Source organism: Anolis carolinensis, chromosome 6 (assembly GCF_035594765.1).
Source record: "Anolis carolinensis isolate JA03-04 chromosome 6, rAnoCar3.1.pri, whole genome shotgun sequence".
NCBI classification, from domain to species: Eukaryota; Metazoa; Chordata; class Lepidosauria; order Squamata; family Dactyloidae; genus Anolis; species Anolis carolinensis.
This window is the reverse complement of record NC_085846.1, coordinates 19,786,749-19,921,932: the sequence shown is the minus strand read 5'-3', so window position 1 is coordinate 19,921,932 and position 135,184 is coordinate 19,786,749. Positions and strand designations below refer to the sequence as shown.

General features: G+C 42.9%; 4 protein-coding genes across 9 annotated transcripts in view; all 4 read left to right on the top strand.

The window, feature by feature from the left end:
- The first annotated feature begins 14,327 nt into the window (after positions 1–14,327).
- Positions 14,328–33,988, top strand: sult2a1 (sulfotransferase family 2A member 1). Of its 4 annotated transcripts, XM_062983875.1 has the most exons (9): positions 14,337–14,493; positions 16,279–17,017; positions 25,719–25,782; positions 27,233–27,371; positions 28,151–28,359; positions 29,770–29,896; positions 31,258–31,352; positions 31,794–31,974; positions 33,709–33,988. In XM_062983875.1, exons 2-9 carry the CDS (start codon positions 16,866–16,868, stop codon positions 33,858–33,860), a joined length of 1,119 nt encoding a protein of 372 aa, XP_062839945.1. In that variant the 5' UTR covers positions 14,337–14,493; positions 16,279–16,865; the 3' UTR covers positions 33,861–33,988. The 4 variants fall into 4 exon arrangements, with proteins under 4 accessions (XP_062839946.1, XP_062839945.1, XP_008114710.1 ...); XM_008116503.3 differs by lacking the exon at positions 16,279–17,017; XM_062983877.1 differs by lacking the exons at positions 14,337–14,493; positions 16,279–17,017 and adding an exon at positions 26,391–26,442 and having other exon boundaries at positions 25,592–25,782.
- A 7,765-nt stretch (positions 33,989–41,753) lies between these two features.
- arhgef40 (Rho guanine nucleotide exchange factor 40) lies at positions 41,754–88,929 on the top strand. Of its 3 annotated transcripts, XM_062983868.1 has the most exons (20): positions 41,760–41,999; positions 57,977–58,174; positions 59,217–60,945; positions 65,925–66,045; positions 68,140–68,245; positions 68,559–68,657; positions 71,583–71,699; positions 72,563–72,661; positions 73,901–74,028; positions 76,088–76,205; positions 77,244–77,836; positions 78,757–79,003; positions 80,607–80,693; positions 81,564–81,788; positions 82,116–82,277; positions 82,762–82,924; positions 83,980–84,132; positions 84,222–84,328; positions 85,097–85,150; positions 85,838–85,975. In XM_062983868.1, the coding sequence occupies exons 1-19, from the start codon at positions 41,997–41,999 to the stop codon at positions 85,133–85,135; spliced, it is 4,494 nt and encodes a 1,497-aa protein (XP_062839938.1). In that variant the 5' UTR covers positions 41,760–41,996; the 3' UTR covers positions 85,136–85,150; positions 85,838–85,975. The 3 variants fall into 3 exon arrangements, 2 of the variants coding, with proteins under 2 accessions (XP_062839937.1, XP_062839938.1); XM_062983867.1 differs by lacking the exon at positions 85,097–85,150 and having other exon boundaries at positions 41,759–41,999; positions 85,838–88,929; XR_010007123.1 differs by lacking the exons at positions 83,980–84,132; positions 84,222–84,328; positions 85,097–85,150; positions 85,838–85,975 and having other exon boundaries at positions 41,754–41,999; positions 81,564–81,654; positions 82,762–82,899.
- Positions 88,930–91,636: 2,707 nt separating this feature from the next.
- znf219 (zinc finger protein 219) lies at positions 91,637–116,945 on the top strand. The gene is made up of 5 exons (XM_008116509.3): positions 91,637–93,977; positions 105,066–105,174; positions 106,903–108,331; positions 112,797–112,916; positions 114,774–116,945. The coding sequence occupies exons 2-5, from the start codon at positions 105,169–105,171 to the stop codon at positions 115,595–115,597; spliced, it is 2,379 nt and encodes a 792-aa protein (XP_008114716.1). The 5' UTR covers positions 91,637–93,977; positions 105,066–105,168; the 3' UTR covers positions 115,598–116,945.
- Positions 116,946–132,512: 15,567 nt separating this feature from the next.
- Positions 132,513–135,184, top strand: part of LOC100566118 (tubulin polymerization-promoting protein family member 2) — a 4,030-nt gene continuing 1,358 nt past the window's right edge. Inside the window, exons 1-3 of the mRNA XM_062957375.1 lie at positions 132,513–132,905; positions 133,586–133,781; positions 135,030–135,184. Coding sequence (XP_062813445.1) covers positions 133,612–133,781; positions 135,030–135,184 — 325 coding nt within the window. The 5' untranslated portion in view covers positions 132,513–132,905; positions 133,586–133,611. The remainder of the gene's footprint in view (positions 132,906–133,585; positions 133,782–135,029) is intronic.

The following is a 135,184-nucleotide window of genomic DNA, read 5'->3' as shown; positions in this document are numbered from 1 at the left end:
TATGGCCATGTTCCAGAAGCATTCTCTCCTGACGTTTCGCCTACATCTAGGGCAGGCATCCTCAGAGGTTGTGAGGTATATTGGAAACTAGGCAAAGACGGTTTATCTATCTGTGGAAGGTCCAGGGTGGGAGAAAGAACTCTTGTCTGTTTGAGGCATGTGTGAATGTTGTAATGTTGTAATTAATCGCCTTGATTAGCATTAGCACAGGACCAGGCTGTGGCGCAGGCTGGAAAGCAAGCCAGCTGCAACAAATCAACAAATCACTCTGGTCATGAGTTCGAGGCCAGCCCGGTGCCTGTGTCTTGTCTCTGTCTCTGTTCTGTGTCATGGCATTGAATGTTTGCTGTTATGTGTGCAATATGATCCGTCCTGAGTCCCCTTCGGGGTGAGAAGGGCGGAATATAAATGCTGTAAATAAATAAATAAATTTAATGGCCTTGCAGCTTCAAGGCCTGGTTGCTTCCTGCTTGGAGGAATCCTTGGTTGGGAGGTGTTAGCTGGCCCTGATTGTTTCATGCCTGGAATTCCCCAGTTTTCTAAGTGTTCTTTATTTACTGTCCTGATTTTAGAGTTATTTTTAATACTGGTAGCCAAATTTTATTCATTTTCATGGTTTCCTCCTTTCTGTTGAAATTTCTATTGAAACCAAGCACACTTTTTCTAATTATTATTATTTATTGTAGTTATTATTTTATCAACAATTGGGCCACAGAAAACCTACACACTCAGATAGATTTAAAAAAAACCAACGCCAACCATCACCCAAGTAAAAAAAAAAGAAAAAAAAAGAAGCACAATCAAAGACCTGGCAGATCGTGCAAAAAGAATCTGCGAACCCAACCTCCTCCAAGGTGAACTAAACTATCTAAACTGGGCTCTACAGGCCAATGGATACTCCACCACAGACATCAGAAGAGTTGTAAGGCCAAGAACAAGCCATGAGAAGAAAGACAAAAGATCCACTCAAAGGAAAAGTGATCTTACCATACATCAAAGGGAACCACTCACCGCATAGGGAAGCTCATGAAGAAACACAATATACAAACTATCTACAGACCCACTAAGAAAATCCAACAAATGCTACATTCAGCAAAGGACAAGAGAGATCCTCTCACCTCTGCAGGAGTCTACCATATACCATGCAGCTGTGGACAAGTCTACATAGGGACCACCAAATGCAACGTTGCCGAAACACGAACCAAGGAACATGAAAGGCACTGCAGACTAACTCAGCCAGAGAAGTCATGTGGACAATTTCAACAGAAAGGAAGAAACAATTTCATCCTAGATTTTCTGTTTTTCCTACACCACAGACACCCCAGTGTTCCTTTCTCTCTCCGTTGGTGTAGAATTTGTATGAGCCCACCCAAGCCTTCGCTTGGGTGATGGACAGTAAGAAGTTTGTGGAGTACATTGGCATGTTTGTGGAGAACATGTCTTGGACATGTTCACGATTCTCATTATAACCTACAATGTCATTGGAGGGAAGGCCATTGGTGTCTCCTGAGTAAAGGGAGCTATCGCTATTTGTGGAAGTGGAAGCCTGTCTGTGTAGGTGGACACCCCAGCCACACACATACATATTTTCACTTTTATTATGTGTATAGATTTGTGTCTACTGGTTACATTTCTTCCCTCGCTCTTTCCCTTCCTTCCTTCTGTCTGTCCTTTCTTTCCTTCCCTTCACTTTCCCGCTTCCTTTTCTTTCCTTTCTTCCTTTTCTCCAGGCAGGAGATGGCTCAGGGACTGGCACTAGTATACAGACCACAACTTTGAGTAGAGCAGGATGAGCTAATATTTCTTCCAGCCATTATTACACTGAGCATGAGATCAGAGGCCAGTTTTGTAATGTTTACTCCCGCCTACTTTGTCCAGGAAAGGGATGATCTTTCAGGACTATTTTGCCAGCGCAAAGAGCAAAAGACTTGCAGCCCAGGCAGCAGCAGTGCGGCCCGATTGCACCAGAGTTGCATCAGCTGTGGGTGTCCCAGCGCACAGAGGGTAAATGCTCCAGGCTCCTCATTGGCTACAGGAGCATGGAGGCCACTCCAAGATTGGCTCCAGGACTTGCCCATCTCAAGCAAAACCGGCACTGCACACCCTCCTCCTACATTTTCTAGCTATGTTTCCAAGCCCTTTTCTTAGTAACCCTTTCCTCACTTCAAAAGTAGCCAAACATTTGTATTGCAGTGGAATCAGGCTAACTCCGAATCAGAATGACAAACTATATAAGGATTGGGTTGCAGTGAGTTTTCCAGGCTGTCTAGCCTTGTTCCAGAAGCATTCTCTCCTGACATTTCACCCACATCTATGGCAGGCATCGTCAGAGGTTGTGAGGTCTGTTGGAAACTAGGCAAGTGGGGTTTATATATCTGTGGAATGTCCAGGGTGGGAGAAAGAAGTCTGTTTGAGGAAAGTGTGAATTGGCTGCCTTGATTAGCACTGAATGGCCTTTCAGCTTCAAACCTGGCTGCTTCCTGACTGGGGAATCCTTTGTTGGATTACACTGAAAAGCTATTTTCAAAGAGAAATACTTTAAGCTTATTGTGTTGTGGGAAGACATGTCATTATTGCAGGTTTGGCACATAATAACCCTCTTGGCAGTAAAGTGCAAATTACCTGTGGTAACCAAATTTCAAAGATAAAATCCCTAGCAAAATTTGGAACACAAACTTAAAGATTTTTTTAATATCAGCCCCTGTCAGGCAAATGTCACACATGCAAATTTAACATTCTTTTCATTCCTTAAGAATGTTGATGAGTGTGGGGATTTGCTTCGAGTCACCTGTTGTCCCATAGGTAAAGGTTTCCCTTGACGTTAAGTCCAGTCATGTCTGACTCTGGGGGTTGGTGCTCATCTCAATTTCTAAGCTGAAGAGCCAGCGTTGTCCGTAGACACCTCCAAGGTCATGTGGCCGGCATGACTGCATGGAGCACCGTTACCTTCCCGCCAGAGCGGTACCTATTGATCTACTCACATTGGCATGTTTTCGAACTGCTAGGTTGGCAGAAGCTGGAGCTAACAGCGGGCGCTCATGCTGCTCCCGGGGTTTGAACCTGGGACCTTTCGGTCTGCAAGTTCAGCAGCTCAGTGCTTTAACCCACTTCACCACCAAGGCTCCTTAAATGCAGCCTACAGCACCTGATATTATTTGAGAGCACAGAAATGCTGGACCACTCTAATAACTATCATGTCAGACTACACAGAGAAGCCTTGAAGTCCACAAGCATGTGGACAATTTCAACAGAAAGGAGGAAACAAAATCTGGCTTTAAAATCTGGCATTTTAAAAAATTCTAAAATCAGATCAGTAAATAAAGAACAGTCTGAAAACAGGGGAAATCGAGACATGAAACAATCAGGGCCAGCTAACACCTCCCAACAAAGGATTCCCCCAGGCAGGAAGCAGCCAGGCTTTGAAACTTCAAGGCTATTCAATGCTAATTTAGGTGATCAATTGCAACATTCACACTTGCCTCAAGCAAACAAAAGTTCTTTCTCCCACCCTGGACATTCCACAGATATACAAACCCCACTTACCTAGTTTCCAACAAACCTCATAAACTCTGAGGATGCCTGCCATAGATGTAAACCAAACGTCAGAAGAGAATGCTACTGGAACATGGCTATACTGCAAAACTCACAGCAACTGAAACTTAACATTCTTTTTAATCTTAAAGAATTTTGACGAGTGTGTAGATCTGCTTCAAGTCACCTGTTATCCTATAGTGGCCCCAATAATACCAGGCATTCCCTTGCCTAAGAAAATAATTGCATTTTCTTAGGCAAGGGATGCTCAGAGATGTTTTTATCCGTTTCTTCCTCTTAAATGCAGCCTACAGCATCTGATATTCATTGGAAGTCATCCATCCAAATACTAACGAGGGCTGACCCTGTTTAGCTTCTAATATCAGGTGGGGTCTGGTGCCTTTAACATTTTTTGTGTGTGTTTGAATACTACTGGGGAAATGTAAGTGTTGGCAATGAGATCAAAGTTTTTGTCAAAAATTCTTAAATTGGGAGGAAAGTCGTTAAACCTTTTGCTCTTGCTCCCACTGATAATCATACTTCTCTTTCATTTATTTTTAAATTCCCCATTAACGATCCTTTTATTTTAGTAAAGGTAAAGGTTTTCCCCTGACATTTAAATCTAGTTGTGTCCAACTCTGGGAGTTGGTGCTCATCTCCATTTCTAAGTCGAAGAGCCAGTGTTGTCCGTAGTCACCTCCAAGGTCATGTGGCCGGCATGACTGACTGCTGCACCACCTGGAGCTCCCTTTATTTTGTCTTTGTCAAAACCACAAGAAGATTTCTCCATCCAATACTTGGAGAAGGAAGAGAAGGATAGTTAAAGAACATCAAGGAACTGAAAATAAAGGAATATCCAATTGTTCTTTTAATTCTAAAAGTATACATTCTGAAACTGTGCAATTAAAATGCCTCCCTTCACATATCCTCCTTTTCTCTCCTGTCCTTCTCATACTAACCTCTGATCCCCAACTGACTGGAGCTGGTTCTAACTGCCTTGGGATGCTTCTGTCTTACATAATATTTTGGCATTCCAAAAGACCAAAGGCTATCATGAGCTGTTTTATTTGTTACATATATAGCAATGAGTTCAAAAAATTGCATGCATGTGTATTCTTTATCTTCAAAATACTTTATCCTCAAACAACCCTGTGAGGTAGTTCAAGCTGAGAAAGATAAAGCATCCAAGACTATACAGTGAGTTTCCATGTTTCTAATTTACTTAGTCTTCCAAGTTTCAATGTAGTGCCCTCATCACGCTGTCTAGTGCAGTGGTTCTCAACCTTCTGAATGCCGTGACCTGTTCATACAGGTCCTCATGTTGTGGTGATTCCCAATGATAAAATTATTTTTGTTGCTTCTTCATAACTGTAGTTTTGCTACTATAATGAATCGTAATGTAAATACCTGATATGCAGAATGTATTTTCATTCACTGGGCCAAATTTGGCACAAATACCTGATACGCCCAAATTTGAATACTGGTGAGGTTGGAGCAGGGCACGATTTTGTCATTTGGGAGTTGTAGTTGCTGGGATTTATAATTAAACTACAATCAAAAGCATTCTAAACTCCTCCAATGATGGAAATGAACCAAACTTGGCACAAAGAACTCCCATGACCAACAGAAAATACTGGAAGGGTTTGGTGAACACTGACATTGAGTTTTGGAGTTGTAGTTCACCTCCATCCAGAGAGCAATGTGGACTCAAACATTGATGAATCTGGACCAAACTTGTCACAAATACTCAATGTGCTCAAATGTGAACACTGGTGGAGTTTAGGGAAAATAGACCTTGGCATTTGGGAGTTGTAGTTGCTGGGATTTCTGATCACCTGCAATCAAAGAGACCCTTGAACCCCACCAACGACAGAATTGGGCCAAACTTCCCACACAGAAACCCCAAGACCAACAGAAAATACTAGTCTTTGGTGACCCCTCTGACACCCCCTTGTGACCCCCAGGTTGATAAACGCTGGTGCGGTAGGTCTACACAGTTTAGGAAATGTTTATCTCCTCAGAAAGTCTGTTTAGCATTGAGGCTGCAGGTGAAAATAGTTGTTTTCTCCTCCTTACTCCTCTGACAATAGTTAGACAGGAAATGCCTTAAGGCAAAGCTTATCCTTTGACTTATATTCCTCTGCACATCTTTATGGCCATCAGTGACTTATCCCTATATGTCCCAGACCTGTTCTGTGTGTATTTAAGCATAATAATATCTGGAAGAGGTCCTAGAGCAGTCTTTGCTAACTGGAAAATGTTCATTATGCAAGAAAAGTAATACCTCCTCTCATCTACATCTTGACATGGGGAAGGAGCCCTTGTAATTCAGAGAATCTGGGCTGAAGTGCCTAAATCTTTTTCAAAATTCTAGCTGTCTCCATCTAATCCTGGCAGAATTTCTTGTGGTTTTGAAGCTGATGAGGAGAACTACTTTGGACCAGTAACATGAGACGTTGTTCGTGCTGTTAATACAAGGAAATAGACAGCTGCTTCCAAACCACTTTTGTGTCTAATTTGTTGTGTCTAGTACTGTTTTTTCCTAAAATTACAGTGGTTCCTGGGACCTTGGATTGTGCTAAAACTCAATTCAGCAATGTGGAGCCAGGCTTGATTTGGTCCATATATCTGCCTTATCCCGTCCAGATTCCAAATTGAATCAAGATTCTGGAATTCCAGTTGCTGGTCCTACCATTTATGTGTACTTAGAAGGTCAAATGGTTATAATCTCTGTTCTTCCCCAACTTTGAATGCTTCTGCATAAATTTTGGAGATATGACGGGAAAGCCTATTCCCACCCTGGCATGACTGGATGAATCAGAACTGATATAATGCTACTTCTGAATGCAATTTCCAGCATTTTTGAAGGGGATGCAGTTTTAATGGGGGGGGGGGCAAGTTCAAATGATATATTTAGAAGTAGTTTGTGGGAATCTGGGGCTATTGTAAGTGAAATTGCCTGAACATAGACACATATTTTAAAATGAAAAGGAGATACAGGATTCACAAAAGTGGGTATAGGGGATTCTTTGAGGCCCACGCCTATGATAGACACTGAAAAGAGGATTAATCTAGCTTCAAGGACTGTTCTTAAACTGTGGGTCCCGACCCCAGATAGGGTCCCCCTTAGCTCAATGTTGGGATTACAAACAAATTGGCAGCAGCAAAGGGTTTCTTAACGCCACTTAGACATCTATCAGCAACAATGTGCACTTAGACATCTATCAGCAACAGTTTAGCAGAAAATGCTTCAGCTGTACTTCATAAAAAGGAAAATAAGTCTGTTTGTTTAGCAAGCCTTGCAAATACTGGTTTAGTATCAGTAAATGTTTGGTTTTTATACCTATTTCACTATCTATATACCTGCGGTATATGAATTTGTTTTCAATGGACTCTGCAGAAAATGCTTCAGCTGTACTTTATAAAATGGAAAATCAGCCTGTTTAGCAAGCATTACAAATTCTGAATTTACATATTTTATTTTTATACTCTCTCTATACACACACACACACATACACCTGAGGTAACAAAACATTTCTCAGGCCAAAAGGCATCCCAAGTAGAAAAGTTTAAGAAGCCCTGGCCTCTAGAGTATTCTAAATAAGAGATGCTCGAGCTGTATTCATTTACATCTAGATCTCAATATCAAGTTCAACATTGGGCTGAATCCTTGGTTTTTCTTATTTTTAACCTTCAAATAAACAAAAATAGAAAAAGCAATTGAATGTCCCTCTGTGGGGCAAAATTAGACATGGTATCTCCTGTGCTTCTGGATTATTTGTTCTGTAGATAACAGCAATGAAATCTGGCTGAGAGGCTTCCCTGTGTTTCCTTGACCCGCAAACCAGTTTTTTCTCACTGTATCATAGACCTTTGCCTCTTTTGGCTGCATTTCTGGGGATCAATAACCCGCACAGGGCAGAGGTTGCTCCATGTAGCCCACACAGCACAGACAAGCCCCCCCCCCCCCCAGCTCCTAGATTGCCCTATATGCCGTTTCTGCCCCTTTGCTAGTCACGAAGGAGGCGCGTGGGGACCACCAACCTAGCCTGTTTACCACCAGTGTCAATAACAAGGGAGTTTATTGATTCCCTTTTGCCTATATTTAGTTGTATTGTTGTTATTGAAACTTGGATAGGGATCCCATACTTTTAAAAGAGGGAATTTCAGCAGGTATTACTTGCTACCTAGCTGCACAACAAGCATGACATGTTGAAATTCCCACTTCCATTCAACAATTAAGAATACATTTGTCCCAACCACTTTCTGATCTAACAAGGCCAATTATTATTTGTATATATGCCTGGTGCTTTACAGAGAAAACCAAGGAGGCTCCTGCCATTGGGAGCTTTCAATCCCAACTTTGCCATAGGAAGGACGGAATGGATGAAGGAGGATGGGGAGAATATGTATTAAATGTAGTGACACCAAGGATGTATCTACACTGAATAATTAATGCAGTTTGATGCCACTTTAACTGCCATGTCCCAGTGCTGTGGAGTCCCATAAGCTGTAGTTTAACCAGGTTTTGAGCCTTTTCTGTATTTGTTACACATTTTGTGATTCCATAGCATTGAGCCAAGGGACTTTAAGTGAAGTGAAACTGCATTACTTCTGTAATGTAGATGCTCCATAATGCAAAAGGCTGTAGTCCACCCACATCCTAATCTGATGATCAATGCAACATTTCTTAGATACTGAGATCCTTACTAGATCTGGGAGGAAGATGCACTCTGCAAATACTCATAGGCAAACTATTCCTAGTATTAAAACAGATTCTAGGACTGAATCTTGGCTAGAAGCAAATTCTGCCTCTAAATCTGTTGACATCTTTTGCAAACTCATAGAAAATACACACTTTGGGATTTGCTTCTACTACAGGCTGAGCCCAGTTCCCCGCAGAGGATTGTATAACCACACATTCCCTCCATCCGCATTGCAACCTCAAAGTCTCCATAGTGACCAAGGTTCGCAAACTCAGCCTCTCTCTTGGGGAGTTGTCATGGAGACTTCTTTTAAAAATTTGAGGAGCTGAAGTGTTCCAGCCAGCTGGTTCTTAAAGCCAAGGGTGGGACCAGACGTAGCCATGGAAGCAGCCCACTCGAATCCTGTGGGGAGTCAGCAGCTGGCAGCTTCTCTATTGAGAATTTCTAGGAAAAACATATTTGGGTTGTGTAAATGCAAGGCAGGCGATCTCACTTTAGTGCTTGCTTTCCCCCTCTATTTCCATTTACTCAAGACAAATCCATACAATCTGATTCATGTTCCCTCGGCTTCTTCATATTGAGTTTTTCGGAAAAGAACTTGGGGGAACCTTGTAAGAAATATTGTGTGTACATCCGAAGTAGAACAGACAGTTCTTTATCCCACTAAGAAGTTGCTTCACTATCTAACCAAGCAGCAGTCAATGTGGTTCGTTTTTTTTTATCGTTTCAGAAGTGACTTGAGAACATACTGCAAGTTGCTTATATTGTGAGAGAATTGGCCATCTACAGAGATGTTGCCCAGGTGATACCTGGATGTGTTATCATCCTGCTGGGAGGCTTCTCTAATGTCCCCGCAAACTAGAGCTGACAGACGGAAGCTCACCCCGTCTCCCAGATTTGAACAGACAACCTTCAGGTCAGCAAATCAGCCTTCAGGTCAGCAGTTCAGCTGGCACAAGGGTTTAACCCATTGTGCCACCGCAGCTCCTTAATGTTGTTCAATGTATGCAACCAATTCTTGTTCTTCAAGTCAACTATGCCTTATGGCAAACCTATTACAGGGGTTGTTTTTGGCAAGATGTATTCAGAGAACACTGAAAGACTGTGTTGTGCCTCAAGTCATCAAGTGAGTTTCTATAGCTGAACAGGAATTCAAACTCTGGTCTCCCAAAAGCATATTCCACTGTGTAAACCATCACATAGCCCAACAAAATCAAATCTTGGTATCTTGGTTTTTAGGCCTGTTCCTGGGGTTACTTGGGGGGCTGATTCAGAAAATTGTATTGGATAGACCGCAGCTGTGCAGGCAGTCCCCAAGGTATGACCAACATAGCTGCTGTAGGTTTGTTCTTAAGTTGAATTTGTATGTTAAGTCAGAACAGGTACACTTTAAAGTATAACTCCAACCATATATATGTATCTCTATCTCTCAGTGACTACGTGCCTTCCTCTCCCATATTTTTGGCATAAGGATGTGGCGGGCCACCATGTCCTTATGCCAAGAGGACAGGGAAAATGAGGAGGGCCTAAGATAAGCACCCAGGGGGCCGCATCTGGCCTCCAGGCCTTAATTTGCCCATGCCTGTTCTATGGTCTGAACTCAATTTGCAACAATTGAAGTAAAGCCAGGATAAAGGTGGAAAATGGGGGAGAGAGAGAAATCTAGACATTTTCAAGACAATTGCAAACATGGGACAGGAGAGGATTAACCGGAGCTATCCTTGCCATATCATGTAGTCTTTATGTTGATGATGGGTTCTCAGTAGTAGAGCACTGAATGAAGAAGGTCTGGAAAGGGGGGTAGGAAAGAATAGTTTTTGCGCTACAAACCAAAGTTTGGGAGGGTGGGATTGGGGTCCCTTGTAGGCTGCTCTTCTTTATCCATACCTAACACTGTATTGAAGAGACAATTTGGTTTGGTCCAAAGCAGCTTACATTCCTTGCCTCAGCTGTGAATTTCCCCAGTGGCCAAAGGCAATAAACCAGCCCCACCTCTCTATAACATAGAGATATAAATTGTTGCCAACCTTATAGAGCTGTTACAGGATAACAAGGCTAGCAGTGCCAACAGAGAATGATACTGAACTTACGGTAATAAGCACAATTGAATTAATTGTTCTGTTATTTAAAAATATGCAGTCAGAAACAAAAGGCAAGCCTTACTCTTTGTCTGTGCGCACTTTATGCTTTGCATTTAAACATGTTTCTGTGGAAGTGCCAGAAACCCTCAGTTCTTTCCCATTAACTTTCCCACCTTTCAAGCCAGATGTGCAGTTTAGAAAACAATTAGCTGCTTGTGATCCAAGCAGGTTACACACTTCCATGGTTCACAACATTCCACATTTACAGTGTTGTTGACATTGCTGAGGCAATGAACACACACAAGAGGTCTGTTTACAAGATTCTTCCAGTGTACTCAGCTCCAGAGTTCTTCCAACAACTGCAAGCAATGTGTTGTAGTTGCTGCTATGTACAGGTGCAGCCACCTCTTATTCAAACAACCAATGCTCGAAATCATAAAAACACCCAAGTGACATAAAACTATTCTTTTGAGATAGGTAGATGATGTAAATAAAGTAAACTCGATATCATACAGACTCTAACTTTATTCAGAGAAAGCACAGTGTGTGTGAACCACTATCTGGCATTGAGAGAACCATTTCAGCCAACAGAATCTGGATAGAATGGGATGGAGGAAAGGGAAACCATGGTGGCAGTGCATCTTCAGTGTAGATTTAATACAGTTTGACTCCACTTTAACTGCCAAGGCTCAATGCTATGTAATCCTTTGATTTGTAGTTTGTAAAACAACAACTCCCAGGATTCCATAGCATTGAGCCTTGGCAGTTAAAGTGGCGTCAACCTGCATTAATGCTACATTATAGATGCACCCATGGCCTACTTTACATTATTAAACTAGCCTGGTTTCAATTCACAGAGCTGAAATTTAACTGCCATTTCCTTCTACAGTGAAACAGTAGGGTTTGAACGATGCAGACACATTTTTGCACAATATCGCTGATCTGTAATAAAATACTTTCTCCCCTTCTACACTGCCATATCAAATCCAGATTATCTGCTTTGAACTGGATTATATGGCAGTGTAGACTCATATGATCCACTTCAAAGCAGATCATGTGGATGATCTGCTTTGATAATCTGGATTATATGGCAGTGTAGCAAGGGCTTTTCTGAAGCATCTAAATGTAACCAAATTATGAACAATCCTCCTCCTCCTCCTCGGCCACATTTTGGTTATGGGTCATACAGTGACCACATTTCGGTTACGGGTCATATCATTTGACATTTGTTCCACTATTAAATATCAACTTAGAACAGGTCTTACGTTCAGGGCTTTGATTATCCAGTTCATAAATGTCAGCTTAGATAAATAGAAACATACGTTATTTGTTTACAAAACAGCTTAGCAGCATCAAAATGGGTGGAGCAGTGGAATCTTGTTTATTACTTCTTCTTCAGAAGCTATTTCAACTACAGGTTTCACCTGGAGATTTTTGAAAGTCAAGTTTTGTTAATGACATAAGAGCAGATCACGCTATTTTTTTATTGTGTTGGCAATCATAATTATCTTAACAACTTTCTTTTAAATGTCACTCTCTAAGCTAGCCTTTCTATCTATATGCTGCCACCTGATGGTTGCATCTAAGTGCTACACATATTAATTCATTTGGGGGCCCTAATCCTGAAAGCTTTTTTTAAAAAAAAAATTGAAACCCCATCAGTATTTTAAGTTTGCTCATAAATGGTATGTGTACCAAGTTTAGTCCAGATCCATTACGCCATGTAGGAACCTTTGAGGAACAAACATGTATACATATTTTTACTTTTAGATAGCTTGCTTACTTTCCATTCAGGAGCCCCTGGTGGCACAGTGGGTTAAATTCTTGTGCTGGCAGGACTGCTGACTTGAAGGTTGGGTTGCTGACCTGAAGGCTGTCAGTTTTTTTCATGTCAGGAGCGACTTGAGAAACTGCAAGTCGATTCTGGTGTGAGAGAATTGGCCTTCTGCAAGGGAGAATGCATATGAGCTCCCTCTGTCAGCTCTAGCTCCCCATGCAGGACATGAGCGAAGCCTCCCACAAGGATGGTAAAACATCCAACTTCTGGGCATCCCCTGGGCAATATCCTTGCAGATGGCCAATTCTCTTACACCAGAAGTGACTTGCAGTTTCTCAAGTCACTCTTGACGCAAAAAAACAAACTTTCCATTCAAATCCCTAATAATTTCTGTGTCACCTTCCCGACTGTTTAACTCCTTACCCAAGGAATCCATGCTGGATCTGTCTCTAGTGTTGAACTTTTGGTGATGAGCCAAAACAATATTGTTCCATAGATCTTTCTCTGTTCAAAATGCCTGTGTTAGCTGTTTTGAAATAATATTTTGTGGTTTAAAAGGTTTTAGAGAGTGTTTCAATATGCCTGCCCATAACATTTTGCAGAATGAGAGAAAGGTTGAATCTACACTGTAGATTTAATGCAGTTCGACACGGCTTCTATTGTCATGACGCAATACTATGGAATCATGGGAGTTGTTGTTTTACAGGGTCTCCAGCCTTCTCTGCCAAAGAGTGCTGGTGCCTTGCCAAACTACATATCCCCCGATTCCATAGCATTTAGCCGTGTCAGTTATACTGATGTCAAACCATGAATTCCACAGTGCAGATGCACCCAAAGAGGATGCTCTGCCCAGGCCTCTTACAGAATCAAAGTAGACCGACAAATGAAGTCTTACTTAAGCATTGCAGAGACAACCACATCCGACACTCTGCCTGGGGGCCACAATCTAGCTTTGAAACATATGGTACACTACATTAGAATAATGGGCTGTGGTAGTAAGGCCTGCCCTTTGCACCTACTGCCAGAGGCAAAAGCTTCCCTGGTGCCTAATTATAGAGCTGGTATTGTTCAATCTTAAAATTAGTCCGGAGAATAATTTCCTACAACTTAATTGGCATGGATGGATGACTCAAGGTAGTTTGGATTCAGACTCGTTGTACTTCAGAGAAGATCTACTAATGTGTCTTACGTTATTCATTTAAAAAAAAAAAATCAAATAGCTATGTTACTCCATAGCAGCAAAAAGTGGGGTGGACAGGTGAGAAGAATCTAGCATCACTATTAAGACTTGGTTTATGATAGCATGGGAGCCCCCAATGGCACAACGTGTTAAAGTGCTAAGCTGCTGAACTTGTGGACCGAAAGACTGCAGAGTTCGAATCCGGGGAGCGGAGTGAGCACCTGCTGTTAGCCCCAATTTCTGCCAACCTATTTATTTATTTTATTTATTTACATCACTTTTACCCCGCCTTTCTCCCCGAGGGGACTCAAAGCACATGCAAAAGTGAGTAGATCAATAGGTACAGTTGCAGTGAGAAGGTAAAGGCATTCCATGAAATCATACCAGTCACATGACCTTGGAGATGTCTACTGACAATGCTGGCTCTTCGGATTAGAAATGGAGATGAGCACCAACCTCCAGAGTTGGACATGATTAGACTTAATGACAGGGGGGGAAACCTTATTATAGCATGAGCTTTTGTCAATATCAGTCTGCACATGGAACTAATATCTGGGATCAGACATGCCAAACATGAAAGTGCAGTTTGTGACATTAGCCATAAACATTCTAATATGGCTTTTAATGGCTCTACTTAATATCCATGGGAGTTGCAGTTTTACAAGGTCTTTAGCCTTCTCTGTCAAAGAGAATGCTAAAGAGAAGGCTGGCACCTTACCAAACGACAATTCCCGGGGATTCATAATACTGAGCCATGGCAATTCAAGTGGTGTCAAACCGTATGAATTCTATAGTGTAGATGCACCCTTGGAATTAGACAAATGCCAGGAGCAGAGGGGACTAAATTGACCAAGGGTGTATCTGCTCTATAGGATAACACTGAGCCATGAAATTCACATGGGTGTCAAACTGCAGAGTGAATGCACCCAATTGAGACAGTGCATGCGCATTTGAAAGAGGGGGAGATGAAGAAATGGATGAATGGGAAGTGCTGCCGGGTCTGTGAAGAGGAAGAGGAGGGCTGCTGAGATATTTGTGGGAGTGCTTTATGGGGCAAAGGGAGTTACAAAGCAGCGTCAGCTTGAAAGGGGCGGAGGAGGGAGAGATGGAGGAAGAAAGGAAGGAAAAAAGGAAGGAAAGGAGGCTGCAGGTTGAGCCGGAATGATGCTCCCCATTGAAGCCCTGTAAATGACAAGGGAACAGGCTTCACCTGCCCAGGTAGGGAGGGTCGCTTGGCAGATGCTGAAGCTGGGAATCTACTTATATCCTATTTCCCCTTGCTATGACAGCTCCTGATTTCCCCCGATAGATGATAAGGTTAGCTCCTGCACTGCAGTATGAAGTAGCCAAGGGAGAATAGGTAAAGGTAAAGGGTTTCCCCTGACATTAAGTCTAGTCATGTCTGACTCTGGGAGTTGGTGCTCATCTCTGTGTCTAAGCTAAAGAGCTGGCGTTGTCCATAGACACCTCCTAGGTCATGTGGTTGGCATGACTGCATGGAGCGCTGTTACCTTCCCACCGGAGCAGTACCTATTGATCTACTCACATTTGCATATTGTCAAAGTGCTAGGTTGGCAGAAGCTGGGACTAACAGCAGGAGCTCACCCCCCTCCCCAGATTCGAACCACCAACCTTTCGATCATCAAGTTCAGCAGCTCAGCAGTTTAACTCACTGCGCCATTAGGGGCTCCTCAAGGGAGAATACCTGTCCTATTAAATTGCCCCAGGAAGGAAGGAGGCTGTAATAAATGTAAACCTGAATAAGTGGCACCTTTTTGATGTCCAAAGAAATTCATGAACCAATGCTCAATTGCTTGTTCTCTTGCAAGGAAGCATAGGTCCCAAATGAGTAAATAAAATAGTAATTCCAACAACAACATATTTTTATTTGTTATCAGTGCATAGATAAAATCATAAGACATATTTAAAGACATAAACATATGATTGAAACACATGGATAGAATTATCGAGTTGAAAGAGACCATAAAGGTCATCCAGTCCAACCCTTTCCCATGGAAGAACACACAAAACACCCCAGACAGATGGCCATCCAGCCATCTTTTCTATAATATAGTATATTGAGCCTCATATAGTCTCCTTGCAAGCAGCATACTCACCACGATGATCCCAGAAATGTAACTCCAGGTTCCTGCAATGGCAGGGATTTGATGAAGGGACCTTTGGAGTTCCTAGTCCATTCTACACTTCTGATTTTTCTGTCTATTTTATGACACAATTCCTGCAGCAAGATACTGTATTAGTTATTTACTCATTTATTTACAGTATTTATATTCTGTCCTTCTCACCCTGAAGAGGACTTTGGACAGATCACAAAACATACATATACAGAAAACATTCAGTGCTGTTTTTATATACAGACAATTGTACATAGAAGGAGGTGTGTGTGTGTGTGTGTGTGTATGGGCTTTTCTAATATTTGGCATCTCGGAGGCTTGTGCTCGGTTGCTGTCATGGGGCGGCGGGGCGGCGATGTGTGTGTATGTGTGTATGTGTTGCCTTTCCATCTCCCTGCCGAAGAGCTGTTCGTAACCTTCCTTCTTTTTTGATTGAATCGCTGGTATTTTAATGGCATTTTCCCCTATGGGTGCCATTAAAATGTCTCCCCTAATGTTTTAAGTGGTACCTATTTATCTATTCACTTTGTTTGGCTTTCAAACTGCTAGGTTGGCAGAAGCCGGACTAAAGGCCAGGAGCTCACCCTGACCCAGGCTTCGAACTGTCAACCTTGGATTGTCAAGATTTACTGTAGCTGGTGGTTTAACCTGCTGTGCTAACGCCCTGCCCTATTATATATATATATTATATATTATCTGACAAAGAAACCATACTACATGTATTTGTGAGGCCTCCACAACTTGAATTCTCATTATATGACTATTTTCTCCTGGTTCTGCAAATAGGTGAGACCAGTGATATTCTGTATTGTTTCTTGTTGAATTTTGTTTGGACCAAAATGCCTTGTTTCTGTAATTTTTGTAATAGGCAGCCCAGCTAGACAGCAACATTGGCAGTGTTGGTTATGATGGACATTCCCTCATCTCCCATGAGCAAGCTTGATTTCTTGAGAAGCCATACACCTACAAATGGCTTTGAGGAATGCAAACTGTCTAAATCCCTTGAGGGCTGGAGCGATGGTGAGGGCAATCTGGACTCATGTGCAACCTCTCCAGACTCATGCACTTCCCAAGGCAAGATTGTTACCATGGTCAGCAGTGAAACTAAGAGGGAGGCAGAGTTGTAGCTGTTCTGGCTGTCTTGCCATAAAACTCAGAGATGTAAGACACAGGGCATTATGAGCCAGAAGGTAGAGGAGTCCATGGCTAGCATTGGAGAAGTTGGGCGTCCTCACAGGAAGCATCTACAGCTTCAGGATGCACACAAGAAGAAGGTACCTGAGGAGAATGGGCAAGAAGCAGACCAGGCACTTAATGCGAAAATTATCTATTCAGGTGACATTGTGCAATTGATAAATGAACGTGGGGTGTATTCTTCAGCTAAGTTGATGCCTGCCCCCGAAATAGCACTCTCGCCATGCCCAGTAGGGCAGCATCTGGAACACAGTCACAGAGATGGGGAAGACCTTGAGATCCGGGAAGTGGTTGTGGATGAGAAGCCATTTCAGTGTGCCATCTGCTCCAAGGCTTTCAAGCGGGCCTGGGAACTGTTCAGTCACGAAGTGGTGCACAATGAAGAACAGCCATTTTGCTGCCATCTGTGCCAGGTGAGAAGTTTGAAACTGTCTGCCAGCATGTGGAAGTTTAAAACACTGCTGTATGTGCACAGAAGGTGATTAGAATTAAAGTCTTGAATGATGGAGAAGAAGCCCATAAATGATTCCTTCCCATTATGAGTCTTTGAACATCCAACTGCTGTTTGGAGGGAGAGAAATTTACAGCTGGGAGGAAACACGTCTTTTTCATGGTTCTCATTTTAGTTGAGTTGTAAAAAGTTTTCGGCGGAAAGCTTTGAGGGCAAATGGGCTTATTAACAAATGACCCTCCTCATAAATACACAGCAGAGTAACTTATTACCAGCAGCGTGACGTAGCTGCTGGTAATAGCACCGGTAGCCAAAAGTGCTAAAATGAACAATAACACACAAACCAATGTTATCTCTTTGGAGGCTTTTCTTTATAGCAAATAATGTGGACGCATTATTTACAAGAACAAGGTTTCCATAACACAAATAAAGTTATTTATACTTCCTTCTTTGCTTCTATACTGGGCTTCTTTCTCATGAAGACAAACAGCTTCGCTCTCACAGAGCCTTCTCTCACACCAAACCTACACAGGAGCTTCACACAGGAGCTTCAACATGAGCTTTACACTGAAGTGTTTCACACCAGGCCTTCTCACGCTGCGGCCTACTCATACTGGGCCTTCTCTCACACAAAGGCCGAACTCACACTGAGGCAATCCCTTCAGACTGAGACCTATTAAACTAGAGGTATATATAGAACTGCAGCTTTTTGCTGAGTCATTGCATCCATTTAACCCTTTCAGTGCTTGACTCACATTTTTGTAATTAAAAATACCTAGTTAATTTTAAATATTTCTGAGAAACTTTTCCTAGGATAATATTTCTTGGGGAAAAGAGGAGCAGAAGAGAGAAAATAACTGGAAGAATAAACTACTGTAATTTGTTTTCTGTCCCAGTGCACATAGAGAATGGAGGAGTAGACTGTGCTTGTCATTAATATAGTAATGGTTCCCCTCAAAACAAATAGCATGGCCCCTGAGCTCCATTCCTCATGCCCTATTGTTCTTTGGTAGTCAATTGAACATTTCCTCTTTGCAATTGCATTAAAAGTTGCTGACATATTTTCCTCAGACTCCACCCACAAAGCTGTTTTATATTCAATGCTAATCAAACTGGCTAAGTGCAACATTCACATTTGCCTCAAACAGGTAAGTCCTTTCTCCCACCCTGGACATTCCACAGATATATAAACCACACACACCTCACAACCTCTGAGGATGCCTGCCCTAGATATGGACAAAATGTCAGGAGAGAATGCTTCTGGAACATGGCCATACAGCCCGGAAAACTCACAGCAACCCAGTGATTCTGGCCATGAAAGCCTTCAACAACACACAGAAGTAATGACACTTTCACAGGCGTGTCTCTGTCCAATACTACTGTAAATGAGTAAGACAAATAATTTGAAGGATCAAACAAAGAAGCTTCTCAAAGTGCCATCTGTTTATGCTGAAGTTCTAGAATTGAAATTAAGAAGACAATCTTTTTTCATTGTTTAAGGATTAGGTAATTTTGTTAGATAAAAACATTTCTGTGATCCTAGCCACCTCTGCTCAATGTAGTAGTAGTAGTAGTAGTAGTAATTTTTTTTCTTACCCACCTCTCCTCATAGCTCATCATTTTGAGAAAAGGAAGATAAATGGTCATGCTCTGTGTCCCTCAGCTACAATTAATCTGCCTACTGTAATTGCACACATAGAGTCCAAATTATGTTAGCTGTATATAATCAGAATACATACTTAGCATTTAAGTAAACATTTATTTATTTATTTCACAATTGCCGCCAATTGGCCAGATCTTCTCGGATCTTTCAGCCAAAAACAGTTTTTCTATTTACCAAAACCAAAAATTGATTGCCCTCCAGCCAAATTGCACAAGCCTAACAGTGATATCCAGTTTGTACAAATACGGTTCTGGTACCTGGCACATTGAAAAATCATTGCCAGTTCCCTCTGAAAACTGGCTTAGAAAGGATGTTGAGAGTATTTAGAAATGTGGGCTAACTCCTCCTTTGTGGAAATAAGGCATTTGAACTCAAATAGCTGCAACATATGCTGTAAATACAAGGCTTTGCCTCTAGGAGGCATGGAGGAGTAAGTTCTTGGATAACTTCTTTCTGAACACAACCTTAGCTTTGCAACTGCATGGCAGTCAGAAAAGCATTAGTAGAGATTTTATCCCCAATCCAATAGGGCAAAAGGATTGCTCAAAGAAGGTATTGATACAGAGACGCAGGAGACACTGAACTTGTTTCTAGAAAACAGTATTATGTCTTTTGACAGAGACTTTGTCCTCCATCAGAAGAAATCAAATGTCTCCACTTCTATAACCATTTAAGCATACCCAGGGAAGAGGAAAGGTCTTTATTTTAAGGCTAAAGAGTCCTCAACTAATAAAAATGTAGCACAAGCTTATCCTTGCTTGGGGTCCTCATCCTGAAACCACTAGGATTCTGGCAAGTGGTTGCAGGGAAGGGCATGATCCATCCCAGGCATGGGCAAACTTCAGACCTCCAGGTGTTTAGGACTTCAACTCCCACAATTCCTAACAGACTACTGATCAGCACAGGGAAAGGGTGATGGTGGTGTTTCCCTGTGGGCAGCAGATCAAGTGGAATCAGACCCAATCCAGTTGTTCAGACTGGTCCAAAGCTCCAGGATACTCTGGAGTTTTCAGCAAACGACTGAGTATAACCAACTTTGCCAAAAGTGATGCAAAGTTGGTTTAAAGTCAAAAAAGTGATGCTTACCAGAAACTGCTGTGCATTGTGAAGTTTATGGTGAGTCTAGAGCTTTCAGTCAGTGTAGACAAGCTCTTGCTTTACCATTTGTGGCAGGGCTTGTTCGTGACTCCCCCACAGCTGTCTGTGCTCGCAGCAATCTTGGATGTCCTCCTCAGTCAGGCAGCCAAGAAAATCCTCACTCTGTAGCTCAAGACTTTGCCAATCACTCTTCATTCAGGTCTAACTTCCAACTCTTCTCCTGTTGTGCAGCTTCTGCTTTCCATCTCCTTTCCTCCAGAGAGCTTCTTTGTTGCTGTATGCCTTCAAGGCATTTCTGCCCTAACAGCAGGGCCAGCCCTAGGTATTTTTCAAGTGTAGTCGAACAGAATTTTGGTGCCCCTCCCCCAAACCAATCACTGAAAAATAAAAGCGTTGGATAAGCTAAAATGTTGGATAATAAGGAGGGATTAAGGAAAAGCCTATTAAACATCAAATTACATTAAGATTTTACAAATTAAGCACCAAAACATCATGTTTTACAACAAATCAAAAGAAAAAGCAGTTCAATACATGGTAATGTTATGTAGGAATTACTATATTTGTGAATTTAGCACCAATATAGTGCAGGGATATAGGGTAGTGTGGACTTCGATAACCCAGTTCAAAGCAGATATTGTGGGTTATTCTGCCTTGATATTCTGGGTTATATGGCTGTGTGGAAGAGCCCCGAGGATCCTTCCACACAGCCATATAACCCAGAATATCAAGGCAGATAATTAAAAGGCCACCGAAAGGGAATCTGGCCACCAGTATTAAAAAAAACTCTAAAATCAGGACAATAAATAAGGAACAACACTCTGAAAACAGGGGAAATCAAGACAGTAAACAATCAGGGACAGCTAACACCTCCCCAAAAAAGATTCTCCCAGGCAAGAAGAAGCCAGGTCTTGAAGCCACAGGGCCATTAAATGCTAATCAAGGTGATTAATTACAACATTCACACCTGCTTCAAAGATGAGCTCTTTCTCCCACCCTGGACCTTCTACAGATATATAAACCCCACTTACCTAGCTTCCAAGTTCCCACAGACCTCTCTGAAGGCCCCAAAGGCAGGTCCGCGCGGCCGGAAGGCCCAGCGTGGGCACCAAAAGAGGGGCTTTCTGCTGCGAGACTGAGTGACGGATGAACACGGGGGGGACGGCTAATCACAGCGGTGGGCGGTGCTGCAGAAGCCATACCCGCGCGAGCGAACCTGGGAGGAGGAGGCGGGGGTGCATGCGCGTGCATGCGGGAACTCTGAAACAGCGCCCCAAAGAAAAAGGTGCCACAGGCAACTGCCTAGTTTGCCTTATGGGTGAACCGCGCCTGCCTAACAGGACCCTATCACAGTCATTTTCTTGGTCATTGCCTTCCTATGAGGCTGAGAGAATGTGACTTACGCAAGATCGTCAAGTGGGTTTCATTGATTCGAAATCTGATCTTCAAAATCAGCTCAAGCCACTACTACCACGTCCTTAAGTAACGGTAAAGGTTTTCCCTTGGCATTAAGTCTAGTCGTGTCCAACTCTGGGGGTTGGTGCTCATCTCCATTTCTAAGCCAAAGAGCCAGCATTGTCCATAGATGCCTCCAAGGTCATGTGGCCAGCATGACTGTATGGAGCACCATTACCTTCCCGCTGAAGCGGTACCTATTGATCTACTCATATTTGCATGTTTTCAAACTGTTAGGTTGGCAGAAGCTGGGGCTAACAGTGTGAGCTCACTCCGTTCCCCGGATTTGAACCGCCGACCTTTCAGTTTAACCTGCTGCACCACCGTGGGCTTACCACATCCTTAGTGTCTTTTCTTCAGCTCCTTGCATACCTCCTTGTGGAGGTTTTAACAAAGACAATAACTGGTTTTCCCTTTTCCCTGGAGTTCTTCCACACACACATTAATATAATGGTTCAGATTTGCTTCTGGGACTTTGGTTGAATTTTTTCCTAAGAGAAGAGTTTGGATTGAGATGTTCCTAATATGAGATTTGGTGTAAAGACTGGAGTTTGGAACCAAAATTGATCTCACATTTCGAACAGAATTAATCCAATTTGACACTACTTTAACTGCCATGGGTCAAGACTATAGGACCCTGAGAGTTGTAGTTTGGCGCTTGCACTCTTGGGCAGGAAAGGCTAAAGACTTTGTAAAACTACAACTCCCATGATTCCTAGCACTGAACTATGGCAGCTAAAGTGGTGTCAAACTGCATTAATTCTATGGTGTAGATGCACCCCTAGAATGCCCTGCCAATCTAAATAAGCTCTTCTTGTGCTATTCCCAAGGGGTCCGGCTTTACAATAACAACCACTGAAGGACTGCTTAGAAAATAAACCCAATCTGGGGCATTTTCTACAAATTACCTATGTCTCTAAGGCACCAATCCTAATATTTGTTGCAGGCACACATAGAGAGACTGGCCTATATCAATAAAACTTTGGAAAAATATAAAACTTTTTAAAAAATTGTGCCCCAGGAACCTGCAACCTTCTAAAACCATCTTCCAGAAATTTGACTGGTGATATATCTCAGTTTGGACTTGCAGCTACCAACAATAAAAGCAGGCCATTAAAATATACTAGGCATGTGTAAAAATGTCAAAACATTTACAGAATATTACACATCAGCCATTATGAACTTTGGCATGTGTATGTTATATTAGGGTTGGCAAAGTGAAAACTGGAAACAATTTCTGCCGATTTGTATGTTGTGTAGGAGGAGAAATTTCAGTTAGTGTTTCTTGACAAATAAAAAGCAACGCCTAATAAAATTTCCTCTACTATACAACCTTTTAATGATAGAAACCATTTCCAAATTTCACTTTGACAATGCAGAATGTATGTATGTTGGGCCAGACCTAGAATATTAGATTTCAGCAAGAGTGTGGATGTATGTGAATGACCCAAACTATCCAAGACATATAGTATAAATTACAAAATGCAGATGGGGGGAGTGTCCACAGAAGTATTTTAAAAAATAGAACTCATTAATATATGTGTGTGTGTGTGTGTATGTCAAGGTTTATATGTATGTTTGATCTACAAAGAGTCCTACGTAGCTTGAATGATATAGACCAAACGTGGCACACAAACCATTCATCACCCATCTTAAAATACTGGTGGGGCTTTGGGTGGGTGGGGGGAATTGAGGATGATGGGACTTGTATTTGTGCCACATCTGGAGGGCTGTGCGTATTCCATCCACAATGGATTTGGACCAAACTTGGTACACATACACTTCATGATTCAATGTAAAATATGGGCAAAGGTTTTTTTTTTGGGGGGGGGGGGGGGGAGCCTGATAGAGGATGATAGGAGTTGTAGTCCTGCTATATCCAGAACTAATGGGGCCATTCATAAAATCGTAAAGCTAACAGTGAATATTTCTATTAAATATCATTAGAAAATGCATACCTGGGCATGTCAGGTACATAAGCTAGTTTTAAAAACAAGACAATAAAGAACTTGAATTTTGCAATAGTGAAACAAACCAATTCCATAAGTCATAATTTTCCCCAGGGAATTTTTTTCAATGGCATTTCAAGCTTCACCCCTTCTACACTGTCATATTAAATCCGGATTATCTGATCTGAGTTGAATTATATTGCAGTGTAGACTCATCTAATCCAGTTCAAAGTAGATAATGTGGATTATCTGCTTTGATAATATGGATTATATGGCAGTGTAGAAGGGGCCTGAAATGCTCCTTGGTATCCTTTTAAGGGTTTTCACACACCCTTGGGAAACCTTTTTATAATTTGCAACTACTGCTGCTTTTTCTGTTCATCTTAAATTCCCAGAAGCAAAGAGTTTCACAGCAGAGGTGAACATTTTTTAAAATACATATATGATCAACCTGTAGTAGGAATACCTATCAAGGCAACCGCCTGCATAATCCTGTGAATAGTTCCTTGAATGAGGAAGGGTAAGATCCAGGTGAGACATATACTGAGAAAATGTACTTTTTCTACATTTACAGTTGTTTTGTTTTGTTTTATATCCACTGCCTTAAGCAGTGCCTGGGAGAGCACTTAGAGATTAAAGATATTCTTCTCAAATACATTTACTTACTCAGGTGATCCCTTGTTGTCCGAGTATGATGGCCTACCAAGTATAGTATCTCAGCAGTGGATACGTAGGTGACTGTAGAGCCCTATTCTAGACCCGTATATTCATACACAGTGAGGACATCAGTTTCTGGGTGGAAGGCGGTCCCGGTCAGGGTTGGCTTGACACGCCTTCCTTTTGGCACGTTTCTCCCTTTCGCCCTTTATTTGTGTCTTTTCAAATTCCATGGCATTGCTGGTCACAGCTGACTTCCAGCTAGAACGCTCAAGGTCCAGGACTGCCCAGTTCTTGGTGTCTATGCCACAGTTTTTAAGGTTAGCTTTAAGCCCATCTTTAAATCTCTTTTCCTGTCCACCAATATTCCATTTTCCATTCTTGAGTTGAGAGTATAGTAACTGCTTTGGGAGACTGTGATTAGGCATTTGAACAACGTGGCCAGTCCAGCGGAGTTGATGGTGTAGGAGCATCACTTCAGTGCTGGTGGTCTTTGCTTCTTCCAGCATGCTGACATTTGTCTGCCTGTCTTCCCAAGAGATTTGCAGGATTTTTCAGAGGCAACACGGATGGAATCATTCCAGGATTTGAAACGTATATGAAATGTAGACTGTACACAGTCCACGTTTCATATACATGTAACAGCATTAAGAGGACAATAGCTTCATAAACAAGCACCTTGGTAGCCTTATGGATGTCACAATCCTCAAACACTCTGCTTAATTTGGAAGAATGCTGCACTCGTAGAGCTGAGGCGATGTTGTATTTTAGTGTCAATGTTGACTTTTGTGGAGAGGTGGCTGCCGAGGTAGCAGAAATGGTCAACATTTTCTAATATTACACCATTTAGCTGTATTTCTGGCATTGTAGAAGGATTGGCTGGTGACTGCTGGAAGAGCACTTGGTTTTCTCAATGTTCAATGAGAGGCCAAGCTTCTTGTATGCTTCTGCAAAGGTATTTAGGGTGGCTTGTAGGTCTTCTTCTGAATGCACACAGACTACGTTATCATTGGCATATTGCAGTCCTATAACAGATGTTGTTGGCTTTCAGTCTTCTAAGGTTAAGTAACTTTCCATCTGTCTAATAGATAATTTCCACTCCAGTGGGAAGCTTCCCATCAACAAAAGGAAGTATCATAGCGATAAAGATGAAAAATAAGGTTGGCGCAATAACACATCCCTGCTTGACACCTGATTCCACCTTAAATGGGTCACTTTGGGAGCCCTTGCTGTCCAAGACTGTTGCCATCATGTCATTGTGCCTTATTTACAAACAAAAAAAGCAAAAATATGTCTTATTTACAAACTTTATAAGCAAAAAGATAATATATTGGATTCCTCTCTTAAGAAGCAAGGAGGACAACCAATTCCATTGAGAGACTTTCTGCCTCTCTGTTTTCTGGGTCCAGGTCTAGTTTTATGAAGTGAATTTACAAAACTGGAATAGAACTAGAGAAGGATATGAGTTCTCATTTGTTAAACCAAAATGGGCATATAAGAAAGATGTGGAAGAAGATAGCAATAAATAGTGTTAACAGCCACAGCTTTAGCAATAGAGAGTTGAATAAAATAACACAACAAGCTCCTCCACAGATGAGATTTCCCACATTTGGTTCCCATTATTTCCACCCACATCTGCTTTTTAAAAGCCAGGGTCAATGGATATGTGTGGACTTCATGCAGGGCATTCCGTTAATGATTTGCCTTTGGGCTGCTTGCTTGCAATGATCAACTTGTGAAGACGGCAAGACCCTTTTTTTCAGTTTTTCAAAGAAACTGGTGGTTGTGGAACTTTTCTGGTCTCTTCTTTTAGGTTGTAAACAAGTTTTTCCACTCTTCTATAGGATTTTTGTTGATTTGGATTTCTCCTGGTCCCTGCATTTCCTGACAGAAGTCACTTATTCCCAGGTGAGTGGGCAGCTTTAAAGAAGGCATATATGTGTAGTGTGTCACAGCACATATTTATCCCAGGAGAAGGATCATTAAAATTTCCACTTTCTTATGGACATGGATTGGCTCACACGTGACTTGTGTGTGTGTACGCATGAGCATATGTCCGGGTACTCCCCTCCCTTCCATTCTCAGAACAAAAATCACTGTTAAGTAGGGGCCACTTTAATAAACCCCTATGAAAAAGTCAGAAGACACCCAACAATACTAGTTATTGACAACACTGTGGATAACAAGGATGAAAAGACTCATGAAATACTGGCTTATGTGCTAATATTGTAAACTTATCCAAACTTTACAATATATGGGTCAATGAACAGAAATGGTAACTGAGAATCACCAAACTCTAATTTGGAAATTTTATACTTTTAAAAATGTGTGTTACTAATATCTAATATGATCAAATAATTCTAAATAAGAAATCTTATATTTGTATTTTGCTATGATGTTTAATTCTAGCCCTTGATTCAACACATGAGTCATGGTTCCAGGCCTGGATATGTACAAAAAGTCTTGGAACTAAAATATTAATGTCTGAAAACCTCCTGAATGTTGTTTATCTTCAGAAGCTGTTGCATTGCTGTCTGAAAGCTCGGCGGTTCGAATCCAGGCAGCAGGGTGAGCTCCCATCTATCAGCTCTAGCTTCTCATGTGGGAACATGAGAGAAGTCTCCCACAGGATGGGCGTCCCCTGGGCAACGTCCTTGCAGACAGCCAATTCTCTTACACCAGAAGTGACTTGCTGTTTCTCAAGTCACTCCTGACATGAAAAAAATTACATAACATGCACAGTTCTGAATCATCTCCCACCTTTGCAAAATATCATGAGGAAGCTTCAAGACTAACAGATTCACTTTGGCATAGCCTTTTGTGAACTAAAGCTCACTTTAGCAGATGCATTAAGTACTATTCTGAATTACAGATATGTGTGTGTGTGCACATGTGTATGTATTCTATCTATGTACACACACCAACAATTGCAGAGGAAAGCACTGAGGTGATTGGAGACAGTGATGTCAGAGTGAAATTAAATGTAGAAAGTACAGACAGGGATATAATTGCAAGGTAAAGCAAAGACAGAGAGGAAATGACCACGCTCTCTGAAAGCAACCTGTAGTTTGACTTTTGTGGAGGCAGCTCTCTCAAAGATTAGCATGCAAGTTTTATACAAACGCTTTTAGGTCTGATCTCAGTGTTTTGTACAAGAAGGAACTTCTAGTTCTTTTCTTTGGCCAGAGTCCAGTTGGGGCACCGAGGCACACATTGGGGTCATAAATTCAAAACTGATGTAGACTGTTGGACTCTTTCTGACACTCAAACATTTCCTTCCTCTGCCTGAAGTTGAATTCAAGTATAATAATTTAAATTGAGTTTTGTCATCACATCAAGCTTTTGTTTTGTTTCACAGGAGATGGCTGTACAGTACGTCCAATATAAGGGGATAAAGTTTCCCCCTGGATACAATTCTGTGGACAGCCTTTACTTTGCTGAGAATGAATTTCAAGTACGAGATGATGACATCTTCAACATCACTTACCCTAAGTCTGGTAGGAAATAAACCCTAAATGGGATATGTTTGGGAATTAGATTTTCCCTTTTTAAAGCTCTTACTTTCAAAAGCAAGAGACCTTTTGTTCAATACAGGCAGTCCCCAATTTACGAATAAGATAGGTTCTGGAGATTTGTTCCTAAGTTGAATTTAGATTTTGAAAAATGTGGCTTGTTGTGGAAACAAGGATTAGTGATAAAGCTTCAGTGGAGACACCTTTTCCCCATGATAACTCTTTCAGGAGTGAATTTCCTTTATGAGGGTTAATTTCTCTCACTTCCTGTTGTCTCACCTCCATTGTTGACTATGAGTTGTTTGTAAATCGGATATTTGTAACTTGGGATTCCCTGTACTTAAAGGATGTGGGATCAAGGCTGAAATGACACAAATTAATATAATTAGTATATTTGCATAACTTAGCATAATATTTGCATACATTTATACGTAGATATATTGTACATATATATGATTTGAGGTTGGGATCTATCAGTACCTCTGCCTTCAGATATTTATATGATGGAACTGTTATATCTATATGGACCTATTCACCTTATCCTAATTATTACAAGGCCATCCTTCCTGTAAACTTACACTCATTGTCCTTATGGTATAGAAGAAGTGAACTCTGTCTTGATTGTGAATCTTGGAAGATATAACTTGGGTTTCAGTACTTTATTCACACACCTGGAAATAAGCTCTATTGAGCTTACACCTTAGGATAGAGGAGTAGGATTGTGTTATTAGTCAGGATTTCTTATCTCTTATCCTTCTATCAAGGGACGGTATGGATGATTGAGATTCTGAGCTTGATCCTCAATGATGGCAACCCAACTTGGAATCAAGGTATCCTCAATTCCCTTCGTGCCCCTTGGTTCACCACTCAGCTGGGTCTGGAGACAGCGCACAACCTTCCATCTCCTCGTCTTCTTACCTGCCATCTTCCCATACAGATCTTTCCCAAAGCCTTCTTCAGCTCCAAATCGAAGGTGGGTGACAAGATACTAAGACTATCATTAGGATAGCCCAGGTGGCACAGTGGGATAAACCCTTGTGCTGGCAGGACTGCTGACTTGAAGGTTGGGTTGCTGACCTGAAGGTTGCCGATTCAAATCCAATCCGGGGAGAGCACAGATGAACTCCTTCTATCAGCTGCAGCTCCATGAGGGGGACATGAGAGAAGCCTCCCACAAGGATGGTAAAAACATCAAAAAATCCAGGCGTCCCCTGGGCAACGTTCTTGCAGACTGCCAATTCTGGTCTCACACCAGAAGCGAATTGCTGTTTCTCAAGTCACTCCTGACAAAAATAAAAAAGGATTGCTTCTGTGTGAAGACAATGCCTTTGCAGATCCAGGTAGTTATGAAGAAGAACTGAGAAATTCAGGCGCAAGCTCTTCGTTGATCGTGTCACTCTCCCAAACCAAACTGTCTCATGATAACATGGTGAGGAGATTGATATAAGCCACTTTAAATTGGAAGAAAAGTAGGATATAAATGTAAAAAAATTAATAACAGGACAAAAACAATTTGGTCAGAAACATTGAAGAAACCAATATTTTCTGTATACTGTTTATCTTAGTTGCTCCACCCTTTCTTTATTCATTCCCTTTGGTGTTAATCAATCCCATTAGCAAGACAGCTCCATTATACATTCCTGTTCCTTCTTGATCACATAAACCAATTTTATTATTACAGTAGAGTCTCACTTATCCAAGCTAAACGGGCCGGCAGAACCTTGGATAAATGAATATCTTGGATAATAAGGAGGGATTAAGGAAAAGCCTATTAAACATCAAATTACATTATGATTTTACAAATTAAGCACCAAAACATCATGTTATACAACAAATTTGACAGAAAAAGTAGTTCAATACGCAGTAATGTTATGTTGTAATTACTGTATTTACGAATTTAGCACCAAAATATCATGATATATTAAAAACATTGACTACAAAAATGTCTTGGATAATCCAGAACCTTGGATAAGCGAGTCTTGGATAAGTGAGACTCTACTGTATATCACTACAATGTTAATTCCAGGCTTGAGTTTTCACTTTTAACCTCAGAAATTATTTTTTACTTGCATGGACTCAGCCAATGGATGTGATCAATTCCAAATCTCAAAACTTCTAAAAGTTATAGTTACAGACTAAAGGCAGTGTTTATGTATCATGGTATCTCCCCTGCCAGATAAGATTATCATTTTTGAATCATATGTTGGGTCTTTGTATTTGACTGTCAGTTATCACTTTTATTGTTCTGGATGCTGCTGCATGATTTAGCCCCAGAATGTGTAAATTTCCAAATTTTACAGCATGAGTAATAGGTGGTTTCATTTGTTGGCAGTTCTTCCCACTATAATCTCTCCCATAAGTTAGCAAGTGTTTTCTTCCACAGGTGGTATACACATTGAGGGACCCGCGGGATGTGCTAGTTTCCTACTATCATTTCTCCAAGATGTGCATCCCCTTTGGAGATCCCAAGTCTTTTAACCATTTCCTGGACAGATTTTTGAAAGGGGATGGTGAGTTGGAAGAGGGAGATGGGCGGACAAATAGGAACAATGGAAATCCAATTGGAGTGTCTAGCTGCTCACAATGCAATGATGGCCTATTAGTTCAGGCGGTGTTTCAGTTTGAAAATAAAGTCAGGGAATAATTTATCTTTCTTAGAATTATGACTGCTGCAAACGGAATTCCTTCTTCAGAGGCAGATCGTGATTAGGCTTCCAAGAAACAATGGCTAAATCCACCAGGCCCTGCTTATGAATTTCCTGAGACATCCGGCTGGCCATTCTTCGGAGTTAAAATACTAGACTAGATATAGATCTTGCTAAGAGTCCTCACATTCTTGATTGTTCAACCCAAACTCACAAAGGGATGTCAGAAATTCACTCTGTCGCAACTAAAACATTCACGATGATGAGTCGGAACTGTCTGCTTGGAACAAGGAACAGTTATTCCTTTTCTCTTAATGTAGACTTCAAAACAAATAGTAGCAGCTGTACCATATTACATTTTTTTTCTCCTAATCTAGCTTTTCCTCTAATGCTGCCTAAAAGTTGTCTCACATTTCAATTTTTCCAAATCATCTCTCACGTTGATAACATGGGAACCCATTTTACATATTCTCTGCATACATAGACTGGCCGGGCTGTGGTGGAGCTGGTTAGTAGTCAGCTGCAATAAATCACTACTGATTGGGAGGTCATGAGTTCAAAAACAGCCCGGGTCAGATTGAGCGCCTGACCATTAAATAGCCTAGCTCGATGTTAATCTAAGCAACCTGCAAGACAGTTGCATCTGTCAAGTAGGAAAATTTAAGGACCGCTTTATGTGGGAAGGCTAATTTAACTAATTTACGTCACCATAAAAACATCCAGCAGCATGTGTGCGGAAGAATGAGAAAGTACTCCATCAAGGACTTGGTGTCACAGTGGATAATGAAGCAGCAGCTCCCCCTATGGCTGGAATCGAGCATACCCTCATGAAGCCGGAAGCTGGAAAATGTCAAATAGCCTCTGTGTCTCTGTATGTATGTCATATGTGTAATGACATTGAATGTTTGCCATGTATATGTACATTGTGATCTGCCCTGAATCCTCTTTGGAGTGAGAGGATGGAATATAAATACTGTAAAATATAAATAAATAATAGACTGGACAAGGGTTGTAATAATCTGATGTACTTGCTTGCATGTCTTTCTGTGTTTCTGATGTTCAGCTCTATATATGGAGATCAAAAGTGAGACCAGCAAAGAAAGGTGACATTGAGATTGGGCTTGAAAGACACGAGCTTCATGCATTTATTCCACTTATAGAAAAAATGAAAGGGTTTGAGAAGTTTAGAATGTTATTGATGTTCTTGCATGCATGCCTTTACACAGTGCCTTTTGGATCCTGGTTTGACCACATCCGTGGGTGGATGAAGCTGAAGGGCAAGAGTAACATCTTCTTCATCAGCTATGAACAGCTGCAAGAGGTAAGCGCAAAGAAGGAGATATTTTCTTCTAGATCTTTTTGTTTGGAAGTAGGAGGGGAAAAGAACAAACTTACTAAATATATAAAGGAGGAAGGGAGAGGGAGGTAAATATCTGAGGATTTAATATCTGCACCTGACAAAGCCAGCGTGGTATAGTGGTTTCAATGCTGGATTGCAAATCTTGTCACTACAACTTCCAAGATTCTATAGCATGGCTGTTAAAGTGGTATTAGAATGCATTGGGACATGATAATGGAGGGATTTGAGGTGACCTCAAAATCAGTCTTATGGTTTTACTCAGGATAAGCGGGAATACTACAAACTACTATGCATAACTTGACACTGAGGTCACATTTCATCTCAGGTTTCTAGACCTTAAGACCAAAGATGGACTTCAGGTGACACAGCTATCACTTGTGTTGGTGTTCTGTGTCTCCATAGGACCTCTATGGCAGCATCAAGGATCTCTCAATTTTTCTAGGAAAGGAGCTGGATGAGGCAGCCATCACCTCCATAGTGGAACATGCCTCTTTTGAAGCCATGAGGAAGAACAACATGTGTAACTCAACAATGCTTCCCAAGGAGGTTATGGATCAAGAGAAGGGGAGCTTCCTGAGGAAGGGTAAGAAAGGCAGTTACAGAAAAGAGTGACTAGCTAGGAAGGGTACAGTGCAAGGAAAGGAGTTTCTTAGTTGTATGCAAAGGTCCATGGCCTTCCTTTGTGCCTTGACTTCTGATCTCCTTTGAATCAGCCATTTCTCCTTTATTATTGTAGTATCTTAACTAGTTTACTGACCATTAGAGGCATCATTTGATTTAGGGGCCCAAATGTATTGACCATGAGGCTATACCTCCATCACATGCATTTCCTACAGTCCCCGGTACTCTAAGTGCATCCTGGTACTAATGGAAGGTTTCTCCCCAGCTTAATAGTCATTTAGGGGGCGATGTTCAAGAGAGAGTGCAATTGGAGAGGAAAAGCTTAGCATTCCTTTTCCCACATGCTGCACCCCACATGACAATTAAGCATGGGGTGGAGAACTATTTTGGTGCTAATGGGAGGTTTTTTCTTCCTCCCTGAGCTTAATTGCCATTCAGGAGAGGATTTCCAGAGAGGTCTGCCTCACACAGACAAGGGTTCTTTCTCCCACCCTGGACATTCCACAGATATATAAACCCCACTTGCCTAGTTTCCAACAGACCGCACAACCTCTGAGGATGCCTGCCATAGATGTGGGTGAAACATCAGGAGAGAATGCTTCTGGAACATGGCCATACAGCTTGGAAAACTCACAGCAACCCAGGTGCAGCTATCCTTCCAGCTGTCCTCCTTCCTCTGTTTCTTTTCCATCCTTTTACTGTTTTAGGGATTCATGAGAAACAAATATCAGCCATTCATCCCCCCCCCCCCCCAATTATACAATAATTGCAATGGAATACAGGTGATCTGAGAAAGAAAATAAATCAGTTGTAGAATGTATGCTATTTGAGATCATCTGGATATGAAATGAATTGTCTGGCTTTGCCATTTGCAATATTTTAACAAATCCAAGTAACTATTTCTAAATGTGTCCATATAACTTAACTGTACATATGTATGTTTCATGGAGATGTGTCATATGACACTGGTCCAAGTTCTTGTATATGTCTAGCAACACTTTTTTTTTTAGGAGTGCTGGTTTTACACGTTGTGTTTTCTTTGGCTCACAGAGGACCTGGCATACAAAGTGACACTGTATAACTTATCTTTTAAGAAACATTGGAACTGCTTTATAAAATATATAGTTACAGAATCTACCGCGAACAAAATAAACTCATTATTTAATAACCTAATGAGCTTTGCTTTTGGATAGATGTGCATGATGATGGCCCTGAAAATGTTTTTGGAATGTAATTCTCATAATGTGATAATCACTTGTTATATAGATTAGAGTGGATTTTTTTTCCCATGTCAGTACTGACTTGAGAAACTGCAAATCACTTCTGGTGTGAAAGAAATGGCCATCTGTAAGGACGTTGTCCAGGGGACACATGGATGTTTTGATGTTTTTACCATCCTTGTGGGGGCTTCTCTCATGTCCCTGCATGGAGCTGGAGCTAATAGAGGGAGTTCATCTATGCTCCCCCCAGTTTGGATTTGAACCGGTGATCTTCAGGTGGCAACCTAACCTTCAGGACATCAGTCCTGCCAGCACAAGGGTTTAATTCACTGCACCATCTGGGGTTCCATTACAGTGGATGGAGAACAGCTGACTGGATTGCCATTGCTGCCTAGCCCTGGTTTAAGACATCTGTAAGACAAGGCCACTTTCAAATGGGTAAAATTTATTATCTTGCTTTCGCCCTTATTATATAGGAATCTGTGGAGACTGGAAGACTCATTTCACCATGGCACAATCTGAATACTTTAACCGGGTTTACCAGGAGAAGATGCGGGGCCTGAAGGAAACCTTTCCATGGGAACCTACTGGAGATCAATTTAAACAAAGGACTTACTTTCTGAACTGAAAAACATTGGCACAGCTCATAACTGCATTGAAATGATATCCTATTAATGAGGCCTATGGCTAGAAGTCAGAAAAGGGAATTTTTGTACATGCGCAGTGTTGAATAAAAAGGTAAAGCTTTTCCTCTCACATTAAGTCTAGTAGTGTCCGACTCTGAGGCTTGGTGCTCATCTCCATGCTTGTAGACACCTCCATGGTCATGTTGCTGGCATGACTGCATGGAGCGCCGTTATCTTCCTGCCGGAGTGGTACCTATTGATCTACTCACATTTGCATGTTTTCGAACTGCTAGGTTGGCAGAAGCTGGGGCTCACTCCGCTCCCCAGATTCGAACCGCCGACCTTTCAGTCAGCAAGTTCAGCAGCTCAGCAGTTTAATCCGTTGCGCCATCGGGGGCTCAGTGTTGAATATGAAGGTACATTTTGCTACAGAACACGTGGCATATTATATTATTGTGAATGCGTATGCTGCCAAAAACCTTGTTGAAGATGTTCTGGATGAGGGCCACTATCTGGAGGGATGGAAGATGGCCTCAAAACCTGCTGTAGGCTACATAGAATTATTCTGAAAGTTCGGCACAGTATCTGTTTCTTTTCTAAAAATCATGGCAGTGTTTTATCCACCTTTTGATATGCATAGTTTTTGGGAAACGACTTCAAGTTGCTTGTTGACTTATAGCAACCCAATAAATTTCCTAGAGTTTTCTTAGGTAAGGAATATTCATGGTGGGTTGTTGTGAGTTTTCCAAGCTGTATGGCTATCTTCCAGAAGCATTCTCTCCTGGCGTTTTGCCCACATATATAGCAGGCATCCTCAGAAGTTGTGAGGCCTGTTGGAAACTAGGCAAGTGGGGTTTATATATCTGTGGAATGTCCAGGGTGGGAGAAAGAACTCTTGTCTGTTTGAGGCAAGTGTGAATGTTCCAATTGGCCACCTTGATTAGCATTGAATGGCCTTGCAGTTTCAAAGCCTGGCTGCTTCCTGCCTGGAGGAATTCTTGGTTGGGAGGTGTTAGCTGGCCCTGATTGTTTCCTGTTTGGAATTCCCAGTTCCTTCCTCTGAAAAATAGCTTACAGCACTTGGTATTCATCTATGGTCTCTCATTCAAGTACTAACCACAGCTGCCACTGCTTAACTTCCATGCTCATATGGAATCTGCTGCCCTTAAGAGTACTAGGTTCCTCATTAAATTAACTTTAGGGAAGGTTAGGTTTAATAGAAACTTGGAGGGATGGGGGACGAAGGGACTTATGTGGAAATATCTCACAGTGTCTAAGAACAGGAGGGGCTACGAATTGTTGGCAAAGGATGAGTGATCCGATAAAGATGCTTTGGACACCAGAGGCCAGGGAGCCTGGCGGGGACGGTAGAAAACTGCTCCGAGCTAATTAACTGCTTTCCCAAGCTATACATTTTTAATAAAAATAGACAGATTAATCTGACTTGTTCTTTTGGCTGCAAATCTGGAAACTAATCAAAGCCGAGTCATTTGACTTTCCCCCCACAATAGCCAACTTTTCTGCGAATAGAAGTCCTCATCCATCCCTGTCCTTTTCATGCTTTCCAAACCTTGCTCAGTTGGAATTAAAAAGCCTGGAAAGTTGTTTCTTTTTAAGTTTAATTTTTTCTTCTTCTTGGAATGTAAGCAGAGATGCAAAGGAAAACCTTGAAGAAAATAGCCCCTCTCTGGGCTGACATTAAAAAGCTGCTGGTGCAATGTCAGTCTGTATATGAGCATTTATACTCCTCAATTTCTAGAAACTAGGGAAGAAAAGCCCTGTTTGGAGCACATGTCCTTGCCTCCTTATCTGAACAGCCTAGGGGTCTAAGGGTTTTGTTGTGGCTACGCAATGGCAAAGAAAGGATATGTTGTTTGTGCTTTTAAAAGGTGGTTAAATGAGATAAAAATCCACTCCCTCTATGTATACACATAATTTCAAAGAATGTCATTGGGTGGACTCATCCATGTGATTTTTAGTAATATTAACAGGGAATGTCTTATTTGCTGTGAAATCTAGAAGGATCACATTCAGAAACAATATAGCTCTGACTTATAGATGTTGCCAACATGAATGGAAGGTGGTCACTTTCATGCTATGCTTGTAAAGGTGCATTTACACTACCAAATTAATGCAGTTTGACACCAGTTGCACTGCCATGGCTGAATGCTATGGGATGCTGGAAATTGTAGCTTGGTGATGCACCAGCTCTCTTTGACAGAGAAGGATAAGGGCTATGGAAAATTAAAGCTCCCATGATTCCATAGCATTGAGCCATGGCAGTGTGTTAATTTGACAGTGTAGCTGCATCCTAAGCAAAACAAATTGGATATTTTTAACAAACTATTTACAATTGCCCCCTATGAAATATAAATGGTCTCTATAACGCAATAGGTGACTTGGAAGCGCGCACATACCACAAGGATGCACTTTGGGGCTATAGCATTCTGCTTAAGATTTTGTTGCTTCAAATATGCTTTGCAGATATTGGACTGCAACTCCCATCAGCACCAGACAGCACAGGTGATGGTGAATGATGATGGGACTTATAGTTCAATAACATCCAGAAGTCTGAACTTGCTCCATCCCTGGGTCAAGAGAATAAGGCTCCATGTCAATTTGAACCCACTTTGGTATGTTTATATTGTTTTTAGTGTTTCAGTATAGCAATGCTTGAAATATTATAATATTACTAGCTGTGCCCGGCCACGCATTGCTGTGGCAAAGTGGTGGTGGTATTGGTTAAAAATTGTTGTGTAATTTTTATTTGACGTTATTTGCAATTTTTTATTAATTTTATTGTAAGTTATATTTTTATTTATTATATTTTATTATTTTCTTGTATTATTTTTAGTTATTTTCTGTTAATATAGTATTTTATTGTATTAATTTTTAGTGTTTTTATTATTTTTTATTGGGTTGCTAGGAGACCAAGTTGGAGGAGCTTAGCCTTCTAACTGGCAGCAATTGGATAAAAGCACTTATTCCTCTCTCTCTAATTAGGACTTTATTTTTCTTTTCTTTTTATTGTATCAACCTAGAGGCGTGGATGATGGGTTGTGTTGTCAAATTTCGAGGTTGGGGGGCCTGTAGTTTTGTTGTTTTGTGGGTCGCCGTGATGCCATCACTCTTTTATATATATAGATAACATGTGTCATTTAGCTGTATCTTTTTGTGTTATCTATGTACTATGGTCCCAGTTTTGATAGAAAGGAGAAATAAAGAAATAAATACCATAGCAGAACAGGAAAAGTGTTGTGGCTAAACTCTGTCTTGAAATCGTGATCGGGAAACTTTCATCTCAAATTATCGAAGGAAGGGGCTGGTTATGATTACTCAGGATGGTACTCTGCCTATGTACAGAGGCCTGTCCCTTTTAGTACTCAGTTTAAATTCATGAAAAGGGCTTTAAAAAAAAGAGAGATATATTTTGCAGGTGCTGAAGACTGTAACATTCCTCTTTGGCACAACTACCAAAGATCCATGCTTTGTTTCATTTCCCCCCATTTGTGGCCACTTTATTGAGCATGTGGCTTACATTTAGCAACACAAGTGGTGCTTGAATTATGGGAGGAAAGGTAGGAAGGCTCTTAATGAAATCCACAAGCTCTGCTCAAATCTCTTCCCCTTAGGAACGAAAACCAGTAATTCATGGCTCTATCCACAAAGGTTGCCATTGCCCAAATCTCTTAGGATGCAGCTTGACACCACTTTAACTGCCACGTTCCAATGCTTTGGAAATCCTAGGAGTTGCAGTTTGCAGAGGCACCAACTTTGTGTAGCAGAGAAGGATAAAGACCTTGTAAAACTATGACTTCCATGATTTCATTCCACTAACTAAAAAAGAGTTGCTGGGCTGTAATTTGCAAGATCTTTGACCTGGCAGCCTTGGCTCCGTATGTTATATGTGTCAGTCATGGTTTACTTTGCTGCAAGGGAAAATTGATCTGCACAAGCTCAGCGATATCCTCCTCACTTGAATCTAGCTACTCCAAGTAAGCAGATTCTAGAGCAGAACTTTCCAGACATTTATCGGTGATGTGCTTTTTAGACATGCATCATTTTGCGACACAGTAATTCAGGTTTACAAGTTATCCGGTGATTAAACCAACCCCTTATAAGAGATGCGGGCACATAGGTAAAGATTTTCCCCAGACATTAAGTCTAGTCATGCCTGACTTTGCGGGTTGGTGCTCATCTCTAAGCCGAAGAGCCGGCGTTGTCCGTAGACACCTCCAAGGTCATGTGGCCAGCATGACTGCATGGAGCGCTGTTACCTTCCTTCCGGAGCGGTACTTATTGATCTACTCACATTTGCATATAAACTGTAATAACAATGTGTATGAGGATGGAACATATCTCCCAAAAACCTTTCAGTTATGTTTTTTTAAAAATATACGATTTGTAAGATAATAACATACATTTCCAACGTTTCTCATTTTTCCTTATGTTTGTGTGACACATCTATACGCTGCAGACAACACATTAATGTATCACCACACAATTTGCAAAGCTCTATTATCAAGGCTGAGTAGAATTAGTTATAGTTGTCTGCTCTTAGGGAAAAGCACTCTACACAAGCTCAGAGGCACCATCCTCGTTTGATTCCTGGTATTCCTGGTAAGCGGACTGTAGAAGCTGAGTAGTGTTAGTCACTGTTGAATTAATGCACTTTAACATCACTTGACTCTGCTTCGTGGGAAAGCCACTCTGCACATGCTCAAAGGCACCCTCCACACTTGAGCACAGCTTGACTCTTACTACTCCTGGCATGTGGGCTCTAGAGGTTGGGTACCCCTAACTCATATCTTATTTTAAACTATTTCCTCCCCCTCTGAAGGGAAAGGTAAATAAAGAAGAGCTGCTGGGGCTGCAATCTGCAAGACCTTTGACCTGGCAGCTAGACCCATCAGTCATGGTTGACTCTGCTGGAGGGGAAAAGTGCTCTGCACAAGCTCAGAGGCACCTCCTCCCTTGGTCACAGCTTGACCCCTGCTCCTCCTAGCTAGCAGGCTCTACAATACATCTGTCAAACTCAAGACCCATTGGTCAATTCTGCCCCTCCATTTCATCCTATGTGAACCTCCAGATGATGGACTACAACTCCGGCCTTCTTCATCATTAGACATCATAAACAGTAGAAGGCTGCCATTTCTTCTATTTAGTCAGGAGAGTGGCGTTTGGATTTAGATACATTTTAGATAGGATGTCTGACTTCAAAATGCCCTCTTACCTTTCCCCAACTACAGAGCCCCAAGCACTGTTTGGTTGCAGTTCCCACTATCCCCAGTCCGCATGGCAGATAATAATCAAAAGTGATCGGTAAAGTGACCACTTTACATTATACATGCAGTTCTCAATTTATGAACAAGATCGGTTCTGTAGGCTTGTTCTAAAGCTGAATTTGCATGTGAGTTTGAACAGTGTAACACCATCCAAATGCGGTATATGTGTGTGTGTGTGTGTGTGTGTGTGTGTGTATATATATATATATATAGTACAGTCTCACTTATCCAACATAAACGGGCCAGCAGAACGTTGGATAAGCGAATATGTTGGATAATAAGGAGAGATTAAGAAAAAGCCCATTAAACATCAAATTAGGTTATGATTTTACAAATTAAGCACCAAAACATCATGTTATACAACAAATTTGACAGAAAAAGTAGTTCAATACGCAGTAATGCTCTGTAGTAATTACTGTATTTACAAATTTAGCACCAAAATATCACAATATATTGAAAACATTGACTACAAAAATGCGTTGGATAATCCAGAACGTTGGATAAGCGAGTGTTGGATAAGTGAGACTCTACTGTATATATACACACACATACACACACACATATTGAGATTCTGTGGGTACAGAAGGCCAACGACAGGCAGTCCCTGAGTTGCAGAAATCCAACGCAAATGACTCAGTTAAGAATGGGGCTGAGACCACAGGAAGTGAGATAAATCTACCCCAGGGAAGGGAAATCCACTCCTGGCGCAGCAGGTTAAACCACTGAGCTGCTGAACTTGCTAACTGAGAGGTCAGCGGTTCGAATCCGGGGAGTGGGGTGAGCTCCCACTGTTAGCCCCAGCTTCTGCCAACCTAGAAGTTCCAAAACACATGAGTAGATAAATAGGTACTGCTTTGGCGGGAAGGTAAGGGCGCTCCATAAAGTCATGCCACATGACCTTGGAGGTGTCTATGGACAACGCCAGCTCTTCAGCTTAGAAATGGAGATGAGCACCAACCCCCAGAGTCGGGCACGATGGGACTTAATGTCAGGGGGAAACCTTTACCTTTTGAATGCTTAGGCGATCCCTCGTAGGCCGAGGATGATGGTCCTCCAGTTATAGGGTCTTGGGGGTGTGTTCGCAGGTGGCTGAAGAGACCTATTCTTGATCTGTGGGCCGGGCTGTGGCACAGGCTGTTGAGCAGCTGCAATAAATCACTCTGACCATGAGGTCATGAGTTTGAGGCCAGCCCGTGGCGGGGTGAGCACCCGTCAATTAAAAATTAAAAATAGCCCCTGCTCGTTGCTGACCTGGCAACCCAAAAGATAGTTGCATCTATCAAGTAGGAAATAAGGTACCACTTATAAAAAAAAGTGGGGAGGCAAGTTTAACTAATTTACGACCTGGAATGAGGAAGTGCCGTCAGAGTGGATGATGAAGCAGCTGCTCCCCCCCTGTGGCCAGAATCGAACATCCCCTCAGGAAAAAGGTTAAATTGCCTCTGCGTCTGTCTGTCTCGGTCTCTGTTTGATGTGTTTATGTGCATTGAATGTTTGCCCTATGTGTGTATAATGTGATCTGCCCTGAGTCCCCTTCGGGGTGAGAAGGGCAGAATATAAATACTGTAAATAAATAAATAATAAATAAATCTGCATGTTCTCCCGCAATGAGGACATCGGTTTCCTGGTGGAAGGCAGTCCCGGTCAGGGTCCTTCCTTTTGGCACGTTTCTCCTTTAAGCCCTCCATTCGTGCCTCTTCGAACTCCGCAGCACTGCTGGTCACAGCTGACCTCCAATTAGAGCCCACAAGAACCTTAAGATCTTCTGGAGAGGCCCTGCTCTTGGTCCCACCCGCCTCACAGGCACGGCTTGTGGGGACGAGAGACAGGGCTTTCTCGGTGGTGGTTCCCCGGCTGTGGAACTCCCTCCCCAGTGACATTCGGCAGGCCCCATCCCTTCTGGGGTTCAGAAAAAAACTGAAGACCTGGCTATGTACGCAGGCATTTGAAGAATAAGCATGTGTTGGCTTCGACGCAGTCTGAATTACGGCTCTTGTATAAGGTCTGGTGGATGAATGGCATAAGCACTTTGCTTTGTTTTAAACCTTGTATATTGTATTTTATGACTATTTTATGACTATTTTATGACTGTTTTAATCGTTTTAGTTTATTGTATATCAGTGTAACGGCATCAATTGCCACTTGTAAGCCGCCCTGAGTCCCCTCGGATGAGAAGGGCGGGGTATAAATAATTGAAATAAATAAATAAATAAATAAGGGCCAGAGCTTCCCAGTTCTCAGTGTCTATGCCACAGTTTTTAAGGTTGCCTTTAAGCCCATCTTTAAATTTCTTTTCCTGCCCACCAACATTGAGTTTGGAGTAGAGCAACCGCTTTGGGAGACAGTATAGATGGGGCCTGGGTGAAAATGAATTGGGGACCTCTGCTCCACAGGTTGAATAGAAAGAAGCCTGACCCTGCTCCGAGGGCGAGGCGCTCTGCAGAGGCTCAGAGGCACCTTTACTCCTGGCTGGACCTTTCCTCCTCCTGGATGCGTGTTCTAGGGGGGCACGGATTCCTTCAAGGGCACGGCAGGCAGGCGGAGCCCAGTCTGGTCCGCCCCCCCCCCCCGTTTCTCTCCTTTCCCCAACGCTTTTGCTGGGCTTCCCTTCCTTTCTTGCTCCTCTCTCCTCCTCTTTGCTGGGCGCGCTGCCGCAGCGGCGTCTCCACGTGCCCTTGGCCGGGCTCTCCGGCGGCGACTGCAGCTGCAGCCGGGATTGCTGCCAGGGGGGTGGCTTGAGCTTCCCTTCCTCCCGAAGCGGGGGAAGGGGCTGGATCGGGGAGTCCGGAGGCAGGAGGAGCAGCAGCAGGAGGAGAAGCAGACGCTTCCCGGACCAGAGTCTCCGTCTGCGCCATGGTGAGCCCCCTTTGCGCCTTTGCCTTAGTCTATCTTTGTGGGGATAACTCGGATCGCCCTGGGAAAAGGATCGCAAAGAGAGCGTCTCCTTTCTCTCCTTTCTCCTTCTCTGCCCTTCCTTTGAAGGACGGGCATCGCAGGAGGAGGGTTTGGAAAGGTTGTAGCAACGATATGGTTGCATCTCCACCAGGCATGGGCAAACTTGGGCCCTCCAGGGGTTTTGGACTGCAACTCCCACCATTCCTAACAGCCGGTAGGCTGTTAGGAATGGTGGGAGTTGCAGTCCAAAACCCCTGGAGGGCCCAAGTTTGCCCATACCTGATCTACACTATTTGATGCCGCTTTGCAAGGCTCGTTTGTCCCCTCTTGTGCTAAAACTACAACTTGTATCCTTATGTGGCTCTCTAGTAAAAGGGAGGATTTTTCCCCCCATTCACTTCTTCCACTTGTCTGCTCTTATGTGAATGGAGGCTCCTAGTTGTGAATGCTTTATCTTTGAAGCCTCCTATTCATGAAATACGGGATGCAAAACTGGATGAGGCTTCTTTCTCCACAAGGGATGCTTCAATTTGACTTGGACTGTTTGCTGAATCTTTGAGTCGAAGCTGCAGTCCTTAAAAATGAGCTTTTTCTCCCTTCTGCCAGGCTTTCCTTTCTTTGTCCCTCCAGGATGTATTCTGCCAAAGGTTTTGGCAGCATGCGTTGTGCCACAAGGAGGAAAAAATGACTTGAATCCTAGACTGGGAAGCAAGGAGTTTTGCTCTTGGATCTCAAGGAGAGATCTGATCTCATCCCTCTTCTATCTAAGCTCAGGTTGGATGCCCCAAGCGGAAGATAGGTAGCAAGGGATTTCTAGAGGTGGGTGAAACGTCAGGGGAGAATGCTTCTGGGACATGGCCATACAGCCCGGAAAACACACAACAACCTTTCTTTTTGGATGATTTTTTTTAAAAAAATCACGCAGTCCAGAGCTGTAGGCTATATTTCAGAGGCAGGCGGTGGAAAACCACCTCTGAGTATATCCCTTGCCTAAGAAAACTCAATAACTGGAAGGCATACACGCTCACATACGGAAAGTTCACATACGGAAAGTTGGCCGATGGGGAATATAACTTAAAGAGGCCCAAGCAAGTCTGGATAGGAGAAGATTGGGATACAATGGAGGGACCTCATCACACTAGAGCTTGCATCCACTTTAAATCCACTTTAGGGAGGGGGCTTTAAACAGCTCAGCCAGACAGGTCCTAGGCCTCACCAAACTACAAACCCCAGAATTCTGCAGAAACCGGATTTAAAGTGGATTCATGCTCTAGTGTGATGAGGCACTAAAAAACAAATTGCAGTAAAACTTCCATGTGTAATGCTTGTGGAAACATTGCACTGGGAATCTTCTTTGTTGTGTTGTCGAAGGCTTTCATGGCCGGAATCACTGGGTTGTTGTGAGTTTTCCGAGCTGTATGGCCGTGTTCCAGAAGCATTCTCTCCTGACATTTCACAGGCATCTTCAGAGGTTGTAATATTTGTTGGAAACTAGGCAAGTGGGGTTTATATATCCGTGGAATGTCCAGGGTAGGAGTCTGTTTTAGGAAAGTATGAATGTTGCAACTGATCACCTTTATTAGCATTGAATAGCTTTGCAGCTTTAAAGCTTGCCTGTTTACTGCCAGGGGGGAATCCTTTCTTGGGTGGTGATTACCTGGTCCTGATTATTTCTTGTCTGGAACTCCCCTTTTTTGAGCAAAGCTTTGAAGCTGCAAAGCTATTCCATACTAATCAAGGTGGCCAATTGCAACATTCACACTTGCCTCAAACAGACAATAGTTCTTTCTCCCACCTAGGACAGTAAATAAAGAACAGCACAAAAAAACAGGGGAATTCTGGAGAAGAAACAATAGGAGACAGCTAACACCTCCCAACAAGGGAGGAAGTAGCCAGGCTTTGAAGCTGCAAGGCTATTCAGTGCTAATCAAGGTGGCCAATTGCAACAGTCACACTTGCCTCAGGCAGACAAGAGTTCTTTCTCCCACCCTGGATATTCCATGGCTATATTAACTTGCTGAGTTTCCAGCAAACCTCACAACCTCTGAGGATGCCTGCCATAGATACGAGCAAAATGTCAGGAGAGAATGCTTCTGGAACATGGCCATACAGCCCGGAAAACGCACAGCAACCCAGTGATTCCAGCCATGAAAGCCTTCGACAGCACATTACTTAGTTCTTTATATTCTAGTTTACTTGTGGGTGCTGAATCTGAACAAATTGCAAGTAAGTTGATCTAAAGGTTCATTCACTTTAAAACACATGTGCAAGAAAACTATGTTATATGTAAAAGAAAAGAGGAAGGAAGAAAGGTAATCAAACTATATATACACACACACACATATATATATATATATATATATATATATATATATATATATGTAACAAAACTCCAAACAGCTGTTTTGTCTAAGGAAAAACAGATTGAGTGTGCATGGAGGTGGAGAATCAACATACTTACATTTAATCACATTAGGCATTTATTGGCTGCTGTATAGTGTAGTGTACGGAACAAAGAAGCAATGGAAGGGTTTTTTTTTTCCTTCTTGTTGGTTTCTTTTCCACTCCGAATCGTCCCTTTGCTGCCAGCAATTTTCCTCCCACATCTTCACCTAGTTCCAGATGTGGGTTTGCATGGCTGGAAGACCAGGGCTTGGGAAAGTTATTCTTTGGACGACAGCTCCCAGAATTCCCCAGCCAGCGTGGTTTCTGGCTGGGAAATTCTGAGAACTGTTTCCCAAAAAAATACATTTCTCCCCAAATAATATTTGGGCAGAAGCCCCCAGTGGGGCAATGGGTTAAACCCTTGTGCTGGCAGGACTGCTGATCGAAAGGTCGGCAGTTTGAATCCGGAGAGTGGGGTGAGCTCCCATCTGTCAGCTCCAGCTTCCCATGCGGGGACATGAGAGAAGCTTCTCACAAGAATGGTGAAACATCTGGGCATCTCTTGGGCAACGTCCTTGCAGACGGCCAATTCTCTCACACCAGAAGGGACACTGAAAAAATGTTTATACAGTATTTAATTTATATTCCATTTTTCTTCTGAATGGGACCTGAAGTGGCTTACTGTGTAAATTAAAGGGGAACATCTAAAACAATGTTGAGTGCAAATGTTTAAAAATGTATACACCCAATCACTATTTTAAAGATATTAACACTAAAATTGTTAGATACTAATTGCATCTTCCTCTATGCTGGTCAGTTACAGCAGAAGATCTCTTTAAACAGGAATGGTTTTGCCTTTTGGCACAAAGGTAGCAGAGAAGTGGCAAAGCAAACCTCTCCTGAGAGGAAGCTTAGGAGCCTCCACCAAGAAGGCATTCCTGGTTTTCTCACTAATGGAGCCTGGGAGGTATGGGATAGAGCAGAGTTTCTCAAACTACGCTCCTCCAGATGTTTTGGACTTCAACTCCCACAATTTCTAATAGCTGGCAAGCTGGCTGGTATTTCTGGGAGCCGAAGTCCAAAACATCTGGAGGAGCACAGTTTGAGAAACACTGGGATAGAATCCCCCCCTTCATAGAGTTGAAGAAGACCCCAACAGCCAACATTTGCTTGCCATGCAATAATATACACCCAGAGCACTCCCAACAGATGGCCATCCAGTCTCTGTTTAAAACCCCCCCAAAGGCGATTCCATCACATTGTGGAAGCATTCAGTAGGACTGGCTGGTTCATATGGGAATAATAGTTCATTAAATACATTGGAAGTCATCTATGTTGGAGAGAAGAAAGTAGACTGAGAGAAATTAGTGAAAACATCAACTGTTTGCCACTTCTTCAAATCACCTAGAATAAGTGGCAGTTGTGTGATGTGTTACATGTTTTTGCTATAATGTGTAACTTGGCCTGAGCAAAGGTAGACATTCCCTGTCTCCAAACTCACTTCCTAATCTGATGGTTCCTGTGCCCCAAGTGACTCCCTAGCTGAAGGACATATTTCTCAATGGAGAGATTGTAATGCTTAAGGTCCCTTTGTCATTGGGCACCTTTCTTTCCCCACTCGCTTTCACAAACAAATGGTTCCTAAACTAAATGCTGTTGGTTATCTGTATGGAAGTTGCTTTTTAATTCAAAGGGACCCAAACTCCTTGTAGTTCATTTGTAGGTAGGACTCTTAACAGTGAAGTGACTGTGCCATTCATCACAGACAACAGATTTTGGATGTTTATTAAAGGTAAAGGTTTATTAAAGGTAAACGACTCTGGGGGTTGGTGCTCATCTCCATTTCTAAGCCAAAGAGCCGGTGTGGACCATAGACATCTCCAGGTCATGTGGCCGGCATGACTGCATGGAGCGCCGTTACCTTCCCTCTGGAGCAGTACCTATTGATCTACTCACATTTGCATGTTTTCGAACTGCTAGGTTGGCAGAGGCTGGGGCTAACAGCAGGTGCTCATTTCGCTCCCGGGATTTGAACCTTGGACCTTTTGGTCCGCAAGTTCAGCAGCTCAGCGCTTTAACACACTGTGCCACCAGGGGCATTATTATGTTTATTAAAGAGCATTAAATTGCAAATTGTCCCCTCCCTATAATATGTTTGCTGCCAGGGAGAATTGGTTATGGGATGTTTTCCTGCTTTGTAACTAAAGCTTTGGTTACTATGCACCTTGACATGTGTGGGTGGCATTTGCCACTGCACTTCATGAGCTGACTCTGAGCATAAGCTGCATGGAGAAGGCAGTTTGGTCTGTGGCACCTTCAGTTTAAAAGTGACCAGGTGGCAGGTGATGAGGAATCTGGGCCAGAGATCCTGGAAATCTACTGGCTCTCTAGAGGGCAGACAAATAGTCTGGACTAATATAAAATAAACGTTGTATGCTTCTGTGCATAGCCAGTCCTTATAAGGAGACAAGTGTCCCTAGCTTTTGCTCATAATTCCAGATGTGCACAAGCTAGAAATGATGCTGAAGACTTACCTGAAAAGGAAAACAGCTGCATTTGTTCAGCAAGGGGGCCTGTAGGTAATTTAAAGCCCCATCTCCTTTGTTCCTACTCTTTGCCATGGAGGAAATCATTCCTCAGGTGCAGAAACAAGTATCCTCAGCAAGGTTGTCCCAAGATAATTTGCTTTCCCCCCCAAAAAACAAACTGTTGCCTCTGTTTCACATACAAAATCCAACTGGGCTAGTTGTTGATTTTTCAGTAGTGCATCTTCCATAAAGACCACTGGTTAGTTTATGGAGTTCAGGACAAGTTGACCTCAGAGAGAAAAGAATGGTATGGGTCAAGGGAAGAAATTTACTACAGTACTGTTGTTTTTGTTTCTGGAATATATAGACAGTATGTCAGTTCTTTCATCCTAGCTATTCTTATAAAAATGCTTACCTGTACCAATGGAGAATTACTAATATAAATATACCTGCAGGACATTTGTATACGTTACTACCACCCACTGAAACAGGAGCCCCCGGTGGCTCAGTGGTTTAAACTCTTGTGCCATCAGGACTGATGACTTGAAGGTTGGATTGCTGACCAAAGGTTGCTGGTTCGAATTCAACTTGGGGAAAGTGTGGATGAGCTCCCTCTATCAGCTCCAGCTCCATGTGAGGACATGAGAGAAGCCTCCCATAGGGATGGTAAAAAACATCAAAACATCTGGGCATCCCATGGGCAACATCCTTGCAGACATCCAATTATCTCACCAGAAGCGACTTGTAGTTTCTCAAGGCGCTCCTGACACAAAAAATAAAAAAAACCTGAAGGGGTTTTCATTGGGAGATACCTATAAAATAGAACATATTGATCATTTAAACATGAAGATGATAATATAGTAATAGGGTGCTTCTTCATTGTAGCATTAATGACAATTGACACCACTTTAATTGCCATGGCTCTTCACATTCTCTTTGGCCTTCTCTGTCAAATTTGTAGTTTGCTGATGCCCAAGCAAACTACAAATCCCAGCGTGGAGCCATGGCAGTTAAAGTAGCATCAAACTGTTTTCATTCTATATGTATATGTAAGCACAGAGTGCATGATTTTAAACGATGAAAGATGTGATTTCATTTCATATAATTCCACACATATCCATGTACAGTATCTTGCAAAAATACTTCTATCCTTATTTAACTAAGGCCCCTTCCACACAGCTGAAAAAAAATCCCACATTTTCTGCTTTGAACTGGGTTATCTGAGTCTCACACTGCCATATATTCCAGTTCAAAGCAGATAATGTGGGATTTTATTCAGCTGTGTGGAAGGGGGCTCAGATAATCCAGTTCAAAGCAGATATTGTGGGATTTTCTGCCTTGATATTCTGAGTTATATGGCTGTGTGGAAGAGCCTTGAAGCTCAACAAATTTGCTGAGGCTTTTAATACTTCTATAGCTACATAGAGCCAGGCAGTAGGATGTGATAGTGAAGGTGTTTCACTGGGAGTTGGAGGGACATAGTTAAGTCAACACAGGGCCCTGAAAACTCATTGGGCGGGCTTTGATGAGTCAGTTTCTCCACCTGATCTACCTTACAGGATTGTTGTGAGGCTAAAGTGGGGGAGTTATTTGTGCCGCCTTGAGCTCAATGGAAGTATTCATTCCCCTTTTGCACTTTTTGTTGTTTTCAGCTATGAACTGTTACTCAAGGTCCACTTTATTAGCTTAGTTTATATGGGAGATTCAGTAAAAATATGTTGCATCTTTGCTGTATTGAGATCAAGTAGCAATAACATTGTGTTGTCGACAGCTTTCATGGCTGGAATCTCTGGGTTGTTGTGAGTTTTCTGGTCTGTATGGCCATGTTCCAGAAGCATTCTCTCCTGACGTTTCGCCCACATCTATGGCAGGCATCCTTAGAGGTTGAGGGGTCCTTAGACATCTCAACCCCTGAGGATGCCTGCCATAGATGTGGGCGAAACGTCAGGAGAAAATGCTTTTGGAACATGGCCATACAGACTGGAAATCTCTGATGATGCCTGCCATAGATGTGGGTGAACATGCTTCTGGAACATGGCCTTACAGCCTGGAAAACTCACAACAACCCAGTAATAACACCAATTGAATCAATTTCAATTTCAGGTTCGAATGCAACAATATGTAGAAAGTTCAAAGAGGAGAAAAGAGTCTTGAATGTATTCTATTGCAAATCTTGTAGTGATGGCTTTCATGTAAACAGCTGGCTTAGAAGAACAGACATTTTATATATATATATATATATATGTCAGAACTAGGGATCATGATCAGTAATTTATTTTTTCCTGCATTCTCTATTTAAAATAACAACTCGGGCAATATTTACTAAGAACGGCAGAAGGACTAAAATTTTGCACAAAAGTCAGACTAGGAAACAGCAGGACTCTTGTCCATGGACTTTGATTTACCTAACCTAAAGAGGAAAAGGACTCAGCAGGTGTCTTCTCTTTAGTCAGACAAGAAACTAGTTTTCTGCAGCTTTCAAAAACTGCCATGATCATAAGCATTGCTGCTGAATTATGCATCTATCTCCCACTGGTTTGTACCATGTAGCTGTATAAACTATCTAATGTTAATGGTGAGGAGAGGGGAATAGAATGGAGGGACGGAGAACATGATGCCTTGATTTGATCCAGTCCAAGCAATTTTTATTCAAAGCTGCCACTGCTCCTGATTGCATATGAGGAGAAACCTGTGCTTATCTGAGAAATTCAGGTTGTGTTCACCTCACATTGAAGAGGATGAATTCTATTCTGTTCTGGTTGACTTGAGAATACCCTGTTTCCCTAAAAGTAAGACAGGGTCTTATATTAATTTTTTGCTCCAAAACGTTAGAGCTTGTTTTCAGGGGCAGTCTTATTTTTCCAAATTGACTTTTTAAAATGAACTATATCTAGGGCTTATTTTTGAAACGGGGCTTATATTTTGAGCATCCTCAAAAATACTGAAAAATCATGATAGGTCTTATTTTCGGGGTAGGTCCTATTTACGGGGAAACAGGGCATACTGCAAGTCGCTTCTGGTGTGAGAAAATTGGCTGCCTACAGAGGCATTGCCCAGGGGACGCCCAGATATGTTACTGGGAGGCTTCTCTCATGTCCTCACAAGCTAAAGCTGACATATGGAAGCTCACCCCATCTCACAGATTCAAACCGGCGACCTTCAGGTCAGCAGTTTACAAGCAGCAGTTTACACCCATTGTGCCTCAATTGTTGTTTAGTGCCTTCAAGTCATTTCTAATTTCTTGTGACCCTAAGGTGAACTTATTGCAAGGTTTCCATAGCAGAATTTGTTCAAATTGGGTTTGCCATTGCCTTTTTCTGAGGCAGAGAGAGTGTAACTTACCCAAAGCTAGTCAGTGGGTTCCGTGGCCGAACAGGGATTTGAACACTGGTCTCCCAGTGTCCTAGTCCAGTCTTCCAAGTGTTTTTACCACGTTGGTTCAGTTCTGGGACTTAAAAGCAAGTCATAAACTCTTAGTCCAGATTTTTGCACCTGGTTCTGCTTGGTGAATTGCAGGATTCTAGTAAAAAGAGAAGGTCCTGCAAGCTTGTGGTATGCCAAACCCTGCATTAGCAGATGGGTTGAGCTCCGCTTCTGGGATTTGATGTGCAATGGCTTTTTCACAAATGCCAGCTCATCACATAGGATGCAGTCCCTGAAGTGAGGAGCATCATACATGTGTGAACTTAACTAAAGATGGGACTTAACATCTTAACCATATTTTATTTGAAACCAGATGTAGAATAGTGGCTAAGAGATAGAGTTTTATTTGAAATCAGCCCCCTTAAGATGTGGAATAATGGTTTGTGAACTACAGCATCCGTACTTTGAATCTTGGGCCCCTTCTACACTGCCATATAAAATCCTGATTATCTGCTTAGAACTGGATTATATAGCAGTGTAGATTTATATAATCCAAGGCAGATATCGTTGATTATCTTCTTTGATATTCTGGATTATATGGCAGTGTAGAAGTGGCATTAATCATGTTAAGTGATCTTCGCAGTGGGTTAAACCCTTATGCTGGCAAGACTGCTGACCAATAGGCCGGTGGTTTAATCTGGAGAGAGCAGGTGAACTCACTTTGTCAACTCCAGTTCCCCATGCGGGGATATGAGAAAAGTCTCCCACAAGAATTGTGAAACATCAAACATCCGGGCGCCCCCTGGGCAACGTCCCAGTAGATGGCCAATTCTCTCACACCAATAGCGACTTGTAGTTTCTCAAGTCGCTCCTGACATGAAATAAATTATCTTCGGCCAGGACTTGATAACTTGGAGCCCTTCCACACAGCAATATAACCCAGAATATCAAGGCAGATAATCCACAATATCTGCTTTGAACGGATTATCTAAGTCCAGACTGCCATATAATCCAGTTCAATGTGAATGTTATACAGCTGTGTGGAAGGGGCCTTGGAGTCCTCCATCTGTTGTTAACTAACAATTCCCAACCTCCCACCAGATGGTCAAGAGCAGGGATGCTGCATTCCAGCATCGCAGGTCCCTTCTGCAATGCCATATAAAATTCACATATATGTTTTGAACTGGATTATATTACAGTGTAGACTCATATAATCCAGTTCAGACAGATAATGTGGATTATCTGCTTTGGTAATCTGGATTATTTGGCAGTGTAGAAGGGGCCTCAAAATATGTAAATTGCTCACTTCTTTTTAAGCAAACCTGCTCTCTTACAGTTTAATACACTGCTACTATGGGGGTAAATCACCTATGTGCATTTATTGTCAGGATTATTTAGCAGTTAATATGGAATTTTCTTTCTAAAATGCAGTAGACATAGGGCCCTTCCACACAGCCCTATATCCCAATATATCAAGGCAAAAAATCCCACAATATCTGTTTTGAACTGGGTTATTTGAGTCCACCCTGCCGTATATTTCAGTTCAAAGCAAAAATGTGGGACTTTATTCAGCTGTGTGGAAGGGGCCATAATAATGTGGTGGTGATGTTATCCAAACAGGCATTCCTCTTTCTATTGAGCAACCACAACCAGGATTCAACATATTTAATGGATTTATTTATTATTTATTTACAGTATTTATATTCCGCCCTTCTCACCCTGAAGGGGACTCAGGGCGGATTACAATGAACACATATATGGCAAACATTCAATGCCAACAGACAAACAACATACATTAGACAGACTCAGAGGCATTTTTAACATTTTTCCAGCTTCACGATTCCGGCCACAGGGGGAGCTGTTGCTTCACCGTCCAGTAGTGGCTGTACTTCCTCATTCCTTTCCTCGTGTTTTGCTGGCAGTTTTATGGTGTTGTAAATTAGCCTCCCACATAAAGCGTCCCTAAATTTCCATCTTAGTTTTATGTGTTGTCGAAGGCTTTCGTGGCCAGAATCACTGGGTTGCTGTGAGTTTTCCGGGCTGTATGGCCATGTTCCAGAAGCATTCTCTCCTGACATTTCACCCACATCTATGGCAGGCATCCTCAGAGGTTGTGAGGAATATTGGAGACCAAGCAAGGTACTAAGTTTTCCTCTGAAAAGCTCTAGGAAGCCTGCATAGACCAAGATCTTACTACTATCATGTATTGACAACATAGCCCTAGTTCTACTGGTGTATATATTTGATGGGTTTTGGTAGGATGCATCCCCTTCAGGGGGCAAGAAAGCACCAACATCTGGAATTGGGCAGGTGGGGAAAAAAGTGACAGCGAAATCCCTCATGAACCTCTAGTGCAATGGAGGGAAGCAAGAGCATCTTGTCCCGTCGACCCAGATAGCCAAATGTCTTGTACCAGTCTTGCCGTAACTATTTCATCTTTAGGAATCTGAAGAGCTTTTGACTTGCAATCAGCCATCCTTGTGCTTTTTTTCTTGTTTCATGCGCCGGTATTTGTGTGGGACAAGTATTCCGATTTGTGTTTATGGCGATAACAGTTGAACTAGAGGCGGATGTGGACGAGTGGTAATTGTTAGAGATCAATCTAGCCAAAATAACATAATGAGGGAATTGCTGTGGGTGGAACACAAAAGACAGGAACAATTCCAGAAATGTTTTCCTGGCTGCCTTTTGTTAGGCCAGCTGTGTTTGTTGCTCACTATATGGGGCTCTTCTCAGAAAAATCAGGATTTCATGCAATTCGAAAGCTGGCTGTCCTATCTGACCAACACTGTTAGACAATAGAAAGAATCTGATGTGGGCTATAGGAGGCAGAACATGTAATATTTGGCAATCCCTTCCCGCCACCTCTGTCTGAAATGAAAGAAATAGAATAGTTATGGCTTCAGCGTCTGCAACATTGTAAAAAAAAAAAAAGGTTAAGACTTAGAAAGGCAACTTTGATGGAACTAGGTAAAATCCTCGAGCGCAAAGGTATATCATTAAGTAACAAAGTCAGAATGCTCTGTGCCGTAGTATTTCTGATTTCTATATAAAAAGGTAAAGGTTTCCCCTGACGTTAAGTCCAGTCATGTCTGACTCTGGGGGTTGGTGCCCATCTCCATTTCTAAGCCGAAGAGCCGGCGTTGTCCATAGACACCTCCAAGGTCATGTGGCCGGCATGACTGCATGGAGCGCTGTTACTATTTCATATATTTCTATATATGGCTGCGAAAACTCAACAATGAATAAAACTGAGTGTGATGGAATAAGCTCCTTTGAAAGAGGAAAGCTCTATAGATGCTAGAATTGCTGGGTCCTGAGCAAATCAAACTGAAATTCTCCCTAGAAGCCAAAATGATGGAACTGAGATTATTATACGTCAGATATGTCATGTCTCATTGGAAAAGATGATAGTGGAAGGCAATAGGAAAAGAGGAAAACTCAATTATAGGTGTACAGACTCAGTCAAGGAGTTTGCAGCTCTGGTCAGGGTTGTGGATTTCCAAGGCTCATGGAAGTCTCACAGGTTCACCAAAAGTTAGACCAACTTGACAGCAAATAAAATAATCAAAGGGAACTACCTTTCAGGGGGTCATTCCAGGATACTCCATTCCATTTTCTCCTTTTCCTGTTTTTCCTGCTCCTACACCAGGATAGATTTTTTAAATCGTGTCAGAAGCAACTTGAGAACATATTTCAAGTCGCTTCTGGTGTGAGAGAATTGGCTGTCTACAGAGAGGTTGCCCAGGAGACGCCCAGATGTGATACCCGAGAGGCTTCTCTCTGTAAGCTAGAGCTGACAGATGGGAGCTCACCCTGTCTCGCAGATTCGAACTGACAACTTTCAGTTCAGCAACCCAACCTTCAGGTCAGCAGTTCAGCTGGCACAAAGGTTTAACCCATTGTGCCACCGTGGCAATGTCAGCCAGCAATCCTTACCTACTGAACATGCTCAGCCCTCATTACGTTTTTTCTTGTAGTGCCCCTTCCTCTAATTGCCCCTTCTCTAGGGGTAGTAAAATGTATATTTATGCAAACCTTGGGGGTTTCTCCAACCCTGCTCCCTCCCTCCCTCTTGTGCATATGGATGAGCGCTTGGAAAAGTTGTGTTTCAGATTATAGTCCTTTGATTTGCCCAGTCAGTATGGTCCCTGGTCCTCCTGGTTGGAAGACTCTGAGGTTTGTGCTGAAGGACCCAGTTTTGGAAAATGTGTTTTGGAGCACAGAGATACGGAGCCTCCAGTTCTGTGTCTGTTTGTGTGTGAGAGACAGAAGATACCACCAGGGATCTTTCTGGAGGAGGACGGCTGTCTGTGTGTTCCTGCCAGCCGCTCTTCTCGCTGGAAACCGTCTGTCTTGCACACCCTCCAGGACGCTGAGCCAAGAAGGGGCCTCCCCACTCCTTCCTGCCTCCTGCCAGTGTCTGCGTGAGAAGGGGGGTTGCCTTTTCCTGTCGGGGATATGAAACTTTCCCTCAGGCTTGGCTGGCTCTGAATTCACACTTTCCTGCCCCTCTGCCAGAAAGTGGCAAAAAACCACAGAGGTAGGGGTGAGGGGGACGGATCAGGAATGTGCAAGGAATACATTGCAGTATTTTCCATCATTTCACAAAACTTTGTGCCTCTCAGGAGTGGAGTTAAAGTTCAGAGAGGCTTAGTGTTGCTCCTGGAACAGAGGCCAGGGGTCCTTTCACACCATTTCAATTGCCATGGAAATATCTGGTAGAGTTCTGGGGCTCCTAGTTTGGGGAGGCTCTCCACCAGATCTCTCTGGCTGAGAGCTCTAAATAAATACTCCTCCGTAAATTGCAAATCCCAGGTTTGCACAGGATGCAGCCATGGCAGTTAAAAGTGGAATTGTTGTGCTATAATTGGCTACTGTGAAAATGTCCCAAGTGGTCTCATTGAGGCTTCTCTGTGGGAAGAGAGTAGGCTGAAATCTTCAGGAGTGCTTAGCGGTAGAGCACCTGTCTTGTAATTCTAAAACCTCATGATGGACGTCCAGAATTAGCCTTTCCCAATCTGTCATTCTCCAGTGGTGTTGGAGTACAGATAAAGAAATGATGGGAATAGAAGTCCAGTACTTCTGGAGGCAACTGGGTTGAGGAAGATAGTTTTAAACAGGAGAGTATTACAGAAAAGCTGTTATCCTGGAACCGTGTTTCTTCCTGTTGTCTGATCGAACTCTGTGTAGATAAACTTCTAATTTCTTCAAATGTTTAGGAACTGAGCACATGGTGGAACGTTCTCCCCATTGCCATTTTGAAACCTTAACCATCCCTTATGTATTTGGGACTAAGAGGAAGAATTCATTAGGCTGGAACAAATTTTAGGTTTAGCACCACCTATTCCAGCAGAGTGATCAAGATGACCCAAGATATCTTGCTGCCTAAAGGAAAGCAAGAAATTTCCACCACTTTTCTGCATGCTACTATTCAAAGCCAGTCAAATTATTTAGTAACTTGAAGTGCTCACCCCATCAGTAATATACAATCATGCATTCAATAATGAACAATTTACTGCCTTCTCGTGACAACTTCAAAGCAGATTCATGGAGCCCTGTTACCCTCTTTGGGAGGGACATCCTCTTCTTTGTGAAATTTCTTTAAACTGTCCTTGACGGTTTGCGTATATAAATTGATGAAGGAAATACAGAAAAAAGAAAAAGAAGCCAGTGAAACAAATATGTCAATTTTAAGGGACTGCAGTCTTTCATGCTCTTGGCTTCTATCCTGCCTCCACAATATAAATATATTTTTGAAAGCTTAACTTGAAAATATAATTCCCCCGCTACCTAAAAAATAAGCACACATATTTCCAGGCTGTAAATCTGTGTAGTTTTCAGGGTGCGCTGCTTACAGTCAAGTTGTAATCTGACTCTGTAGAGTTTGCCGAACGTTCAAAAACAAAGCAAAATGAAATCATTTGCAAAGTCACTTGATCTGGATACTCACGACAAGGCAAGAGAGCAGGGCTCCAAACCCAGGGGCAGCCAAAAACAACATTTCAAAATTGTGTTCCAGAATTTGGTTTGAATTCAATGCAACTGGTAGGCACTTTCCAAAAAGTTCTTATTGCATTTTTTTTTCTTTATTAGGTACGATTGAAAGCTTTAGCACAATGGCTGCTTCTTACTGTTGGCCACCTTCCCTTTGAGTCTCTCTCAGCCCCCCCATTTCCTTTGCTGGGTGGTGCTGCGGAAGGAATGAGCTCACAGCCGCTAATGTATTCCAGATGGAGCCTCGGGCTGCTCCATTCTCAGGCCTTGGCACTCTCCCAAATGCTTTCTTTCTCGCCACCCCCTTGTGCCCCCTGTTCCTTTAACACATTGGCCGATCTGTGCATGCATTGTGCCCTTTCCACAAGCCCCCATCTTGGGGCAACTTCCTCACTGCCCTGTCCCATTTAGCATGCCGTGAGAGGGCAGCCTCTAGGAATGACGCATGATGAACCCATGGCTGCTCTAGGCCAGGGCTTCTTAAACTTAAACTTAAAATTCACAACCCCTTTCTATCCAGGAAATTTTGTGTGACCCCAGGTATATAGATATAAAAATAAAATATTAACGGAAAATAAAACAGCATTTGCGAGGCGTGCTGAAAAGGCGGATTTTCCTTTTATGTGGAGTACAGCTGGAGCATTTTCTGCAGAGTCGAGTGTAAACACAGCATGTTATTACTAGCACATTTGTGTAAATGGGTGGCATCCAGAAATCTTTTACTGTTGCCTAATTTTTTATGACCACAACATTGACCTAAGAGGGTCATTTGGGATCAGGACCTACAGCTTAAGAAGCAGTTCTCTAGGTTGTTTTTTTGGTGTCAGGAGTGACTTGAGAAACTGCAAGTTGCTTCTGGAGTGAGAGAATTGGCCGTCTGCAAGAACATTGCCCAGGGGACGCCCTGATGTTTTGATGTTTTACCATCCTTGTGGGAGGCTTCTCTCATGTCCCTGCATGGAGCTGAAGCTGATAGAGGGAGCTCATCCGCGCTCTCCCCGGGTGGGATTTGAACCTGACAGCTTGCAGATCAGCAGCCCAACCTTCAAGTCACAAGGCTACTCACTACTCCACCGGAGGCTCCAGTGCTCTAGGTAACCAGAATGGCTCAACCTTGTGGAGCGAGGGAAAATGGTCAAGAACAAGAGACCCTGGCACTGGCACAGCATTGCAAGTTTGAAGCATGGGAATAAAACACAAGAAATGATGTTGCACCTGTGTGGGGACAGGTCCATGGGATTACACCAATGCAACTGGGGAACATTAAGAATAATAGTAGTTGTTCTAAAGTACGTAATGTTTCAGGTATTAGTATGAATTATTTTGGGCCAAAATGAGCACTGCAGATTTAGGAAGGGTAAGATTTGCCTGTCAGAGGGATTCTTACATTCCATAGAATCATAGAGTGGGAAGCGATCCCAAGGGTCATCCAGTCTAACCCCCTACTGTGCAAGAAAAGCACAATCAAAGCACCCTCAAGATGACCATCCAGCCTCTCCTTAAAACTCTCTGGACTCCACCACATTCCGAGGCGACGCACTCTACAATCAAACTGCTCTTTTGCAGTTTGTAGCTCTTTTCCTGGTGTCAGGAAATCTTTCCTAATGTTTAGGTAGAATATCTTTTCCTGCTTTCTAAATGCCTTTTCTTTGCTGTGTTTTGCAGGAACCTGAACCAGTGGAGGAATGTGTCCAGAGCACGCTGGCTGCCTTGTACCCCCCCTTCGAAGCCACTGCCCCCACCCTGTTGAGCCAGGTTTTCGAAGTGCTGGAGCGGACGTACCAACACGACGCCCTGCGCTACACCCTTGACTTCCTCGTCCCTGCCAAGCACATCCTGGCTCGCATCCAAAGTGAAGCCTGTGTGAGCTGCTGCCTCGGTTTGCCTCTCTTTTCGTTGGGAGTAGCACTTGAGTGAGAAGTCTAGCTTGCTGTCTCAGGGAGCCATGAAAGCCCTCAATGGGCCTGTTCTTGGAATCTCAAGACAAACTGCTGATGGAGGCTTAAATTGATTTAAAAGAAGGGTGGGCGACATTTATACATCTCCCATATGCCTTGAACTTCAGCTCCCAGTAGCCCCAGCCAGTGGGGATGTGGAAGTTGTAATCCAAAACATCTGGGTTTCTGACTATGATCTAAAGCAGATATGGAGAGCCTGCGGCCTTACAGATTTTGTCGGAAGATGCATGCTACCATAGTCCCTCAGTTTCAGGCACGGTTAATGTGGCTAGGGACAATGGGAGAATGTTATAGTCCATCACCATCTGGAAAGCAGCAGGTTCCCCTCCCTACACTAAAGCAGACTTTTTCTTTAACACGGAAATTCAGTTCTAGAGTGTGGCTGACTCTTAACTTCATCCTGTTTCCCACAAACCTTTCCAAACAATAACTTCAAGGTCCTGGCTGGCAAAAATATGTTGATAGATATATGACATTATTTCCCTCACTCTGTGTTGTTTTTATTGTTTTTAAAGCCCTTTGAAATATTCATCCAAAAACTAGGCTCCCCACACCCCACCCGGCCACTGCCACACATAATTTATATGCATTTCATGACTACCATGAAAAGGCTGAAACTGAGTGCAATAGTTCTCATCCTAAACACCTTGGCCTTTGTGTACAAAGCAAATCATTGTAAGCCTTTAAGGTGGTGAAAAGATGCTTAAAAGTTAAGTGACTGATACAATTCCTGGAGCCAAGAATGGAGAGACAATCAGCATTTCTCTTGGCCAGAGCGTGACTTTTTACTCCTCTACGAGGCTGGCAGAAATGAAACAAATGAGGCAAAATAAACAAATAAACACATGTGCATGTTTTATACAGGTCACTGATTCCTTGCTACAGTTTTCCAGTTCTATGTGTCATTCTGCCTTTCCTCTTTCTGTCTCTGTCTCCCTCCTCTCCAGGCCCAGTACAGTGGCTTTGTGTTTTGCCATGAAGGTTGGCCGCTCTGCCTTCGTGAGAAAATCCTGGTGCAGCTGGGCTCTTTGCCCTGGCAACGCCTTTGCCCTGGAGACTTCTACCTGCAAGTGGTGCCTCACCGGGAGTGTGCCCCACGCTTGGTTCTGAAGTGCCTATCTCCAGAGGGCCACCGTGGGGTTCAGGAGCTGCCGGTGCCCCCTGACTCTTATCCGTTCCTTTTTACCGTCGAGTGGCTCAACGGCATCAACAAGGAACGCCGGGTGGGGCACCTGGAGCGTTGCCTGTTGGCGGCAGGGGAAAAAGTACTGAGCCTCCCCTGGCCAGAATTAGTGTACCCCCAGTTTGTGCACAAAGATGGATTCATCGTGGGCCAGCGTTGCCCTGTAGATTTGTCTCCGGAAGTGTTGGGAGCCCGAAGTCCTGGGGACGGACGCCATTCTGGGGGAGAGAATCGGGAATCTGAGGGAGAATACGTTCACCTCTTAGAAGTCAGTCCTACTTTACACCAGGCACCCCGGATCCCACAGCCTTGTGGTACCCAGATCCAGACCATGCCTGCCCGCAAGGGACACAGCAAGAGCCGGAACCGGCGTCACCGAGCCTGGCTTCACCATAAGTCTGGGTGTGGGGAAAATTTTGCCTTGCGCCAGGCTGCCAAAGCCCAGGAAGCAGAGAAATCTAGCCAAGAAAGCAGCACGTTGGGTGACAGGATTGATCAAATGAGAGGTGGAGGTCTAAGCCTGGCTTTAGGTCAAATGTCAGAAGCATCTAAGACAGCGAGGAGCTTGAGTCCTGGTCAACCAGAGCAAAACAAGGGTCTTCATGCCAATAAGGCACAACCTAACATCTTTGGGAGTGCTACCAATACCGCTGAGCTGGGGAAAGCTGAACTGCCAGGATCTGGCCACCAAAATCCAGTTCGTTCCAGAGAGGAGAGCATTGAGAACCAGTCTCCAGTCATGGCCACACCAAAACGTGCTGCCAAGGGAAACCGCAGGAAAAAAAAGGGAGCTGGGAGAGGAGCTGGTGGTGGCAGAACTAAACAAGGAGTTTCTGTCGATGCAAAAGAAGCTAAGAAAGAAGTAGTCTGCGTTAGTCCAGGAGAACAGGATTCTGGGAAAAGGGAAGATAATGTTAGCACCATAGAACAAGCTGTTAGTAGTGAAGAAGGCTGTGTTGAGGTTGTCAATAGTAATGTTCCCCCGGAGAAAAATGATAATGCAGAAGACAAGAGCTTTGATGTTGGAAAGGAGGGTGCTGGCCCAAGAGAATGTAGTGTTGGCAGCAGAGAACCAGAGAGTGGTATGGAAAAATGTTCTGCTGATATGGGAGATAGTAGTGCCAACACCGAAGACACTGCTGTCATCCAAGAAAGCCAAGGCCTTAGCACTGAAGAGGTGGATATTGCAATTGATCCTGGTCAACCAAGAGTTGGTACAGTGGAGCAAGACCTTGGCACCATCGAACAAGGAGCGGACAATTCTGAAGGACATTGTTTGGTAGAAAAGGACCCTATCGTTGGTACAAATGAATCCAATTTTGCTACTTTACAAAAGGAGAATGAGCCAAGTATTGATGGGAAAGAGGAACCCTTGAGTATAGAAGCTGATCCGAGGCCAGAGAAAACAGAGAATTCCTCTCCGTCTTCCACAGTGCATCTTGGGCAGTCTGTGAACTGGGCACTTCTGGAATCTGGTGTCTTTGCTTTAACAGGTAAGTCAGTATCAGTATGCTTCCAGATGGGAGGAATTTTCTTAGTAGGACTATCAGCTCACTAGTTTTGCTTTGTTTGAAATCCCTGGAAAGAATACAGAGAAAAACAAATTATCTAATGCAGAAGTGGGCAACACATGCATTGCACTTGGCATCCCAAGTGCTTGTCAATATTGTTCCCAATGCTGCCAAATACGAATGATGCAGTAGCAAAAAGCTGGTGTTTTCTTTAAAAATTGTGTGATAGAGGAAGTAAGCAGTTTGTTTTGAAGTAGAATCACACTTGTAAAAGCATTTCAAGGGGGTGATTCTGCTTAAAATAAATTATGATTTCTATTTGCTTATGTAGACATTTTAAATTGATGAATGAAGCCATGCAATGCTGCTATGTATATATTTTTGTCCGTTCATTGTTTTAATCAGATATAAATCTGTTAGGAAGTTAAACTTCATTACACCTATTCAGTGATCACTTTACTACATCACAAGTGGCATGCAACCAATTAACTGAATAGTTAAAATATATTAATTGTATAGCCATGTGTTGTTCAGCTTGCCAACAGCAAATTTGCATCCGGCAGCCTGGCTTTCTGCAAAAGGAAACTCCTTGGGCTGCCTGTCCTTTAACCAACATTTTTGCCATCTTACTAAACATCACGAGGTCTGAGCTAAACAAGCTGCCCCGTTCGCCACAACACAACCGTTTGTAAAAACCGCTCCCTCACCCAAAGCCACAAGACACAACCCGGAATAACACTAGAACCGTGATCATATTACCAAAGGCTTGTGGCTTGCAAAATGGGAGGCCGGCTGTCCTGAGGGGGCATTGACTAAATGGAAATATAAATGAAGGCATTGCTGAAAAGGAACAAACCTTGTCGGGGGAGCAGGGTTGAGAATACAGGAATGGATTGTGGAGAACTTAAAAAGACAGTCCAAGCAACTAGCCAGGACAAAGGGAAGTTCTACTTTCCAAAACAAAATTCTTTAGGATCCCTCTTAGGCAAAACAATTGCCCTAAAATTCAATAACAACAACAACAATAACAATAAAAACAATAATAATACATGTTACTATGGTGTAACAGCACTTCACCCAGACTGGTGCTCTAGGAAAGTTTTGAAATAATGCATAAAAAATTGTTACACGCTGCCAGTTGTACTCAGTCACTGGAGATGTAGTGCTCCTGAACTTAGACTTTTTGTTCAGCCAGCTGGCTAAGGTTCTCAGAGAATTGCGTAGTGTGGAAATAACAGCAATTTTGATGCCACTTCAACTACCATGGCTGTATTCTATGAAATCATGGGGTGGGTTTTGCATTTTTGTTAAAGGTAAAGGTTTCCCCTCACGTTAAGTCCAGTCATGTCTGACTCTGGTGTTTGGTGCTCATCTCCATTTCTAAGCTGAGGAGCCGGCGTTGTCCGTAGACACCTCCAAGATCATGTGGCCGGCATGACTGCATGGAGCGCCATTACCTTCCCGCCGGAGCGGTACCTATTGATCTACTCACATTGGCATGTTTTCAAACTGCTAGGTTGGCAGAAGCTGGAGCTAACAGTGGCCCCTCCCACCGCTCCCGGGGTTTGAAACTGGGATCTTTCGGTCTGCATGTTTAGCAGTTCAGTGCTTTAACACACTTCGCCACTGGGGCATTTTTGTTAGGGGCAATTAAAATTGATCACAGGCATACAATAGAATTGGAAGGACAATAGCTTTATACAAGCTAACAATGATCCCAGGGGGCATAAAACAGCAGTTGGCTGTCATTACCCAAGGTGCTTGGTACCTAACTTATTTTGACATATAAGATAATTGATCTTAGAAGTAGTCTCCCTCAGCTCTGACATTAAAGTACCAATAATAACAAAGGAAATAATTTAACATCCGCTGTCCTTTAATGACATCTTCCGAAAACAGTTGCCCAAGGCAGCCACTTCACATTGCCTAATAGCACATCCAGCCCTTCATTGTCTTTGGTTATAGTGGGGAATGACCACTGTTTGACCTATTTCCCACATGTTCACTCTCCTTTAAGTGGCATCTAGGCTGGAGAACAGGGGCAAGATACTGTTTTCTTTTCAGGTGAGATGCTAGTGACATCTAGAGCTGAATCCAAAATTTTAGGTTCTAGCAGAACTGGTTCTTCTCTAATGTGAGGATTTTTTCCATCAGTAGAAGACTTTATCAGGGAATAGGAATATTTGAATCCTGCCCTAGAAATCCCCACATCAGCCTAATTGTGATATTCCAATTAGATTGGAAAGATCTTTTGGATCAAATTGCACAGTGTACGTACTATCTATATAGAATTGTTGCAGAGCAAAAGATCAGGGGAGAAAAAGGAGTCTCATGATAGTAGTGCTGTGTCACCATGTGGATATGTGTTTATAAATAGAGTGAGGAACATATTTTCTGTCAAGTGCCACATTGCCTTGCATAATCTTTCTTGCATGCCTATGAAGGGTGGGTCTAGAACCAAAAGTAGGTATTCCCTGTTATTCTTTTACTCCCTCCCTTTTCTGCCATCCCCTCTTTTCTCTCTCTCTCACTGTGTTTTGCTCCTCATTGCAAATCTGATGACTCTATAGGATGTGACCATGGCAGTTAAAGAGGATTCATAGCTCTATAATGTGTGTGGTGTAAACATGCCTCAGATTTGTAGTTAATATCCAGCCATCAACCTGCCTGTTCTCCTGTGAACCCAGAGAAGTATTTTGGATTTCCTAGGTAGACCAGAGAAAGGAATGGGAAAATATCATTTTATTAGTACAGAAGCCAAACTTCTATATTGTATGTTTGTGGCTACAGAGTAAATGGTAGGAATTTGTAGGAAATGGAATGTTTAATTTGGAGGGAAACTGCATTTTTTCCCCAACACTGAATGGGAACACAACACTGGGAAGATGGAATACTGACTTTTTAAAATGGAGAATGAGCTCAGGACTTTTTCCTTTAATAATATTTTTTCCAAACGTCTGTTTTGCATTAATAGATGGAAATGACTTTCAGACATTGGTGGCTTGTGGTTGCTTCATTCTTATACTACATATTTTAGATGGTATACACACAAAACCTAGATGGACAAATAACAATTGTAGCGTGTGAGCAGCAGACCCTCTGAGTTTACTTGATTGGTTTCAGTCCAGTTTTGTCCTTTGGACCATCTCCTAGGAGGTCTCCATCATCTGGCTGATGTTATTCTTGTAGAATCTATTTTTATTCTGTTCCATCTATACTTAATAACAGATTAAACTCCAGAAACTACGCCTCTCATCCTCTGACTATTTCAGTGCTTCCTGCATGACATGCTAAGAATAACCCTTTGATACTCCAGAAGGTGTAGAACAGGGGTCCCCAAACTAAGGCCCGGGGGCCGAATGCGGCCCATCAAAGCCATTTATCCGGCCCCCATGGCACAAGGGCAAAAGGGGGTTGGGCTAAATGATCTAAGGGGTCTCTTCTTCTCTTACAACCCTTTATTATTATTATTATTATTATTATTATTATTATTATTATTATTATTATTAAACATTGAGGCTGGGTGGCCATCTGTCAGGGATGCTTTGCTTGTGCAGGCAGAAGGGGGTTGGACTAAATGGCCCAAGGGGTCTCTTCCAACCCTCTTTTTATTATTATTATTATTATTATTATTATTATTATTATTATTATTGTTGTTGTTGTTGTTGTTGTTACTATTATTATTGTTATTATTATTATTAAATATTATTATTGCTCAGTGGCCAACTATAGTCCGGCCCTCCAACAGTCCGAAGGATCGTGAACTGGCCCCCTGTTTTAAAAGTTTGGGGACCCCTGGTGTAGAATATGTGGTCCTCTTCATATGTTGTTGGACTCCAGCTCTCATCAATCCAGGTCATAGGACCATTGGTCAGGGATGATGGGTGACATCAGTTGTGCCAAAGTTTGCACTATCACGTCATATTCCTTTCTCACAGAATGCAGGACTATGGGAGTTACAATATTTGTACTTTCTAAACTGGGTAGAAGGTCATAAGCAGATACATTTCTACATACACAAATTTCACTTTTGGACTTGGTTTCCATATTTTGTGTTAGAAAGTACCATTAATAGAGGTTGGAAGTCAGACAGCAAATTTTTATAGTTTGATGGCCTATCTAAAAAACAAACAAACAAGGAATTATGTACCGCTATTTTGTGTGCCAAATGTCATCATGCAGTTTCCTTCAGTAATTTGCAATGACTTGGTGCATTACAGGGCAAACAACTACAGTCAATCTAAAAAAAAATGTATATTGTAGACTCACAGCGGTGTGAGAGACCACAAGAGCCGTTCAGTCCAACCTTCTGCAATACAGGAATACACAATCTGTCTGTAGTCAGAACTTCTCTTTTTGTTGTGTGCCTTCAGGCCATTTCTGACTTATGGCAACTCTAAGGCATATATATCATGGAGATTTTTTGGCAGGATTTGTTCAAAGAGAGTTTGCTATTGCTTTCCTCAGAGGCTAAGAAAGACAGTATGGCTTGCCCAAGGTTAGCCCATGTGTTTCCATGACTGAGTGGGGATTTGAATCCAAGTCTCCCAGTCTATACTCAAGCCAGTATCATACTGGTGCTCTAATTTATGGTACTAGGTTAAAAACATCATAGGAATTGATTGATTGGGCTTGTATATACCTCTCAACCCACAAGAGCTGCTGCAGCCAAGTGCAGAGAAGAAGACCATTTGAGACATCATGAACCATTTGAATATGGTTCTGTTATCACATCCCTTTGGTGGAAGCACAATATGTTTAGCATGTGCAACTTTAGTGGCAGGTGAGCTCTGTGACTCTGGAAGTTTCATTTAGGCCAATATGGGATAGGATCAAGTCTGTGATGTGCAAGTGAGCTTTGGGTTTTGAGTGGCACCTGCTATGAATGGTCACGAAGAGCGCTTTTAGGTAGAAAGCTGTAGAGGTATAACTCATATTTTCCTTGTTTTTCACCCATACAGGAGGAATGGACAAGGCAGGACACTCCTTGTTGATGATAGTGCCACAGCCTCTTCAAGATGAGCTGCCTCCAGGACAAGAGGATCTCGTCAATACCTTGAGATACATGCACTCACTTCTCAGGTATGCTATTATGAGATGGATTTATTTCAGAGAGCAGCATAGACTGAATGTGTCCATGTGAATCTTATCCCCACAGAAAGGATGGACAGCTGCAGAAGAGGCAAGAGAGCATTCCTCCTTGTATCCCCCACTAGCAGGCTGTACCATTACATTTTGTGAAGAGCTTGGGAGTCTTCTGAAGCCACTCTTTGGGTTCGAAAAGACTATGCAGTACATAGGTTGCACTTTGCCCATCCTGTTCTACAATGTTTCCCCTGAGCCAAGTAGAACTACTCCCACGATGTGATGTAGTGTGAATCAAAGGACAAGATGACACTACTTCCTTCCCACGTTTATATACACAAGTTGTTTGGAGTGACAGTTGAATCTTGTTTTTGATATTGATAACAAAGGGGTCACAGGACAGGTTGAATGGTCCATACAGTTCTGTCCTCTACCACTTCACTGCTACTCCCCGCTTCATAGCTCTACCTTCTTGTGCAGTTGCCTCACTTTGCTTTATGGTAGACCTGACCCTGATAGCTTCATGCCACTAGTTTGGGTTGGTTGCTAATCCCATGTTACACACAGTTGACTGGAGGAGTTAATCTCAAATGTGTCCTGTTGGTAAGTGAAATTTCAGTATTACTTTAAATAATAGCACTCTCAGGCCTCGTTTACACTGTCCTGTATCCCAGGATCTGATCCCAGATTATCTGCTTTTCCCAGGTTATGTGGCACTGGAGACTCATATAATCCAGTTCAAAGCAGATTATCTGGGATCAGATCCTGGGATATAGGGCAGTATAGATCTAGTCTTATTCCACTTTAATTGCCCATGTTCAGTAGTTTGTTGAGGCCGTAATGGCTGAAAAATCTAAATAGTCTCTCTAAACTGCAACTTCTAGGATTCCATAGGATGGATCCATGGCAGTTAAAGTGGAATGATAGTTCTATAATTGTGTGGTGTGCCCCCCCCCCATTGACTTGCATGTGGAATGGAAGCCAGTGGTGGTTGTCAACTTGTTCTTCACCTGAGGTAGGCACAGGTTCATCTCAGGTAGCACAAACTTACAGGGTTGAATCTGTTCTGTAAACATCTGCCCCAAGAGCTTCCCAGGATGATCCTGCAGGAAATTTGTTATATCAGCCTTTTGGCAACAACAGCTGTGCTAAATGCAAAAGCCAGCTTCAGGATTTCCTTCCAAAGAATCCTGAAATAATTTACTGAGGCAGGTGGAAAATTCAGGAAATTCTCCCCATAAAACCATAGCTCTTAAGGACACTGCTCTGGGAAACCATTAACAAATTGGCTTGAAATCAGATTTTTTTAAAAAAATGAATGGCTACTTTGAGTCAGGAGATTAAATGTGTGTTTGAGCCACTATAGAAATAACAGTTAACAGAATGACTCATGACCTGAAAAGCTGTGAATTCATTTGGTGATTTTAAGCAAGCAACTGTTAACTCCCAAATCTATAATATAGAAATAATACCAACCTGTAGATTTATTGTAAGTTTGCTGAAATGTCATGTGTAAACTCATTGGAGACTTGGGGACCTAATCCTACATTTATAGTTCAGTTATTAGTCACTTTCATTACATTTATATGTCCAGTTATACTGGCTTCCCAATTAAGCAATGACTTAATTTTGCTAATAACAAATTCTTTTTTCTGTATTCTGTGTGTTTCCAAATTTGTACCCCAGAAAGGGAGAGAGAGAAAGCACACATACATGCTGACATCAGCTCAGTTTCTCCATTTATAGAATGAGTACAGGTGTGACATAACACTATATGTACTTTTGTATAAATCAAGCTCATGTATTAATTGACAGCAGGTTTGGTGGTCAAAATTAGCAATTTTGATTTGACCCATGGATAAGCCGAGCCAGATTTTTGGGGTTAGTTTTTTTACTAAAATTTTTAGACTTATACATGAGTATATACAGTAATCTGCAGCTCTTACGAAAAATACCATAGTCTTCTTAGCCGGTCTTATCTCTGGAATATGGTTTTCAGTTTCCATATGTTGGCCCAGTTGTCAAGACAAGTTTTCCTAGTGGTAAGAACATAATCCTCATTCCACCCTTCTTTCTTTTCACATCTTCTAGGCAAGAGCTGAAGGCTCTGGGGCTGACGGTGCTGTTAGACCTGAGCCAGGTGGACGACTGGGCTTTCCAAGCCCCTGTGCTACTGCCAGCCTTACACACATTCCAGGTATCATCTTGACTTAACTTCAGGTGCTAGCTTTCCATGTCTTAAAACGTCCTCAATTTTTAAATGTTGTTTCCAGAGATGGGTAGTTTCAGCCCTACAGTGAGGAACACCTCTCCATGATCTCTTGTTGCATCTTGTTCCCACTGGTATCCTATAGCTGTTTTCTATGTACCCTTAAACTATTTGCTCTTTTTGGTTTCCTAAGTTTGGGCCCCTTTTCTTGGGTCCCCTTTTCCTTTCCCCTTCTGTTCTTGTTCTTCCTGCATATACCTTGGAAATGAAGTGTCCTGAAATGAGAACTTTTTTCCTTTAGGAGAGTTCCCCACCTCCTATCAGTCAGCTGCTGGTGGTTTTGCCACCTGATGACCGTTTTGTACCCCACGAAGAGGAGCTGGCCTTGGAGCCTGCAGTGGTAAGTCCTCCTCTTTGACGCGGCATTGGAGGCCATTTGTAAGAAGAGCTGAATGTGGAGGAAGGAAACTATGGGAGCCAGATATGAATATGTCCTGGGTGTAAATAAAGCAAACATTGCAATTTACTTTTTAAAGAAAAATTTTGTATCAGGATTCTGGAATAATTCTCAGTCCAAGGCGACAATATCTTTACTGGATATGCTGCTTAGGATAAATAAATTGCAAATATTTGGAGAGAAGCTTGTTAAAGAAGGGTTTTAAAATAAAAACTTATCCTAAGCAGTACATGTAATATAATGGATAATGAAGAAACAACCACTTTCAGATAATTGAGTGTTGCGTAGACCTAAATACCCCAAAGACAGCAGATCCTATCAGATACTGGAAATGAAGAGGGGTCAGTACTTGGATGGCAGACCACCACTGAATACCAGGCCCTGTAGGCTACACAGGCAAAACTACCTCTGAGTATTCCTTGCCTAAGAAATCCCTATGAAATTCATGGAGAGCACCATAAGACCACAGGCGACGTGAAGGCACCTATACACAATTCAGTCTAGTGCAGTGGTTATCTACCTGTGGGTCCCCAGATGTTTTGGCCTTCAACTTCCAGAAATCCTAAGCGCTGGTGGCTGGGAGTTGTAGGCCCAAACAACGGGGGACTCACAGGTTGAGAACCACTGCTCTAGTGTGATATCAGCTGGAACCACAATCATATTCAATAAATGAGACAATTACTAAATGAACATTAGTATGAATTAGGACTGGGTAAATCAAAACTTGAACATTAGTATGAATTCGGATTGGGTAAATCAAATTGCAAGGATCATGGGCAAGTCATTCTAACTCATTTTACAGAATTAGGGTAAAATGAAAGTAAGAAGTAGCTATGAGGTAATTGAAGAAAAATAGCATATAAATAATAATAATAAATAATAATAAAACTTTATTTATACCCCGCCACCATCTCCCCAATGGGGACTCGGGGCGGCTAACATGGGGCCATGCCCAGAGCAATACAACATAATAAAATATAGAAATAACATATCATAACACCATTTAAAATACAATAAATAATAATAAACAGAACATCAAGAAATCAAAAAAACAATAAAGCAAGGGCAGGCCGCGTGAACACAGAGATAAAACCCGGAGTGAGAGGGACAGAGGAGTACTCCACTATGGGCAGGGACATTTGGAAGGGGTAATCTAGAGGATAGATGTTCGGAGGGGAGTAATACGGAGATATATGACAGAAATTACTCACCGAAAGCACAGCGGAAGAGCCATGTTTTCAATTCTTTCCTAAAAGCTAACAGAGTGGGAGCTTGCCTTATTTCAGTAGGTAGTGAGTTCCACAGTCGGGGGGCCACAGCAGAGAAGGCCCTCTCCCTTGTACTTACAAGGCGAGCCTGGGATATAGGCAATGGTGATAACAGGGCCTCCCCGGATGATCGCAAAGAACGGGCAGGTTTATGGAAGGAGATACGGTCACGGAGGTAGGTGGGTCCCAAACCGTTCAGGGCTTTATAGATGATGGTCTGCACCTTGAATTGGGACCGGAAGATGAACGGCAGCCAGTGGAGCTCCTTAAACAAGGGAGTGGATCTCTCCCTGTAATTTGCCCCTGTTATTAATCTGGCAGCCGAGGGTTGGACCAATTGTAATTTCCGGGCCGTCTTCAAGGGAAGCCCCACGTAGAGTGCATTACAGTAGTCCAGTCTAGAGGTAACTAAGGCATGGACCACCGTGGTCAAGTCAGACTTCACGAGGTATGGTCGCAGTTGGCGCACAAGTTTGAGTTGTGCAAAGGCCCTCCCGGCCACCGCCGACACCTGTGCTTCAAGCGTCAGCGCTGAATCCAGGAGGACCCCCAAACTGCGGACCTGTGGTTTCAGGGGGAGTGCAACCCCATCCAGCACAGGTTGCCACCCAATACCCCGATCTGCCGCACGACTGACCAGGAGGGATTCTGTCTTGTCGGGATTGATTCTCAGCTTGTTCCTCCTCATCCAGTCCGCCACAGCGGCCAGGCACTGGTTCAGAATCCGAGGGGCTTCCTTGGAATCAGATGAAAACGAGTAGTGGATTTGCGTGTCATCTGTGTAGAGATGGCAACGCCCTCCAAAACTCCGGATGACCTCTCCCAGCGGTTTCATGTAGATGTTAAATAGCATGGGGGATAAGATAGACCCCTGCGGAACCCCACAGGTCAATGGCCAGGGGTCCGAGCAGGTGTCCCCCAGCTTCACCATCTGGGAACGGCCCTCCAGGAAGGACTGGAGCCACTGCAAAACTGTGCCACCGAGCCCCATCCCAGAGAGCCTCCCCAGAAGGATACCATGGTCGATGGTATCGAAAGCCGCTGAGATATCCAGGAGAACCAGCAGGGTCACACTCCCCCTGTCCAGCTCCCTGCGGAGGTCATCCACCAAGGCGACCAAAGCTGTCTCGGTACTGTGCCCAGGCCTGAAGCCAGACTGCGAGCAGTCCAGAAAATCGGTGTCATCGAGAAACCCCTGGAGCTGCGTGGCAACCACCCGCTCCAGCACCTTGCCCAAGAATGGGAGGTTGGAGATTGGTCTGTAGGTAATAAAATAAATGTAGGTAATAAATGTAGGTAATAAAATAAATCTGGATGACATAGTCATGGCTAACACTGAATACTGCAGTATTGTTCAAGGAGAAACTCTATGGATAAAGTGAGCATTCTGTTGTGTATGTATACTTTGTTAAATATATGAATATCTGAAAGAATTATGAATACCTAGAAAACTCCTGGAATTTGTGCCTAATTTTGACCTGAGCCTGGTTCATGGTTGAGGTAGGTTCAAGGAATAAATGATGAAAAAGTTGGGGGTGAGTATTGTGCTTAGAGATCAGATATGAGAACATTAAGTACCCAGTATCGTCTTATTGTACAGGCAGTGCGGCTTCTTCCTCTTTCTGAACTGTCTCATCATGTGGCCCTGGACCAGCTGACTCCAGCGTTAGGTGGGACCATGCACTACTCACCACTAAAATGGGTTGCAGAGCACCAGGTAAGGGAGACAATCAATTAAATGAGCTCCACAGGATTCACCCCAGGAACCAATCCAATTTGTCTCCAGTGTTTTGCATGATCCTACGCCTTGGCATTTCCTTTTGCTCTTTATATTTTGAATGTTTTTCCCCCACGATGCCCAGATAAACTTTTCTTTTCAGGCTTCAGCATACCTTTGATATTTATAAGAACTCCACACTCCTGTCCTATTGCATTTGGATTCTGCATTAAATTGAAGCTTGGAAAGGCCCACAAGCCGCTGTAGACACAGAACCTCTGTTAACAGATTGGTGTTGATCCTGCTAGTACAATATGTTTATCTAAGTAGATTCTTTCATGTACATTTTCACTCTGTACATCTCTCTGAGCTGGCCCTATCATTAGGCAGATGGAGGTAAAAAAAACTTCAGATAATGGTGTGCAGTGTGGCATATTCTCATGAACTCTGTTCCCTTCTGCTCAAGGAAAGAGTGCTGTATGCCTTGCAACATGGCCTGGCGCTAGTCCACAAGCCATGGACTGCCAGCCCAAAGCTAGATAGAATCAAGTTGCAACTAATTGAAAAAGGTATTTTACTGTTCCCTGGACCATTAGGAAAAATACCTGTATGGCAATCTTTCACATCAGAAGACCCGAGAAGCACTGCCCTAAATAACTCGCTTAACTCATGGGGTAGGGTCATGGAGGAACCTATCTCATCAGTAGTGTTCAAAAATAAAATGTAACCTCCTGGTTCAATAGCTTCTGAAAGTGGACTGTGGAAGAAGTCTTGTCTTGTTCCAGAGAGAGCAAAATGACTTGAGCCAGCTCAGTCTTCTCTGATGCTCACCTCCCTGCCTCTTTCTCTGTTTTCCTGTACAGGCTCTTGAGCAGCTCCAGGAACTCTGCCGTAGTGTCCTGCAGGCTGTGTGTGAGGCCAGTGCCCACCTCAAGGCAGTCGGAACAGCATCAAGTCAGGAGGTAAAATTATGTGAAACCTTTTCAGAGGTTATGAAGGCATGATGTTCAGGTCTGCCACTGGAGTCCACAGCCTGCCCCCGCTGATACCTGCTGTAATTCTCCATCTTGAGAAACCACCTTCAGCTCAATTGCTGAAGAGATCAGTGGTGGGATTCACACAGCCCTCCAGATGTTGTTGGACTGTAATCCCGGCAGCCATAGCCAGTGGAGAGGGGTGCTGGGAGTTGCAGTTCAATATCTTGAAGGTCACATGATTTGCTACACTGGTTCAGTCTTAAGCATAGCCAATTGAAAAAATATGGAATAGAGCGGCTTTCAACTCTTTTCTTTTTGTGATAGTTGTATAACAAAGGCAGCAAGAACATGTTGTCCTGTTCTATTTGCAATAAAAGAAATGTATCTGGGTTGTTGCATTATCCAGAAAGGGTTGTAAGTTGTTCACCAAAAATGAACTGTTAGTCACTAATGGAAATTTGGATGTTGTATGTAAAGCATGGAGCCCCTGGTGACGCAGCAGGTTCAACTGCTGAACTGCTGACATTTCTGACCGAAAGGTCAGTGGTTCGAATCCAGGGATTGGGGTGAGTTCCCACTATTAGCCCTAGCTTCTGCCAAACTAGCAGTTCAAAAACATGCAAATGTGAGTAGATCAAAAGGTACCGCTCTGGCGGGAAGGTAACGGCGCTCCATGCAATCATTCCGGTCATATCACCTTGTCTACAGACCATGCCGATTCTTTGGCTTACAAATGGAGATGAGCACCAACTTCCAGAGTCAGACATGACTAGACTTAATGTCAGGCAAAAACCTTTACCTTTTATGTAACACATACCCCATAAAAACTTACTTTCCCAGAATCCCCTAACCAGAATGACCACTGCAGGGATTGTTTTCCAAAAAGATAACTTTTCCAAGCTCTAATGGAAAGTTGCTTCACTTGTGTATGATTTAGCTATACCACACCACACTTGAAACTAAAAGCAGGGCAAGTAATTGATCCTTATGACATATGAACCTAGTATTTACGGACTTTGGCATTAATCTGATTCTTTTATGCCTTTACAATTCTCAAGACCTATAGCTTTGGTCACAATCTACTCTGGCTGCAATGTACAGGTTTTGAAACCTCGTAGCCACCATGGTTGGCAAAAAACCTGCCTGGAGGGAATTCTGGGAGTTGTAGTCTGAACAGTAACTTTTACCAGCTCGGCGCTAATCCCTGATGTCTCATCACCACAGGAAGTGTCAGCACAGATCACGTTGCACCAAGAGACGATGCGGAAACTGCTTTCTGAGCCGCGTCTTCTGGAGCTTCAACGCTGTGGGGGGTCCTTGTTGGCCCGGCTGCCCCCGCTGGGTCCCTGCAGGTGAGAGCTGGGGCTGGGGCCTAGCAATAATTTCAAGTTCTCTTCAAGTTCTTGAAAATGTTTAGCATTTTAGAAACACATCATCTTCCAAAGCTGCTGATTCTTAGCAAAATTATGTAAGTTAAGGCAATCACCCCTCAAATTATTTCTAAATCCCACTGTACATTTGAATTCTGCTCATTTAAGTTTCCTACACATTGTTACAAGGGCAAGGTGGGATCTGGAAACATGGTGGTCTTACCTCTCTGAATATTTAATTAATGACTTTATCAATCAAATGAAAAATAAATATTTGAATATCTACTCAAAACAGGACTCTAGAATAGGAAATTGTATTATTTAATTGACAAAACAGAAGGAAATGATAGGTAGAGAATTTTGAACCAGGCCATCCAGACAATTAAATCAATGTGTGGATATATGCTGACCCAGTTTGTAGGTGGGAAGAGGGGGATTCAAGGGGAAACTAATGTTCTATATTGAAAAGGGAAGTACAAACTAAACCTGGGAATAGTCACCTACATTGATTCATAGAATGTCAAGGTTTTTACCATAACGCATTGTTAACTGTATGATTTTCAAAAAGTAAATAAAAAAGAAAAAACCTACTTTCAAAGTAAATACAGCAGAATTAAAAAAGAATAACACTTTCAAACCAGGAACATTTTTTTCAAATGCTGTCACATAGTGTAATCAGTAGTACCACTTAAGCATTTATTGCTCTTTTTTATCGCCAAAATGTGCTGCCTAGGGTAAGTGCTTGGAATGTTATTTTTGAAAAATAGAAAAATTAGTGTCCACTCGATTTTGCTTCCAGGACACATACACACACACCATGGCTACCAGAATCTGTGGATACTCAAGTCCCATTTTATAAAGCAGCATAGTAAAATTGTATCCCCTATGTAAAATAGCAAAATAAAACCTTGCTTTTTGGAATTTTTCTTTTGGGATATTTTCAAGCCTTAGAGGGTTGAATCCATTGATATAGAAGTTGTAGATATGGAGAATGGATCAAATTGTTTTAAAATTTTACACACACACACACACACATATATACAGTAGAGTATCACTTATCCAAGCTAAACGGGCCAGCAGAACCTTGGATAAGCGAATATCTTGGATAATAAGGAGGGATTAAGGAAAAGCCTATTAAACATCAAATTAGGTTATGATTTTACAAATTAAGTACCAAAACATCATGTTATACAACAAATTTGACCTGAAAAAGTAGTTCAATGCGCAGTAATGTGATGTTGTAATTACTGTATTTATGAATTTAGCACCAAAATATCATGATATATTGAAAACATTGATTACAAAAATGCCTTGGATAATCCAGCACCTTGGATAAGCGAGTCTTAGATAAGTGAGACTCTACTGTATGTATATATATATATATATATGTATGGGTTATCCAGAAAGTAGATTACGTTTTGGAATTAAAAATGAACAAAGTATAGGAGAAACCATTTACCATATGCAGTTGAAAGCCACATCCAAATACCACTTCTCAACAGAGTCACCATTCAAATCTAGGCACTTATCATAGTGATGAATGAGCTTGGCAACTCCTTCCCCACAAAACTCTGCCGCTTGCATCCTCAACGCAAGTCGCAGTGTTTTGGCAACAATACGTAGCAGCGGGAAGGGGTGACCGGTTGGTTGAGGACGTATTCCAAAACGTAATCTACTTTCTTTTTTTTCTTTTTCTTTTTTAAATAAATTTTTATTACATTACTATTCATTTTGTTACAAAGAAAAGAAAAATCTTTACAATTCATATAATTAAATCTTTTCCTTCCCCCAGTGTTCTACCCCTTGTGCTTTCTGGATAACCCTTGTATATATATAAACACCAGAACATTCTTCTCACTTTCTTTTTTCATCCACCCCTTTACCTCCTTTCTTGTAATGATAGGCTTATGAAAAAAATATTTTTCTAGTTAGGCAACAACAAAAAGAGGCCACTGGTATGTCATTGCAACTATTTGCTTTAGCTTGTTCTTGCACAGAGGGCTGCTATGCCTGGAGTGACCCTCTGTCTTTCTTTCTTCAGTATGGAGGCGGTGGCTGCCACCAGGCTCTACCAAGAGGTGGATGAGGCCCTTCATGGACTTGTTCAGCTCAGCAATCGGCGCTTAGAGGTATTGCAGCAGGAGAGGGCAAACACACAGGTAATTACTAAAATGTCTCTCATTAAACGTCTCTTTGGCAAATATGAGACTTCTTAGACTTTAGTAGATGATGCAATTGAATCGTACGGAGAAATCCACAGAAAAACTTAGCTGAAGATACACTGAAACTCATTGCACTAGTGGCTGTTTAAAAAAGCGATGTCAAATAATAATAATAATAATAATGATAATAATAATAATAATAATAATAATAATAATACTTTATTTATACCCCACCACCATCTCCCTGTGGGGACTCAGGGTGGCTCACAATGTTACAAAAGTAACAGCTCAAATGCATTAACAATATACACAGTTTAAAACACAAGAAGATGATAAAACAGAAGTTAAAACAAAGGTTTATACAACAGTAATAATAGCAAACAACCACCAATGCAATTCAGTCAACTTCAAAGGTGGCAGGGGGGGGGGGGGGGGACGACTATAGCAGCAATATAAGATAAAATCATTAGATTAAAATACCCCGATGAAGGGAACCTAATAACATTCAGAATAGAATTATAATGAGGCTGGTCATCCAATAGCTGTCTCTCCAAAGACCAGCCCAAACATCCAGGTTTTCAATTGTTTCTTAAAGCATGGTAGGGAGGGTGCCAACCTAATCTCCCTAGGGAGAGAGTTCCAGAGCCAAGGGGCCACAGCTGAGGAGGCCCTCTCTCTCGTCCCCACCAAACGTAACTGTGAGGAAGGCGGAAGCGAGAGGAGGGCCTCCCCAGAAGATCTCAGAGAGTGCCTTGAAACTGACTGATGGAAGTTCATTTTTATGGTTAGGAACCCAACACCCTAATGATATTTTTGGGAAAACATCTTGGGCTCCTGTGCTCATAGCCTGGAACAAACAGAACAGTACATGGATTGACTTCAGTGCAGTGACTACCTAGTTTGCACTCCCTTGAGGCCCATACCATTTTAGTAGATGAGACACGAGACCCACTAAGGCAGCTTTATGGTGATCACATCTTTTTTGCTCATTCTCTCTTCATCTTTCTCTCTCTGGTCCCTATCCCACCACAACAGATCCAGCAGCAACCTGCGGAAGACAAGAAATGCCTTGACCCTGTGGGTGACAGTGTGGAAGAGAAGAAGGAAGGGAAGAGGCCAGTGGAGGGCCTGGCCGAGGGGGCATCTTTGGAAAAGACAGTGTTACAAAGCCCCAGGTCCCAAGGAAGGACACCACCTTCCCCAGATTCTGGCTCTTCTCCACGGCCACGTGCCTGCAGCATTAGTGCTTCCTCCTCCCCCAAGCATGGCTGGGGCCTGAGTGCTAGGTTTGGCTCCTCTTGCAGCCTAACCTCCCTTTTCCAGCCACTTGCCAGCCCTAAAGCCTCCCCTTGCTGTTCTCCCACTCGAAGCCATGCCTTGGAGAGTGGCAAGAAGAGGCAGGGCAGTCCCAAATCACCCCTGTCTCCTGCATCTCCCATGGCATTGAGGGCCTCCAGTGACCCAGGCCGGCCCAGTGTCCATATCCGTGGCCTGGAGGTGAGCAGCCGTGAGCTGGCGGACCGGAGCTGTTCTCCTCGTGAACATGTATTGCTGAGTCGTAGTGGGACGCACGTTGCTGAAGCTCCTTGGGGAGCCACACCTCGTATGGAAAGAAGGCGTTGTCTTGGGTAAGTAAGGATGGCACTGAAGTGGAGGTGGGACATCATCTCATTCCTTGCTGTGTCGTTAATTCAATGCTATATCTAGGGCTGGACATTTTGAACTTCTGAGGTCCCAGATAGCTCATTTCGAAGACATTTTGGTCATTGTTGCAGACAATGAACATGACATCCTTGCTTTCCACTCATGAACCAGGGGTATATTCACAATTCTGTGCAATAATTGTTCTGTGTCTGTTTTAGTAGGGCTTTGTCAGGAGACATTGCTAATGTACAGTGCTGTGTAAATCAGACACACCGATCACTAACTGTGCTACTGCACCCAAAATCTGACCCAGGCAAGGGTTTCTTGAGAGTTGCATATAGTTCCTAGCTGTCCCCACATTTAGTTTACATTTTGGACCCTGCCCTGGTAGTTTTAGATTTGAGGGAATTTTATTCATCCATGGATTTTCAATTTGCTTCCAGGGCAAATAAAGGCACATAAGGGCTTAAAAACCAACAGGGAAGGTGGGGGGAGCAGAAGAGAGAAGCAAAATCCTCTGATTCCTTCAAATCTTTTTTTGAGTAGAAAGAAACCGAAAACATTTTTTTCAATTTTAAGTGAAAGGAGTCCAGTGTTGATGGTGGGGAACATGTGCCTCTAGTCCTGGAAGGAACCAGCCCCTATGGAGCATCGACTCTTGCTCTAACTGACTTAGTATTTTGCAAAAAATATATACCCTTCTTTCTTGACTTCAATAGGCCCATATGCCTTAGATCAGTGTTTTCCAGAAACCCTGATCTTTGGCCAAGGTAATTGAACCTTCTAAAAGTTAAAGTCCATGAAATTGGGAGAACTAAAGTTTGGGAATCATTGCTCTATGTCCAAGCAGAACCAACCAATTCTGGATCTCATTGCTCATCCCTGTCCCTTACTTTGTTCTCAGGGTCCAACAACAGCTTCTAACTGAAATGTTGGAGTGTGAGCGGGATTATGTGAGTGCCCTTTCCCAGACTCTCTGCCTGTCTCAGGAGCCAGGAGGACAGGCCTGGCCAGCTGAGCTGCGGTGCCTGGGTAGTGCTCTCCGGACCACGCGAGACCAGTTGTTGGCTTTCCACAACAGCTGCCTACTTGGCGAGTTGGAAGGATGCATGAGCCATCCGTCACGTGCTGGTGCCTGTTTCCTGCGCCATGTGAGTGCTCCCCTCACTCTTCTAGTTAATCTCATATTTTAAATTTTTATTGTTCTCTGCTGCATCCTGGGGTACATTACCTATACCACAAGTCCTTCTCTCCTTTTCCTCACCTTTCTGGACAAAGCTTTTACAAGAGTCAGTCTGTCATTGTGGTTTAAGCGTCAGCTTCTATTCTGTGCTTTGATTTACATGATATAACAATGGTCAACAGCATTACTGAGCATGTGTTGACATAATATTTTATATTAACTTGCCGATCTGGCAAAGATAGCTAAGGCTTTCCAAGGGAGATGGTATGGTTTCCATATGGAGAAATTAAGGCAACATTTCCCCATGTAGAAATTTTAATGTACTCACACTTCAACACTTCAGCAAAATATATGTCAGTCAGGACTGATTCAGGAATAAATGTGGAATTCCAGGTGGACACAAATCCACTTTGCTTTGTGTATCAGAGACAGTTTGTAAAATACAGTGAAAGTGGGAAACTCTGATTTACCAGATGCTTTGTACTACAATTTCTGTCTTCCTGTATCATTGGACATGCTGGTTAGGAACTGATGGAAACCATAATCTAAAAACAGCCCTAGTCACCCAAGCCCATGGTTTGAGGCTGGCACATAAAGATAGAACCTGAAAGTGCATAGTATAGCTAGTTTTAGTGAAAGACTGACTTTTTATGGATTATGGATGGCATGATTCATCTTTACCCCTTATTTTTCTGGTGATCGGATGAAAAGCTACAAAAACAGCCAATCTGGATCCACTTACACTATGCAATTATATCACAATAACTTTATGGCTGCTATGATTCAATTCAGTGGAATCCCAGGGTTGACAGTTCAGTGTGTAAATAATACCTCTTTTGCAATTCTAGTACCACAGTCCCGTCTCTCAGTGTTTTCAGTACCATCCTGTGTTCCATCTTCTGCACTTTATCTTGCTCTTTTTCATTCCGTACTCTGCCTTCTTCTTACATTCTATTGCCAATCTTTTACGCCTGGGTTGTGGTAACTTGTCCTGCTCCAAATATTATTGGTCTGCCATCTCCATCAGCCCTGTTATGCTGGATCAAGTCAAAGGTTGATCCCAGCCAGCATTCTGTCTATAGAATGGCTAGCTAATTGCTGGACATGCATGCAAATGCACTCCAAAATGAAACACAGTAGCAAATTGTCTCATAGCCTTTCTTATTTCACTGTGTTGACTAAGGCTGATGGAAATTGAAATCCAGACGCCACAAATTGCTTATCCTTTTTTTTGAAAACAAGGTTTCAATATATGGCTTCCCTTTTATGTTTGCTTTACAAGTTCTACTTCTTTTCATAAATGTTTTCCTCCTCTGCATGTTCATCATAGAGGAGGAGAAAGTGTTCCCCTTTAGATATGGCTAGACTGCCTTTCCAAGCATACCTCATAATGATGCTGCATTAGTTTTGAAGTTTTGACTTGTCTCTAAGGTTTGTGTTCCCATTTTGTAGGTTGGGAGATGGAAGTCCAAAAGACCAGTCCTTTGTGTAGCTCTAGAATTTGCTTTTTTCTATTGTAGCTTCTGCTAAGCTGACTGAATGAGAGAGCCTTTTCCCCCTTTTGTCTTTAGAGAGCGAAACTTCAGCTTTATGCCACCTATGCCAAAGATCACCATAAATTCCAGGCTGCTCTGGCTTCACTTCGAGCATCCAGCAAGGTATGAGCTGTGAGTCACATGAAATGTGGGGGTGGAGGTTCACCTTTGACCTTTTGTGGTGGGCAAAATTAATAGCTTGTTGGCAGTTGTTGAAAAGAATGATTTCCGCACATAATAGAGTCCTTTCACCCATTTGCAAATGGAATGCCTTACAGTGGTGTGGAGGAGTGCAGAGAAATTGGATCCAAGATGCAAGTGTTCAACAAGAGTTGGATGTACATTGTGCTGAGCTTTGTGTTACGTATTACCATTCACAGACCGGTTTTATCTTGCAATCACTTTGCCACAAATGTCATATTGTACATGGGGTCCTAGTGATACCAGCCCCTAGTGATAAACTTTACTATGTCTTGTTAAGAAGGAAAAGACAGAATATCCAGTTTTGACTTGAAGTATAAGGAGTCTCTCGCTTAGGCGGACAGTGGCCAGATGTCATACATCTGCTTTCCTTATTTGAAACCCCGGAGGGCTGCTTCACACCCCAGGGAGTACATTTCCCCCCCTTTTCTTTCTGATTTTCATTGGCTCAAAATCTCCATCCACATCCTATGGGATTATAAATGATTTTGCTATACCTAGGACTTGGAGAAAGGTTTTTTCAACTCAGAAGTGACCCAAGTGTGGCATTTCTTTTCAGTTAAGGGTCCTGGAGGCTTTAAAAACAAACTTGATGACTTTGTGTGGCCTTTGGGTGACATTCCAAATCCCTGCCCTAGTACACCACTGGAAAGCACCCTGCATCTTCGTTTTCTCATTAGGTCTGTGGGTTTCCTAGCAGGCTGGTGGAGCGAGGCCAAGAGGCCGAGTGCCTGGTCTCTGGACTGCCACACTCGGTGAGCTCACTTGTACTTATCTCCACTCTCTTTGCAGAAGAGCCCCCCAGACCTGCTTGAGGATGGGCCCACATCCCGCACTTTGCGTGTGCCCCTGGAGCAGCTGGAGCGGTATCGGCGCTTCTTGGGTGAGCTGCTGCGCGAATGTGAGCTCGAGCGGGGGCCCGAGCGCCAAGCCCTGCAGGAGGCCCAGCAACTGCTGGAAGCCCAGGAGCAGCGAGGCAGGGATCTGCTGGCCGCTGAGCAGATCCGGGGCTGCGAGGTGAGCGCATGGGCGCTCCCAGCATGCAGCCCTGCATCCTTCCTTTTGCATAGCTATGCATGTGCTGCTGATTCTTCTGCTGTTTATACCATGCCCAGCTTGATTTATCCTATGCTCTAATACTTGCTCAGCTATGGGAACTCTTTGTACTTATGATACTGTAATGTTTTTGCCCAAGCCTGAGGTATGCTAAATAGGAGTACCTATTAGGAGTGAGTAAATTGTAGGATAGGGGCATTTTACTGCTTCTTTTGGAACTGCTTGAAGGGGAAGAGAGTGGGCAATATAATCCTCAAGATGCTGATCAGAATTACTTTGCCCCTGCAGATGAAACTGTCAGAACAAGGGCCACTCTTGCAACGTGGTGAGCTCACTGTGGTGTGCGGACGCCGTAAATGCCAGCGTCATCTGTTTCTCTTTGAGCAGCTGTTGCTCTTCACCAAGTGCAAAGGAACTGAGGGCAGCTATGTCTGCAAACAGGCTTTGCAGGTAGGTGGAGTTGTAGCTCATCTAGCCTCAACGGATGAGATGGTCACTTGGAATAGAATTGTCACCTGTTTGGGGGGATTCCATGTGATTGTCAGATTTGCATATGAAACAAGAAATTTCAGGCAAAATGGTGATGTGATTTAAGAAAACAAGGATATATTGGAATACTGGGCTGTAAAGAGGAATAAAATTCAGCAAAGATAGATTGCAAAATGCAGCGAAGGATTGGCTAATTATTTAGCAGCTTTTCTGAAATAGAGATAAAACTATTTTCAGGGAGGAGAGGAAGCTAAATTTTTAGATCACAGAAACTGTTTTTGAGCCCCTTTTCTAGATGTCTTACTGCCCTTTGCAGATTGGCCTGTCTTCCCCTACCCTGCACATTTCTCAATCTTGAACAATAATGTCCTACTTCCAGATGTCCCAAATACAATATCTACTTAACCTCCCATTAACCATATCTCCATATTTTCTTTTGGCATAGACAGCTTCCATGGGTCTGACGGAGAGTGTGGGACCTACTGGGCTACGCTTTGAACTGTGGTTTGGACGAGGATCAGCCCGGCAGGCCTTTACACTTCAAGCAGCCTCTGCTGAGGTCAAACATCAATGGACAAACGTTATAGCCCAACTGCTGTGGAGACAGGGTAGGACAATACCAAAGGGAATGGTGATCATGGAGCCCCAGTAAGGCTATTATTTTGCAGGATGATATTTTGCTTTAAGAAATCATTAAGGCTTTTTACTGTTTTGCTGACAGAGAAGAACAGATGGGAAGAGCTAGGAGAATGAACCTTTCTTCTAAGAGAAATGTTATTGAATTTTTAAAAAATATTCTTCCACATAGTCAATGCCTAAATAAGCTTCAATAAACAAATTGATTTAAGCAAAATAAAATAAAGGTAAAAATGGGAAAACACAGTGCTTTTCCTAGCATTGGAGTGGATTCAGAATGGACAACGGTTAAATCTGGGTTTAAACATTCCAAAGTCAGGGTGCCACCATGGAAAGGACCATTCAGTTGCCTAGAGAAAAGGCTGTAATGAAGTTAGCCATGCATAGATAACTCTCTTAGCCATTACTTACTCCTGAAAACTGGTGTGTCAGAGTAGAATACACTCTGGTCCTACCTTAAGCAGCAAATACTGGAGCGGGTGCGTAACAGCTATAATATTTGGAGGGAGGAGGCAGCTTTCCTGTAACCCACAGGCTAACCTGAAATTCTCTGACATGATGCAGATTTTGTATCCTCCTGAAGTAGTGTTTGTAATTGCCAGTCTGGTACAAGGGACCTTGTACTTTTCTCAGGCAGGAAAATGTCTATTTTTCTGTGGTAGTTCTGTCTGTCATTGAAAGGAGAGTCTGTTTCCTTTTATAAAAGGGAAAGAAGAGGAGAATTGTGGGGCATTTTTACACAACATCGCAGAGCACAATCCCTCTTTATGGAGAAAATATGAAAAGTGTTTACATATTTAAAATATGCAAAGTATAGGAACAAGGCGTGCTTGTTTAATGCATGCTATTCCTAATGCAGTTTCCTGCTTTCCATATGATGTTAATGTGGAGAAGAAAAGAAGGGAAAAAAGAGTTTGTGTGAAATGAGATGTTTCCTTGGTAATTTGGGAGACTTCTGCTAGGACTTATAGGATGCTTGAAGAATCAGAATGTCTTAGGTGTTTCTCTTTCTGTTCCACTGCTTCAGCCGCCCACCCGTCTGTCTCCATGAGCATATCCTCCTGCCCTTCCCAGCGTTTGGCCCCTCTTGGCTTGAGTCCTGGGTCCCCTACTGGGCTTTCTTTGCCTGGACATTTTGAGGAGGAAGAATGGGACCCAGATGTTAAGCCTATTCCAAAAGGTGAGTTCACTGCAGTTCGCTTAGTCTTCTCTATGGGAGTTACTGTTCAAGCTAGAACTTATTTTTGCTTGTTTTTCTTTTTCTGTTAGCCGAGACCCCTGACTCCACTGGAACGTCCCCAATCCACCCAGAACCACTTAGACAAGGAAGAGGATCCTTACCCAGCAGTAACTCTGCTCTAGGGCACCACCAGTCGGTGAGATTACTTGATACTAAATGACTGTTTGTTGACAATGCTTCATTGTCTGAGCTATAATCAGCTCTCCATGTCCAAGGAGTGTGTATCCAGATTCCACGAGACATGACTTGGAAGTATTTTTTTAAAAAATTCCAAAGATGTTTCCATTTTAGAGATACCATTTCACTATGTCATTGTTTATAGCAGTATTTGAGCATCCATGGATTATGGTATCCACAGGCAGTGGGTGGGTTTAGAGCCAAACTCCAGTTGATACTAAGGACCTATTATTTGCTTAGACCTTTGTTAAGGCTGCAGAGTATGGAAGTTTTGTAAAAGCTCCTCCATTGAAAGAAAAACCTAGCAGAGCAATGATGAAAGGTCTCTGCTGCACTAGCCGCCTACAGAATTGAGAATGTACTGTCTGCACTCTCCAGATGTTTGGGGCTTGAAGTGCTGTGTTCCAGGAAAAGTGTTACAACTTACTTATGCTGGTTTATTTAACAGATCCTATCTAGAAGAGTGAGAAAAATTTTGACCTTTCAGATCTCTGGTTTTGGACTTCAGATCCCAGGAGTTGCTTAACTTTCAGAGTGGTGTACCCCACTCTCTGATCCCCTCATGTCAGTTATGAAAGCACCAGAACCATATCTTCTGAGATGTGAAACAAACTCTGTATATGTTGAGTGTGCTTTTTTGTGCGCAAGATGGTTTAATCCTCCTGTCCCACCCTTCCCCCATCAAGGTTCACCATGATGGCTTTCATGTGTTTTCTTTATTTGCCAGATCTCTGGCCTTGCCGGCGAACCAGTGACCCCACTCTGAGGCCATGGCGGCCAGGTATTACAGCGCCCACGCCAAACCTCTCTGCCTTTGCGCAACCCCTTCAACCCCAATCTTTTACTTGCTACTGACTGTCCCCCTTTCCCCTAAAGTGTAGCACGAGGCATTCTCACATCTTTCTCTGTCTATATTTTTCCATACATACTTTCTTGCCCCAAAAGTTGACTTCATCCTTGTTTGAAATGTGTGATCCTGTATGTAGGTGCTTTTTAAAATATATATATATAAAACAACCCTTTCTTTCTTCTTTGCAGTTCCTCTGTCTTTATATACCAATTTCAATTGTCCCTATACTACTACTATTGTTTAAAATCTATCTCAATACCAAAAGAGCTGGTTGAATATTACTAATAAAGTTAGTAATTTGTATCTCGAGATAAGGCATATTCTTACTAGGTTAACTTAGGTAAGATGCTTTTTCTCAGCATTGTTGTTGTAAGCTGTTATGGAAACAAAATGCAAAGATATAGCCTAGTTAGTCCATACTATCAGTATGCAAAGGGATTTTGTAGTACCTTTGAGACTGATAGAAAGAATGATGGGAACAGTTTAGGGCTGGAACTTTAAATGATGTATATGAAAAGATGGGCGTACAAAATATGTCCTTTAGCTTAGCAAAACTTTTGAGTACTGCTGGGACCATTTCTTTGTATGTGTGCTCATTTGTCCCTCTTTCTTTTACAGCACTGGGTGTGGAGCCTACACCGGAAACTCTTCTCCCCCAGCAATCATGGAAGGCAGGACTCCATCTCCAGGGACTCTGGAAACAGAACAGTCTAAGCCCCAAAGAATACTGGAGGAGGGGGGCATGGCATGAATGAGTGCCGTTGTCCAGCAGTATTGTACAATGTCACTCAATGGTTCTCCTACGCACTTCACTCTGCTGCCATCTAACAGGAACACCCAGACGTGGCTATGATGCTATCATGGGATGTGTCTGTCCTACACCGTCCCCATCCAGTGCCTTTCCCACCATTTTCTTGGGCTGTGACATTACTGAAAGTGATTGGCAAAGCTGATACTGATGGTGGTGAAAGGAAATTGTGTTCCAGACAAAGGACAAACCAACAAGCAGAGGAAATTCTGTTGAGTCAGTCCTTATTCATCAGTGATTGGTTCAGCCAGTCTATTACATTGCTCAGTTTCCTGGTACCATCTCCAATCACAGCTGTGAGTCCCTAGGCAAATTGGTATTTTGCTTAGTCTGATGGGGAGATGAAAGAAAGAACATGGGATACAATTGCTAAGCAACTATAGAAAGTCCATCTTGAACCACATCCAGAGGAAAAGAAGAGGAAAGAGGTGTGCTAAGTTGCATTGGTGAGGAAGATGGTTATGAGGACATAGCCACTTCCATGTTATCTGAAGGAACTCAGTCACCTCCAGCTGAATCATGGAAACTAAATGATAATAGCAATATAGTTAATGCTGCAGATGTTTTCCTGGACTGCACCCTTTAGGATGCAGGATGGGAGCACACATTTGGATCTTCCCCACTGCAAGCAGGAAGAACAAACCTTCTCACACAGAGAAAACTGGTGTATCCAAAAAAATTGTGTTAAAATTTATACGTGATTTGCCAAGAAAGAACACTTGGTGAAGTGTCCCTTCCATGCACATAGACTTGCAATTTCAGAACATACAGTCCAAGACATTCTGCTACACAAGATTTCCCCCTCAACACTCAAGGAAGTGGGCCTGAAAAGGCACAAAATATGTAATTAAAGAATTATTGTAATTGGAAGATGGCACATAAAACTGGCAATCTCCAAGACCTATTATTTGACAGACATATAACTCATCAAAATGTTAACTCTTAGGCTGCCATTTCTCATCATTTCCAAAGAATTTAGCAGCACTAATACATAGGTCTTTCTTCAATTTATAGATAAATACTGTGGATCTCTACAAATGCCCATTTTAGGGTTATAATAATTTTCTCCATGTGCAACCACTCTTTTTAAAGACACTGGTGCTAGTCAGTTTTGCCCAAATTAGTTTACTTCCCTTTTAGGATTAGAACAGATTTACAACCACTTGTTTGAGAAGACTAGTCTTAGTCTGTGTTGCCATAAATTACTAATAAAATATATTACAAAAAAGCAATTCCAGATTTACAGACCTGGGAAAAAAAGTTTTTGCTGTAATGAAGCCAAGGGTCAAGAATGTAAGCCTGTGGATAGTCTGTATTACTTTAGGACCAGATAGACATGACAGGTCTATGCACTTACATTCCTTTTATAACAAAACTGCATTCATTTTAACAGTAAAAGTGGACAGATGGCTAAGAGGTACATTGTGTATTTCCCTGCTTGCAGTTTATCTGCCTGAACACTTTGCTTTTTTAATGCTCAGATGAGACAATGCTCTCATTATGTGTTCAGCAACCATGTTTGGATGTTTTTCTTTTTGTATTTAATTTTTGTTTTTAAAACATCAATAGGTGCAAGTGACAAGTGTAATTTTCATCAGCACGGTGGTTTGACTTTTCCTTAGCTATAATCTGAGTTAAAATTGCCTACTTACACTGATGTTTTAGCCCATAACCACCAAATAAGAGCTTTTTCTTAAAACTGTCGACAGAACAGGGGTTGTTAAGATTGTGTATAGGAATGGAAGTATTAGTTTTCCTTGTATTACAGTCCTGATGGACATACCTGTTCCAATCCAGTCCGGTACATTTTAAAGGCTCTTAGTAACCATGCCTTAGCCCCACAATCGTATAACTTGTTTGTTTCCCAGATGTGCTTCAATAGTCAAAGTAACTTCAGCTTATTTTGAGAATAGTTCAGTATTCCTATTTTTTCTCCATTAACCAGATCAACCCAAACTTCTGCACCTAATAGGACGGTTCCATGTTTTAAGTATGCTCTCTTCACTCCCAGACCTAAATTCTAGAATTAAATTGGCCTAAAGTAGATCCATTGAAATAGTTGGGAGTTGACTAACAATTTGATTGAATGGGTTTGCTCTATTTGGATCTAACCAACAAGATCTCAGCTTATGTGGATTCAAATGTCCACTTTTCCATATACAAATCTCCTTTTCATACAGAAAATTGGCCAGGGTCAGAAAGGCTCATTCCTTGAGCCTTTCTGCATCTAAGTCTGAAACAATACAATCCATTGTTTAGTGCCTCATCTTCAGTTTGCGAGATGTGTTCCTGATTCACCAACGAAAGTTAGGGAATTCGGGTGGAAAACTTTACATTTTCATAGCAATGTCATGCAGTTTCTGGACTCAAAATCAGAATTTCAGGCAGCATCTGCTATTCTTCAAGTGGCTACACTTTATTTGAATGCTATATACCTGACCAAAGGTAATACAGTCTCTGGGGCTTGAACTGAATGTAGTCCTGGAGGAACCAGAAGCTCCAATATCACCAGGTTTCTATAAAATGTTTTCTAAAGAGGAGCTTTGGCTGCTCTGCAGGCTGGGTAGAGTGCTATAGTTCAGAGAAATCAGAATGGGCATGATGTCATTATTTGATTGAAATGTATGTTTTCAAAACTGCCTGCTGTGCAGATTGAGAGCGTAGGCCCAGGTGTTAGGAAAACTTAAATATGGTGGAAACACTCGTTTTATAACCCATTTGATGAGTGCTTTCTAGCCGTCGCTGCCCGCAAATGTTAAGCCATCGCAAGGTACTAAGCAACCACCTTGGGTCTCTGTAAATTAATGGTTATCGTTGCTAAACATGTAATCTTGTCAAAATAATCCGTCGGGTTTGTCTAACAAGACCTTATTTTATATATAAAAAAGCATGCAGAAATCCATTAAGTCACGTCTGTTATTTTGTTCTTTAGTTTCAGAGCCGGCTACATTTCTTGCATTCCCATCATTTTTTTTCTTTTGACTTTGGTTATATTTATCAGCTTGGACTGGAATTGTACTTAGGCCTTTTTTTTTTTTACTGAGTTTTGAAGTTGTGTTTTTGTGTTTAGCTTTTAGTATTGTGACAAATGTTTTACTTCTGGCAGTTTGGCTTTTTTGGTAGAGGCTATTAAGGGGAGGACTTATCTTCAATCAACTCCTTTATAAGTACTACTGATTTGTTTAAGGCAATTATTTACGCATTTGGGCATCGATTTCATTTCCTTCTGAGGAAACATTAAACTTATTTACACCCTTAGCCAAGTTTGCCTTCCTGCCCCACTTCCAGTTCCTTGTTAGGCTTTTGCTTGACCTGGCTATGGCCTTTCCCTTTCTCCTCCCTCTCCCTGCTCTCCCACACATGGAGGGCAAGAAGAGGGAGGATTGCAATAAAAGCAAGCTTTGGCCTCCTCTTTTCTTTCTTTTTGGGACTATATAGGCCTGTGTGCTTTCTTCCCCAATCCCCAGCCGGCCAGAGGCCTGTGCAGGAGGTGAATGAAAACCTGGGCCTGCGGTTGCCAGGCAACCACCGTGTTCCTGTGCCTACCCCTTTCCCTGAACTGACCCCAGTGGCTCAAGAGCAACACTGAGAGGCCCTGTCAATAGGGCCGCTCATGCGCTTGCTTTCCAGGCCCGGCTCCTCTGCAACGTGGCCTGGCAAGGCCTCTCTTACTCATCCATCGCGCATCCTCCTTCCCCACCCTCTTATCAGCGCACGAGCCTGACTTCGGCCATTATGCGGAGGCCACGGCCTTCTCTCACCCTGTTGCTGTAAGCACTGGCACAGGGAACCCCCCTCTTCCTTCTCCTCCATCTCTCTCCGGCTTTTTGTCAGAGCAGAAAATGGCTCGCAGTGCCAGGAATTTAGCCACGCTGACTTTGCGGCAGACACAAGCCCTCCAGACAATACTCTCATCTGCTGTGAGACGGGGCTAAGTTCTGCCAAGCTGGCCATGCCACTCATGTGCCTCAACCCCCCCCCCCTTCTCCCGTTCATCATGACACAAACACAGCATACAAAGCCAGCCTGTGCCTATCTATGCCAGGGGTGGTGCCTTCCCTCTCCCCTCTTGCATTACGTGCTGTTTTTTTATATAATGGTGCCTCCCCTCTCTCCGGAGCAGAGCAGACAATGCTCGTCTGTGCCAAGATGGTGCCTTGCTCCCCCATCAATCAAAGGCAGGCCGACCCTGCAGCTTCTCATCTGCTTCCACTAAATAACACTCACTTCAGCAGGAAGGGCAAATTCTTTTTCTATGTCCCAGGAAGGGCAAATTCTTTCTCTAGCCTTATCTGATTTATTTAATTTTAATTATATATATCCTGATTTTAATGCATTTGCCATGTTTGAATTGTTTCCTGCCATGTTCGTTGTTAGCAACCCGAGTCCCGTTATCTGGAGGAAAACAAAGTAAAGAAAATAATCTTTACAGTTTCACTCTCGGGAGGCAGAGGTGTCCCTCCCCAGCCTCACACCAGGGTGTCTAGACAATAATTTGGTGTGATGCCCATCCTCCAAATTGCTTATTCTTTCTGAAAGCCTCAAAACTCTGTGAGTGTCCCTCCTCAATCACAGTGGCAAAGCAGATCAGCTTTTTCCCCACCATGGCAGATTTTGCTATAGGTGTTTTGTTGTCCCTGCGGCCTAGCAAACAAGCCAGCCAGACTAGCAGGTTCCCCACCTGTATTCTCCTTTCTTCCCAATTCTAGTACTTCCCCTCTTATCTTCCCCCTTTCCCCTCAATTTGTGCCTCCTCCTTCTCTTCATTCTCCCCAAATTCCAGTCTCCCCCTTTCCAATTCATGTCCCCCAAAATTCGAGTATCCCTTTCTCCCCTATTTCCAATGCCCCCAATTCCTCCCTCATCTTCACTTCCCTCAATTCATGTCCCCTTCCTCTCTTCTCTCTTCACCCTTTCCCCTTTTATCCCTTCTGTAACCCCCCCAAATTTGTCTCCCTCTTCTTCTCTCCTTCCAATTTGTCTTTCTTCTCTTTTCCCCAATTCAAATGTCATCCTACGCTCTCCTCTTTTCCTTCCCATGGATTCCAGTTCTCTTCTCTAATCTTCACACCTCTCTTAACTTCCCAATTCCAGTGCCCCCTCTTCCTTTCACCCCAATTCTGTCTCCCTCTCTTCTTCACACCCCAATTCAAATGTTTTTTTCTTTTTCATTTGGTGCAATTATATCTAGGATACTTTGTATCTAGCATTCCTAGTTATCCATTTGTTTTGTTTATATCTTAAACTTTTAAATATCCTTTATCTTATTAACATTTTCCCCAATTCAGATGTTGCCCTTTTCTCTCCTCTTCCCAATTCACCTCTTTCCTCTCTTATCCCACCTAATTCTAGTTCCTTCTATGTCCCTCCCTTCTTTCTCCCCAATTCCAGTGCCCTCTTAGCTCTCCCTCTTCTCTTCTTTCCCCCAAGTTCAAATGTTGCCCTTTTCCCAATCCAGTCTCTCTGATCCCACCAAATTCTAGTTTCTTTTCTATCCCTCCGTTCTCTTTTCCCAATTCCTTCTCTATCCCTCTTCCTATCCCTCAATTTTAGCCCCCCCCCCCCCCTGTCTATGGGCCCTTCCACACAGCCCCATATCCTAGAATATCAAGGCAGAAAATCCCACAATATCTGCTTTGAACTGGGTTATCTGAGTCCACACTCAGATAATGTGAAATTTTCTGCCTTGATATTCTGGGATATAGGGCTGTGTGGAAGGGCCCTATCTCTCCCCCACCCCCCATTCAAATGTTGCCCTTTCCTCTTCCCAATTCCAGTCTCTCCTTTCTTAATTCCCCCAAATTTTAGTAAGTTCCCTTCTCTATTCCTCTCTTCTCTTATCCCAATTCCAGTGTCCCCCTCCTCTCTTATGCCCCCCAATTCCAGCCCTGCTTCCTTCCCCCAAATTCTGTGTCCTTCCTCTCTTCTCTTTCCCTCAGTTCAAACCTTGCCCTTTTCTCTTTCCAATTCCAGTCTCTCTTTTCTCTTATCCCCCTAATTCTAATTTCCTCTATCCCTGTTCCCTTCCCCTCCAATTCCAGTGCCCCTCTTCTCTCTTATCCCCCCTCAGTTCCAACCCCCTTCGTCCTCCTTCTCTCCCACTCTTCTTTCCCCCAATTCCATCTCTCTCCCTCTCCTCTTTCTCCCAGTTCAAATGTTGATCTTTATCTTCTCTTCCCAATTCCAGGGCCCTTCCACACAGGCATGTAACCCAGAATAGCAAGGCAGAAAACCCGATAATATCTGCTTTGAACTGAGTTATCTGAGTCCACACTCGGTTCAAAGCAGATAATGTGGGATTGTATACAGCAGTGTGGAAGGGGGCCCAGCCTTTCTCCTCTCTTATCCCCCTAATACTAGTTCCCTTCTCTATATCCCCGTCTCCTCTTTCCCAATTCCAGTGCCCCCCTTTGCTTTCCCTCCTCTCTTCTTCCCCCCAGTTCTAATGTTGCCCTTTTTTCTCAATTCCAGTCTCTCTCCTCTCTTATCCCCCCTAATTCTAGTTCCCTTCTTTATCCTTCCCTTCCCCTCCAATTCCAGTGTCCCTCTCCTCTCTTATGCCAGCCAATTCCAACCCCCTCTATCTTTCTTCTCCCCCCCATCTATCTCTCCCTCCCTCTTTTCTTTCCTCCAGTTCAAATGTTGCACTTCTCTTTTCCCAATTCCAGGGCCCTTCCACACAGCCATATAACCCAGAATATCAAGGCAGAGAACCCCACAATATCTGCTTTGAACTGGGTTATCTGAGTCCACACACAGTTCAAAGCAGATAATGTGGGATTGTATACAGCTGTGTGGAAGGGCCCCAGAATATTGAGGCAAAAAAAATATTCCACAATATCTGCTTTGAACTGGGTTATCTGAGTCCACACTCAGTTCAAAGCAGATAATGTGGGATTGTATACAGCTGTGTGGAAGGGCCCCAGAACATCAAGGCAAAAAAATCCACAATATCTGCTTTGAACTGGATTATCTGAGTCCACACTCAGTTCAAAGCAGATAATGTGGGATTGTATATAGCTGTGTGGAAGTGCCCCAGAATATCAAGGCAAAAAATCCACAATATCTGCTTTGAACTGTGTTATCTGAGTCCACACTGCTATATAACCCAGTTCAAAGCAGATAATGTGGGATTGTATACAGCTGTGTGGAAGGAACCCCTAAATATCAAGGCAGAGAATCCCACAATATCTGCTTTGAACTGGGTTATCTGAGTCCACACTGCTATATAACCCAGTTCAAAGCAAAACATGTGGAATTGTATACAGCTGTGTGGAAGGGGGCCCAGCCTTTCTCCTGTCTTATCCCCCCTAATTCTAGTTCCCTTCTCTGTTCCTCTGTCTTCTCTTTCCTCCCAATCCCAGGACTCCCCCTTAGTTCTCCCTCTTCTCTTCTTCTCCCCCAGTTCTAACGTTGCCCTTTTCTCTTCCCAATCCCACTCTCTTATCCCCCTAATTCTAGCTCCGTTCTCTATCCCTCCGTCTTCCCTTTCCTCCCAGCCCCAGGGCCCCTTTCCTTCCCTGCCTTTCTCTGTGTGTGTTTCTGCCTCTCCCTCCTTCGGGGCAGGGCTGCTGCCCCCTCGGCTCCGGGCACAATGGAGCCGGGCAATCCCTCGCCGCGCGAGGCTCAGAAATGCAAATCGCCGCCGCTGCTGCTGCCGCCTGCGGCTCGGTACAATGGAAGGGAGGGAGCGAGAGAGAGAGAGAGAGAGAGAAAGGGAGGGAGGAAGGAAGAGAGAGAGAGAGAGAGAAGGCGAGGAGGAGAGGGGGGAGCCCCATTGGCGGGGAGGTTCGCTCTCTCGCCCCGGCCCAGCCCCGGCGACGACGAGGACGACGACGAAGAGGAGGAGGAGGCGGAGGGCGACGCGGCGGGTCCCCGGAGCGCCCCTTCCTTCCTTCTTTCCTTCCTTCCTCCCTCCCTTCCTCCTCCTCCGCCTCGCCGCGCGCCTTGGTGAGTAGCTGCGCCGCGCCAAACCGGGCGCCCCCCTCCCTCCCCTCCCCAGGAAGCCCGATCCCTGCTCTCCCCCTCCCTCCGACTCCCCCCCCCCCTTTGGGCTCCGGCAGGTGCATGGCAGGAAAGAAGGGGCCGCGGGGGAGGAAGAGGAGGGCATCCGGGCGGAGGGAGGCCATGGCTCGGCCTCGGCCTCCGGCTTCGCTTATCCCCGAATGACCCGGGCCGTTTCCTCCTCCATCGCCGCCGCTTCTTCTCCTTCGTGCCATGGCCCTGCTTTTCCTCTCTCTCTCTCGCTCTTTCCCCCGCCAAGACACGTGATTGGGATTGGAAACTCGGGGGGGGGGATCTGAAGTTGTTGCAGGCAGGGAGGCGAAGAGAGAAAGATATCCCCCAGGAGGAGGCCATTTGGGGTGAAGGCTAAGGAAAAATAAGCCTCCCCCCATTTTTCATGGTTTAGCAGGTGGCTGGTTTTCATGGGGGGTCTCATTTGGGATTGCAGACATGAGCCCCCCCCCCTTTCCCCCCAAGCAACGCTCTTGGACTACCCCTCCTAGACATCCTGTTTATATTTATGTCATTGTACTTTTACTTGTGTATTGTTGTTTATATATGGCACTTTGGGCCCTTCTGCACAGCCATATAACCCAGAATATCAAGGCAGAAAAATCCCACAATATCTGCTTTGAACTGGGATATCTGAGGGCCCTTCCACACAGCCCTATATCCCAGCATATCAAGGCAGAAGAAATCCCACAATATCTGCTTTGAACTGGGATATCCGAGGGCCCTTCCACGCAGCCCTATATCCCAGAATATCAAGGCAGAAAAAATCCCACAATATCTGCTTTGAACTGGGATATCTGAGGGCCCTTCCACACAGCCCTATATCCCAGAATATCACGGCAGAAAATCTCACATTATCAGAGTGTGGACTCAGATAACCCAGGTCAAACCAGATATTCTGGGATTTTCTGCCTTGATATTCTGGGATCTGTGTGGAAGGGCCCTGAGTCCACATTGCCACATAATCCAGTTCAAGGCAGATAATCTGGGATTTTATTCAGCTGTGTGGAAGGGGCCTTGGGGTGCTTTTGTGAGCTGGCCCGAGTCCCTTCGGAGAGATGGTGGCAGGGTACAAATAAAGATTTATTATTATTATTATTATTGTATTGTCAGATGCTTTCATGGCTGGAATCACTGGGATCCTGTGAGTCTTTCGGGCTGCATGGCCATGTTCTTCTGGAACATGGCCATACAGCCCAAAAGATTCACATCAATCTATTATTATTATTATTATTATTATTATTATTATTATTATTATTATTATTATTGACACAAAGACAGTATGACACAGCAAATGAGATATATATGCTGGATTTTGTATCACGATATCACATCATCATCATCATTATTATTATAATTATATTCCTAGTGGAAGGGGTCACTTGCTGGCTGTATTATCTCCTTTCCTATCATTTAAAAAAAACTTTGGTTATGCTTCAACCAAACATAATTTAACCCCATTTTATATATATATATATATATTGGTTTTGATCCTGTTTGTTTTAGCTTCTAATATTGTACAAAGCTGCAGAGAGGAGATACTTCTCCCCCTACCCAAACCCCCCACCCAGGCCATGCTCTGGCCCTCTTCTCCAGGGCATCTTTCCTTTTTTTCATAGTGGAAAGGCCCGCTTTTCCTCCTCTTCCCCAATCCCATATTTTTTGTTGGGTGCCATTATATGGGAAAGTAGGGGTGCTACCTTTGTGGGGTGTCTGAGCAGGTGCCCATCTCACCTTGGGGCCCCAAAGCCACACTCTGCCCCCCCTCTCCAAGGCATCTCTTTCTCTCTTTTTCACAATGGAAGGGCCCGCTTTTCCTCCTCTTCCCCAATCCCATATTTTTTTCTCAGGTGCCACTATATGGGAAAGGAGGGGTGCAAGTATTTGTGGGGTGTCTGAGCAGGTGCCCATTTTACTCTGAGGCTCCAAAGCCTCACTCTGACCCCCTCTCCAAGGCATCCTTCTTTCTCTCTTCTACTTTGTTAAAAGGGCCACTTTTCCTCATATCTGTAATCCTATCAATGGAAAAGGATGACTGATTGGGGGGAGGGGTGCCAGTGTATGGGTATGTGGGGGTATCTTGTACACCCACCACACAAAGCTGTGATTCTCAAAAGACTCCTAAAGTCAAAATCCTCAGTACAGTGGCACGGCCTTAAAAGTGTAACAAACTAGCAAGACAGGAGAGTCCAATTGTGGTGGGGGCCAAGAGATCTTAGTCACTGGAACAGACCCCCCTATACTCATCCTTTCTCTCAACACTCTCCCCCCCCCCCCCCAATGTGCACTGGAGCATTTGCTGAGGCAGCTGCTGCCTTTGTTTGGGGTGTGTGTGTAGGGTGGGAAAGGGGCGGTCAGCTCTGCATGTCTCTGTCTCTTTCGCCGGGACAGTCGCTCTCTTGTCTCGCTCACAGGCCAAGGCAGGGCTTAGTGGGATGACTGTGGCGACTGGGGGATGCTCCCCTGCGCATGCCCCCTCCCCTTTACCCTCTCGTGGCCTGGAAGTTGGCGGGAGTTGGCTTGAGGCCTGGCAGCCACCCGCCCGCCCTCTCTATTCCAGACAACAGGCCACTTTTTCGTTAGGATGAGTTTCCCCTAAGAAGCAGCCATCTTGTTTGTTTGGGGTTTTTTCCTGAGTGAGGCTGAACCTTATGTACAAAACAACCCGTTTGGCACAGTGGCATTGCCTTAAAGTGTAACAGTCCCCGTATGATGCACAAACAAGCGAAACAGGAGAGTCTGTCTCCCTCGCACAGAATAAAAAAGATGTGATATTGTGGGGGGATTATGTTATTTTCCCGCTCCCTCCGTTAGTCATTTGGGTAGTGCCATAGGCCCAGCATGGCACGATGCCAAAATGAATCAGCTATCTTTTATGCAGGCTTATGAATACCACCCGCCTTTCGCTGCTGCAAAAGAACAAGGCAAAAGAACAAGGCAATATCATTTTGATTTGGGCAACGCCAGTCACAGTGCAAGCTCCCCAAATATTTTCTCTTCGCACTAAGCCACCATTTTAGGCAGCTAGAATGTTTTCATCATTAGAGTGTAAGCAAATCATTTGGTGTGCTCCTCCTTACTCAGGGGTTGGTGTCAGCAGCCATTGTAGAGCTTACAAAACAGTAAGACGATCCCTGAGGATGCATAGAGTGCCTTTCCTTCACCCCTAACCACAATCAGCAGCCCTAATCTACCCTAAATTGAGATTATGGGATAGAATTTCACAGAACTGATTTCCAAGCAGGCAAGCCCAATTTCTACTGTTATTAAAAGCTGAGATTCTCTCATTTGGAAAGGATTGTAAAATGTTCCCACAGAACACATACACGCACACCATTAGTAGGACAAGTGTTCAGCCTATATATTTTTCAACATGGGCAAGCCTTTAAGTTGTACAAAACTTCTCTTCAGGATCAATAAAAAGTTCAAAATAATAACTTTTTCTCCTGCCTAAGGAATTTTTCTACAAATTGCAAAAGGCTGCTGAATTACGTAGACTATCTGAACCACCTTAGGGCTTGTTCATACAAGTTTATGATGTTATTCTAAGGTTGTTATCCTGAAATAATAGCCTTTGTCTATACATGCAAAAATTCCAGGGAGTTTCTACCACAGTTGATTACTGATTTCATTCAAAGGTTGCTGTACACCATCCGACAGCAATCACAATCTAATTTTAGTTTACATGATCACCTAACCCAGGGTGAGAAAAATTTAAAAAGAAGTATTCAGAGTCCTTCATCTTGCTGTGAGTTGCTAAATATCTTTTAGCTGATTATCAGATCAGCTTTGCTGAATTCAAGGTCTCCTGTTCCAGAATCACTGTACTTCTGACCACATTTTTGCAGTAGACTTAAACTGTTAGTAATAATCATGCTTTCTTCCCAAGAAATTCCAAGAAGGGTAGTTTCTCAGAGAAGACGTAAAGCTCTCTAAATGGTCAACATAATCATTAACTTACAATTCCATTCATACGTTTTGGTAGCAAAGAAAGGACCCATGATTGTTAAGTTGCTAAAGATTCCCTGTCCATTCAGGATGGGGAATGTAGGGCTCTCCTTATGTTGTTGGCCTGTAATGACCAGCATTCCTCACCTTTGGCTCTTTTTACTAGGATGATGAGAGTCACAGTACATGGGTGGCAACCTGTGCTTGACGGGGTTGCACTCCCCCTGAAGGCGCAGGTCCGCAGCTTGGGGGTCCTCCTGGATTCGGGGCTGACGCTTGAGGCCCAGGTGTCGGCCGTGGCCGGGAGGGCCTTTGCAAAATTAAAACTTGTGCGCCAGCTGCGACCATACCTCGAGAAGTCTGATCTGACTACGGTGGTCCACGCCTTAGTTACCTCTAGACTGGATTATTGCAATGCGCTCTACGTGGGGCTGCCTTTGAAGACGGCCCGGAAATTTCAATTAGTTCAGCGCTCGGCAGCCAGGCTTCTAACAGGAGCAAACTACAGGGTGTGTTCTACGCCTCTGTTTAAGGAGCTCTATTGGCTGCCGTTTGTTTTCCGGGCCCAATTCAAGATGGAGGTTATCACCTACAAAGCCCTAAACGGTTTGGGACCCACCTACCTTAGAGACCGCATCTCCCCCTATGAACCTGCACGATCTCTTCGCTCTTCGGGGGAGGCCCTCCTCTCGCTCCCACCACCTTCGCAGTTGCGGCTGGTGGGGACGAGAGAGAGGGCCTTCTCCGCTGTGGCCCCCCGCCTCTGGAACTCACTCCCGAGGGAGATTAGACAGGCCCCCACCCTCCTTGCCTTTCGAAAAAGCCTTAAAACCTGGCTTTTCCAGAGGGCCTTCGACGACTAATTTTTGGGGGTTGATTTGTCTGCCCATTTAATTTAATTAGAGAGTGTTCTGCCATGATTATTGATACCTTGCTGAGTACTTCTGCCACAAAGCTACAGAAGCCCTCTATTTCGGCCTAGAACTGTTTTATCTCCTTGTTTTTAACATGTGATGTATGTATTGATTGTATGACTGCTTTTCATGTTTGATTTTACAATGTGTAATTTGTCACTGTTTTTATTATTGTTGTGAGCCGCCCCGAGTCCCCTCAGGGAGATGGGGCGGGATATAAGAATAAAATTATTATTATTATTATTATTATTATTATTATTATTATTATTATTATTACTATTATTATTATTATTATTACATCTGGTCTCAGGTTCTTGCCCCTGATGTAAATCGTCCTTTAGGAAAAGAAAACTGTATAACAGGACGTACAAACAGTTGAAAGTACCTGTGCATTTTGCATCACAACTATAAAACAGAGGTGTGTGTGTGTGTGTGTGTCACTTTGAAACTTGAGATACATTCTGAAGGTCAGGTCTCTGTCTTGTTTGTTGAATGTACAATGTGTAATATTTTTACAGACTAGAAATAATGCTAATATGGGTTGAGTATCCCATATCTAAAATGCTTGATACCATAAATGTTTTGGATTTTTTCAGGTTTTGGAATACTTTATATATACTTACATAATAAGGTATTTTGGAGATGGAACCTAAGTCTAAACACAAAATCCATTTATGTTTCATATACACCTTTCACACATAGCTTAAAAGTAATTTTATACAAGCTTGAAGCAAAGCTTGTGTACATTACATCAAGATGCCACTGTTTCAGCCACCCATGTGGGCAAGTTCAGATTTTGGGGTATTTCAAATTTTGGATAAGAAATGTTCAACCTGTACTAGTGAAACATGATGATCATGGTGATGCAGGATTGAGAAAGAAATGCTACTCCATGGGAAGTTATAGAAAAATAACCTCACAAGCTTGTGATAAGCCTATACACTGGTTAAATACAGCAGTATCTGTCTATGTGGATTATTTCATTCAGATGCTTCGACAATACTGTTCCAGGACTTAACGTGGCTGAATGTTTTCAAGACATATGCATCTTAAATAACAAAAAAAGTATTGGATATAATGCCAAATAAATTAGCCTGCATCACTGATTTGCTGCCCTTGTATGAACAGGAACATGACTGTTGTTTTTTTTTAAGCCGGAGAAGCACTGAGCTGCGCACAGCACACACTCACAGGAAGTCAGTTCTGTGAAAGGTATTATCTTACCAATGAGAGTATCAGCTCCAGACAGACATTTCTCATAGTTTCCCTCTGTTCTTCTGTGAGGTCTGTGGCCCTGGGGCAGGAATGGGGGAAGGGAAGGGGATATCACATGATAAATAGTATGAATTCACAGCTCTGATTCATACATACCCAAATTGTGAGTTGTCAGCTAAGATTTCCACCCTCCCTCTCTCGCTTTTGACAAAGCAGGATGCCTCCAATGCAGAGGAGGCTGCTAGGCCTTGTACTGTCTTCCTTCCTCTTAGGTTTCCGCTGGCAGCTTCCACACATCATACCCATCACATTGCTCCCCACTGCCACATTAATTCAAAGGGACTAAGACTTTCATATTGCAAATTTTGTTGGTAAGATTTTAAAAAGCAAGCATTGAAAACTGCGTATTTGAAATACCTTCGAACACATTGTGTCCATTTTAGTCTACTCATAAATCAGAGAGATCCAAGAGCAGCTTTTCATTTTAAGGGGCAACATGAAAATTTGAAATCTCATTACTGAGTAGGGAACCAAGAAACAGTTAATTCTGTTTTATTAATGCACAATTCAAACTGTGCATTCAAACTGTGATTCTGTGGTTGTTGTTTTTTTGCCTGGTACAAGGAGTTTGATGAGCATCTGGGATACATCATGTGTCCCTAGTTGGTGTGAGGTCCTTCATGTCTCAATTGTTTACACAATGCTCTGTATAAGTGATACAAGCTAATACAGAGGTGGGGAGCCTTTTAAAAAAGTTGGTGATATAAATTAGCTGGTGTGTTAGACCAAATAATGTATTTTGGCTTGAAAGCACTCTAAATAGACATTATATTCTCTTTTGTGTGTGTGTGTTGATTTATGGCGACCCCATGAATTTCATAGGTTTTCTTAGGTGAGGAATACTCAGAGGAGCTTTTGCAAATTCCTTCTGCTGAAATATAGCCAACTGCACCTGGTATTTGCTGCTTTAAACTCCCAGAGAAAGTTGGATTCAGATGAACTGTTCAGATTCCACATTGCACAATTGTTGCAGTTTGATCCCATTTATGACAGCCATGGCATTTATGACAGCCATGGCAACCAATGCAATCATGGGATTTGTTGTTTGGTGAGGCACCTACACTCCTCAGTGAGAAAGCAGTAGTGATATATTCAGTGAGGACCATAGAGAATCCTCGCCAAACTACAAATTCCAGGGCTAAATATCCTGTGCCATCCTCTTCAAATCCCTGAACCTGCTACCAATTCTAGTTAAACTCAGCTTTAATTTCAAATTAGTAGCTAACTGGCCCAAGGGTTTATCTGCCTCAAGGATTGGGGTGCTGGGCTGGGGAACCTGTGTCTTGATTGTTGCTGAAATGTTGCTCTCATAACATTGTGAGGCTAATTGTAAGGAATAGTAGGCTTAGTAGTCGTCAACATCTGGATGGCTTTCCTTGCTATGATGGATTAATGTCACTTTCAATAGCCGAGGCTTTCCCCCTAAAATCATGAGAAATGTGGTTTGCTAAGAATTCATTCTTACAGTTTCCGAGCTTATCTTTACAAAGGTATAATACCATGTGGAGATGAAATGAGGGAGTCCCTTTGATACACAATGGGAGACTAAGTTTATACAGACATGGGTTCAGATTCTTTTTATGTACCTTCAAGTCGTTTCCAACAGATAGTGACCCTAAGATGAACCTGGCAATTAAATCCCTACTCAGCTATAAAACTCACTGGGCCAGTCTAATAGGCAAGGCTGGTGTTATTAAGTCAGCATTGTTGGGGATTTGCCAAGGCCTGCTCTTGGGCCAGGAGAACCCTGTCCCCTGAGTCTGGCCTAGCTTCACCTCTCCCTTGCTGATTTTGGCTGTTTACAAATGAGCAATTGGAGAAAGATCACTATCTTTTTCTGCTCACTTTTCACCTTTCCTTCTTGAGACTGGTTCCCTGAGTCTAGTTGATCAAATAAATCTCAATACTGATGTCCTGTCCTACATCCCAGGGTGGCAATCAGTAAAACCAACTTGACCATTGTGAACAACATAAAAATTAAAATATTTTAGTGCTGAAATAGCATTAAACAATTTAACAAATTCAGTAAGATTAAAACTGATTAAAATATTTGAAATAAATTAAAAACCAAATGTGTGGGGCAGGGGTTGTGCTCAACCAAAGCCTTTGTGGAATACCCACATTGTATAGGCAGTAACATCTTCAGGAAACAGCAATGCTGTGTAGCCCCAAAAGTTTTAGGGAACCAACCGTCCCATTGTGTAGTTAACAGCCGTACTGAATAGGCCCCAAAGATCCAGGCTACATCTTTCCTCCATGCCTTTAAGCTTGGTGTAATGAGAGGGGGAGTTGGTTTCAAAAGGAAAAAATGTTTTAGGAGACATGGAAAAACAATGTTAATGTTAATGTCGGGGTCCAGAAGGAATAGATCTGCACTTGCACAAGATGACAGTATTGCCTGAGGCAGAATGGAGGTGAGGGTTGGGTGAATATGTGGATCAGGCCACACCTGGTATTGGGGCACAGCATATTTGTGTGTCTTAGGATGCATTTCCTTGGTATCTGTTGAACACAGGTGTGTGTATATCTTACTAATAATATGTCATTTAAACAATCAAAGACAAATAAATCTGTCAACACACAGAGCTTCTATCAGGAAAATAATGAATAACTTCAGCATTGGGTCAGATTTCGCTGTGTTGTGTCAAGTTTAGAAACTTTCCCCCCAATTCTAGGTTTTTTTCTTCTAAGACGGAGGTGGAGAACTTTGGGCGGTTCAAATGTTAATGATGCAGGTTGAGTATCCTTTATCTGAAATGCCTGGGACCAGAAAAATTTAGGATTTTGCCCCCCTGGGCCAGATTTTTGAATATGTGCATATCCATAATGAGGTATTTCAGAGATGAGACCTAAATCTAAAACATCATTTATGTTTCATGTATTCCTTATAGCTGGTGGGTAACTTTATACACAATATTTTAAAATAATTTTATGTGCGAAACTAAAGTTTGTGTACACTGAACTATCAGAAGGCAAAGGTGTCACTAGCTCAGCCATTCATGTGGACAGTTTTGGACCATTTTGGATTCTGGATAAGGGATGCTCAATCTGTACTCTGGTAGAATTTTGCCACTGGCCTAACTGGCTAGGACCGAACAAACAAGGTGTTGAAAAACACCTAGAGGATCATTGTTTCCCCCATTATGCTCTTTGTCCACTTCCCTTATTCATTGGTCTCCATGACATTTCCTTTCTCCCGGCAGCTTGTACCCTTTCCTGCACTTTGCAGTTTGTAACATTTATTCTCAGAGCCAAATATTTTCCTAATAGATGATGGACTCTTGTTGGCTTTGTGATCTGTTGTTAGTAAGTCACACACTCATGTTCAGATGCTAGAATAGTTGTGAACATCCCTTGGTGTCATTTTAGGTCACCTAGCGACTGTAGGAAAAGGAACAGTTTAGGACCCGAGCTGTATGTCTGTATCACACAGTCTTCTCACTTTCAAATAGGAGTAGCATGTTATCAAAGGAAGGAAGAACACCCATATGTAGCAAGTGATTCCAAGGCAATACATGTATATCCCATCTCACGAATTCCAGAGCCAAATGCTTTCTGTTTTTATTGGCTTCTGTGGAAGTGTAGGCTTTTTTGTTATTCCGGTCTGTGGGTGTGTGTTGTGCTGAACTCTGCAAAGGAATGGATGTTTTACGTGCAAGAGCTTGTACTGTGACATTCTTTGAAGTATTGGGAAAGGTTGCTGAGATGGGAGTTGTTCACACACCATTTGCCATGTCAGTTTCTCACCTCCTGCGAGCCCCAGGCAACATTTGAGCCTCACAACAGTCCTGTGAGGTAGATTATGTATGGGTGAGTTGTTGTTAAGTTATTCTTTTAGTTTCCTGGCTCCCAAGCTTGGAACTGAATGTGTATTTTTCACTCCTGAACACAGATTTTCTAGCAATCACACCAAAATGGATCATTCTTCCCTCCCATAAAAAAAAATTTCCTGGAAGATTCAGGAGGGTCGGTTTTACAGACTGTTACACATTACTGGCAGTCTGTAGAAATTTCTATCCGTTCAAGTGGTTTCAGATCTTCGTGCATATTTTTGTCTTTTTATGAACTCCTTAGTCATGACAGCAGAGGTAGCTATAGCTTCTCTCAGACTGCGCCTGTCACAGACTCCCTCCGCCTCCTGCCTGCAGTGAGGTAAAACACTTGAGTCTTTTTTTTCTGGCTACTGAAAGTGAGAAGAAAGAGTGGGAGACATGGCTAGATAGACAGCAACAGTGTAAGAAAAATGTGGCTTGCTCCTTCCTTCCTTCCTTCCTTCCTTCCTTCCTTCCTTCCTTCCTTCCTTCCTTCCTTCCTTCCTTCCTTCATTCATTCATTCCTTGCCACTAGACAAGCAGACAAATATCTTCAGGTTGAAACCTGGCAACCTTTTATTTGGCTTGGCTTTCTTCTGCGTATCCTCTCACTGCCTGAGCAATTTGGCTTTAGCAACCTCAGGAATGTCAACCCGAGACCCACTAAGAGTACAAAAAACTTGTCAAGGTTCTGTAGTCTGTCTGTTTTATCCCAGGAAAGTGGAATAAGGATAGCTGTGCCATGTCAGGTCAGACTTTGAATCGGCAACCTCTCTGTACTCTCAGAGAAACACGGTTTAATTTTCTAGGGAATGATACCTCAAACCCAAATTCATTGACATACACCGACCCTTCCACATAACTACAAGCTGTTTCCCTGAGTTCTCACCATCTGTAAAAAGGCACCATGAAGAAGTCTGTCTAGTTCTGTGTTCCAGGGTTTGAACCTTGGAGGTGGCACAAGAAACCTAGTAGATATTGTAACATGATGAGAAGTTTGAAATGGGAACAGTGCATGGAAAGACTGAATCTGTATTGTTGACATTCTTTTCTTCTCCATGATTTTTCTACAGCTCATGCTCCCACCTTACTACCGGTCCAGTGTGACGTGCCAGGTGCCATCCCACTGGCTGCCCTTTCCTCCCTCAAGGACTGAAGCATGTGATCAGGAGCACCATGGAGGTGAGTGGCTGGAGCCAACGGACCAAGGTTAAATGTGGCTGGAAATAAGGAGGAGACTCAAATGCCTCCCTGAATTTTCCAGTTGTAGCTACCCTTATCCATTCACAATTTGTCTGAAGGCTATTGAGGATAAGTGATTTCTTCCAGATTCCTCTTGGATTGATGTAGAAATGTTACTAGATCTCTTACCCAAATTCCCTTCACCCCAATTTACTAGCAAAATCAGAAGTTCTGGGACAGTGTAACTTTGGGATCCACTGGGGTTTTAGGGCCCCTTGGGATATCAAAATCTGTGGATGCTTTATATAGTGGTGTCCTTTATAACAAAACCCATAATCAAGCCCCTTATCCACAGACTCAATATCCATGGTTCACTTAACAGCACTTCAAAGAAATACTCCCTTCCCCTTCCCAAAAGTGTTTGTGGGCTTCTCTAGGTCATCCAATGTGATTCTATGGTATCCACAGTTTCAGGTATTGGGAGAGGTCTTGTAATGTGTCCCCAATGGATACAGAGGGTTGATTGAATCTGTGGGTGTAGAATTGTGGATATAGAGTAGTCAGTGTAAGTCACACTTTCAATCTCAGAGAAAAGCAATGGTAAAACTCTGAATAAACTCTGATAGAGTCACCTCAGAGTCACCACATAATCCTCTTTTATACAGTGGCCAATACTTAAACCCTTTCAGCTTCTCAGGTATTTTCTGTACCTTGGGGTGGATGTCAAGCTGAAATAAAAGCAAGAAAATTTAGTGATTGCAGAAAAAACAAGCCAAGAAAAGGATAATACGCTCAACATTCTTGATTTCACACTGAAGGCTCACTATGCTATTCCCAAATTTTGCTAGTTTTTGGATGAATCAACATACTGGTTTTCAAAATTGTTGCATATCAAACAAACAGGACTGGAGTTTTGTTGTTGAGAGGAGGACTGGGTTCACTCAATTCCTTTGAACTTAAAGTAGAACTTTGCCCTCCCAGTAATAATGTTTATTTGAGTGTTAGTAGCTGCCAGATTACATGGTAATCTATGGAAGAGGAACTGGCCTGGTTGTTACTATTGCAAGAAGGGAAGCTCAACTATCCTCAAATCCCAAAGGAGCCTTTTATGAGGGGAGAAGGGGCCTTTTTGTTTGCTTTGTCTGTAGGTTGGTCAGCTCCTAGTTTGCTGACTGCTCTTTGGGAAGTCAATAAGAAGTTTAACATCATGCCCATTTTTCTCCAGTAGCAACCTGTTATATCACAGTGGAGCATGTAAAGGGTAGGAAAAGGTGTAGGCCAAAGGTAGGCAAAATGTGACCCAAAGGTTTCCTGTGTCTCCTTAGGGACATTTTTTTCAGTTACCAAGGTCTTCCAGGAGTCAAAAATACTACGATTTCCACATCAATTTCCACATCAATGCCTGCCCCCATCATTTTATACTGAATCCCTTTTCTAAAACTGGAAGTAAGCTGCAACACTTTTAGCCTTTTCTTGCCTAAAATGGAATAAAAACCATGGTAATAATGCTCCCCACAAGCCTAGAGAGCATTTGAGGATGAAATATTTCATTTACTTATATATTTATGTATGGATGCATGTACATATTTATTGATTTGCTGGCAGGTGTAGTCTTTTGAGATTTCTTGAGGGGCTAATATGGCTTCATAACCATATACAATTGCTTCCTCCCTACTATAAGAGACAATGCAATTCCATGCTTCCATTTTTACCTTTTCTTTCCTATAGGGTACAGATTACCAGTTGCCTTCTGCCAGCCCATCCAGGGTGGCCCTTCCTTCCCCCTCCTCCTCCTCTTCCTGCGATGGAGCTGATACTCTGGCTTTCAATGGAGAGCTGGATCTGCAACGCTACTCCAACGGGCCAGGAGGTCCTGGGAGCGAATCTCGACCTTACCCCTGCCCAATCTGCGGCAAGCGTTTCCGCTTCAATAGTATCCTGGCCCTGCACACACGCATCCACACCAGCGCCTACCCTCTCACCTGCCCTTACTGCGGCTTTCGAGCAGGGCAGCGGGCCAGCCTCCGCCTTCACCTCCGTTCGCACTGTCCTGAGGCCCGTGCCCAGCTCAACCACCAGAGCCGCCTGCTGCTCGAGTTGGAAGAGCGAGCACTTTTGCGGGGGCAAGAAGAAGAGGAGGGGAAAGAAGAGGAGGACGATGAAGAGGAGGAGGATGAAGAAGAAGAGGAGGAGGACGAAGAAGAGGAGGAGGAGGAAGAGGAACCAGTTGCTCCTGTCCCGCCCCCACCTCAGCCCATCTTCCGCTGCCCGTTCTGTAAAGGCAAGTTCCGTACTGCTGCTGAACGCGAGCGCCATCTCCGTATCCTCCACCAGCCGTACAAGTGTGGGCAATGCCCTTTTGCTGCTGCCCAGGAGGCAGAACTACAGTGGCATCACCAGCAGGCCCACAACATCATTGCTGCAAAGCCGCCCACCCCTCCTGCCCCTGTCCGCGCCCCAGCCAAAGCCCCCTCTGCCACTAAGGCCGCCTCTGCTTCCACCACGCCTTCTGCCTCCGCCCCCAATGAGTTCCGCTGCCAGGTTTGTGGACAAGCCTTCACCCAGTCCTGGTTTCTTAAGGGCCACATGCGGAAGCATAAAGACTCCTTTGACCACAAGTGCCAGGTGTGTGGGCGCGGCTTCAAGGAGCCGTGGTTCCTCAAAAACCATATGAAAGTTCATCTCAGCAAGTTGGGTCTCCAGAGCGAACAAAGAGGGCTGGGGGCCAGTCGGTCAGCACAAAGCTTATTGGTGGGCTGCGAGGCCCTTTATCCTTCCCTCCTCTCTCCTCGGCCCACAGACAAAGCTGGTGCCAGCAATTTCTTGGGCTACGGTGATGCCAGCTGTGCTGAGCGCCTGCAGGCCACAGCACGGGCAGTGGAGAGTGGTCAGCAATGGAGGGAGCGTCCTTATGCAGCTGGGTCCAAGCTTGTTAGAGACCCAGGGGGGTCCCATCGCTGTCCGGACTGCAGCCGGACCTTCAGCACATTCCAGCAGATGGCCTTGCATCGTCAAAGCCACATGTCCCAAGAGAGAGAATGGAGCAAGGGACAGCCTCTCGGTTCTCACCTTCTCACAGGGCACTGGCTCCCCACTAATGTGAGAAGCTCCACCGCAGCTAATGTCAGCCCAGCTCTGCTGACCCAGGAGGAAAAGGGTAAGTATGCACAAGCAGGGCCTTAAAATGGAGACTTCTGCTTTTTAATTTTTTTTTTGAGTAAATACAGTGGATTTATATTGGTCTTCATAGAATCATAGGGTTGGAAGAGACCACAATGGCCATCCAGTCCAATCCTGCCATGTAGGAATACACAATCAAAGCAATTCTGACAGGTGGCCATACTGTGGTTACATGACACCACAGATACAACCAAATGCCATTGACTTACCTTCCTTCCTGTACCAGCAATAGCAGAGTTGCACTAGAGAACTTGGAGATTCTTAGGTTTCCTATCTGTGAATTTGCTAGATCCTTCAACATTACTTTGTGGTAACTTCCAGGGGAAGGGTTCTACAGAACTGCTTAGTTGACCTAGCAAATTCCTAGAGAGAGCATTTTTTTCTCTGGATGTAGAATCTAGATTTGGGTTCTGTGGTTACTATCTTTTGGACTCCCATATCACTTAACATTGGTCATGATGACAGGGTTTTAAGAACTAAAGTCCAAAACACTATCAGGAAGAGGAGCGTGCAAACATTCCATAGTCTTTTAAAAATATGTCTGATTGTACATTTCTTATACTCTGCTAGCTCAGAAAAAAATGCTACCTAGTCAGTCCACCTGTATGTGTCTCATATCAGACAGCCTATTTTATAATAATCTACTGCTTTGATCTAAGCTCGAAAATGAGTTTGGTGCAACCCAAATGTATGCTCTCAACATTTATAATATTAATTGGACTATTAATTGGATATTCAACTATAAAAATGTATTCTGTAATTATTAAGTGCCTTTAGTGTTGGATTAACACCTTGAGAGGTCAAGATCCAAATCCCCATTTAACAGTGGAAAGCCACTGTGTGACCTAAGGCAGGTCATACTGTCCCAGCCTCAGAGGAAGGCAAGGGCAAACACCCTTTGTTCAAATTCTGCCAAAAAAAAAAAAAAAAAACCCTGGCTGGATCTACACTGCCCTATATGCCAGGATCTGATCCCAGATTATCTGTTTTGAACTGGATGATATGAGTCTCCACTGCCAGATAATCTGGTATAAGCAGCTAATCTGGGATCAGATCCTGGGATATAGAGCAGTGTAGAAGGGCCCTCTGTGACAGGTTCACCTTAGCATCACCATAGGTCAGACATAAAGTCTCACAACAACAACACAAAAATGGTCTCACTTTAGAAATAGAAAAAGATGACTACATTTATTTGAACAAATGCTATGTTATTTCAGGCACATACCTACAGTACAAATATATCAGTTACATATGTTCTTAATGTTCTAGCTTGGGGCTTTGGCAAGGTACTCATAAAATAAACACCTTCACAGAGCCGTTAAGAGTAGCTATTCTTGCTTAAAGAAAATGTCTGTCTAATTAAACTTGTGTGGTAGAAACCCACTCATTTTCAAGTTTAGTATATTGTTTAGCTCCGAAAAATGAAAGCTATAAAGTGTGAATCATACATTACCTCATCAGAATGCGGTGATTTGACTGTCATTTTTATGCATGGCAGATGTGTTGTTTCATTGTGCCCTCAGGTGGTGAGAGCTGGGATTTCCCATACTAGATGATATAAAACAATTTGAAGTTACGGGCAGTCCCCCAGTTACAAGCATCAGATTTACATAGGACTCCTAGGACCCTTCCACACAGCAGTATAACCCAGAATATCAAGGTAGAAAATCCCACAATATCTGCTTTGAACCGAGTTATCTGAGACCACTTCCATATATTCCAGTTCAAAGCAGGTAATGCAGGATTTTATTCAGCTACTGTGTTTCCCCGAAAATAAGACAGTGTCTTATATTAATTTTTGCTCTCAAAGATGTGCTATGTCTTATTTTCAGGGGATTTTTTTTTCCATGAAGTAGAATTCACATTTATTGTTGAACAAAAAATGAACATTTATTATATACTGTACAGTAGTTGTCATCACAAACCAACATAACCAGACAAACTGTGAATGCTATCAAAAAATTTCTGTTACTACAGTAGAGTCTCACTAATCCAAGCCTCGCTTATCCAAGCCTCTAGATTATCCAAGCCATTTTTGTAGTCAATGTTTTCAATATATCATGATATTTTGGTGCTAAATTCATAAATACAGTAATTACAACATAACATTACTGTGTATTGAACTACCTTTTCTGTCAAATTTGTTGTATAACATGATGTTTTGGTGCTTAATTTGTAAAATCATAACCTAATTTGATGTTTAATAGGCTTTTCCTTAATCCCTCCTTATTATCCAAGATATTCGCTTATCCAAGCTTCTGCCGGCCCGTTTAGCTTGGATAAGTGAGACTCTACTGTACCATTATTTTCATGTACAACTGGTATGGACATTTACCAATCCTGCATGCTCTGGTGTTTTGTTTGGCAGGCGCTGGAGATGCTTCCGAACAAAACCTTTGCTAGGTCTTACTTTCAGGGGAGGCCTTATATTTAGCAATTCAGCAAAACTTCTACTAGGTCTTATTTTTCGGGGATGTCTTATTTTCGGGGAAACAGGGTATGTGTAAGGGGCCTAGTTACAAAGTAACAGGAAGTGAGAGGCAATCTACCCCTAGGAAAAATCGTCTCCTGTAAAAGTTACTATGGGAAAAGGTGTCTCCACTGAAGTTTTATCACCATTTTTGTTTCCAGAACGTCAGAATTTTCAAAATCCAATTATCACAGGGACAGAAAGTGAGATGACACCTTCTGTATGGGGGCACAGACAGCAAAAGAAATGTCACAGGGTTGTTAACTCTTCCCCATGCTTTTTAAAAATGGGTTGGAGTTACATTTAATAATGTACCTCTTCTGACTTACATGCAAATTCATCTTAAAAACAAACCTGCAGAACCTATCTTGATCATAACACGATGTGGAGTTTTCGTCATTAGGTTTTAAGTCTTTATTAATTGACTGTATTTCTTATGCACTTATGTTTATGTTGTATTATGTTGTAATTGCTGTACGGTTTTTAACTTGTTGTTTTCTGTTGTATTTCAAACCACCCTGTGGCTCCCTTGCCTTAAGATTGCCATAAGTTGGAGAGAACTGGAAGGCACACGTCAATAAGACTTCGTGAAAAAATTAAGCCTTTCAGGTTTTAAAATATAACTAGCTCAAAAAACAACACCATTACCACTAACCCTGCATGCTGAGGCCTATATTAATCCAGTGGGCTCAATTTGCTCCTGTCCTGGAAACAGAACAGATGTAGGGGAGAGGGAAGCATAATTGCGCATATTCTTCCCTCTGCTGCTATTTCTTCCCCTTATTTAGACTATAAAAGGCAATATTCTGAATAAGAACACTGGATAATTTGCAGTAGATTGAGAAGAGTTTCTACTCCTCAAAAGCAATAATGAAAGTTTTCTGCATCCTTAAAATAGGCTGCTTGGATTACAAAACCCTGAGAGAAAATTTGGATATGCATTGTCTGCAAAAGAATGGTGCACTCAGTTCTGAGAACAAATGTCTTGGCTGAGCATATATTCAAAGGCGCCTTTACCTTTAATTCAAAGTGTAGATCTGTCATGCTGTGTCATGATAGCAAGCCACTTGCATATACTCTGGTTGTTGGGAATTCTAGTAACAGCAAAGTAAATTTGGGAAGCTTGAAATATGCCCATCTCTAATACAGAAATTACCTTTATAATCATTTTGCACAGAGTTGCTTTTTCTTCCATAATGCTGCACTGCTAAGGCACCAAATTATGCATACAACTCACATAATAAGCAGAAAAAAGGCGTGAGAAGAAAATATGACAGTACAGTACATTATTAATATAACAAAAATACATTCTCCCACCAATTAAAATTATCTTTAGAGATCTTATAATAGTCAAGCCTGTTGTTGCAAATTATCCTTCTCATATTTCCATCTCCCAGACCATGAAAAGTACTGCCATTTTCCTGTAATTTCACTACATATCATTTTCCTTTTCTAAGCCTGGATGAACAATAGCTGTGATTTTCATAACAAGCATTGTATATTCCCTTTCCCAAAGCCATTCTTCTGACAGTAGTGCTTTTATTTTATTTCCAGTTAAGAACAGCCATCATTCCTGCAGCTGTTCTATTGAGTTTTCTCTCTCTCAAGACATCTGTCTTTGGGGCATAAATGTAAAGCCATATGTAGCTGTCTCTAAAGGAAATTCCCCATGCTAATATGTGGAGAAGGGACACCTATATATTTACATCCTGGAATACGTTTTCCAACTACAACTTCTTAAATACTCAGCCAGCATGGTCAGCAATAATGCTAGCTGGGGCTTCTCGGAGATGTAGTTCAAAAAGATTTATAGGTTCTGATGTACCTATTGAGTAGTGATTTTTCCGTCTCCCAGGGCTTTTAGGTGGGACAATGCTGAGAGAAAATAATATCAAGGTCAAACAGGGAAATCAGAGAAATCTTAGAATCATCTTATTTCAAACACCTTCCCTCATTGCTGTATCTTTTCCAGACATGCAGGGGCAGTCACGCCTGGATGGATCCCGCCGAGGCACTGGGAAAGACTGTCCATTCTGTGGAAAGTCCTTTAGATCCTCCCACCATCTCAAGGTGCACCTCCGTGTCCACACAGGTAAGAAAGGCGGTTGCCTGTAGCAGGCAGGATTTGCCCAAATAGTTGTGGAGTGTTTCATATAGATGACTGATTCCTTTATTTGCCCATATTGGGTGATACTTGCCATGTTTTCACATACCAGAGAGAATGCTACTTCATTCATATCGCTCAGGCAACTTCATGAGTCATGCTAGTGCCATCTTAACACATGGGCACTCTGGGCTATTGCCCAGGGCTCCACAAGGATGCCATGTTAATCTATACACAGACCAGAATTTAACACTGATTTTCTAATCACCCATCTCAACATTCAAATCTCCTGTCAACTCGGTAGAAGGAGAAAAACTACAACTGTGGCAGAGAGCTGGCATGGTTACATTTGCGAGAGAAATCTTACTGATTTTCTTGCAGTGTTATGGAAACAGAATATTTTAACAGGTTTGTGGGAGGCAATTAATGGCTGGGGACAACAGCTGCTGACAGTATGCTTTTCCATTATCAGAAGCAGAGCCCTCAGTGTTTGTGCTCCAACCATTCCCATACCAACCAGCCCAAATGTTAAGATCTTCCGACGAGGCCCTCTTTTGTTGCTGCGGCAATTGCAAATGCGGTTGGCAGTGATGGGAGAGAGGGCCTTTTCGTGGCTGGCCACTCTCTCCCCAAGGAGGCGAAAACAGCCCCTTTCTTGACTTCTTTCAAAAATGAGCTAGATTTTATTGAAGACACTTAGGGCCCTTCCACACAGCCATACAACCCAGAATATCAAGGCAGAATAACCCACAATAACTGCTTTGAACTGGAATATCTGAGTCCACGCTGCCATATCTCCCAGGTCAAAGCAGATAATGTGGAATTTTATTCAGCTGCGTGGAAGGGGCCTTAGTTGGAATGACAGGAAGGCTAACTCTTAGTGAGACATGCTAAGTTTAACATCTGTCTTGCTGAGTTTCCCACAATAATTGTATGTGACAAATGTTTTAAAATGTGTTTTATTTATTCCTTATTGAAAAATTGGTTTTATAAGTTTTTCTGTATATGTATGTTGATTTGGATTGTTTTTATAATGTTGTGTACCTCTTTGAGTCCCCTTTAGGGAGAAAAGCGGGCTACAAATAAACATTTATTACTATTACTATTACTACTACTACTACTACTACTACTACAGTAGAGTCTCACTTATCCAAGCTAAACGGGCCAGCAGAAGCTTGGATAAGCGAATATCTTGGATAATAAGAAGGGATTAAGGAAAAGCCTATTAAACATCAAATTAGGTTATGATTTTACAAATTAAGCACAAAAACATCATGTTATACAACAAATTTGACAGAAAAAGTAGTTCAATACACAGTAATGTTATGTTGTAATTACTGTATTTATGACTTTAGCACCGAAATATCATGATATATTGAAAACATTGACTACAAAAATGGCTTGGATTATCCAGAGGCTTGGATAAGCGAGGCTTGGATAAGTGAGACTCTACTGTACTACTATTCATGTGATGTAGGGTTAGAAGATGTGTAAGAACATGAAGTGAGAAAAAGAAACTATAGGCTTATTATGTAGTGCCAATGAATATACTTTGTTTTATCGATAATTTACATTTTTACTTCTGTGAGTGGTTATGTAGCCACTAGGCAGGGCATTGTTTTGCCCAAGGGGGCAGGGGAAAGGCTATAATGCTGTTAAGATGGCCCTGAGTCATGCAGTTGTAATTTCATGTAGCTTCAGTTGAGTCCTTGGTAAATCTGTATAGGCCTCTTCTTTCTATAGTCCAGATTTCTATAGTCCTCATTTTAGCCAATGCAAGCTGACACTGACTTGTACAGCTGCCTTACAGTTTGTCTCTCCCCTTCCCTTTTATTTCCCTTGCAGGAGAGCGCCCGTATAAATGCCCACACTGTGACTATGCTGGCACCCAATCTGGTTCTCTGAAGTACCACATGCAGCGCCACCACCGAGAGCAGAAGAGTGCGGCTGCAGCAGCAGCAGCAGCGGCAGCTGCCGCTGCAGGAACACTGGAACGGTGCCACATCCCCCTAACTCCCAATGCAGTCCCTGCTTTTTCCACTACGCAGCTCCCCAAGGGCCACGATCCTTTCCTATCTCTGGGAGGCTTGGGTGCAGCTCGGTCCCGTCCATCCCGCCGCAAGTCATTGCTCAATGGGAAGGCCGACTTCCAACCTTTGGACCTGTCGCTGCGCCCAACCCTGGCAGGAGGAGCCCTCCACCGCTGTCAGTTCTGCCCCTTTGCCACCTCAGCTCCTGAGCTCATGGAGCTGCACCTTCAGGTCCACCACAGTCGGAAAGCCCGTACCCGCCGCTGCTCTCACACAGCCCCTAAACCCCGGGCCATGGCAGAGGATGAGATGTTTGAAATCCAGAGTCCCCAGCAGAAAGGATCTGAGTCCCTAAGTCCAGAAGAGGAGAGCACCAAACCTCAGGCCTTTTGGCATTCAGAAGAACAGGGAGACTCTCCCAGGCCTGATATGCCTCAAGGGAAGCGGACTCCCGATGAAGCGATTTCTCCTGGAATGCCACCAGTTCAACATAGCTGGGAGACCATGTCGCAAAACTCTGAGGAGCCAAGACCTGAGGAGGAATTGCCCGAACCTATGGTCCAAAAGGGACCGCACCAGGAGGCATCTAAGACAGGCCAAAGCCTTATGGAATTGCAGTTGGAGCCAGTGCAGGCTTGAATATCTCTATTCTGCATATATAAACCAGTTTCGAACCTGTTAACTGTCATGACAACTCCCATCCAAGGGACCTTGGGAACAGTAGCATTTTCTACGATGTGGCACTCTTTTACAACAAATTCTTCAGAGCCCTAACAAAACTACAATTCCCAGGGTAAGGGCCTTGGAGAGCCTATAGTTTAGTGGTAGAGCACATGCTTTGCATGCATTAATGTTCCAGGTTTAATGCTTTGTACCTCTAGCTAAAAGACAGGTCTCGGAGAGTCCACTACTGGTGACCTTGATTGGACATGTCCTGTCAATACAGAAAGACTGGGGCTAGGTGGCTGACTAGCGGACTGGCTCAAGAAAAGTTTTGAAAGAAAGTTAAACCAGTTTCAGATCTGTGAACATTTGTAGCATAGATGTGCAGAGAGCAGGAGAGGCAGCTCACCAAATGCCTTCCAGAGTGTTATGCATCCCTCTGTGAGAGGCATTGAAGTAGAAGGTGGTAGGGTTGCTGTTGAAACAGGTTCCTGTCTTAAACAGCAAGGCAGAAATTCCAAAGGTACTGGTGTTATCTGACATGCAGCTGTTAGCAGCATAGAAACCCTACCTGGAAAAGAAAAAAAAGTGCCAACCCTGGGAGATATAAGAGAAGCTGGGGTATGGAACCGGGCCGTGATGCTGTAGCAATCCTTTGATTTTTTTTTTTTTTTAGTCAAACAGGGTTTGGGGGTGATGCGATTGGGTACATTGGATTCCGACCCCTTGTTTTCTTCTCAGTCCTGGGCTTGATGCTGCTCCCTTTTTGGTGCCGTTGTATGAGGGCTTGGTTCCTTTCAGATCTCATTATTGGCATAAGTGATGCCCTTCCTATGGTCGACAACTTCTGGGGCACACCTTGAAAAAGTTTTGTATGCGAGGAACCTTTCCGCAGGTACATCTTTTCCCTCCATATTGCTGCTACGGTAGAAGCTGAACCCTTCGGAGTCTTCCTGGACCAATTCCTAACAACCCAGGAGCCGTGTTTCCTATTCAGCCTATTTTTTTTTCCTATCAAGTGCCACGGAGGCAGCGCCAAGCACACCGGGCCCAAGGGGACTTCAAGTACCTACAATGGGGACTTCAAGTACCTATGAATGGGGCCTTGACTCCATAGTAACCGCGTGCCGCAGTCTCTTGTGTGCGTAGCAAGCGGCCCAGTGCCAGTATCTTTTCTCTTTGTAGTGATCCAGCAACAGAGCTTTGTTTCTGTAGTGACCTGGCATGTCAGGGAGCTTGACGACTTCTAGAGTTTTCTATTTTTTTATTGTTTTCTTGTAGAAAAAAAAATTGAAACTGGAAATAAAAATAAGACGAGAAATGATCTTTATGCGTCATCCAGTGCTTGTCTGAGCATCCACCTTGAACAAATGTCCTTTGAGCATCCTCTTTCAACAGATTGTCTGAGGAGGTTGGAAGCTTGAAGATTGAAAATGTCTCCCCTTCAACCTGCAGGTTTCTACAGAGTGCTTGAGAATCGCAAATGAAGACAGAGATGAAGCACTGAGTTTATCTGAGCCACAAGTTTTCGTGCTATTTTAGCCTTCCTCACTTCAACTTGGATTGCTGTTCTTTTTATTCCTCATCCTGACTGACTACACAATGCACTTCAGTGCACATTTCTGATGTTAGTACAGCTTGCCCTTGGTATTCACTGGAATTTGGTCCCAGACTTCCCATGGATACCAAAATCCATAGATGTGCAAGTCCCATTATATCCAATGGTGTAGTAAAATGATGTATCTTCTATATCAATGGCAAAACCAAGCTTTGCTATTTGGTTTTTTTTTTTAAATCTCTAACTGGATAGCTGATACAGAATTCATGGATATGAAGGGTCGGCTACACTTTCAGTATCCTGCACTGTTCATTATATTAGCTAGAGTGGGTGGAAGCCATATAATTAAATTAAATTAATAAAGTTTGACACCACTTTTACAGCCATGGTTCAATGCTGTGGAGTCTTGGGAGTTGTAGTTTCACAAAGTCTTTAGCCTGTTCTACCAAAGGTCACTGGTACCTTGCCAAACTACAACTCCCAGGATTTCAGAGCACTGAGACCATTCTAAAATGCTTAATATTTGTGCATGGACTTTATAATGCAAAGAAATCAAGAGAAGAAAATAACTTACAAAGGGCTTCTTAAGCTGAGCCTTTGCAAAAGTCATCTTCAGGTTAGGGTAATTCCCTAATTTTAAGCATGTAATGGATTAGTATAATTTAATATCCGGCATATATGGGGGACCTTTTAATCTTGGTATGCAAGATTTCTGGCAGTGGAGAAGAAAACAGTTAGGCTGGCAAGCTGGCAAAATTCTCATGGGACAGAACATCCACTGATAAGCTAGAGAAGGAATTTCAAACAGTTTTAATTCCTTGCATAAAATGTCATAGCCTTCCTTTCATATGCTCAAGGTGGTATGGAAAGAAGTAAAAATAAACCACTGCAAACAAAGCAGAATGAATAATAATTACTATTTTTGTATCCCGCCTCCATCTCCCCGACGGGACGTGGAGATGGCTTACACAGGGACTAGCCCAAAAACAACAAGATATCATTACCTCCAACAGTAATTAAAAGATTAATTTAAAACAATATAACAAAGGTATAAACAACATAACAGTTACTTTAAAAGCCTGAGCATCGATTGCTACATACAGCAGAGGGTGACTAGTGCAAGAGCTCTGAAAGATCCATAGGTAAAATCAGGGCAAATAGGGAAAGAACAAGGGAACAGTTCCATTAAAGTGGTAATATAGAGTGAGGAACAGTGATAAAGTGCCGTACATATTTGTAAACAGATTGCATGTTTGATGGGCTTATTCACTCAAATGTGCACCGGAACATCCATGTTTTCAGCTCCCAGCAGAAGATGGCCAATGAAGGAGCCAACCTAATCTCCCTGGGGAGAGAGTTCCAGAGCCGAGGGGGGGGGGGGGACCACCAAGAAGGCCCTCTCCCTCGTCCCCACCAGCCATGCTTGGGACAGAGGTGGGAGCGAAAAAAGAGCCTCCCCGGAAGATCTTGGGGCCTGCGCAGGTTTGTAGGGGAGGAGGCGATCGCGGAGATAGGCAGGTCCTGAACCATTTAAGGCTTTATAGGTAATAACCTGCACCTTGAATTGGGCCTGGAAACTTATGGGTAGCCAGTGGAGCTGCTTGAACAGGAGGGTTGACTGCTCTCTGTAGCTTGCTCCCGTTATTAATCTGGCTGCTGATCTTTGTACCAGCTGTAGTTTCCGAACCGTCGTCAAAGGCAGACCCATGTAGAGTGCATTGCAGTAATCCAACCTGGAGGTAACTAAGGCGTGGACCACCATGGCCAAGTCAGACTTCACAAGGTACAGTCGCAGCTGGTGCACAAGCTTTAACTGTGCAAAGGCCCTCCTGGTCACCGCCAACACCTGAACATCAAGCATCAGCGTTGAGTCCAGGAGGACCCCCAAGCTGCAGACCTGTGTCTTAAGGGGGAGTGCAACCCCGTCGAGTGCAGGTTGCCACCCTATGCCCCGATTGACCACACGACTGACCTGGAGGACCTCTGTCTTGTCAGGATTAAGTTTCAGCTTATTTGCCCTCATCCAGTCCATCACAGCGGCCAGGCATCAATCAAGGACCCGAGGGGCTTCCTTTGAATTTGGTGGAAAAGAGTAGTAGAGTTGAGTGTCATCTGCATAAAGATGGCATCCAACTCCAAAACTCTGGATGACCTCACCCAGTGGTTTCATGTAGATGTTAAAAAGCATGGGAGACAAAATGGAACCTTGCGGGACCCCACAGGACAATGGCCAGGGTTCCGAGCAGGAGTCTCCCAGCTTCACCAACTGGGAACGGCCTTTCAGGAAGGAGCGGAGCCATTGCAAGCAACGCCCCCAATACTTATTTCGGAGAGCCTCCCCAGAAGGATACCATGCTCGATGGTATTGAAAGCTGCTGAGATGTCCAAGAGAACGAATAATGTCACACTCCCCCATCAAGTTCTCTGCGGAGGTCATCCACCAAGGTGACCAAAGCTGCCTCGATACTGTGACCGGGCCTGAACCCAGGCTGTGAAGGATCTAGATAATTAGTCTCTACCAGGAACCCCTGGAGCTGCGAAGCGACCACCCGCTCCAGAACCTTGCCCAAAAAGGGAAGGTTTGAAATTGGCCAGTAGTTGTTAAGTACCTACGGATTGAGGGACACCTTTTTCAGGATCGGTTTAACCAATGCCTATTTTAAGGTAGATGGAAAAAGTCCCTGATCCAGTGAGGCATTTATTATCCTCACAAACCAATTTACCAGCCCCCTACTGGCAAGTTTGGGCAAGGATCTGAAGCGCATGTGGTCGCCCTCACAGCTCCAAGGATCCCCTCGATGTCATCAAGGCAAATAGTCTGAAACGAATCCATTAACATGAAGAATACTAAGGAAGCAAAACGTCCCAAGTTGAAGACCAAGAGATGTATTTTTCATACTGGAAGCACGACAAAACCACAGATAAAATATCACTTCTTAATTTCTTCACATCATGTCCATACGCCACCATTGCCTCAAATCTTGTCTGATCGTGGAATCTAAGCAGGGTCAGCCCTGGTTAGTACTCGGGTGGGAGACTGGCAAGGAAAATCTGGTGCTGTGGGCTATATTTCAGATGAAGGAATCGGCAAACCACCTCTGAGAATTCCTTGCCTCAGAAAACTACACTACATGAGGTCACTATAATTAGCCAATACTTTCAATACTAAAATATTCAAGTGAGCTCAAAGTCACTTTTTAGAAATTAATCAACAGTCCCGATATATCCCAAAACAGAAAATCTCATAAAAATATTACCAAGTCCTTGACATGACTCAGTTGTTGCACTCTGCTCCTGATATTTTCCTAACATGTTTCAATAGTGCCTGTGGTTCTTCGATTATGCCTACATAAGAACACACTCCATATAATACAGCCAGTCTTAATCAATAAACACATTGAACATGGCATTGCGCGTTGTATGCGTATGTGCTTTCAAGCAGCCTGTCAAATGATAGTGACCCCATTTAATTCCTACTTTTTCAAAAGGAAGGAACACCTAGAGGTCATTTTTCCAGTTCCTTTCTCTGAAATATACCTCGGTATATTGTATATTGGTATAGTGTGGACTCCCATCCAAGTACTAGTCGGAGCTCACCTTGCTTAGCTTTCAAGATCAGACAGGATCCATTACACTTAGGCTACCCTTGAATCCAGCAGTCTTATGATTTCAGTAGTCAAATGGCAGTGGGGTGTACATAAGCCTTCACTGACACAAACTTTGTTTCATACCCAACATTAATTAAACTTGTATAACATTATTTTGGAAGACTAAGTGTATTAAGTATATGAAATATAAATGAGTTTCATACATAGACTTGGGGCCCAATTCAAAGATTATGCACTTATATGTAAGTACAAATATTCCAACCCACCCAAAACAATTCCAAAATCCAAAACACTTGTCTCAAGCTTGTTCTAATATTATTTAGGGGAGAAACACTCTGGCTGGATAACCCACCTTCAATTGATGCAAGGGGCAATGCAATATTTGGGTGAAACATCAGGAGAGCATGCTTCTGGAACATTTCCATGCAGTCTGGAAAATGCACAACAACCCAGTGATTCTGGCCAAGAAAGCCTTCCGACAACACAATGCAATATTTATGTATTTTTCTCATTCAATGATACGTTTGGAAGGGGAAAAAAATCAGGGCAAGCAGACCAGAAAAGGCAAATGCTGATGTTAACATGAGATGAGATTAATGCTGGAATGCAACTACTGATGTTTGCTGCCCAAAACATTTCGGAAAGCCATCTCTTCTCTTTTGTGAGAGGTAATATGGCCCTTCTACACCTTTTGCACCTCTTGATAGCAGGCCACTCTCCAAAACAATAGTGAGAGAGCCAGGTGATACAAAAAGTCCTTGGGCTATCCTTTCCTTTCAACAACTTCCTGGAACCAAATTGAAACTCAGATAATATAGTTGGAGGGAATACCAAGGCCCATGTTGCTTGCAATTGGTGTGGGGGCAACGACAAAGGAAATAAAATAAAGCCAGATGGGGAGGAGATGAGACCCATTCCCAACCAATAGGATCCCACCAGGTTTAGGTAAGCTCAAAAGAGATGGCAAAAAGGTGGAGTTTTGAGCAAGAGGTGGTCTAGATGTTTCCTCTGTGCAACCAGCTACATTCAAGACAAGATGTGCATGTTTGGACATAACAAGGGGACATGCTAGATCTCTTCTCAAGGTAGGGCAAGGCAAGGGGAGCTGAATATAGCCCAAGAGTGTTGGGTTGAGGACCCAATTTATATCATTTTCTATCCAGATTTTGTGAGGTGGGGGGAAGTGGGGAAAGGAAAGAGATACTTGAAATCTATTAACTATTTTCTTGCCTCTCTCTCGTTTTTAGAACAACTTTAGCACTGCTCTTAAGTATTCATAGAATAAGATTTGGCAAAAAAAGTTTGCAAAGTTCCCATACTTTGGTTTGCAGACAGAGCTACAGCCTTGAAAAGAAAGGGTTCTTTTTCACTCATCTGCACACAGAGGAATATTTTAAAATGGGGGTAAAGCACATCTGTTGCTGCAAATAAAAGAGCTAAAACAGAGAAGCTGTCCCAATCAGATTAACTTTGGTTATTTTTTAACACTGTTTTCCAAGCCACAGAACACTATCAAAATGCATCCAAGTAATAATCTAACCCAGTACTTTAAAAAAAATAGGAGAAAAAACTATTGCAAACATTTTATTTATTGTGTCAGAATAATAATATAATAATAACCTTATTTTTGTACCCCACCTCCATCTCCCCACAGGGACTCTGGGTGGCTTACATGGGGCCAAGCCCAAATTACCACAATGAACAGAATAAAATACATTCACAATAAAAACACCATTAACATTTAACATTACACAGATCAAACCAACATTTAACAGCAATGTAATGGTAAGTAAAACAGCCAAATGAAAACAGTGCAACAGGTTAAGATAATAAAAAGGCTGGGCAGTGGTGCAAAAAGTGCATGATTAAAATCTAATGAGTTAGATAAAGGTGCTGTAATAAAAAAGAGAATTCAAGGTGGAATAAACGAGGAGAGTAATTTCCAAATTAGTATAATGCCAAGTTTTTTAACTTTGTCTTTTCAATACATTACAACTGTACCCTCGGTTCGCTTCTGACACAATTAGGAATTGTGGGAGTTGAAGTTCAAACACCTGGTGGGCCCAAGTTTGCCCATGCCTGGTGTAAATGCACCCAAAGAGGACACACTTCCATGATCTAGCAGCAAAGAAGATGGAGCCAATGCAACGATGCAGGAACTTTTGGCATTTAAAAAAATACTGCAGTAATAGCTGTTGACCAGCAGGAGGAGCTACCTATCCTGCTTAGATTTGCCTCTCCTGCACGGTTAAGTTTCCGTTTTCTGAAATCCCTGGAGCCAGAAGTACACTGGATTTTGGAATACCTGTACAGTAGAGTCTCACTTATCCAACATTCGCTTATCCAACGTTCTGGATTATCCAACGCATTTTTGTAGTCAATGTTTTCAATATATCGTGATATTTTGGTGCTAAATTCATAAATACAGTGATTACTACATAGCATTACTGCATATTGAACTACTTTTTCTGCCAAATTTGTTTGGCTAACATGATGTTTTGGTGCTTCATTTGTAAAATCATAACCTAATTTGATGTTGAATAGGCTTTTCCTTAATGCCTTAATATTATCCAACATATTTGCTTATCCAACATTCTGCCGGCCCGTTTATGTTGGATAAGTGAGACTCTACTGTATTTGCATATATGTTAATGATCTTGGAGATGGGACCCAAATCTAACCAGTAGATTATGTTTTATGTACATCACATTCACATAACTGGAATGTAATCTTGCTCAATATGTTGGGCATGAACTAAAGTTTGTGCGTTTTGAACACTCAGTAGGCTAAGGTGCCACCATCTCAGCCATTGTGGATTTTGGAGGATTTGGGGATTCTGCACAAGGGGTGCTCAGCCTAGGGGGAGGAGGAATATTGTTCCGGCAATAAACAGTCTATTTTAAGATCAATACTAGGTTTGGGAGCCAGAGTAGTGTAGTGGTCTGGGGATTGGATGCTTGGCTCAAAAAACTTACTGGATGATTGATCTCTATTCTACTTTCTCCATTTGCTAATATCTCCTTATGGAACTCTGGCAGATCTAGAAGCAGCCTGTCTCCTTCACTTGGCTCTTCAGGATAGCATTTGATATGGCAAGTGGCATATACATTGGTTAAATATTGATTAATAATAACTCTGGCTTACAGGTAGCTTGCTGAAGGAAGAAAATGGGGAGTGAAAATATTCCAGCTCTTTTAAGGCCTTTGGCACCTGAAGAAGCCGAGGCTGCAAAAGGTGAGTTTCTTTGTGGGTCAACGCTTTAAAGGGGGCTTGCTTTTGAGAACAGCAATCCTGGGTTGCATCTATTCTACACTGTAGAATAAATGCAGTTGGACACCACTTTCACTGCCATGGCTCAATGGTATGCAATTTTGGGAGCTGTAGTTTTAGGTCCTTAGCCTTCTGTGCCAGAGTGGGCTGACGTCTCACCAATATGCACATCCCAGGATTCGATAGTACTTGAGCCATGGCCATTCAAAGTGCATTAATTTGACAACGTAGATGCACTTGTAGGATAAAGGCCATTGGAAATCCTTTTAAAAACTTCAGTGTAATGTTACTACTTTCTGCTTTTCCTTTGGCTGTTGACTTTTGAGTATCTGCTTTCAATTTCATTTAAATCCCAGTATTTAAAAAGCATTCCACTGACTTGTGTATTTTTGAACATTTTATTTAGTTTATTTACAGTATTTATATTCCACCCTTCTCACCCCGAAAGAGACTCATGGCGGATCACAGAACATACATATGTGGCAAGCATTCAGTGCTGTTTATACACTGACAAGACAGGCAATTTTATATAGCTAGAGGTATATATAGGCTTTTCCCATCTTTGGCAACTTGAAGGTTTGTACTCGGTTCCGGCCACGGGAGGTGCTGTCGCTCTATCTCCCTGCCGATGAGTTTTGTTCATAAACTTCCTCCTTATGGGTGCCTTAAAATACCTCCCTGCTTTTAAGTGGTATCTATTTATCTATTCACATTTTGCGTTCAAACTGCTAGATAGGCAGAAGCTGGGCTAAAGGCCAGGAGCTCACCCTGACTTGGGCTTCAAACTGTTAACCTTTGGATTGATAAGATTTACTGTATCTGGTGGTTTGAGCTACTGTGCTAAAGCTGTTTTTGTCAACTTGTGCCTTCAAGCTGTTTCTGAGTTGTGATGACCCTATTATGAGGTTTTTTCCAGTCTCGATTTGTTTCTAGGGGAGTTCTCTTTGCCTTCCTCTGAGGCTGAGAGAGTGTGACTTGCCCAAGGCCATCCAGTGGGTTTCCTTAGCTGAGCATAGATTCAAACCCTGATCTCCAGAATCATAGTCCAGTATTCATACCACTTAAGTTTTGCAAACCAACTGTTTCCTCGTTTCATTAAAAGCCTACAGCTAATACGAAGAAAACAGGGAGGAACCTTAATAGTCTGAAAGCTGATTAGCAAGGGAAAACTGAACTATAAAAGATTCCTGGGTGGAGGCAAAAAACTCATTTTTCAAAAAAGGTCCAACATTTTAAGGTCATATCTCCTTTCCATCCATGACCAAAGTAAACGTTTAAGTCTGGTCCCAGGACGTTGGTGGGATCAGGGGGAAGAGTGCATGCAGTGTAGAGCCAGCCTTGGCTGGGGCCTGGGCCATTGGATATTTTTAGATTTAAATCCTAGAATACACCTGCCCCAAAGGTAGTCCAGGGACCTCCATTCCTTTCTGTGGGATCAACCGGGTTGAATCGGTTTAGCTCTGCACTAAGGAAAGTTGAGGGTGGTTCGCAAACTTTGACCCCCTACCTCTTTTGGACTACAACTCCCAGAAGCCCCAGCCAGCTTGCCCAACAGCCATGAATTCTGGGGGCTGAGGTCCAAATCTGGAAAACACTGCTAAAATTTCAGAGTCTGGAGAAGCCCCACACTTTGGGAAGAATGTGGTTAGCAGACCGGTTCTGACTTCTGCTGTTTTCTCTCTGCTTCTTAGACTTGCCAGAACTCCAACTTGATGCAGCATCTTGGTTGGAAGGAGGACAAGTGTGGGTCCTTGAACTTGAGCCTTATCAGCCTGAACCATCTTCAGGTGAGTCTGTGGCCAGGGCGCTTTTCAAATATTAAAGATAGATTACAAGTTGTATTGTACACTCTTTGAGATAGAAGGGGCTTCAAGGGCCTATTTGCATGCAGAAAATCTTTCTATCAGAGTTAGTTTTTCTGTGACTTGGAATGCATCTACACTGTAAAATAATTGCAGTTTGGCACAACTTTAGCTATCCTGGCTCAATGCTATGGAATCACGGTAGGTAGTAGTGAGGCACCAGTGAGGCACTATTTATCAGAGAAGGCAACAGACCTTGTATAACTACTTGCCTCATGATTCCAGAGCATTGAGCCATGGCAATTAAAGTGGGATCAAACTGGATTAATTCTGCAGTGTAGCTGAACCCATTGATATTTTGAAGGATGTTTCAAAGCAATGTTTTCCTGCTAGTACATTATTATTATTATTATTATTATTATCATCCCATTTTTCAACCTACATGGGGGTGGAGGTGGGATGACGTGAAGTGATGTGGTATCAAGAGGACTTAACTTGCCTGATCTTATTCCTTAGATTAAGCTTGCTGCTGTTACCTTCCATGGTTCTTCATCTCTGACATAATAATCAATGTCGCATCCTTGTTATCCTGGGCAGATGTTGGAGAAAGGCTTTTTTTCGTGTCAGGAGCTACTTGAGAACCTGCAAGTTGCTTCTGATTTGAGTGAATTGGCCATCTGCAAGGACATTGCCCAGGGGACGCCCAAATGTTTGATGTTTTACCATCCTGTGTGAGGCTTCTCTCATGTCCCCGCATGGGGAGGTGGAGCTGACAGAGGGAGCTCATATGTGCTCTCCTCGGATTCGAACTGCCGACCTGTCAGTCTGCAGTCCTGCCGGCATAAGGGTTTAAACCAGTGGTTCCCAAACTTATTTGGCCTACTGCCCCCTTTCCAGAAAAAATATTACTCAGCGCCCTGGAAATTATTTTTTAAAAAGTTTTAATAGCAATTAAACAGAAAATATATGTACCTGTGGCCATCACCGCTCCCCTGGATTGCTGCAGCGCCCACCAGGGGGCAGTAGCGTCCACTTTGGGAATCATTGGTTTAAACTATTGTACCATTGGGGGCTCCATAGAAAGGCTAATATGTGAAGGAGAAAATGCAATCCCTCCACATTCACTAGGGTAAGGGGTACATGACACTTGCAAAAGTGAACGAAGCCACTGTTTTGACTTGAGTGAACAACTCTCTAGGCATTTCTAAGTCCTCCAGTGTGACAATGGTGAACTTCAGGTGGAAGTTGGCCATATAATTATGCTGGAGGGCCTACAAATGGCTAAAGACATTTACAACTCTGTGGTTAACTTCTGGTGGAAGGTGATCATAAAGACATGTTGGAGATTCCTCTAGAGAGCATATTAATAGAATCTCTGAATAATCAAATCCACGAAAGTCAAACCCACAAATGTGGAGGGCTAAGCATATCACAGCTCTAAGGGATGTAAAAAGCATTTAGATCCCATGGTTCCCCAGTTCAACCACAGATTATAATTTTGCATTGCAGAAGGCAGTTTGATGTCTAGACTTCCCTGGAATCCTTTAGACAGAAATTCATTTCATTTGCTTTTCTATCTCAGCAGGTGGTGAAAATTTAGAGGAAATACGTCAGTTGGCGAGTACTGAGAGAACAGATTCAGAGAATCTGGAAAATGGAGTTGCAGATTCAGAATCCCAGACATATGAAGACAAGACAGTCCCATTGGCCAGTCAACAGGGCACGGAAACTTCTATAGGTGATGGGGAAAAGCTCAGCCAAAGTTCAATGCTAACTTCAAACCAGAACTACCATGCCTGTGAGCAATGTGATAAGGCCTTCAAGCGGCCCTCTGACCTTGTCCGACATAAAAAGATTCACTTGGGAAGGGAGGCCTCTAGACAGAGACAGAGCCAGAAACAGTCAGCAATGCCCACGAGTCAAAAGTCAGGGGTAATGACAAACCATGATATGAATTCGCGCACCTGCGGCCCCTGTGGGAGACACTTCCGTTGGCCCTGTGAACTTGCCTATCATAATAAAAAAGTGCACTGGAAGAGCAAGGCGACCGGATTTAACCAGAACAAACTGAAAAAATTCAGACCAAGCCTTCTCCATCAAAAATCCATATCAGTGCCAGACCAGATCCAAAAGTATCCATACATTTGCAAGCAATGTGGAAAGAGCTTTCTGTGGCCCTCTGATTTATCCCGTCATCAGCGTACTCATTCTAGGAGGAATGCAGACAGTACGAACTTGTGCCAGTTGGAAGCCTGCTGCCCAAGTGCCATGGTGCAAGCAAAGAACACATTTGCAAACAAAATTCTGAATGACTACTCTGATGGCACCACCTCTACCAAGAATGGCCATACCTGTAACCAATGTGGAAAGTGCTTCCGATGGCGTTCTTCTCTTGCTCGACATCAGCGCTATGAACACTATAGTGGGAACACAGCTAAATCAAACCAGGGCCAATCAGAAGCATGCAGCCTAGATTCATTGGGGTCTTTCCTTCTGCCATTGGAGGCAGAGAAGACTGGTGTAGACTCTTGTGAAACATTGAGCCAAATGCCAATGCTGATAACAAACCAGAGCGCTCAATTCACTAAGTCCTGTATTTGTAGTCAGTGTGGGGCAACCTTCCAATTCCTTTCCGACCTTGCCCAACATAAACTCATTCATGTTAGGAGAAAGTTGGTGAACGGTAAACGGACTCAGCTCAAGAAGCCTTGTGTCTGTGGGCAATGCGGACAAAAGTTCAAGTGGTCTTCTCACCTTGCCCGACACATCTGTACTCATCTGCAAAGCAAGTTAAGGACAAGACACCTGAGGGGCAAGCAGAGGACAAGCCATCACACAGCCCATAAAAAGTCATACGCATGTGCCTATTGTGGGAAAGTTTTCCATTGGCCTTCTGACTGTTCCCGACATGAACAGACTCATATTAGCAGAAAGCAACAGAAGTCTCACTTTTGTGAGCACTGTGGACAGAGCTTCAAGCGTTCCACTGACTTCATCCTACATATGTTCATCCACCCTTCAGAGCGACCCTATGGCTGTGCTATTTGTGGGTTTCAATTCAAGTACCAGGTGCAGCTGGAGAAGCACCAGAAATGGCATAAAGGAATCTGTGAAATGGAGGAGAAGGAGGCGGAATTACGAGAAAAAGACCATAACAGTCAGGATGTGCATGGCCAAGGTTTTCCTGATATTAGCATCCCCACAGATCAGCTGCAGTACCTTAACCTTCAAGATTTTGAGGAGGACAACAGATCTTTTGCCAGCCTAAAATCCTGTGAGTGTGGACAATGCTGCACCACAGCAAGCGATAGCCTTGAGCTGCTTCCCCAAAACAGCATTTGGGAGATTGGAATCAATGGGGTTCCTCATGTCCTGCCCCTTATACAGAGTTGCGAGCATAGGTATTATAGAATCAACAATGGCAAGTTTGACATGAATTCCCCTGAGCATCCTCACATTGAAACTGGAATCACAGCCAGTGCTGAGTTGCCACTTGCTCTACCCATTAAGTCCACAGTCCTAAGGAGTTCAAGCAAAGGCCATGAGAGTATGGCTTACATGCAAGTGAAGACAGCTTCCACTGTACACGCTTGGTCGTCTCATGCTATGGCTGGTCAGATTCAAAACAAATCCTCTTCTCCCATCTATCCTGGTTGGCCTCTGGAGGAAGCCTCCCCTTTGGCAGACAAGAAGGAGTCTTTTACTTGCCCAAAGTGCTTAAAGGAGTTCCGCTTTTTTTACCACCTGAAGAGGCATTTGAATGTCCACCAATCAGGGAAGCCATATGAATGTCCAACCTGTAAGAAGTGCTTTGGCCGCCGTTCCTATCTGCACAAGCATCAGAGGACACACACCAAAAAATTGAGATACGAATGCCCAGAATGTGGCAGCTTATTCACTCAGGCTTCATACCTGCGCAAGCACATGAAGCAACATTTAAAGAACACACATAAATATTTGTTGGGTTTGGAAATCAGGCCCTACCATTAGGTAGCACTATGTAGTCTCCCTTGATGAGAGGTTTGTGGGTATTATTAAAGGGCGGGGAAGTAGAGGGAAAGAATGTGGTAGCATAAAATCCACCATGAGGTCACCAGGAAGAAGATATCAAATATTCAATTTAATATATTTTTACCACTATGATGGGAAGCCATCCATTTGAATTTTCTTCTTTGCATATGTATGATGTGTCAGTAGAATAGGATGTATGGCTTCATTTTCTGAGTTCACCAGCTTGGCCGAGGAACCAGAGAAAGGCCTCAATAATTTTCATGAGGTGCACCCTATGGTTAGGATTTGCATCTTACTAGTACATCCTGTCTTCTTCCTGACATTGAACTGGGCCAGGAAAGGGGTAAGACCAAAACGAAACCCTTAAAGAAGATATTTTGGTGGCTCTAGACTTAGGGTGCACCTACAGCAGGCATGGACAAACTTTGGCCCTCCAGGTGTTTTGGACTCCAACTCCCACAATTCCTAAAAGCCGGTAGAATTGCGGGAGTTGAAGTCCAAAACACCTGGAGGGCTGAAGTTTGCCCATGCCTGATCTATAGTATAGAATTACTGCAGTTTAGCTGCCATGGCTGTATGCTATGCAATCCTGGGTGTTGTAGTTTGGGTGAGACACTACCATTCTGGCAGAGAAGATCAAAGACTTTGTAACACTCCAACTCTTTTGATTCCATAGCATTAAGCCATTGCAGTGTCACCTGCATACATTTTACCCTGTAGATGCACTGTCTGTCATGCTTAGGGTAGATAGAAATCAATAGGATTTAAATTAATCATAAATAAATTGAAGTTCTGTTCATTTCAGTCAAACTACTTGAAGCATGGCTAATCTGGAATCTGTCCCAGTAAACACTGTGGTTTTTGAACAATGCATTCAAAATCAGTTGCATATCACAGAATCATATTGCTGATTTTTGAGGTGATTAAAGAAAGGAATTGTTTTAAGCAAGCAAAGTTATGACTTGTATAATCACTGCTGGAAGGAAATGTGGACTTGGGTACTCCGCCCCCATTCTGCTTTGGAATGGAAAATGTTTTCTGTTGCATTGACATGCCAACACTTAAATCCAGTTTATTTTTTGTTGTTTTTAATTAAAAGTCCATTAATAAACCTTTAGATTAAAGATTCTGTCAGATTTTGCTGCCTGTTCTTGTTACTGTCAAAGTCGTTTTATCCTGAAAGTACAGTCTGTAGACAATCTGGAAGGAAAAGCCAAGTTGACATCAGGAGGAAGGACTTGCTCAAATGCTAGACCCTTGCAAAATTCCAATTCTCATAGATTTTGCCATTACATGTGCCAAATTAGTAGGCGTGTAAGATGTAATTACAATTAATCATTCCATTCAAGTAGTAATTTGTAATTTATTATTTCCATATAAGGAATGGATAGTTAGTAGCCCTATCTGAAAGGTGATTCATGGAACACAGTAGAGAGACATAACCAGCTGTATAGCAGGGATGGGAATCGTGCTATCCTCCAGATGTTGTTGCGACTAATACTAGCAGCCCCACCATCATAGGTGAAGTTTTCTATAGTCTGATAATATCAGGAGGGCTGCATGATCCTTATTCTTGGTGCCAGTGGTATTTCCAGTGTATGGGGAATGGAAATACTGTAGTGCCAATTCAGCTGTCTCGGCAAACTCGAAATTCAGATGATGTGGCAACATGACTAAGGAATATAAAATAAGATGTCCAGATCTCAGTCCAGTCACAAATTTAGTTGTACAGCCAGGTAATTTTAGACATGAGGTTCATCTCTATCAGTGGTTCTCAACCTGTGGGTCCTCAAGTGTTTGGGCCTACAACTCCCAGAAATCCCAGGCAGTTTACCAGCCGTTAGGATTTCTGAGAGTTGAAGGCCTAAACATCTGTGGACCCATAGGTTGAGAACCACTGATCTACCCGTACAAATAAATCTAAGGCATACCTCTGGACTGCCCTAGTGGGTGAATATAATGCCTGTCTGTTCTGTTGCAGTGGCAGAATGTAAAAACAGTTCAAACCTGCAGGACTGTCACCTTATCCTGGATGTCCTTGTTGCTGCTCCCAAACCGGGAGAGCTCCTGGCGATTGCCTTTACTGACTTTAGCATAGGTGCCAATGCAGTCAGGGAGAAAGAAGAGGATAACCTTTACCTTGCATTACGGACCTGAATTTTCTGGACGTCATCTGAACATCCGGTTCAACTTCAGATCTGATGCTTGATTTTGGGCCAGCATGGACAAGGCCTTGGTTTTCTGGTCCTATGGTCAGGGAACTTTTAGATAATGTCTCTGCAATTTGGTAAGCCAATCCTGCTGATTTTGAGTGGTCCACCTGATCTTTTGGCCATATGAAGACCAGGAAACCAACCCCAAAGTCCTGCCTTTGATAGTACCACTGTACAAACTCATAAAGGTCTCCCCAATCCAGTTTAACTGAAATGCATCAGCAGAGAATCCCTTTGCTGCAAATCCAGCAGTCCTGTCAGTTCCAGATACATCTATTGGTGTTTTTATTTTGAAATTCAGGATGAACCTGTGGTCATTTCTACTTCCTCCTCATTCTTGATGAGTCCAGAGTGGATTTTATGCCATCACATTCGTTTATACTACTTCTCTTGTAGGGAAGGGAATTTAGTTCTTGCCTGTCCTGGCGATAGTTGTTTTTTTACCTGCCTCTGCACTTTTGCTATTGTTTTGCCACTCAAAAACAATTCAATATATAGGGAAGTATTAAGAGATTGCTTTCTTGCAGTGTAGACATGCAGCCAACATCTGTATCTTTCAAATCACAGATACTTCACTGATTTCATAAGCCTGAACGATCGGTTTCTTCTTTCTAAATAGAAAGCTCTGGAACCAATTTCATGTCCTTGGTCAAAGGCCAACCGATTATGTCAGCAGTAACATCATAGAAAACACTCAAGGTCATAATTCCCTTGTAAAAAATATATGCTCAGGTCTTCTGGTTCTGCTTTGTACAGAGCAGGTCTTTCCTTCTAGACTTAAAAAAAGGAAACATACAAAAGTTCCATAGTCTGCAAGCTCAGGTAAAACCCATCCTCTGGCTATTTCAAGAAACAGATGGCTCATCTCTGTTTCATCCCCCCCTCTAAATACAGTATATTCAAAGCCTAAGAGTTTCTCTTACTATGTAGCTGGGAATCTGGTGGTTTGAATTAGGAAGGCATATTTTCCTTCTTTCTCTTAAAGCAAAAATACTCTCTCTTTTTTGTAAACAAAGGCTGAATGTCCCTTAATGAGACAATAAGTTGCAGGATGTTTGCTATGGACACTTATAGCAGAATTGTGCTTTGGAGGAGAAACTGGGTTGTATTAATATTGTAGCTGAGTTGAAATACCAAAAACAAAAGAGTTGTACTTGAGGACCTAGAGATTCTCAGAGATAACATTTTTATCAGATCCACAAATAATCAAATTTTCCATATAGTCACAATTTTATAATTACTTTGTAAAGCTGTAATTAACGTGGTTCTGAGTTTGAGGGATATGCAGTTGTTTTATACCAAGTTAATATACATTCCTTAAGACAGAGAAACAATTTTTAATGTAAGAAGTAAGAATCATTATTCATTTCAGAGAAATTACACTTAGGTTTACAGGTTTTCCCATATCCCATCCTTTCACCCACTTTCCCCATATCTATTTAAAGCCAGATAAAAAGTCCAAGATGTCCCTAAAGAGAACATCCTGTTGTATCTTCCTTCAGCTCCTTAGCCCACAATTACAGGGAGGATGTCAGAGCTTGAAAAGGCTTTTCGCAGGTTTGCAATTTATGGAGAAATGTCCACCAGTGGCAATGAAATGACAGGCATGAACTTTTCCAAGATGTTGAAAGAGTGTGGTGTGATGGACGGAGAGATGGTTACCAGTACCGACGTGGACAACATTTTCAACAAATACAAGTGAGTTGCAAGGACAGTGATCAGTGCCAAAATCCAAGTATAGCATGATGCCTCAGGCATCAGATGACAAGGGATAATATCTTGACTGTTCCTCTAAGAAGCCATTTCCTTCCATTGGAGAGCAGAACTGTATGCCACATAGCTTCTTTCGAATCTCCTAAACTAGTTTGCTTCCTTGAAAGTGAAGGAAGACACCAACTATCCACCATTCTTTACACATGTAGAATCATCACATGTAGAATAATCACAGGATGCCTTAAACCTACACCTGTTGATAAACTCTATAAGCTAGCTGGCATTGTCCCCCCCCCCCCCCCCCAATGTGTGATGGGAAGTTGCTGCTAACGGTGAGAGAAATAAGGTCGAACACTGTGAAAGCCATCCACTGCATGACTATCAGCCTCCTCCCAGTAGACTCAAGTCAAGGAGGAGCTTCATGAGAACCACCACTCCTCTTGATGTTCCCCCAGCAACAACAAGGGTGTCCCTCTGGGCAGCTAAACCAGGCAATTCCAACTGGATGGCCCCCAATGAGGGTCCTCCTCCAGGGGCAAACCAAGAATGGGCAACTTGGAAGTCCCTGAACAGACTGAGAAGTGGAGTGGGCAGATCAAAAGACAACCTGGAAAGATGGCACTACCTGGAGGAATCCTTCACCTTGTGTGACTGTGGAGCAGAACAAACAACTCCTCGTATGTATGCTTGCCCACAATGTTCTACCTTATGCACGGAGGAGGAGTTGTTTAAAGCTACGGACAATGCAATTGCTGTTGCCCACTTTTGGTCTAAAACTATTTAGCTGTTTATGATTCCTTTATTATATCGCTTTTAAACTTATTTATTATCCAATGTTTTTGACATGAAATAAATAAATAAATAACCATTCTTTAAGTATGGATCAGTCCGGTCACCTGTTTGTGGCTTGAGGAGAAAGTTCCATCTTGTCCTTTAGCTCAGGATGAAACGTGTGCCCAAGTCTTGCCAAATACACATGCCACTGGATGTGGATCTCTTTAGCACTGATCTCTTTAGTGTTATTCTGTTTTGGTCACACCCCTCCCAGAATACTGTGTCCAGTTCTTTCAGTTGGGTTCCTTCCAACAAATTAGTCTGGAGAAGAGAGATCAATCCATTTCACCTGAATACCTAGGAGGTGTTAAGAAGAAAGATGGTGACAATGCAGGTATGCTAAGCAAAATAGCTTGGTGGGAGTCACAGATAACTGTCGGCTCCCTCTGTTACCCCCAGATACAAAGGAGCCCGAAACATCAACTACATTGAGTTCCAACAAGCCCTTAAGGAGCTGAGTGGAAAGCGCTTTAAGGGCAAGTCTCCTGAAGAAGCTTTGCATGCCATCTTCAAGCTGATGGAGGGCAAAGAGCCAGACACCCTGGTATCAACAA

Excerpts from the sequence above, each read along its gene's own strand:
- arhgef40 (XM_062983867.1), top strand. Across the intron at positions 60,946-65,924 it reads TGGTGTCTTTGCTTTAACAG|GAGGAATGGACAAGGCAGGA; the intron begins GTAAGTCAGTAT and ends TCACCCATACAG. Across the intron at positions 82,278-82,761 it reads TCTGCAAACAGGCTTTGCAG|ACAGCTTCCATGGGTCTGAC; the intron begins GTAGGTGGAGTT and ends CTTTTGGCATAG.
- sult2a1 (XM_062983875.1), top strand. The coding sequence starts at position 16,866 with ATGGGGAAGACCTTGAGATCCGGGAAGTGGTTGTGGATGAGAAGCCAT. Across the intron at positions 27,372-28,150 it reads CATCACTTACCCTAAGTCTG|GGACGGTATGGATGATTGAG; the intron begins GTAGGAAATAAA and ends CCTTCTATCAAG. Across the intron at positions 31,353-31,793 it reads GCTATGAACAGCTGCAAGAG|GACCTCTATGGCAGCATCAA; the intron begins GTAAGCGCAAAG and ends GTGTCTCCATAG.
- znf219 (XM_008116509.3), top strand. Across the intron at positions 108,332-112,796 it reads GCTGACCCAGGAGGAAAAGG|ACATGCAGGGGCAGTCACGC; the intron begins GTAAGTATGCAC and ends TATCTTTTCCAG. Across the intron at positions 112,917-114,773 it reads GCACCTCCGTGTCCACACAG|GAGAGCGCCCGTATAAATGC; the intron begins GTAAGAAAGGCG and ends TTTCCCTTGCAG.